Source organism: Platichthys flesus, chromosome 23 (genome assembly GCF_949316205.1).
Source record: "Platichthys flesus chromosome 23, fPlaFle2.1, whole genome shotgun sequence".
Lineage (NCBI taxonomy): Eukaryota > Metazoa > Chordata > Actinopteri > Pleuronectiformes > Pleuronectidae > Platichthys > Platichthys flesus.
The window spans coordinates 7,329,854-7,474,032 of NC_084967.1; the positions used below are offsets into that span (position 1 = coordinate 7,329,854).

Consider the following 144,179-nt stretch of genomic DNA (forward strand, 5'->3'; position numbering starts at 1 on the left):
GTAAAAACAACAAATATGATCATATTAACAGAGTGGACCGTCTGGCAAAGAAACACAGAGACTTTGTGAACTCGCTGCTTGTGTCCCTGCCGACCACTGACTGCCCCACCCCCCCCCCCCCCTACAGAGACACGGTGCACAAGAGGACAAGCCCTGCATCCAGCGGCCCGTGCAAAACAAAGGAGTACTTTTAAAAACTCCCAAGACTTTCTTTTTTTCTCAGACTAAGCCCACCACTGTATTTTGGAACTGGAGATATAGGTACTACATATGTATAACTGTGTATCAAAGAAGAAAAAAAAAAAAAAATGTACGAAAAATCTGAGTTGCATTTTTCAGTAGCTACGGTTGGGACAGCTCGCGGGAAGGATTGTCGGGTTGGTCGCGGATGAGGCGCGGAAAATCTTATCAGAGAAACGATGAATATCTACAGAGAGTATAAACGCTGTTGAGTCTGAAAAGGAGTGAAGAAATGTCATTATATGTATTTTGAAAGGCCCTAAAAAGTTATATATTTAACAGTTTTATATGTTGTACCTTTGTAGAGAAGCTTATTGGACTTAAAATGTGGTCACAATGGCAGTTTAGTAGGATGTGAACAAATGCTGTTGTTCTCATGACTGCTGGCTCGTAGTCCCAGGTTTTCTGTTCACACCTCAGTAGCCGCTTTCTTTTCATTGTCATCAACAAGTCTCTGTCCATCAGAACCCTTCATGGAGAAGAAAAAAAAAGCGACACAATTTATTGAGGACTGATCTGCAGCCAACAGAATGTTGTAAATCTATGGTAGTCAGTGGAAGCCATTGAAATCTGCTAATTTGCTATGATATTGTATTGTACACGGTGTGGAATACTGACTCATTTCCTCTCTATGGGTTTTGATCTCTTAATTTATTTTTTTGTGCTTGTGTTTGTTCGCACAAATCCGGCCTCTCTCTCCGACGCCGAGGAACACAGCCAGGAGAGAGAGAGACAGAGAGAGAGAGACAGAGGAAGCAGAGGAAGTGTTGCAGAAGTGTTAGAGTCATTTACATACATTTTTTATCATGAAATATTTTAAGAATAAATTAAATACATGAAAAGAAAATGTCCCCTGCAAATGTAGATGCTACCCGGTGTTCAAGGTCATCAGAGGGAATTGCCGTTTACCTCATTCTGGAGTATTGTGTGTGTGTGAGTGTGTGTGTGTGTGTGTGTGTGTTTGTGTGTGTGTGTGTTCTGTCCCGAAAGCGGTGACAATAAATGGAAGTTTCCTCTTTCTCTCCCAGGTGATCTGCTGGGTTTACAACCAGTGGGGGAAATATATGAGGGGGCAGGTGACGAGGCCCTTCAATCATTCCTGAGACCCATTTAATCAAGGTTATCTTTAGCTGTTCCAGTGTCTAACAGGTGATTGTCCTGGGAGGATGCCAGGCGTCAGTAAGTGCGTACCTCGCTGGAGAAGAATAACACATCGATCCATTTTCAGTAAAAAACGTTCCTTTTAATTTCTTGCATTTTTCTTTTTGTTCTTTAAGCCTCAACAGCTGATATTGGTGCATTTTCTTAAAATCAGGAACCTGCACCAAATGGTTGAGATGCCAATGTAGAGTAAAACTGCACTTTTGCACTTACCTGCAGTCACCAGTAAAAGGAAATGATATGCATCTTTTTGTTTGATCATCTATTTGAACAAGAGCAAAGTCTAAACCCCAAATTTTCTATTTATAAACAACAAAAAGGTTTTTGTGCACTGTAATTTTTTTTGTTATATTCTGCCAAATTACAAACACATAGTAATTATTACCTGTTTACTTAAATCGAGACTCATTCTTTGGACAAAGGTTGAAGCAGCCCCAGTGGTTCCACAATTGTCATTGTGCTCAATGTTTTGATTTTGCGTCTTTTTGGATCAACATCACCATTATCAGCAATATCCCTCTCTTTGATCATTATAGACAACCTGCATTTTTTTATTTTAGGGATTTAAATTTAGGACCTTACTGGTTGTAAGATGATTTATAGAGAGACTTGTTGGAGACAGGAGTCACTTGACGCTCAAGGTCTTCACTCAAGTCTTCTCTCGTGTGCAAGTGGAACATGAAATGCGTTAATACATAAAACCTCACATTTATGCATCATGTCTGTCCGTCACACACCACACAATCTCCCCTCTGACTTTTACACAATGTCAAAAATCACTTTCTCTTACAGTTGCGTTTTTCTTAATTTCTTTTTTTTGGATTTCATCATCATTGACGGATGTAATTTTTGGCTGCTTGACTGAAACACGCTACACCAAAAAATACTGCACATTCAACCGGGCTTATTAAACACCAAGTGCTGGATCTGAAAGATACACTTCAAACTAACTGGAAATCACTTGCTAACATTGCAACATTAAAGCTAAAAACAGCCCATAATTTAGATCACCCTCCATAATCTTCATCTTCAAAATATATTGTGGTATATACCGAACAATGCAGCAACAATGTCAACATATGTACAGCGCAATAAGATTGTATTTACAGTATTTACAACTGAAAATGTTAAATATTACGGTAATAATCCCTGCTGCTAATAATTACCAGTATCATCTTAATATTAACTGACATCTCAACCAGTTGGTAAATCATTTTTAATAAAATTGTTATACAATTATCATTTTTTTTTATAATTATTTATCCGGAATTAAACTGCATAAAAAATATTATTAGCTGTTAGTAATGTCATCATAAACATTTGAAGTGACTCTGGGAGTCATCTGATAAGGTCTCGTTCTGAGAACAGCAGTCCACCCTGCAAATGTTCCCCAGGCTTCACATGCATTCAGCTAAGTGCTGGAGTTGGCTCTCAATTAGATTTAATACATGAAAATATCACAACTCAATATTCTCATGTTCAACAAAAATGGAAAAGGACATTATAGGGTCTAATCACCTCTGCTGTGGAGCGTCATGTTGGGTTTGGGCCAATCGCAGCACACGTTGCACACAAAACAACATAAAGTTACTTGCAAGGGGTCAAGAAAAAAAAAACGTGCAACGCAAAATCCAGTACAATGTCGAAATGACTCATCGGGATTTACGAAAGCGGCGGTTTCAGAAGCAGTGCGAGAAGAATGTAATTTCAAAAAAACTGCTGTGAGGAAAAAATTGGAAAAACCACATGGAAAAGAAATTAAAAACGGGATCAAGCTGTAACAGATATTGTAATATACAAATTCCAGCGGCTGCATTCAGGGCTTAAACAATGAGCTCACACTCCCTCTGATGGGGTCGAGATGTGTTCTGTGCAATAACATAATATGAGAGAAAGTGTCCGTCGGAGGCAGTAATCCGTAAGAGGATGCAATTATGCTTTCCACGGGATCCTTTTGTACAATGATGAATGCTGTCATGTGGTTTTCCAATACTGTTCTCAAGGGCTATTGAGTTCACTTCACTGGTTGCCACTCGAAATCCCAATAAGTGTATTACTGTAGGCTCCATGGCCAAGTATGGTTAATTGTTGCTTTGTGTAGTGCAGCTTTCAAACAGCAATTTTACACGGTACACATCCAGTGGACAATACATGTGATTGATTGAACCTAACAAGATTAAATGGTCAAACGTGGTTGAGGTTAAAATTGTATTTGTCGGTGTATCTATATTCATGATGATACATAGTTTCACTTGACTGTCACAAATACAATTGTGATTGTATATATGAAAAAGTATATGAAATATGAGCAAATGCAGATAATTCAACATTTGGTGCAGCAAATAGGAAAAGAGTATCAACATTTACACAAAGCGCATTTTACAGTACTGCTGAAATATTCATTCAGCCCTATTCAAAAATACATGTAACCACTTTACTTGTGTTAAAGCTTCACTGTGTGTGAGAAAGATCGTTTTTACTTTCTTTTCTGTGACATCACGGGTAGCGTGTTATCAAAGCTGTGGCTAAACTTGTGGACGACAGGCTATCACAAACAAGTCAACATCCAAAGGAGAAGAAAAGTGTGATGATAACATGATGATCTCCAGGCCTGTTTCAAAAGGACACATACTTTACATTTACACTAAATTGAACCCTCTAAAAACACTGAATATAATTAACTTAATAAAAAAGCTTCTATTTATGTCAAGTCCCAAAGACAATTTGTTTTTTTTAGGACCATTCGAAGATACGGACATGTTGAGCTAATATTTATATTATTTAAATACTACATTTCTTCAAAAATATAATATTAACATCAACAATACCTCACATGGCAGAGAAAGTTAGTTTTCAGGTGCCAATCTCTTGTCGAGCAGACAATGTTGTCTGTGGTTGTTTAGACATACACACACGGCACACTGTAAAACATTTTTGGGACTTAAGGCACTTCCAGGTATAAGCTAAGTATTTGTTTAAAGCATTTGTTATAATTAATATTGCACCTTGGGGAATATGCGTGAACCTCCTCAAACGAGTCGCAGATATCCACCGAAATCCTCTCTGACTTCGAAGAAGGAAATTCGGTCGTTTGATCCCAAGATAAACACAGAGAGGAGCAGAGGTCTGAACCCTGGTTTCTGCTTCTCTCACCAAATCCTGGTTTGAACCATTATGCTCACCCGTACTTCTACTGCGAGCGCTGACACACCCGGTGCACCCCCCCTATGACCCTGTCTATAGAGGAATATCTGGAGCTGGAAATGAGACCTCAAAATAGATCTCACTTCTTCTTTCTGTCCGCGCCTCTCTCCAGGAGAGACTGGTTGTCGGTTGGAGGGGATGGAGTTAATTACATCATCGGAATTGAATTCCAATAAACTGCTCCATATCCTTAAGGTTTCCTCTGACACTGTTTGGGAGTCACATGTTTTAATTTGATTAGCACAGTGTGGGGCTTTTCCTGGAGCGACGACTCTAAGCAGGTACACTCAGAAAGGAGCCCCGCAGAGAACCACGACACAATGGGGGCAGCGCATTGTAGAGCGAGGACACCGGTGCCTTCGGTGGATGAGCTTCAAAGACTCACCCGTGTGCATTTTCCCTCTTTCAAGGGGAGGGACGGGGGCCCACGCCTGCCTGTTTGCATTCCCGCACGTTTGTGTGTGTTTGTCGGCCACTGTTTCTGTCACCGAAGACTGCCTGCAGAGCGGAGACGAGGAGGGGGGGGCAAACGGGCTCCATTTGCAGCCCGAATAAATCTCCCAAATACCAATACTGCATCAGGCTGCACAAAATATTATTATTTGCTTTGATGGATAACACTTACCTGCTAATTCAGATTTCAGAGTCTTTGTTTACAATATAAATCTAATTAAGTGCTGCCATCGGGGCGCGAGAGGCGGGGGGGGGGGGGGATCGATACCCAATATGACCGGCTCAGCGTCTCACCTCACGAGGAGGCCGCTCCCTGCCAATATCTTTCAACCTATAAAAATGGAGCGGGGTTTTCTCACTGCGGCCAATAATCTGTCAAGGTTAGGCAACGAGAGACAAAACATTACCTCAGCGGGCGTGGTATCCATCATCGCTCCTGCTTTAATAGCAGCTAATGGAGGTTTCACCTTTTTCTCTTCTTATTTTCACTATGGAGAATTAATATAACTAACCATAACATTAGAATATGACATCGTTTACAGCTGCTAAAATCAATATCTTTATACTATTACTACTAATAGTCTCTTGCTGTGATGATGTCACCCCCTGTCTGCCATTTTTGACAGCTATGTGATGGGTTCTAGCTTCTTTCAGCTCATTGTTTTGGTTCCCTTGCCCACAGCCTGAATAACCACTGTTGCGGCTCATTCTCACCATTTGTGGTCCCATCAAATGAGTGTTTTCAGAAAAAGCTCTGATGCTACCTGCCCGCTAATAAACTGTGGTGCTGAAAAACCTAATATCTCTCAAGTGGAGGGTGGAGACAAACAACAGAGCTAGAATAAGAGTGGATATCAGAGTTGTATTGTGTCGGTGTAAACACAAGAGTCCGGTTTGATCAGAGAGTTTGTGTTAACAGTAAAAAAAAAAAGAGGAAATAGTGCTGGAAAAAGGCTCAATAGCTTATGTAGGTTTTATAAAGAGGAATCTGGTGCTTGTGTACAGTATGTGTAGGCTTACAGTCATAAACACCACAACTGCAAATCAATGCAAATGCTTTTCTGTATCTGCAGGATGCAGCTGTTTGCTGCCGTATCAACTTAAAATGAGATTTGTTAGTGTTGTTATGAGCTTTGCCCCCAAGTTGCCAAGGAAAATCTATTTTTGCATCTTTAACTAATTAATCTGTATTTTTTAACATCCAATTATAAGACGTGTGTGTTTTTCTATATGCGCATGCTCCCACTCGTGATGTCGTGACCTTGGTATAATTCAGTTTAATCTGTGATCTGGTGGTTCTGATATGTGGAGATTCAAAGTTTTCACTTCATAAATAGCAAATAGGAGGCACCCTGAAGGTTACTCTAAATACGTGATCGATTTTACAATGGACTTCTAAAGAGGAAGAAGTATGAATACATTTAGATAGACTCTTTGCATAATAACTGGTTATTAATGCAAAAAACTGAATAAACCTACACAAAATGTTATGAATAATAAGTACAAAGTTAGATAAAGTCTTAGTTTAGGTCACAATTTCTTTGGATGTCCTTCTACTGCAGGATCATCACTATGGTGCAATTGCAGAATATATAGTACAATCTTTCAGATTAAATGGAGGCGACTGTTTTCAGTTCACTAACTAGAATACACAAACCTGAGCCTGACACACATCAGAACACTAATTAGTGTGTATATCAGCGGGCAGCGCTGACCTCACCTCCTGCTCCATCGAGCGCCTTGCCGCTGCGAGGAGTTTGACGCCTGAAGTCTCAGGTTAAACTCCTGAGCTGCAGGCCTGAGCTCCGTCTCCACTCCCCCCGATCAACCCCACCGCACTAGACGGCTCATTGTCAGCTGGGTGTTCAAGCTCCATTTAACTCCAACTAACTGCCTTTAGTCATTATCGCTGCTCATTAATGCTGCACACTGGTGCTGCTGAGCTGAGCCGACCCGAGAGCATCTGGGCGAGGGGGGGGGAAGGAGCCGTGTTCAACTGTTAAGACCGCGTGCAGGCGTGGATTTGCGTCTCGTAGTTTTATTGTAACGCAGTTAATGGCGTAAACATAATCCTAATAGCGTGTTATACGCAGGTTATTTGTTATTAACATAAACCTTCATTTAAAATCCGACACCGGTAATCGTCTTAAGAGCCGATGTTTATTTTCCTCTGAATAGAAGAGGAGCAAATCTCTGCAGCTTCACAACAAATACACTGCATTGATAATAGTCCTGTTTGCCAGTGCATCTTAGCAAGGGTCACTTGTTCCTAAGGGGCTTCTGGATTCCCCAGTGTATATGTGCAAAGGCCAATTAGTTAATTAACCAGCAACCCTAAATGAAAGCGGAAGTTATAGTTAAAATATATATATACACACATCTGTGTTAAGAAAAAGAGTAAAACCAAACTAATCCCTTATGAACACAGAGTGTGGAATAGCTACTAATCCTGGCAAATGGGCAATTTACAGGTTGAAACAGTAAATTGTAAAACATATAATTAAACGTAATAGATGAGCATTCACTATATATTAATACAAAATTGAAATATAATTACAAATGTAGCCTTGTTCCCAGCTAAAATAACAAAAAAGTGGAAATTTTTTTCAGATAGAGCTTTAAAATGAAGGGATAAATAGATGAAATACTAAGGAAAGAGAGCAGCAGATAAACAGTTGAAGCTGTTAGACCAAAGTTTTTAAATTAAGGTATCTAAAAGTAAATGAATAAATAGCTGGAATATTTCAAGTAAAAAGCTAAAGGCTAAAGGATAACAACTTAAGTAGTTAGCTTGGGAATAGGTTAATGAAATAATGAAAAAAAAAAAAGTAATATAACACATGTATTTTTATATAGTTCACAGGGTTAAACAGCCTCCAGTTTATAATCAGCTCTAAGGATTGTTGTGTATTTTGAGACATATTATATAAAAGAGGTTGGAAACCGAGAAGCTGCTTTTTACTCAACGGAGAAGAAGGAGACAGACGCTAAATCATGAACGGCTGCAGAAACAGACATAACGAATGTGGAATGCATCCTCCAGCCTGGACCACATTTGTAACCCGGGTCTGCTACTGTACACTGAGCGCCTCCCCGTACCTGCGGAGAGGCGGGGATGCAGTGTGACAGCTGGGGACCTCGCAAATACACCGGTCCACTAAATGAGAAAAATGACCAGCTTTCACCGGCTCTTTTAAAAGCTAATTTACATGCTGTCAGATTCCATTATGGCCGGGGACCAGAACCGGAGCTGCAGGACAGGACCGAGCCTGAGTGCACTGACCGTGCCGGCCAACTCCTATCGGTCTGACCCGGCTCACCGGTCCAGTAGACAGCTGATTCTCCTGTGTCAAGGTTTTTTGGCTTCTCTCCTTCTCGTTTCCTCCCCACCTCCATTTCCCACACTATCCTCGGTGTGCTCCTGGCAAAGAGCAGGTGATTATCAAAGTGCCTGAAACCCTACTTTTACTCTTTTATACAATTACTGTACTGTACTAGCGCCTAAAAGCATGGGCAGAGAGGATTAGGCCTGCTAAACGCTGAGCCTTGAATAAATTATAAGGTGGGGGGGTTGGCATTAAAAGAAAGTAGGAGAAGAGGGAGGGTGGGAAGGAGGGAAAGTGAAAAGCAAGTGGATTCATCTTCTCGGAATAAAATGACTGTACATTCAAATTACACTTCAATCAAACCTTTGTGCTTTATTAATATCATGAATATTCATCACTGCTTTCATGATCAAGGTTTGTGTCTTTATATATACAGCATGTATGTGGGGGTGTGTATAATAAGACTTTCTTGTACATATATATATATATATATATATTCACTACAATCATGATCCCTGAGTGCTGGTACAGAGGCTGACTTGTCAGGGACCAGAAGTCATTTCTGTTTTGTTTGGATTGCTGCATGAGTGTGACGAGAGAGAGAGAGAGAGAGAGAGAGAGAAAGAGAGAGAATAACACAACCTGCAACTCACATGGGACAGTTTTTCACATCCGTCATGTGTCAACTTGAATCAGCGCCTCTTTGCCAGAGGGAGAAAATGTTTGTGATAAAATATAAATCAAGATCCTCCAAACTGGAGCTGTATATGAACAATTAATAAGTTGACTTGTGTCACACAGCATAACCGGAGGAAATTGTGTTAATTCTGTATGAAAATATAACATTTAAATCCGTTGTTTTTAAACTTTTGGGTTATAAATCATTAGATATTGACACTCAGCTTTATTTTCGTGACCTTTTCAAAACTGCTCAAAGCAGTTAAAAAAAAAATCTTTGTAAACCTTCACTGTAATGAGAGCGGAGAGAATGTTGTCAATATTATAATATAGATTAAGAGAATAATAACAATAAGTTGCTTGAGCAAATTCACACAGTAGTTGACATGAGAGCCGTGTTGAATCAGCAGTCACGATAAATTAGAACTGGTTGCTGGTTTGAAACCACTCTGCTATAAAGCTTAAATAAATGAAGGCAAAATTAAATAAAACCCATTCATTAACATTTTTTAAATGATATTGACAGTATAATACATAGTATATTATACATACTACATATTATATATTTATATATAGTTCATAGTTTCATGTTAATGAACTGAGGTATATGCTTTCCTTACCCCATACACACCATGTTCATTATTTGTCACTATAGTCAATGCCGGTTCTTAATATAATTGTTAGGGCTATTTGCTTGGTATAGTTTGGAAGTGAATGGGTGGCTACTGATACATTTTCAAATAGAGTGACTAAGCCCTCAGTCCGTGGAAGCCTACCACTTCCACATCCCTGTCCACATTGCACCAGATCAGCCACTCCTCTTCCTCAGGACCCCAGCAACACACATGCCAAGTTTGAAGTAGATGGGATGAACCGTTTTTGAGAAAGGGGACCTTCATACCTTCCTTCCTGTACAGAGATGTGTATATTCAAAAGTTGTACAACACAGCTTGTCAGTTTGAAGCAAGTAATTCCAAAGAATACAGCTACTCTAACATTGCACAAGTATAAGAGCCCTATCAGCGGCTAAACACACAGTCTGTGGTCATGCACCTTCCACTTCCGTGACTCGTTCAAACACTGATCCTGTGATCTGATGCATATACATCAAAGGCAGGGAGAGGACCTCAGCACACACCGGGAGCTCCATCAATCCCCTCCGGCCCGCAGAAGCTGCCTTTCCCTACACAGTCGGCCATCAAGGGTGACATCCTTGAGGAGGCGACTCAAACAGCGTCTAATGAATTTTTAACGACGAGCGTTGTGAGTGGCAAAGAGCGGGAGAGCTGGGAAACAAGAGGCGGCGACCGACCCCTGCTGAATGCATTACAGTGATTTGTGGGCTCACCTTTGAGCAGGAGTGAGCGGCCTCCCGCCTCAGATCATCAGGGTGTTATGTGCGCGTGGCGGGGGGGGCCTCTCGGCGCCGCATCACGGGCCAAATGATGTTTGAAATGTTTTAATCAAATCCTGTCTGTTCATTAGACTAACAATAGGCTTCATGGGGCGAGCCCGCAGCGGTTCGGCTTCTAACTGCCCCCAGGGGAAGCCTCCCGATAGAGGAAGTCCCCTTAACCTTCCAACGTCAACTTTCAACATGATGCCCCACTATACATTTAAATGGGCCTTTATCAGCGGGTAGCAGCTTATCACGCATTGTGTGATTTATACAAAGAGAATCTGCCTCGGCTCGCATTTTCAATCTCTCTCACCGAGTGGCACTTACATCTATGTGAAATTACGTGTCAAACTGGAATATATATGTTGAATTGATCGTAGAGCGACAGCCGCTTACTAACGGCAGCAGATGGGGAAATCTCTGGTTTTTCTGTCACAGAGGAAAAGCCTTTGTTGGCTGTGACACTTGGAGATACTGTTGGTGGGATTGTGTGGGATTAAGCCAGAATATCAGTTTAAATTTAAACCTCAAAGCCTTTTGACTTTCATCCAGTGGCGCTGCTCAAATCCAATGTGCTCCAAGGAGGTTTAAATAACAAGGTTGCAAGTAGATTTAAAGCTGCAACATGTCGCTCTTTTGTGTAACCTAAATGTCATGGGTTGAATTAATGTTGTTATTAAATAATAAGGTGGAGGGTGAATAGACTTAACACCTAACCCAAAGTGTAAAGGGAATCAGTTTTCTGATATTTCCCTCTCAATGCGAATGCTAAGACTTTAAGATTAAGCTTTTTTTTACCAGTATCTTAATATTGTTAAGGTAAAAACCCTTTGAAATTATCACCCCTTTAATTGCTAATTTAAGAGAGCCACATGTTTAATGCTCGTTACCTGAGAGATTCCTTCACATTACTTTCCCCAAGGCAACTTGTACTAAATGAAAACACGGTGGCATTTATCAACACATACACAAAATTATAAATTTCAATGGAGAAAACGAAAGTCTCACACGGATTAATGCATTAGCATTGTCCCTTTAAAAATGACCCTCCGAGTCACATTTGTAATGTAAATGTACCATGTAGCATGACATGATGGAACACCTGCTCTGTAAATGTATTTACAGTCAACTGCTCACGACAAATGAGGAAACATTACTGCACAAATGAAACAGTGCTGTGTCCCCTTTTCCCTCCATATTCACTGTGTCATGTTTTCACTTTGCAGGTTTTTAAAGGGGCTTAATTACTTTGCAGTAAAACAAAGCAAATTTTGTAGCTTTAACTAAAACTCCTAACGATTTACATTCACTTAAAAAAACCTGTTCTCAATTTAATATAATGGCAATAAAATCAAAGTGTGGGGGTAGAAAAATAGATTAGTTTAACAGTAACTTTTTATTCATAACACACTGCATTTTTCAAGGGATGAGTATCATGAAAATGTGGTTTTCTCCCGGATGCCTTGGATAGCACCGTGTGTTTCACTCCTCCTCTCAGCAGCACAAAACACCAGTCTTTAATCTGAAGTATGAAATGTCCCCGCAGCGCTAGACCACTAAATCTCCTTTATTGTGTTATTTCAACCTGTCAGCCGTATCGATCAGTGGATTAAGACAAAGATGATGTTTTAAAGCTTTGACTGAGGGTTTCATAGCTGTCCTGGAATCCAATACCAATAGGGGTTCATAGATCCTGGCCAGGATTTAGTGCCGTGGGCAGGATTGATGACACGCGGCCCAGACATAATAGTGCAGGTGCATGAGCCCCATCCTTTAACATAACTCAAGATAACAGACTGCTTTTTATTTGGTTATTAGTGTCATTCAGAGGTCCGGTTATTTAAAAACATCCAGCAGTGCCCAGCGCAAGGTGTCTCTGTCAGGAATTACACTGTAAAACCGCATCAACCTCAGCTGTTTGTTTTGTTGTTAAAAGGAAAACATAAAAACTAAAGTGAACTGATTTCCATGGAACCTAGGCCAAGGAGAAATCTGTTAAGATTTGGCACGGAAAGGAGCAGATGTAATTGTTTTTTTCAGACACTGCATGGTGACACATTTCGGTGTGGATCCAGACAAAGCAGTGGATCAAGGAGCTTTTCGTCTAGTTGCATTCTTATCTTACCAGAAAGTTGTCTCGTCAAATTCGAACAGAGTGAAGTCAGCAAAGTAAGTGGACATTAGTAGAGGTCACTTTTTCTTTCATGCAAGTTGATCAATTACATTTTATAGTGTACATTGTGGTGTCGGCTCATCTTGTGCTGAGAATGGATTTGTCTAAAACTTCTAATATTCGGTTGCTGTACGTGGTCTCTTACTCAAAACCGATGACATAATCAAATTTGGATTGTTTTGTAGGCTCGAGACAACATTTGTCAGTGGCACCAGCTCAGGATTTATCACCACTTTATACCCAGAAAAGCCAGCTAAAGCTTTTCAATACACACAATATTACATATCGGGACGAGCGCGGCTTCAAGCGTTGGGTCTTCCAGCTGTAATTATTTGTCACTGCCACATTTACTGATGTAAATTAGAAATACAACGTTCACTAGCAGCGAAATTTAGCACACGAACCATTGCAGGGCCTCATCCAGTAAATACAGACAACGCAAAGGAATGCAGGGAGAAGAAAATTGAAAAATAAATAATAGGCCTGATGAGTCGTCTGTATAAAGAGCAATGACATTTCGAGGGCTGCACTCAAATGTGGATGACCATAAAAAGGCACCGGTCACGCTCCACGCAGGTCACGCAGCCAGATTGACCCTCGGACAGTTGATCTGTGAAGCACTATCGACGGATAATAGAGCAGAAACCGGCTGTGAGCGTTTATTTGAACCCAAAGCAGCACTGCTGACTACACACGCTGTTAGTGGTCCACGCTGGACCATTTGGATAACGTCTAAATGGTCCATGGCGTGACTTTAGCCACTATTATACACAATTTCAATTTGCTTTATTTGCCAAATATGAACCTTTATTACGCATCAGTCACTAAAGTAAAGAGCCTGACTCAGCCGCAGCCAAGGTGACCACTGAGCTGTAGTTCGCCACTAAATCACAACCATTGGCTCCCAGGGTTAAAAAGCAATACAGGTGAAGTACGGGTTAATTCCCCAGAGCTGTGAGTGTCTATAATAACAATAAATTATATAGTAATGCAGAAGCAACACTACAGGGAACATCACTTTAAAAATGTACTCATTATCTACTCAGCACTACGCCGGTGGAGGGGGAGGTGTTTACCTATGAGACTCCTGAAGTGTTTTGCTGACTCGAACACTTCACTCACCCCTCAATCGGCACAGTGGTAAGTAGATGAGTGATTAGTTTTTGGGTGAACCGTCCCTTTAGGATGTTTGTTAGTTAGCATCTAGCTAATACCATACCAGCATCACGCCATCACCAGGTAGCGCAGCATGTTACCGGAAGAGCAGGGCTGCACCTCTGGATCGGAGGGAGACCAGCCATCAGCCTTCTTCATCACCGGGGGGAGGGGGGGACTGTAGGAGGAGGAGGAGGAGGACTGTGTCACGGCCTCCAAGAGCGAGGACTCCATTCATACTGAGAGTGAACGCAGCTCCAGCTCCATTCAGGCCTACAACAGGGCTTTTCATAGTACAATCAGTGTCTGTGGTTATTGTTTCATCCTGACTTTGTTTTGAAGCGACTGTTGTTACCTAATGCTACTTCGTGCCTGAGTACATTTATTATCTGTCCGGGTAGAGACTGATATCTGACACCACTGGCTTTAAGGCGTCTCGATATAAAAACCAACTGCAGTTTAATTTTGTTTTGCCTCCGAGATGTTATCCTGTATTTATGTTTGGGTGAGAAACTGTGATGTCGACTCACAATGCGACAGAAGTTGATTTAATTCATTTCATTTTTGATTTAATTTATAATTTATTTTCCTATGAATTTCTTTTGTCAGTGCAGTTAATAACTAGGATGTATTTCTTCATAGCGTCACAAGGTTTGACAGTTTTATTCGGTTAAAAGTTAATTTCATGCAATCATAAACGAGTAATGGTTGTTGTATTACAGGGAATGGTTAGAAAATAAGAACCCAGTGCTCAGGATCTCATGGTGATGGAGCTCCACATAGGATATATAAGATGTTGAGATCAATATGTAATAATATCAGATATTCAAGGTTTAGTGGCGGTTACATAGGTTTTTTTTTTGCCAGTAAAGTAGGAACACAAGAGGTTTGTCTGCAATACAACGTTCAATTCAGTTATAACCTTCAGGGTTTGTCTCTCCCGTCAAATCTGTTTACAAGGGTTTGCTAGCAATACAACATATATGAAAAGAGTTGCATCGGGTACTTTGTGGTACTTTCGGTTATTTGTTCAGAAAATACATCGTGGGGTGTGTTGTTAAGAGGTGAGTTAACAACCGCGCTACTTTTCTCTGATGGAGGCCTGGAGTTCGAGGCCACTTAGCTATCAGCTAATAAACTGTTGATGTTGCATTGTGGGTAAAAGTAGGTGCCAGATACTGACAAGGAAGACAAACATGTGGAATTGAAGCAGATACTATATCTCTCTGTAAATGAACCAAGAGTGATGAAGACTACATACACAGTTACCTCATAGTGACCTGATTAGGTTTTGTTCTCACCAGATCTCATTAGGTGACAACCTCTCAGGAAATTGCATTAGCTCGCTGATGCACAACCTCATTGAGATCACAACAACACAAAATCATTTTTATTTTGCTTTAGTTTCTGTGTTTAGTGGAGTTCTGGTGAAGGTGAGATGTTTAGATGTGAAGACACACTGAGGATCACACACGGCAGCGACACGTCTGTGCTCGTACACACATGAGGGCCCACACTCTTGTTTATGACCTAATCAAACAGAATCACGTGTCACTTTACACAAGAAGGCAACACGAGTGTGAAAATGGAAAGAGCTGCTCGATGAAAGTGGACCTGGAGCTACGACCTGAGCTCTCTCCTTCAATTGAAGTGTGTAAATTTGAGCTTACGCGGCTGTCGATAGTCGCCATGAGCAAGGGCAACGCAGTTTAAATCACGCTGTCAACCCTCAGTGTTTCAAAAGGGGATTAAAGTTTGTTTAGAAACGTGGAGCCATAATGGGGTCAGGTGCCTGACAGCTCTATTTCAGAATTGTCAAGCCACCGTAATTACTTCAAAAGCGCATCCTCGCGTCACCTCGTCGTCTCCGAGCCATCGTGGAAGTCTCGTGTCAGCGAAAGGGAATCTGTATTTTGTCTGGCAAGGCTTTTTGTCGTCTGACAGGCAGCCCGTGCCCCCCCTTGCCCCCAGTTATCTTAGTGATTCCATGTACGTTCCCCCGCCCTCGTGTTTCCATACAGGAACTTTCATATCAGGATTTAATGGACTCAGTTGTCATGGCTGTCTGTCTGCGAGAAGCCTAAAAGCTCTCCGCCACCTTCCGGACATTTGATAGTTAACGTCTCATTTAGTGAGATGTATTTTTTCCAACTTGATTAAATAGCAGCGTCTAGACATTGTTTTATAAACAGACTACAAATCTATGTCCTTTAACGTCATGTAGAAAGCAAACCGCTGACACGCTCTCTTCATCCCACCTAGGCCGAGCAAAAAAAACGATTCTTCTCGTCAAAATGAAATCTTGTTTATATGCACAGCGTGGACGATTCAGTGTTCTGGCATAGTTGTGTTGTGGCAGCCGCGACCCCTGCGTGCTTTCCCGCTGCCCCTCATCAACTTATTCAAACCGTCCCAGAAGACCAGGTGAGAAGTGCGGAGCTGCACTCACTGCAGGCTGCACCTTGATAACGGAGCAGGGCCGAAGCTATTAGCACACTAACAGCTTCACCTGAGTTGGAGGGGGGGGGGGGGGGGGATGGGGGTCCTCTCCAAGGGAGGACGACGGGAGGCAGAGAGGCAGAGCGACTGAAAAAGCGGTAGGACGTGACCCCCCCCCCCCCCCCCCACTAAACTGACACAATTCGCAGCATGACTGCCGGTGGTGCCAGGGCCCCCCCGCTGCTCTTGATGGACTCCCCGCCCTCGAGCTGGAGGTGAAGGTGCAATGTGCATCTGAACCTCTCCGTGACGACGGTGGGGTCGGCTTTAATCAGCTGCATCCAAGAAGCTGTTATTTGCATTTCACCGGACCAGCGCACGCTTCGCCTTGTAAGGGCCGGGAGAGATGAAATAAAAACACGGGGGTGTTGCGTTTAATCATTATCTCCGTAGTGTGTCACATTACTCATTTCATACCTTTTTAATGGCCATGCCAATCACAGCGAGGCGTGGTGACAGTGGCTCTGCAAATGAGGAGAAAATAACATTGCTAACCAGGAGTTGTAAAGGGGCATGACAAGTATTTATAGCACCATAAATTCAGCTAATGGGGCTTTTTAATTCCACTTATTTAATTTGGCAGTCATTTTCAATGTAGTTTATAAAACAAGCACAAGGGAAATAAAAAGTCCCTTGCACAGTCCTGTTATTTTCTTTGTTGGCTTTTTATTCTCCACATAAACAAATAAAGTTTGCGAATAAACCAAATTCTAAATTCTTTATCCGTGGCTCTGGCTTGCCTCCTCCGTCCTTTCCTCATACATGTCAGTCGCCTGCTCCACAGGCAGGTCTCTGTGTGAAGCTTCGAAATCGCCATTGTTGTTTTCATCCAAGTTACCGCTGCTTCGGTTTCGCTTACCTTGCTCAGTTCGTCAGCCATCGACCTGAACAACAACTTTAAAAACTCCTCTGGGGGATAAAACTGCCAAAAAGGAAACATCTCCCACAGTGCGGTTCAAAGTCCAGAGTCAGATTTGAGGGGAGTCCCAAAGCATTTGATTTGTCACATGAGGACGAGTACACAGACATCACACGGGGAGATTGACACATGTATGTTGAATGTGTTCCTAATGGGTCAGGTCTGATTATTTACCCTCGTATTCAATTAGACAACTCTTTTTGGAACCACCTTTTTGGAACCACCATGCATTTGCTCCCCAAATTTTAAATATAGCTTTTGAAGCCAATGTAGGAATGAAACTGGAAAAAAATTTGGAGAAAGAAATACAAAGACTGGTTGATGATTCAAGATGTTTACTTGTCCAACTGCTACCGATACATTACAAATGAGTGAAATACTTTTGCAGGGAAGCTCTATTGTCACAAAAGGTCGGGAAAGATGTTACATTTATTTTATATATGGTAATGTCACAGACTGCTGCAAACAAAGTATAACGAAGGTTGGGTGTTTTTTCCTTCCACTGTTGTATTGGTCAATGATAATTAATCCAAATGTATCATTGCTGTTTGCAACATACAACACAAACGTGCATCAAATTTGAATATACTGTCACCTAGATTTTCATCTTCAATGGTTGTGAAGACAACCAGTCCCATGATAACATGTTGTTTCTCTCTGGTTACCTGCAAATCAAAATTTGAAGAAAAATATACATACTTTAAAACCTCTATTTGTAAATTCACATGGCAGCCATGAAACCTTCAGATAATGAAGCCAACACATTTTTGGATAAAAGCATTAGTAGTATTTAAACAGTACCTATATCTATTTTATAATGAAATATTACTTTCTACAATATGGGACTGATATGCAAAGCCATGAAAGTGAAGCCCACTAACTGTACTTGAACAGCTTCAGGCAGAAAGGAAACTTTTCAATGGAAATGTTTTAATTTTACTTTTGCTCTGCTTCCGATGACCTCCCATGTTAGGCGCAGCATCTCCTCCTGTGGACACCCACTTTGCTCTGTGTGTTGACGCTTATATATACACTTATATATACGTGTTTACGCTTATATATATATATATATATATGACCCTGGTAAAATATTATACTGAATCTCCATTGTACAAAAAATGTAAAATGTGTGATAAAACACAGAAGTGAACAAAAATGTTGAGTGTGGTTCAACAGTGGTATCGGTGTTGCACCACAGCTCATAACCTCAATCTTTGACTGAAACAGCTGGGTGTAGCTTTTGATTAGCCACATGTCTTTGATCCCACGAGACCCTGCTGACCGAAATCACCATGGCCGAGCTAAAAGGCTGCTAACCTCTGAGACAGCTACAGCGTTAGCTAGCTCTTAATGTACCAGGTTAACGGCCGATCACATCTCATGTCTTCTTTTGCCTTCAATGCCTTGAGGACTGAACAAAGCTGGGCGATATCGACAAGGGAGGAGACTGCAGCATAATATTTCAAATGACAGATCAAAGTCCTGGTTGTTAATCTTTAAGACAAAAAGAGAAAGAGTAAAATCTTGGATATAATGCATCTATTGTTTTACGATTGTGATCTTAAACCACGGTCATCCCTCTGCCATTGATGACAGATAATGAAACACATTAGCCTCAGCTTTGCCTACACTTTTTTCTTTTTTTGCGTATCTTCACGTAAGTAAGGTGGTAAAGAAATATCTATGTGGAGGCTGTACTGTACAAATTATATATGCATCTTGACGGATGGATGAGGTAGAGCACATTATTAGTGTCTACTGATGTGCTGATAATATTAATATATTTATATATTATAAAAATAGGTTGCTGCTAAGCCTAACACTATACTCAATGTATTGCCTTGCAGTTCCAGTCTCACCCTTACCAAGAGGGAGAGCGTGGCCTAGGAGATAGAGCGGGTGTTCTGGAACAAGAGGGTTGCTGGTTTGAATCCCACTCTTTCCCATCTGTATGCCTAAGTGTCCTTGGCAAGATACTGAACCCCTAAATGGCCCCTCATAAATGCTGAGTGTTCTAAAAATGTAATTCGCTTTGGACATAAGACAATAGCATGTAATGTAATGTTATGTTACAGAATCCAACTAAAACCCGAATATTGTTTCAAGATGTTTGTCAGAACCCGGCCCAAATTATCGGTGTTGGTTTGGTACCAATACTCGATCTCACAACGATTAATGATTTGTTACATTGCTAAAAAAAAAGTTTTAGGTCATTTTTCCCAAACCATTTAGAGCGTTCAAGTCGCTGTTAGGAATGATAACCCTCTACGAAGGCAGTTTTTTTTTTTTACAACTCAGCATGTTGATCAGATTAAAAGCTTAAAATGATGACACACGCTGGGCGCTAACACCAGCAGACTAAGAGCCTCATACATGAGTCATTCATAAATTCGACACATTTCTGGACACTCACCACTCTGCCTTCAGAGACCTTATCTCCCATCGTTGCCACATTCCCATACCCTCTCCCTCTTTCTCATACCGACTCTGCTCCAGATAGCCATGAATAATTAACAATCCAACGAGATCTCGGGCCTTGAGAGTTTGAGTGCTGTGTATCTGTCTCATAATGATTAGTGAGCGGGTCACACTGCTCGAGCCCTTTGGTCACCAGCATCCGCCCTTAATCCTCCTTAATCCCCAAAACAATGGGCTCCTCCATGCAGGGGACTGTGACAGATTTTTATCATCCGGCTCAGAGGGATCAGTGTGCGCCTTCACACTGCCAACACAACAATGATAGCACTTTCAGACCGCCTGCCACCACAAGTGCCAAGTTCAGCCTCACACATGACACAAACCATACAAAGGGTGTAGGTAATGAGGTGTGTTATAGGGATATTGCTCTCCCTCGTCATTGTTGAGATTCAGGGGGAACATGTTTACCCCATCCAACCTCTACATTGGCAGCCACCTTACATCCTGTTTCATATGGAAGGATCAAGGCTGGCTTGTTGTCTATACAGCCAGAAGGGCCGGCTTTGGTCCTGGCTTTGGATTATGACAAAGGAGCCCCGGTGATTCAGACACAGGGAGAAACCCAGAAATGCAACACAAGCAGGTATATCATCGAAATACAGCCACTGATATACAAAATGAAAAAACAAGTGCAGCATGAAGGTTCTGACAGAAAATAGCACTTGTCAGGGTCATGAGGTGAGGAAAATAGAGATACAGTTTTTATGATGTGCCAATGCTTTACTTTTGGTTTGGTCTAGGCCCAAATGGTTTCAAGAAATTTAACGATTTAAAAGTGTGTGTTCTCTTCTGCATAATAAAGGTCACAGGACGATGAGGGTCATGGTTGAAAGAAAAAAAGTCTTAAACAAAATAAACAGATATTTTACTAAAGTGATATTTCTGGACTTTATTTCAATGTCTCACACTTTGTGTTCATTCTGAACGCCCACTAATGTTGTAGCTGGCCCACAACTACAAGACCAGATTAACTAGATAAACCAGTGCACGACACATTCATGTCCAGCTTTCACAGCTATTATGCTTCATGACTTGATTCCCTGAAGCTGGAGGTCCTCAGACGTGCTGGCGGATGCAATCATGCAGACTTTAGAAAGTCATTACGATTACTTCCCACATGCCTAAATTATACAGCACCTTTTGCCAGGCCTTTGACCCACCCCTGAAGACATCCTGTGAATACACTAACACACTGTTTCACATTCAGCGCAGCTTCCGGGCCTTGAGCGGTATACTGATCTTTCCAACCAGCCATATCACTGAAAATGGTCCATCGCACACGCACCCCAAAAATAAAAGATCACCCATTAGACGTCTGTATCCGAAAGCGCACATGCATGCACAGGCACACACAGAGCCGTGGATGCATCCGAGAGGAGTTGTAAAACAGCCACCGTTATTACTTGGCATTTGGCAGTGACATCAATCAGAGGCAGCCATTCTGAGCTTTGTGATGGTACATAAGTGCTCAGCCTGAGAGCTGATTTAATAGAGCATGGTCTGATAAAGTCCCAGCAGAGATCACTTCATGGCCAATAGGTTGCGCAGGCGGCTAATTGGTCAAAAAATAAAACCTCTCCCAGGAGTTGGATCCAATGTTATCACGGTGAGTCTGGCACGATATTAATGAGTTGCAGCGGCTCCCTTCAGCCCCCTAACTACATTCCTGCTCAGCGTGTGCATGGGGACTTGTACTGGGGCATAATTATGGTGATGATGACCAAATGTTTACCTTATAAGCAGCGCACACACACAGGAGGATTGCATAATAGCGGCAAGAGTAACCAGGCAGCCACACGGTGGCAGCTGCTCGATTATTTCACCAGCACCTTTATCGATCCACGTGCGTCTATACCCACAGAGATGATAACACAACATAGAGGAAGGGGGTTTCTCATCCTGCAGATTTTTTGGTCCATAGAGAAGCCGATATTTTGTGTTCGCTTGAAATCATGTTGCTAAAGGGATTCAAAGCCCCTACTGTGCCTTCATATTAAGTTGTATTACTTTGATATGTAGGTACGTTTTTTTTTTGTCGGAATGTATATGTACTTGTGTACTTTCCCTGTGCATTTGTCTGTTTTTTCATGAAATATTTTAAGTTTGGGATGGTTTTTTCTTATTTTCACTGTACTCCATTTGACATACCCCTTGTGACAAACGTTTGCGAAGATATCTATTGTAGTAAAGGGTTAGGGTTAGGGTTAGGGTTAACCCTAACCCTAACCCTAACCCTAACCCTAACCCTATCCTGATAGAACAGCGGTGGTAAACAAGAGGCGGGCAGGTTCTCCTCTTTATCACTCTCCGAGGCCAGGTAACCGCTCGCTAAACTAGGCTATTAATTTGCACAGCCATACAGCTCACATGCACACTGGCTGTTAACCAGGAATCCTCAGAGAGTAACTTACATTCCTACCGCAGCAAGCCACTGAATCGGTAACTGACTGCCTTGGATTGTCGCTCACGTTCCTTGGCTACAGTCACTCACATGCCTTCTCTATTTAAAGTGCATTTATATTTAAATGTTCCAGGATTTGTCATCACAAGTTGAAATGAAGCTAAGCACAACTTCAGTCACTTCCTCTAGGTCTCATATCTTCACATTTCTCCTTTAACCTCCCAATCATCTGATGTTTACTGGGATCCGATCCGTTTTCGCCTTCATCTTAATCATCACGTCGTTGCTGTCAGACTTTAGAACCGCTCTCCTCTCTGCAGCTGTGGTTTCAGTGATTCACTGGGAGCCTCCTCCTCCCGGCACCATATGCAGGGGCCTGGTCGAGTCCACTCATCTCATCTGATCCTCAACGTTCTCTAGATCCGGTTGGTTCCCCACACAATGCAGCCACGCACTTATTCAAATCACTAGGGGTCTTAGGGGCAAATAGACTTATTTATATCACAACATTTTTTATTTTTTATTGTGAACGCTGTTGTTCATTCTTAAACTAGTCTCTCCTGATTGAAATTCACTAATTAACAGTTTCTAAACCCAGTTACATTCCATTAACTCCATTAGTAAGATCAGATCAGGGACTTCACAAACCACTTATTTTAGCTGATTATTAAAAGATTTATTAAAAAATGTGTGAATACCCATTGTGTGTCCTTTGTCTGTGCTGGGTATACTCAGTCTGTATGAGGACAGTATGGATTGCAATAAATATTTTTTTCATCAAATATTGTCACTCAGAACCGTGTGGATAAAATTGTGATCTCACCTTTGAGTGGGAAAAAAACTCATAACTGTGATTTCGACCAGATTCACGCTGCCCTGGTGCTGGAACAATACATCTGAGGATATTACTTTTGGCCTGGAGGATACAGTACTTGAAAATGACCGAGGTGGACTGAGACATGTTGTGTATTCATCTCTATAGATCCTCCCACTCAACCAGCCGTAGAACATAACACAATATATTCAGTTTGAATAATTTTGGGGATGTGATTGAGAATCCGTCAAAGCCACGTCCATTGATCAGCTGCAGCAGTGAATGCCTGCCATTTCACCAGAGGTATCATCCCTATCTGGCTCTCCCCTCTCCCCTCTCCCTCCTCTCTCCTTTACCTCTCCGTCCTCAGCTCCTCCTCCTCCTCCTCTGCTGACTCGTCCCGTCTTCCCTCTCCCGGTGCCCACCGCGGCGTGACAGGTGACTGACGACGCTAACAATAGTGGGTGCGGCCGCCCTCTGCTCGGCGGAGCATGGGCTGCATGATAAATTACCCTCATCAGATTGTTTTGCCAGCAGCCCACACAGGTCGCCGCCAAGGCCGGCCGTGACATTTTGTTGCGTACTGTATATGCAAATACCTGCCAATCAATTAGCACGCTGCTCCCCCTCCGCTTTCCATTGTGATTAAAATAAATTGATTGCGGGCTAAAATCAACACCGCCAGTCTGCCAGGAGACCAGGGGTCAACGGGAGGGGGGGGGGGCAAGGTGGGGAGGGGCACGGCTCGAAGAAATATTGTTTCTTCTCTCCTCCTTCATTTCCCTCCACGCGGTTCTTTATCGCCACCTCATAACTTGCAGGAATAAAACAGTGGAATTTGCTGAAAATGAGAAAAGCGCAGTGTAAACAGACGGAGTAATAAATTTGCGCCGCGGCTGTCAGGGCTCTCTGAAGATCGAGTTGATATGTGATGGAAAAGCAATGGTGGCAGTAATATTTTCGGGCAGCCCGAAGCCTGCGGGTTATCTAAGCAGCCTCATGCAAGTGTGTGTGTGCGTGTGTGTGTGTGTGTGTGTGTGTTTTGACGACGTGTATTGCAGCTAGAGAGGAGGGGCTCACATGCTCAGGGTTGTTAGTAAGCAAAGGCATGACTGTTGGACAAAGAGCAAGCGCTTGCAAGAGTCACAAGGAAGAAAAAAAAAAAATCTAAATACAACCAGCGTTTGATTTAGTATCAAGGGCTTAACAGGCGGGGTAAACAACTCGCTGATGGTTTACGGAGAGACTGATTAAAGGAAGCACTTATCATTCAAAACCATGCCTGCTTATATAAACAATGTTTGCACAGGGAAAAAATCGAGAGCGAGGTAATGGAGGGTGCAATCCCAAAATGACAGCTCTCTTTAAAGCCGCTATTTTATGGGTATTTAGAGCGATTTCAACATTTTCTCTCATTTTCATACAGCTCTGCTACAGCTATATCCCAAAAGAAGAAGGAAATTCAAGAAAATGATGTGCTCGGCTCTTTTTTTATGCGTTTACAGATACTGGGCTTTATACTCACATTTTTACCATCTCTGTCAACGTGTACCCATCACATCTAAACTTGTACTAGTGACCCGGTCAGCTGTCACCATCTTGCAAACAATACTTTGTAACAGTTTAAGGCGGCAGGCTTTAAAACCAAAACAAGGAGCTGACAGAGGTGATCTGGGAATACAGTAAATATCTGTAGTAAAAACTCTTTAGTGACTATTTAAATGCACACATACTTTATCATAAAAACACCATGTTTTAGTTCCAAGACCTTCTTACACTTTTTATGTTGTAAGTTTCCATGTTTACTACACAGCTCCACTTGTAACCACACCAAACCCCATTTTTTTTTTTCTAACATAGATGCCAGAGCATCACCAGAGCGCACTTTTGGCTCGGAGCTATGCTGAAACCGTCTTTTCTCCAGCCTCCCCTGCACAGCTCGGCTTCCCTGTGATCTTCATGGACGACTCCAGCAGCAGTGCACTGTGCAGGTCAGGCCCAGCAACCTTCTGTATCTGGGGGGCAACTCTACCACCAGGAGGGCTGAGTGAAAAAAATAACTCAGCACTTGTTTTTTGCTACTTGTCATTTTAACTTTTTTTATCTTCATATAACTGAAACGCGAACACAAGGCTCATTAGTTTTTCGCGATTAATTTAGCGGAAGCTTAGGTGCAGCCATTAGCGATTGGGCCAGTGGGTACAGTGACTGCAGTTTTCTGTATTCTCTTGATTTGACTGCAGATAATCCTCATCCCCAATTTATTCCCTCATTTACTGAAAAGCAAGTATGAACACTGCTCACCGTTGTTTTGGGATGTGCCCGCGCTTGGTTAGGATTTGGCTATACCCAACACATTTGAGGTCGCCACAGTTTCCATACATGCCGTATTTGACTGCTGGTAATCCCCTACTCCTATTAACCTGAGAGGTTTATATGTTAATCCAGGTATTTATGTACCGTTTTTTAGGATTTATTAAGCTTAGTCGCTCAAGTGGGGATTATGGTTTATTGGGGAATGTTTAATGAAAGAGGTCACTCATTTAAATGATCAGTCCGATCTCCTTAAGGGGACAACCACGTCTTGTTATTGTTGTTCTCAACCAGCTTCTCCTTCATTTATTATTTTAATTGTATAACTCCATCACAGTTATGGCTGCTGTTGCCTTTGTTTTGGATTTTACTAATAGTATTTATTGCTGCCTCTGTCATGTCGACCATCTGCTGTGGAGATTTAAATGCCATTAACATTAACAGATCTCCAGCCACAGCAAACATCTGAACACTCGCTCGAGGCGCTGCACTCGGTCGGCCCTGCCTTTCGCGATTCTCTCAAAGAAGTTAACTCCTAGCTCTTATAAGTCCAGGCAGGGCTTTAGTTGCAGTTAAACAAAAAGAAAACATAAAAGTTGGAATGGGTTTTGAATGAAAAGCAAATATGAATTATCTATGATCCCTCTCTTTTTATCCAACCTCCCCATTAATCCTTTTTTTGTTGACATACTACAAACTTTTTTTTTATACATTCTCTGATGTGAAATGAGATTCTCAAGCAGCCAAGTACAAGGAATTATTCTCTGCTGATACCTGAACTAGGAAACAAGTCTCGGTTATCTATGAATTGATTTCTACCCTGTTAATAGTCTAGTCACATTATGTAACATTTTACTGTCTTTATGTTAATTTAATATCTATCTAATGATTACAGAAATCTATGTTGGTATGTGGAACGCATACCAAGAACCTTTCATCTTATTGACGTCAAGTTCAACATGTCTTCTTCTATGTGCTCAGACACTATATAGCAGTGGTTGGCAACTGGCAACCAGTTCAAAATTAAAGCCAGATCATTTAGAAGATTTGATAAATCTGATTAAAAAGCTGAATCTGGTTGATTATGGAAACACAACCGCCTCATTGCAGATAAACTATTTAGGATGAACGCAAAAGCTAACTTCACTCTAGACTGTTAATAAAAAGCTCTGCACAAAAAAAAATAAAAAGTGACACAACATTGTGTTTGAGGAGAACTCACTAGTGACAAGGAATAATTATGACGTAGCTCCAGAGTATTAACACAGGTCAAGAAAACAACCCATTCCAAGTAGGCAGGTCAAGATCGGGGCCTCTTCTAGGATCAATTAAATTTGATCAGTGAATGATTGGGTTTGAAACTATAGAATAAACTTGCACTAGTGAGGATGGTGCAGTCTGTGCTCCTGGTGACACCACTGATGATTCTACCTGACTCAAGAAGGAAGGATGAGGAAGAGCAGGAGCTGGAGTTATGACGGAGCAGTTCTCGCCCCACACATGAAGAGCCTGTGAGAGTGAGCCGGCTGCCGCTTTTCATTTTCAGGGCTGAGAGTCGCCTCCGTGTTTGTGTCTGTGCGCCAATGTGTTTTGCTAATTTGAATGTTTATGCATTCAATGCTCTGTGGGTGTGAGGATGAACCGGGGATATTGGGGAGGGGGGGGGGGGGTGCTGCACGCCGTACCACAGTGCATAGCCCATGCATAATTCATGGCTCCGCATCGAGCCATAATCTTTGCTTCGTGCACTAATGAAACTTGCAGCGCTGCATTTTCACCGCATGTAAGTCGGGCTGACTTGATAATGTGGCAGAGGAAGAGAACATCGCATCATGACCGGGTACACTGACTTCCCACTTTCCTGCTGCCGCCGCCCCAACTGCCGCTGTTCTCTCCCTCCAGACTTCTGCAGCCACTTTCACGCAGCAGTCCATCACATGTCACTGGAGGCTGACGATACCACGCCAGCCTTTTTTTACGCGTTTCAAAGCCAGAGGAGGAGGCAGCAGACAATCCGGGATGGCGTGGCCCGGGAGAGGAGTGTGGTAACGCAGTGGTCGGGGGTGCTGTTTTAATGAAGGAGCTCCATCAGCAGGTAGAAGGAGCTCCAGCTGACAGCCGGCCGACAGCAACACTTTTCACATTCCTCAAACCGCGCCTGTGAATTGGCCGTCAAAGCAACCCCCCCCACCCCACCCCCCGCCCCCCCTTTCTATTTCAAAGAATCTTGATGTTTACGTGATGGAATAATGTGCATTAGAGAGAGCGGCACATCGTTCGCTCTCCTCCCCTCTCACCTCCTCTCTCCCATTTCCCTCCCATTGCCCATCAATTCCATCAATTCCACGGCTTTGGCTCATTGAGTGCAGCGGAGCGAGACGGATGCGCATGGTCGCGCTCAATAGCACCACGCTGCTCGGCATGGAGATATTAGTGTACTCTGCCAGACGGTTTGGATACAGTCCTCTGACCTCACTTGTAAAGAATCAGTTTTTCTATCTGTCAGCCCCCTGCGCACGTTTCTCCTGTCCCGTGTCCAGAGGCGTCCGGGCGGGGCACGGCTACCGGCTGCCAGTGCCTGATAAACACTGACAGTGGCAAAAGACGGCAAAATCATTTGAGTTGAGATGAAAAAATTCACAATGAGGTAACATTTCCATAGGATGACTGATGGTGTAAACATAAGATAGAGGAAATGAGCTCGGGCCATGGCAGCTTCTTCTGTGAAACACATTCTCTGAACTGTCTGTTCTGGCATCACTTCATGATTTTAATTTTCTACTGACGGGGAAAGCAATGGGGCATTGTTGTCTTTACGAATTTCTGGGATGATTGTCAGTAAAAGCGATCGGCAGGTCCTTCCCTCGGGAGACCGAATTTGAATCTGTGGGAACAGCTCGAGGCAGACGTGACAACCGCGAGTCTTATAGACAAACTGGTGCTTCCACACTCCAGGCTTCCAAACCAGTAAGGTAGCCATGTGGTATGCGGCATTAAAAATACCAGTGTTATGGATTTTCTCACAGAGCAATCCAGCAGCAATTTCGTCCTTCATTTCAAATCCAAAAGAAATTATCTTCTGCGTCAGAATTTTGGTCCAAGCTTCTTTTGTCTGAGGGAAATGTCCTCATTATTACAGGCGAGGACTTTAAAGTCTCGACTTACACCTCTCCACCTGAGGTTCTCTCCTGGGTGGTGCATGTCAATCTCCTCGCCGTCTGTAAGGCAGTAAGACTTCTGAGGCTGGAGCCTCCTGTCCGTCGCCCACGATGAGCTCATGCATTATTCTGAGGCAAATTCCCTTTCCATCAGAAGAGGCGGGAGGAGGCATAGAAACATGAAGAAGACAGCTCGTGGACGGAGTCGGCCGGACTTGAAATGCAGCGAGAGACGACCGACCCTTTCCACTTCTCCCCAACACTGCATTCCGCTTTGTTTTCTGTATTCCTCCCAGTGCATGTTCTTTTTTTTTTGTGTTTCTGTCTCAGCTTGACTTCTGCCATCCTGTTTGAAAAGCTGGAACACGCAACGCTCCCTTTTCAGCTAATCATGTGTTCATCTGAACTTATGTCGTAACACGCTGCATTGACATCGAGACTTGCAAATAAAAAGGGAGCTTAAAATCTAGGAAAAGCTTTAAGGAGCTGTCAGAATGCTGGAGCTTGGCTTGTGATTCAGTAACAACCTCCCTTCCAAGAATATCTCAGAGGAGAATAAAGACCGGAGTACATGCTGCAGAGTCATAACCTAAAAGCAGAGCAGAGCTTTCTTTTCTTGTCTTTCTTTGTAAATATTTTGAAAGTTTTTTCAGAAGCACGTCTGTCTGTGTTGCCACATCCCCACGAGCCAAATTACTTCTAACTTGCAGCAAAATCCCATCAATCATTGCTAATTACCATCATTTTAAAGCTGAATCACTGTATAGTGAAAAAAAACAACATTACTTGGCTTCAAGGAGGAGTAAGACAAATGTGGAAATATGGTTATCACTTTGCTTATTTTTTGTCAAGAGTTAGACTTGTCCTAGGTCCTCCGATTAAGATTAAGATGCATTTATTAGTCCCAAACACATGCACAGGCACACTCATGCAGGTAGGGAAATTTAACCTCTGCTTTGACCCATCTGGTGCAGCACACACAGAGCAGTGAGCGACCATGTACGGCGCCCGGGGAGCAGATGTTGGGGGAGTAAGGTGCCTTGCTCAGGGGCACTAGACAGGGTAGGGAGAATCCTCTTGGATTTTTGGACAGATCAATCCAGGTTCGTCTTTTTGTTGTTTCTCCGTGGAGTCGAACCAGAGACGAACAAGAGACCTTTTCTGCCCATAGTCCAAGTTTCTTCCACTAGACCACCGTCTCTCCTTAGTTAGCTTAGCCTAAGACTGAATGAGGGTAAATTGGTTAGCCTGACTGCATCCAAAACATCTAACTAAAGCTAAATCTGCTCAGCAGGAGATTGTCATCATGGGGGAAACTTTGTTTAAAAATTATAAAAATAAACTTAAACTCAACAAAACTTTGAAATTCTTACAAATGTACAAAAACACATGGTTTTTATACACGCTAAATAAACACCATGTATTTACAGTGTAAAAACTAATTCAAAATAGTCTTTTACCGAACTCTGACTCGTTAACCGCATAATTTATTACCACTTCTGTTAAATCAGTGAGCTTTTCAAATGCTGGTGCGTAAATTCTCTATACTTTAGACCAAAGCCAGACTAAACTATCCAACTCCTGCACAGACTGTATATAAAGATGGACGACATGACTGCTTCAAAAAAGTGAAGCCAAATTATCTTAATCGCCCCCTGGTGGCTGGATGCAGTGTAGTTCATAAACCTGTAATGAAGACGTGTTCATTTTTGATTTAATGCGATAAAAACTGGGCACCACAATCATGATTGACAGCTGAAGCTGCTCAGGATTGGTCAAGTGTGTTTATTTATCGGGACCTGGACTTAATCCGCATTCTAATCTGTGATGTCGCTGCATCTTGAACAGACAGATACGAATTCTAGCGACAAATTAAACAAAAAAAATAAAAAATATTCTACCTTTGTCAGTTTCAAATGTAGAAAATAGTCACTATTCACTATATGGATTTAGAAGCCAGGGCTGACTCTAAGTTCTTTTGTTCAGACTCTCCCTTCCTCAGGCTTCCACCGGCCATTTTGAGCCGGGGTATTTCGAGCTGCACACAGAGAGAGAACCTGACCTGATCACGGTGACCCGCCGGTTCCTCTGCTCCTGCGGCGCTTCATGGGATACTCAGTCCCTGCAGCAGCTGTGTTCCAATTAGAGAGCCCTGACTTATGTGGCCTGTATTAGCATTCCATTTAGGCTCCCCTGCACCTCACCTGGCCCCGCGGTGTGGCGGCCCACCACAAACTGTCACTGGCTCGGACCGCCTGGCCGAGACTGCCCACCAATCCCACTAATTGACTTCTGATCTTCCCATAGCGCACAGGTGAGACCATATCGCATTAGCTGCAAATTAATGCACAATATGGAGTGGAATATCATCTTAACTTCTCACGTCCTCCCCCTCTGTTAGCGGGATATTACTGGAGCAGACGCCTGGTAAATTAAAGTGACACCAAAGAGAGCGTAGCTGTTTGTGAAGTTAACCTGCAGAGATTCTGATTATCGTTCTTTGTTCCTCTGACTCCACAGACAGTGGGGTATTAATGGCAATATTCTTCTTATGATACTTTTAAAACAGCAGAGGAATGGCTCAAATTCTATTTTAACATAAGATAAGCAAGATACAATCACCCACCACTGGTCTTTTGTGCCTTGGTATGAACTTATCGTGTGCTGTGCTCCCGGCTGCGACTGCAAAGGGGTGCCCTGCAGAGAATAAGAGATTCCTCTGATCAGCGTTTGGCTCGGGTGAGGGCTGCAGAGGGCCAGCAGCCACAGCCTTATCTCTAGGAAACATGCCACGGTGTGTGACATACACACATGAGCACACACACACACACACACAAATACAAACATCCACATGTGAATTCTGCAGGATGCACACATACATGGAAAACAGTGAGTGTTGTCCCTCAGCAGCTGTAATATTCAAAGAGCGGCAGATACGTACAGGCAACGCTCCCTGTGTGTGTACGGATTTATCTCAAGTATTCATATAATATCATATGCTGCCCTTTTTTTTTATAAGATGTGAATCCCTGAGCTTCGGTTGTAGAGAGGGGTTTGAAAGAAGTGATTCGTAAGTTTATTTCCCAGGGTGCTGCAGGATATCAAAAAGATTCAAAAAAAAGATCTTACGAAAATAATATACACTTCAATAATAAGGGCAGGACTTGAGCTCCATTCCAGTTTACATAAGATATTGAAAATTATAAATAAATAACAAAGGGTTCAGAGCATCAAGCCACTGGGTACCAAGGCAGGGACTGTTTTCTTCTCTCATTTAATTAGTGCGGTTTCAATGGACGGAACAATAAACTGTCATTTCACAAAGCATCTCATTTATTTCTCTTAATGACATAACACCTGGTGGAATTGGTGACTCTCTGTCAATATCAGATTCAGGATGAAAAAAATTAAACAACTAATGAATTGTGGGGGAAAAAAAGAAGCCAACTAGTGACTTTGTCTATTTGAACCCAGCCACTACACTGTAGTTATTTTCCAGGTTAAAAAACCTGCTGGTATATTGGGTAGATTTCCACCTCTTCCCCACGTGAACTGACTTTTAAAATTATTATCTCCGCACAGGAAATGATAAGGCAGGTTTCTGTAATACAAGGGAGGAAATAAATTAAATTTGATATTGGAAAAAGCTCATTTGCAACAGCAGGATATATTTTATGGATGTATTTCATGGAAACAGGACCTGGAAACAACAGACACGACTGACTTAATAAGAAGGTATTTACGGTCACAAATCACATCCATGTTACTTACCTTTTACATTTTTGCACTACGTGTAGCTGTGTTTCAGATACATGTGCATATTTCTTATTAGTCCACATTCAAAGCAACAATTTAACATTTTGATTTGTACGATGTTGAAGTCAACTGCAGGCTAGTTCTTCTTGAGATGTTAGTCCATTGTGGTTATTACCAAGGCTGTATTCATATTTGTCTTATTTGTTTTATTATCTGCATGGAAGTTTAGAGTCTGCTAATACATTTTATGGACAATATTATTGTCAACTCCATGTGATTTCAATCTGATGTCTGTTGTGAGTAATATAAGTTTGTATATTTGATATAGATTAAATATACAGTAGACCCATGCAAAGTAATCATTCCTGAGACTCCTGACTGTAATAGCCAATGAGCAAGTTGGGAAATGAAAGAAATTTGAAAAACGAAAAAAATGGAATGAACTTTGAATACTTTTCTACTTAATGAGGTTATAACTCACAAAAACTGTCCAAATAACCCTGATCATCATAACAATTTAATGATAAATTGTACTTGTATATGGCAGATTAAGACAAACGCACATCATAATCACACATGGAAATGTACATGTAAGTAACACCTGTTCAAACATTGTAAGTTTTGGCTCCCATACGTTGCACAGGAACATAATGATATTCAGATGTTGACTTGAGTCATCAGACCGTAATTCAAATGTCGAAAGCAGTGATGCAGCAAAATTGTGTGTGGCTGAAGTTCCTCAGCTCCCACAACAACACTACATATTGTATCCCCGCCTCTGTCTCACAACGCTCCCCCGAAGCTGCGGCTGTCCAAGTTTTTGTTCCATCCGCGAGAAACCCCTGACAAGAAATGGATTCTGGTGCTTTCCCGCCTCAGTAAGCAGGCGTCCTGCCTGTGAAGGTATAGAGGGGTTTGATATAGGATGCTGTTTAACCCAGAAACGACGCCATGGCCCCCGGGACGGCCCATTCCTCACACTGCACATCCATCATGTGGGGCAATCGAATGCATGGGATACAGGGCTTTCCCCCCGGGGACGGTGGAGGGGAAAAAGAGAGAGGAGATGCAGAGGAGTGAGAAGAGAACCGGGTGTCGGATTTCACCCATGCATGCGGGTGGAGGTAACAACAGGTCCGCCTACCACATTTTCCCACTTAGGGTGTTCAATTTTTTAACGGCCTCTTTTGTCAGGCTCCATCATGCTCTGACTGTTAAACAGGGGAGAGGCGCTCCGTGGGGACGCCAGGTGGAACGCTGGGGAAATCTTCTGTTTAGGCTTGAAACACAGGATCTAGATTGGTGTGGTCGTGCCGGATTGGCAGTGGCCGTGTGGAATCGTCTGTGTTTGCCCGCTCATTTTGATGTGCCAGACCTGGTAACGGCTTTTAGGTGCTTCAAACCCCACTGGGAGCCGTGTGAAAAAAAAGACACCCAACGGCCCGATTCCCATCACAGCACGACAGCCGCATACTTATCAAGCCTGAGCCGGAGAATAATTAAGAAGTCACCTCTACGGTCATTCATTGTTTTTATTAATGACACCAGCTGTCACAGTTCTAACACGTGCACGTAGGGGGTCGACTTAGCTGCTACGTTTTTGTTTTCGGTCCCGTTTATAATCTGAGCATCACTTACATCAAACTGTGACGGATTCAAATCACAGAAGAACCTACAGAGTGCTGACGTTACAGAACGAGACCTCTCAGTCTGGTGATTTGTCTTCACCCAACTGGGCCCATGGAGGAGAGACACAGCTAATAGTGCTAGAACCCCTCTTATCAGGAGGGGAGGATGACCACTCAGTGCGTAAGGAATGACGCTGACTCAGCAGCTGTTGGAGAACAGCGGCCGAAAGTGCATCTAGAGGTGATCAGTGCTAACATTGGCAAGCAATTGGCCAACCAGTCTCCACTTTCCAAAGAAAAAGTGGTCAAGTCAAACTCTTGCTTTTCCAATAGCCTTACTGCTTTCCGAGTGGAGGCTATTCATCCTGCTTTTAGCGGGAGACAAATTAATGATCATATTCAGCCTCATTATTTTATTTGTGTTATAGCTTTCCATAATTTTCAGTAAACACATGACTTTCCCCATCCGGCACATTGCTGCAGCTCCTCTTCTCAGCCTCTGTCTCAAACACTTCGTTTGAGCGCCTGTCTCTGATTGGTCTGTTGGACCACTCTGTTCTGAATGGACAACCATTCATCTGCTCTTGCTTTACTTTGATCTGATCACAAGGTTGCGCAATATTGTCTGGACCACGGTCAAGGTGAAGAGCGAAGTTCCCTTTTCTTTTGACTTTTTAATTGTGTGGATCCTTTACATTCACACTAGAGGAATGAACAACTGAAATAGTTCAATATGTCTCATTTAATGTAACTTGCTAGCATATGTTTTCTGACGAGCATCACAATACCTCATAGCACTGTTTGTCCTCCCAAATGTGTGAGTTTCAAATTGAAACGGGTTTTAGCTGCAGATTCATACAAACATACATAACCAGCGTGATGTGTCTGTGGCAAACATTCTTAGGATATCCAGGACTGTGAAGTGCTCCAGTTTGGAATACACCAGGGAAAGGGACCGCGTGGTTTTCCCACTGCCATGGAGAATGCCAAAACAGAAGCCGGCAGCTGAGACGGTTTCCAAAAATATGTCCAGAAATTGACACACTTCTGAAAATGGAAAACCTGCACAATAGTTATTTTTTCATTCAAAAAGTGAGGAGAATATTTTGTTTTGGGGGATTTTCCTTTCTAACTATTTCAGAGGAATTATATTACAGTTCAACCACTCCAGTGACTCAAATAGATCATCTCCTAATTTCATATTTTTCACCCATCAGAAAGAATATTAAACACACATCTTATTGGATGGGTGACATCTCACTCCGGGAGGGCGAAGGGAGGGTGGGGGGGTGACTGTTATAGCACATCTGATTGGCTGAGACATTAATTATGCCCCTGACCGTCTCTGCGTCCCCCTCGGTCCCGACTCTCCGCTGAGTGCTCATTAGTGGAATGAATTACTAATGGATTATTAATCTGAGAGGAGGGAGTCCACGGCAACCCAGCTCTGAACACCTGGAAAGCAAACAGTAAAGAGCAGTTTACACAAACAAACACACACACACAGAGGAACAACAATACAGTACACACACACTCATCAGCATATTCACACACACACACATGCTTACACACTTGCTTGGCATTAGTTACAAGTCTTTTATCGGACAAAAATAGCTTGATTTATTGTTGGCCCAGTAAATATAAGGCACACATCTAATTAGCCGTAATTAATTGTCGCACCATCTTGTTGTTCTCCAGGTTTTGGCCTCCAAATGCACGGCCTCTGCGATGTCCTTTCCTCCGATCCTTACCACCGGCAAACAAATGGCACCGCACGCTGAACCACACACACACGAAACAACATATATCTCTTGCCTCTGCAGCCGAGGCACCACTACGTCTGCTTTTGTCACCTAATTATTCCTCAGGAGAGGCAATTAGCCACCACGCAGCGGCTCGGGGTGCATGATTTGAAAGATGCTACACACGTGCGCACACGCACACACATGCATGCATACACAGGTATACACAGACACAATGTGAATGCACACAAGGCATGATAACGCACACATTCTGTACATGAGGTTCACACGCACACATTCACACATAATCACTCAGGAGCTTCGGTCCAGGGAGAGCACGCGGCACTTCACAGATAAAAGAATATCCGAAAACAAACCGACGAGTACATATTTAGAAAGTTAATTTAATCAGATAAATGTATTTTTTATTCGCGGAGCAAACCATAAATATAAATCTATGTGCATGTTCTCCATATCAAAGACAGACTTCAAAGGAGAGGAAGGCTTAGCATGTCCATTTGGGGTTTGTTCTTTTTTTAAAATATCACTGCCCTAAGCAGAAGTATCACAAAGTGGAGAGAAAGTGCCTCATTGTGTAAAAGATGCCGAGTTCACATTACAGGGAAGTTTGCGGTGCGCTCTAGGAGACAATGGACCAACGGATCAACAGCACCCTGTTTGTATTTCGCCCCGAATGTGTCGTGTAGTCGTCACGGTTGAATCCCAACTGGCCCACGTCACACTCGGAGACGGTTAGATCTCTCAGCCACTCGGTGGGTGTCACTTTAAATCAAAGGGAAAATGTCAGGTTACAAACGGGACAGGAACTGATTCGTCTAAGAGTTGAAGTTTGACTGTGTTCTTCATTAAAAAATAAAGTTAACTCTGACAAGCCTCGTTGGCAATAACCATTAAAAGCACCTCTGAGGAATCTGCTCTCCCAGACTGGGCTAGTCCCAAATGACATTGTTTGTCCCACTTAAGCGATGCCTTAATTATTTAATCAGACATTTTGCTCACATGACACACATGACATTTATTTACTAAGCGGTCTTATTACGGAGAAATGGCTCAATCCTCCGCTTCTTCTTCTTCTCTGATTGTTGCTGTCTTGGGAGCTGATTAATTCAGTTTGCATTCTGCGTGTCTCTAAAACTTTAGACAGACACGCCATTTTCCCTGATTGTTTTTAATGTCTTTCACCTCTCACTGCCGATATCCTGGCCAAGATGCGAAGCCAAGATAATTTGGCACTCGCAACAGTGCCGCGTACGAGCACCTAGCCGTGCACGCTGATACAGCATGAGGGTACACGCCGACAGCCTCCTGGTGCACTTAATTTGACTTAACCCACACGCAAGGGCATACAACCCCCCCCCCCCCACACACACACACACACACACACACTCCACACACACTCCACACACCACGCTGATCGTTAGGACTCAGTGTTTTACGGATGCAGGGGAGAGCAGATAAAGAATTTGAATTCCTGGCAGGGCTATCAGTAAAGGTTATTAAGCCGTTGTTGATGCATCCATTTGTTGTGGCTGAATCCAGCAGTGTGACATTTATCAAGTATGTCCAGCTAAATGTCACAGAGAGAGGTAGCTCGCTGTCCTGTACCTAATTAGGAGCCTGAAAGTCACACTGAAAGTCCCTCTCATCCACTCCTCCACTTCCTCGGGACAACGTTGATCTCTCTCTCCTCTGTCCTTCTCGTTTCCCTTTCTCGCGCTCGCCTGAATTTCCCTGCTCCTGCACCACCACCCCCATCTTTTCTCTTTTCTCTTTTTTTTCTTTCCTCCAGTATAACAGGGAGTGCATGTTAAGCAAACTTTGGGGTTTTAACAATTGATTCCGAGATAGGGATAAAGCGCAGACAAATGGGGAGGGATGTAGGCCATCCGTCACGGACACAGGACTCATTGTTTGCAGATTTGAACCTATGGGAGAGCTGGCTTCTTCCCCAGTGGGCTCCACAAATCATAAGCAGGCAGGGGAGTGCAGCACAGTCGGCAGGCCCGGCCTGGGAATAGCGTGGAAGCAGGACGGAGACTCAGCTGTAGTGAACAAAGTGCCGAGCTCGGACTACTCGCTCCCGCTCCCTCTCCTCTCCAGGCTCACCAGCCCCAGTTTTGCCAGGCAGACGCAGAAATTGATTTAATGGCGAGGGTTGCGAAAACAATAAAGAATAGTAGGAGGGAGACAGAAGGGGAATTCAGCAGCTTTCATTTGCAACATCACAGGTTTTTTATTATAATCACGATGAAGCCACACATTCTAATATGTGCAGTCGTATACTACTGTTGAAGTGAGGTTGACTCAAGGTACTGCATTTAATTTAGTCTGTGAAGAAATTCTCCCACACATAATGTGCTGTAAAGAAAAGTTGCAGTTAATGAATGTCACTGACCGCAAGCATCATAATAGTTGCATAAACAGTTAACTATAAGACTGTATACCATAGCTGCAATCAGATTTAATAATACATGTGATCCTACACATGAACTGCAGTGTGCTATTATTTATTAACAGTTTATATAGAGTACATGTATTAAATCAACCTTAAGATGTTAAGGTTCAAAGTTATAATCCCTTTCCAGAGGCTTAACTGTGTGTCATGTATGTCCTCTAACAGCAGGAGAAGATAAAGACAAATTCATGAAGTACATTCATTATCAACCATTTCTTATTTTTACCATTGGTTAAACAATCGTGATAGGTTCTAAATTGCAGGTTAAAACTAACCATAATGAGGACAGAGACAGTATTTCAGATGAAAGTATGGATTTCCTTACAACAAACCACCTCCTACAAATTCATAATTGATGCTCCTTTCAGACATGCACTGAACTGTGGGGATGTATCTGTGAATGAATATGTCAGAGTGAGAGGATTGAATATTCTCTGGAGGTTTTCCTGCGAACACTCCGGAAAGAACTCCAGAGAATATCCGATTCGAGAAAGATAGCAGGAGATTATCGGCAAGATTCACCGTGACCTTGTTGGTGTGCCGATGAAGTTTCTAAAATGCGACAGATGGAAAATTGAAAAAAGAAAAATCAAACATAATCAGGATGAAATAGTTGTGCCACGCTTGTGGAAGACAGATGCCGTGTGCTGCCTTGAGCATGTGTAAAATGTGAACTCGGGGGAAAGTCCAGTTCCAATAGTGTGTACACATTCTGGTGCGCAGGTCTGAGAACAGCTTTAATAAGGAGAAACCTTTATCAGAGCACAGAAAGAAACTGTTTAGTGTGTTAATAACTCTATGGTGGTATGTTGAAATATCCTGGCTTGACTTTCCCTGCAGGCCACCGTAGCTCACCTCTGACATTGTGTGGCTCGGAGCAGATTGTGATTGCTCCTTGAATGACAATGAAAATGAAATCTGTGATGAAATAGTAAATAAACTTTCTTCGGTGCACACAAGCTGAAATTAAGTTCCTGTCAACCATCAATGGCCTTTGTAGAGAAACAGAACAAAGTAATTATGTGGTTGAGAAACTGTGAAAATCTATTTGGCTGTAAACTAGTTGATAATGTAGTTTGCTGTAAAATCACAACTTAGTCTGTCTAGTATGATTCTACAATGGAAGATAAGAACTATATTTATGTTACACTTCAGGCTAATAACATGACTAATTAGCTAAGATAAGATAAAAGGCTATTGATCCACACAGGGAAAATCCAGTTGTTACAGCAGCAGGCAGGTCAGACTGAGGAAGGCAAGATAATACAAATATTAAAAAAGGCAATAGAATAACACTGAACAAATAATATACACCTTTCACTGTAGTGGTTTGTCTGCAGTGACACAGGATGATTCCAAAATGATTGCAAAAAGTGGTCTCCTGTTACAAATAGATAGATAAATAGAAAGGATAGATGGAATAAATAACTATTCAACAATTCTCTCGCAGCTCAGGTATTATGTCATTTAAGTGAGTCAGAAGTTGTCGGAACAGGAAAGTTTCTCATTGTTCTTCAGTGTTCGAGGGAAAGTGCAGCGGGCCCGGTCTGGGAATAGTCTCCTGGAAGCAGGACGAAGCCTCAGCTGTGGAGAACAAAGTGCCAGGCTTGTTCTACACCCTTTACTAGTCAGCGGCCCCATTTCCTCTGGACCCGGTTTTACTCTCAAGGTGGTGGAGGGGGGGGGGGGGGGGGGAATCACAGTTGTGCAGTGAACAGGAGCGCAGCCTTTCAATAGAGTGTGCTGGGGGTTCAGGTGTTCCGGCTGGGGAAGGCACCTGGCCTGCCGGAGCCTTCACCTGCTCGGTGAGCTCCCTGTGACCCGGGCGGCGGAGACACACTCTCCCAGCGTTAATAAAGCTGCGTGCGTTTAAACATTTCTTTAGTTTAATTTAGAAACATTAAAGGATGCCGCGTTCCCTTTTAACGTGTCTTCTCATTACTGAACAGCAGCTCTATAAAAAGTCAATTTCCCCTTATGACAAGTCAGAGGGTGGAATTAATATATATATGAAGTTAAATCACAGGCTATATTTTCGCTCGTATCACTCATTAGAGGAAGTAAAAGTTACTTTGATTCCCGTCTGGCTTTCGGCTCAGTAAAGGATAAGAGCAGAACACAGAGCGAACGTCCTGAGATGAAACACATGAGAGTGTTAACGTGCTGCTGAAACGGGTCTGTGTTCGTAACAGGTAATAAGATCATTTGAGATGTTGCGTTTAATGTTTAAAGATAGAAATAGTGGGGCTTTAGCATTAAAAACAAACGTATTAACAAAACAAATGAGGCTACAGAACTGTGGCAAGTTTGAGGATGTTATAGTTACACAAGTCATTTTGAATAATCTAATTAAAATTAGATAAATGTCTGTAGATTCTGTGCAATCAAATTGGAATTCACTCAATGCTTTGTACTTCATTTTTTTAATTATAAAAGTAAAACAACAGTTTTGTGTCTGGAATAACTCAGTTGTGGAATGGTTATTGATAAAGTAGGTATATCAATATCCAAAAGTACATTGTACAAATTCAAAATTGTAGTAGTTTTATTTACAAAGTACAATTTTGATGAGATTAATACATTATTAAACTTCACTATTCATTATTTACCTTGTGTATCTGACATGTTATGAAATTATATCTTTACAGATTATGTTTTCCAACAGGAATTAAAAACAATAAGGATTTAAGATTAAAACAATGAAAATACAATTTAATTTAATAATATTGATGCAATGAAATGTAACATCATTTTAATGGTGCTGGTTATGGTGGAACTAATTTAACATACTTACAAGATATATTGATATAGCGTATCTAGAATATAGTAATATTCTGGTTCGGTGGACATGTTATAACATGTACAGGTGTTAATACATCTGAGCACAAGTAGAACTAGTGGAAAACAACTCTGGGTTCTTTTAATCTGGAATTTAAGAATATATATATATATATATATATATATTTTATATTAAAGTTCATTATATGTTCTGTGTATTAAAAAATTGTATTGCAATAATTAACAATAACTTAAGCAATTTTGTAAATAGTATCTTATTTGTGAAATGCAATAGAAGTATAAAGTAGCTTAGTCACCTTGAAATTGTTCTTGTAAGTACTTTTCACCGGAGCTTTCACTCATACAGTTTGTTGTTAATTCCCAAGTCTCATTAGCATGTATGTTTTTAATATCAGTCTGTGTTCATATTACTTTGTGTTGTGGACAGACTTGTGCGTAATGAATCTGCGGATGTGACAAGTCGCTCATTTTCCGCTTGATGAACCTGGCAAGGAGTCAATTTTTAAATTGTTTCTTTTTTTCTCCCCTTTTCTTTTGCTACATTTAATTACTCAATATTAATTTGGCAAGATATAGACTTCAATGTGTGTCTCATTCGAACGTCATTTCATGCCCTGATTACATTAGTAACAACGTTGAACACCTTTTTTCTGAGTTTTGCTTTTTTCTTTTTCAGAGGGGCTTTTAAAATCAAGTTTATTTTTATTTTTATTTGGTAGTAGGGACCCACCACACACACACACACACACACACACAAAACAACAACAACAACATCAATTTAAATTCTTGATGTTTGTTTCGGCTTGAGAGCCTTGAAGAGAGGCCAGCGGTGTAAACCCCCTGCACAGAGAAGAAAAGAAACCCCTTGATAAAATCCCACAGGGATATCGAGTGTGGTCCTAGAACATTGAATTTGTTTGCACTGGCTTCTGAGTCGGTCCACATTCAGATGAAACACATCACAGTCACAAACAATACATCTGATGTCCTATTCAAAAAAAAAGGAGAGAAGGAAATGGCCAGAACTGTGATTCACCGTCAGTCTTGCATTTTCACCTCTACACGCACAGATTGGATTTTAAAGAAGGACTCTGCGGTGCTGTAGAGAAGGAACAGAGGTGCGTGTAGTGGTGGTGGTGGTGGTGGTGGTGGGGGGGGGGGGGGGTTGCATTAATATGTAGTGAACTAACCCAGTGGTGAGTATCTGGAGACCTCCTACCTGCATAGAGACAGAGCCAAAAACAGAGCCACGGACCCGAGGGGGGAATGGCTCTGAAGCCTGAGATTGATGATAGCTGGGGTGTGGGCGTGCGTGTGCATGTGTGTGTGTGTGTGTGTGTGTGTGTGTATGTGTGTGTGTGTGTGTGCTCATTGCAACTTAATATATGTATTCTTACATAGGCATTTATGTGTGTCAGGTGTGTATGTTTACGACAAATGTGCGTGAATCGGTGCTGAGGGTCCTGTAAATGTGTATTTCTTTGTGAATTTGTGTGTGTGTGTGTGTGGGTGTGTAGTGTGTGTGTGTGTGTGATAAAGAGCAGGAACATATACACATACGACTTATCCGAGTTTGAAGTTGTTCACAATCGTCCTGACGTTACACCTCCTCTCTGTTTTTTGTCATTTAATTTCCCCTCCCTCGTTACCTCGGGTCCCCCCCCCCCAATCACACCTTCTCCCAGGTTCCCCGACTGGCCCCTGGCCCCCGAGTTCCCTAACTGAATCCCGTGTTGCTGGGTCTCGGAGCCGTCTGGGGGCCCCGCCTGCTGTAATGTAAATAATTCATTGAATTCCTATGCTGTGGCAGAAAGGTGATAATGCCTTTCTGGGTCTGTCTCATCCCTCAGGAGCGACGCAGCCCAGCGCAGCGAGTATCAAGCAACGGTAGCGTGTGAGGGAAGTACGCATAACCTCCAGATAAGCACATGCACACAGTAAACACACATGCACAGGTGCGCGGTGTGTGTGCGCTCTACCGCAGCACACACGCACCATTAACATGTCATGAATCTGGTGTCAGAGATGTTGTGAGCGTAGAGCCACTATATTAATGGCAAAGAAAAACACAGGGGTAGAATTTGGTATTCCAGTCACGAAAAATACATTCATTACTCACGTACTCACAAGAACATAGATGCTGAGATAATGGTATTACATATCTTTAAAAGTCATTGTATCCCAAATGTTTTTCAGAAGTTATTAGAAGTAATTTCAGTAACCTTGGATATTTGTACATTTCACTGCAGTGCAATATTACGATATTTTACACTTCCTTCACTAAAGCCAGGCCACTTCAAAACAATTACACTCTCACAACCACTTCCTGATTGGGTCTTTTCGGTCATGACGGAGCCTTCGCTGATTCGTCAGGCTCCAATCACATGACCCCCCCTACTGGAAGAGCGCAACACGCTCTAACCTTGGCTACTAGTGTAGAACACAACATGGATAATTAATTACAAGCGTCAATGACCCTGTTGTCTTTTATAACAGCTCTTGTGCAGTTAAATTCTGCATTTTACAATGACACACCTGTTAACATGCGTAGGACACCAGCTGCTCTTCAAGCAATCTGTGACGATTCTGCAATTAACAATCAAATACTTTCTGTGTGGGACCAGCAAACCCAGTTTATGTGTACGTGTATGTTTCAGTCATGTTAGTATGGACAGAGATTCAAACTGATACTGAATCAAAACCCCTCTGGAGTGAGAGTTACTGTTATTATTTCTAACTGTTTTATTAGGTTGTCTATTTTCAAGACTACTGTGGCCTTGGTATATGATTGCCAACCCTTAATTTAATCTATAATCTCACATTTTTATATACATTTTTTGTGAGAATGTTCTTTTGGGATCCCGGTTAGAATAGGAAGTCAGAGGTTTAGGAGAAAATGCTCCTGTTACTGCAGAGGGAACCAATTCAGTGGATTTCTCTGCACCTGAAAGATGCAGATGTACGTGTAACAATGACACACATATAAACTGTAGCGTCTGCAGATTTCTGCCCGTTTAAAGGCCATGTAAATTCTACAAAGTATTCACCTAAACCTGCTGCTGACTTCACATCCTGTTTTGATGATGTGGCAACAAACTTCACACTGAGGCCTTATAACAATCTAAAGTGAGCAGTCATAGTTAAATTTAAAGGAGACTTTTTTTTTACTGTTTGCTCTGGGCTGTGGTTAATGTGATACTCTGCGTTTCGAGAGTTTGGAGCCTTTCCGAAAACAAGGAACACACGGGCAGAAGAGGAGAGAGAAGTGGTTTGAACGTTAGTATCTAATCCTTATTATGTATGGCTAACATGCGTATTACCCACCGTCACTGGAAGTTACTTCCAAGACCAAGGAAAACAAAAACAGTGAGCTTACTTTGGTTTGAATTAAATATTTAAAAAGCCCCATTCCCAGTTAGCCAGTATTTCATTAATGTGGATGCTATTGGAGTTTAGGGTAACAGTAGTTTCTCACCTGCTCCGTACTGGTAATGGGGAATTTTCTTTTTGCGCTAAGCTTAGACGAAATAACACTTTTCCAATAAAAGCTGCATCTTGATTTGCATGTCTTTATGGATTGGCATCTGGAAATGCTTCCATTGCGATATCATTGATGTAGACTTCATATTTAGTTAAGATCAGAGGTGTAAATTAACGAATTACATTTACTCACGTTACTGTAATTGAGTAGTTTTTTTTGTGTACTTTGTCATTTTTTGAGTAGCTTTTGAAAGGGGTAATTTTACTTTTACTTAAGTAGATTTTGACAGGAGTATTGTACTTCGCCACATTGTAAATTACATCCGTTACTGAGTTAAAAAAAAAAAAACAGTTCAAGGCGCAAGGCAATTCTCACTGCAGTGGTAGACGCTGCATAGAGTGGATGACGTTCCCTCACGTGCACGTTCAACATCTGAAAACTGATCGTAAAGTTCACTGTTAGCGAATATTATGCGCGACATGGACGGCACTGCACAGGGAGCCACTGCAGAGCGGCTGCAGAGCCGCGGGTTGCCGACCCCTGGCTCCGGCGAAAGAGCGATTTTTTTACTGCTCCGTCGTTAAAGAGATGCGGACGTCAAAACATTAGTTCAGCTAGAATATTAGTTCCGCCCCGCATTTTCCCCTCCGGTCGCTCGCGCACATGTTTCGCCTCCGTGCAGTTTGAGAATCACTGCGCTAAACAGGGCCGGCGCTAGAACATTTGGCGCTAAATGCAAGCTTCACTCCTGGCGGCCCCCCCCCCCCCCCCCCCCCCCCAAGGACTGCATTTCTTTTCAAATAAACACAACAACGATCGCAACGACATGGTAGAAGCATTCGATTCAGACAGCGTCTCTCCTCAGGAGAAGGAAAACATTCTGTAATGTATTAACTAGACCTCAGATAATATGAAAGTGTTCACCGTTCAAATTCAATATTTGTTGTGAAGTTTTGTTCAGTTCAACGTTCTCATAAAAATGAACGTGTTCAGTGAACGAGTTCTTTTGAACTCGTTTATCCACAACACTGCCTGAAACTCAATACTGGCCTACCAGCCTCTGCTGCCTGTGCCGGATGCTGTTCATTGCTGCTCAAACTCAACAAGAAGTTTGTAGACTAGTGCTCTAAAGGTGGACCAAAGTTTAACCAAAAGTTTCAATATACAGTGGGACATCGGCATTCTAACTTTTTATTTTAGCTGTCATGTGGTTCATGTCTTGACATGTCCTCCCAAAAGTTATTAAATGTTGCGTTGACATGTTTAATGTTTAATGTTTGACATGTTTAATGTCATGTCACTTATATTTGTAAAGATTCTCCTTTAATTAAAAATAACTGTTTTTGGATTGGATTTATGACCCCTTGTCCTTTTTGCACTGTATAGGAGCGGCCCCCATCAAGTTGTTGGAAGTAACTAAGTAACTTTTACTTAAAGTAAATTTTAAATGAACTACTTTTTACTTTTACTTGATTAGATTTTTAAATGGGTACTTTTACTTGTACTTGAGTAAAATTTCATCAAAGTAAAGGTACTTTTACTTGAGTACAATATTTCAGTACTTTTTACACCTCTGGTTAAGATTAACCTTCCTTTTAGATGGTACCCCTCTATTTGTTTTCTTACTGAATCATTGTTAGTAAAGTAAAATAGCAGCATATTGTTATAGTTCTCTCTCTCTGTAAACTCTTATTTTTATCATTCATACTTTTTCAACTTTATTTAGGCCTTTTTGACGAAGGTCTTTGGATTTATAATAAAACCAACTCTTTTATGTTTGTCATGTGTCTCGCAGTACATTCAGTCAATGCTTGTCACTTGAAATGCACTGTATAAATAAACTTGACTTGGCCAAATGGTCAGCTAGGTTCTGCAGTTAATGGTTGTGTTTTAAAGACAATGTTTCTTTAGGTACTTATATGGAGACACAAGACAGTGGAAAGAGCAACAGGTCCAAGATGAAACAAACTTTTTTTTCCTCTGTCTGTCGGAGGGTTGATGATCACTTCTACAAAGCAGAACAGATGTCCTCTATCCTCGTCCCTGCTCACATTAAAAGGTTTTCTGCATGTAAGCCAAGACTGTACCTCCTTTGTGGTACATGCAGGGAATAAATATGCACATGACTACATGGATGTGCACACAGACACACACACACACACACACACACTGACTGTCTTCATCATTATGCTCAGATGAATAAGGCATGGTATCAAAGATGGTAGAAGGTATCGCCCTACAAAGGATTTTTTTCCGTATTTTAACCTAATCAATGGGTTCAGAGTGTTTGATCCTGAAAGCTTGTGTGTGTGTGTATGAGTGTGTGTGTCTGTGTGTTTTTCCATTCAGACGTGAGGCTCCACAGGGAGCCAGTGTTAACAGAGCAAGTGAAAGAGACAGCAAGGGAGAAGGGGAGATGGAGACAAAGACTGGTGTAGATATGAGGGAACAAGATGGAATTCAACCCAAATAGCACTGATCAATCAGCTCCCAGAGTGATGCATGCTGGGAACATGGTTGTGAGCTTGCCTCAGACTCAACCACCCTTTACCAAGGTACAATCGGCGCCTATCACTTCATCTTAGTTTTCCTTCTCTCGATTACTTTAGTCTTTTCCTCTTTGTCTCTCTTTCCTCTTCCTCCCGTACGCTAGAGGCTCCCTTATCCTCTCTTTGTAAATTTGCCCGGCAGTATTTTCATTAGTTATTAAAAGCTGTCGAGCCAAGGTTGGTCTTCACTCCATTACCCCCAGGAGTTTGGTGCAATCCTGGTGAGAGCAGGCATAACACACACCATCTATTAAGCACCAAGTATGTGGGGGAATTCTGCGGAATATTCACTTGTTCTTTTATAAATTATCATATTACTAAAGAGGCACATTTGCTATGTATGGTTTGTTGCCTGGGAGCTCATTCTAATGTCCTCTATAAAGCAGAGGGGGGGCTTTTAGACTGTGATATATGCCGGCCAGAGCCCACTGTCAGCGGCGGGCCCGGCCATCATTTATCAGATTTTTTTTTAAGAGATCTCCAGATGGGGTGTATTAACAAGCATATTTGGCAGAGCTAAAGTCCATAAGAATCTTAGCACCGTACTTTGCTGACACTACGCAGAGAGGAGGGGCGGCCGGGCCGTGAGGAGGAGGAGGAGGAGGAGGAGGAGGAGGAGGAGGAGGAGGAGGCTGTGAGTCCGGGATTGGTATTCAAGAAGTTGAGTGGATGAGTGGAGAAAATATGCTTCAGTCAATTAGCGTGTGCCATGTAGCCGCGCTGCATTCATACATCATCTGAGAGGGCTTAAATCGAAAAACTGACGCCGCCAAAGTGATGACATTTTCAAGCAGCTGAAAATGCATTCCTCCGAATAAATCCTCCCGCATTGTCACGATATAAAGCAACTCCATTAATGTATTACCCCGAGAAATGCTTATTTGTTGTTGTTTTGCTTTTCATGATGGTTATTTATGGTGAGTGCTACAGTGTATTAAGCCAGATACACATTAGCAGCAATCTTGTGCCATAGTTTTATGGCTCACCGCTGCGTGCGCTGTGTAACACACCCTCGGGCCTTTTACACCACAAACTCACAGGATTGTGTCGATTTTTTGAGGAAGAAAACTGTTACAGAATAGAAATGACATAGAAGGCATCATAGGACCATAAAGTATGATTTTAGATTTTATAGGTCAGACATTCAAACAGTTTCTGAGGCAAAAGTACTCTATACTTTAACAAACCCACATTTTGGTGTAGAACGAGCTTGACGTTATGTGACAGGCACTTTAAACCTCCAGTCAACATTACACTTACCTCTGTTGACAACACACTCTGTTTGAAACCCTTGAAAAGGGAGGAACACGACAAACTTGATCAGGCATCTGGGCACACATGAGCTGCATTTGAAAGCAGAGGGATGTTCTGTGTTTGACTGCCTGTGTGACCCCCTGCTGAGCACGTCAGCCCTGCTGATGGGGAGACAGGTGTTGAAAAGTATCTGGAGTATTTTGCTGAATGAAGCACTAAAACTGTTGGTGTCAGAGTTACATTAATGTAGTTGGCTTTCGGATTTATTTATTTTGGGAATGTCATGTAAATTTGTTGGGGGTCTTGTAGTTGTTTGTATTAAATATAATTTGAGGAAACTGTCCAGATTTATTGTGTTAAATATCCACTTCCAATTTGCCTTATAGCAATGTTTTTTTAAGAGAAATGTTTCGGTTCTTGTAAAGTTTTAAAGGAATCCATTTATCACTGGTATCGGAAAAAGTAGAATGATACCAAAAGTGCTTTATGACGCCATTATGTTTCTGGAATAATAAATAATTATAAAGCATATCACAATAGCATATTTTGTCTTTTTTTTTCTTTTCATGACTAAATGTTAGGCAAGCACCTCTTTGAACCATGCAACAAAATGGTCGCCTCATCTCCTGTACATCTACATCGAGCCTTGAAATGCAGCGCTAACAACAATAGCCGTGAGTAATTCGAAAGTTTATAAATTGCTTTGCTCCAGCTTCTTTTCTTTTCATTGACACCAGGTGTTTTTCAAAATGCCGTGTCCGGTCTTGTTCAGGTGTGGGGCCCGGTGTTATTGAACACAAATGTTTGTTGAGCCGGAGTCTGCTCAGACCAACAATGGGCTCAGCTCAAATTAAAGAGTGAACACTGGTGAGGCCACGTGTTACGGTCGCTGCGGCTCCCACTACCGCAGGAACCTGTTCTGGATTTATTGGTTTCAATTTCACACCTCTTCTCTTTTAATGCCCGCTGCTTCGCTCCGCTCCTCCTCTCCTCCCAGCGTTCCTCTCGGCTTCTCCTCTGCAACCTGCTGCTGAGCTCCACTTCTCCAAACTCCTCTCTAATTCCTGCTGGGTTTTGCCTGATTTGCTTCTTCTCAACTACTCCCGCGCGCAGTCGCCTCTTTCAGCTGACGGCTGCTTCTTCTGTATTTTCTCCTCTTTAAATAACAGCCATGGTTTTCTCTCTTCGTCTGTCTCCAGCTCTTTTCCTTTTTGTTAGTCTCATCAGTGACCCAGGCTTTCATGTTGTATAACAAAATCTTGCAGCCTTGATTTATTGTTTTTAGAATAAACAAGCGGCATTACAACAACTTTGTTGATGGTTAGGGGGTGAGTGAAAATAGGGGCGTAACAATGGTTTTCGGGGGCCCCAAGCAATAGGGACCTGGGGGGCCCCAAGGTTGCACCAAAAACTCACCCCCCAATACTGATCATACACATATGGTTGCCCACCTTGTTTCAGCGCCCCTGTATGGAAATGATGAGGGAGGGTAATGGAGGAAAAGGGGGAGGGTTACATATGATCTTGTTTAGATGAATGGAGGTTAATTTGACTTTTTTAATGCAGGGGAGTATCCTTTGGAATTTGTTCCCATCTCAACTTGCTTTGTGAGATTTATGTTGTAAACCTCGAAGCAGTAACATGCTCAGGGCTTTTCCTTTCTCATCCCAACCAACAATTAGAACCAACATGTCAGAGTACTTGTGGGTCTTTGGTAATAAGAGCTTTCATATTTATGGTGCAAATGTTTTTTCAACAGCTCTTCATCCATAATTAGTGAGTAGCTGAGGTGATTTACCAGTTTGTTTGCTCTCAATATATTATTTAAAGGTAAGGAGGTCGGTATCATAGACCAATGGAAATATTTATGCTGGGGAAGGATGACAAAAAAGAGAACACAAAGTTAAGCCCCAAATTAGTTTTTAAAGTCCCATTAGTGGAAACTATTAATTCAAGGTATACGTGAGGATTTATTTTTTCAATGTCAAGGGGAGAGAAACAAAAGCTGTGACAATGCTGCGGCCAAATTGGCTTTTATACAAGATAAATGTACGATTCAGCGCCGATACCCAAACAAATCATTCTTATTAAATCCCACGGGCATCAACAATTAATTTAAGGTAAGAATAAGCCTTTTATCAAGGTTAGACAAAAAGTGAAACTATTTCCTTCAAATGCACGTTTCTCTCACAATTCCAATCTTTCTCATGTGATGCAAACTGAATCTGGGTCGTCCAAATTAATACAAATGCACCCTCTCCCATTTACGCTCCACTTCATTATTTCAATGTCAACCTACCACCTGTTTCAGCCATGTGACTCACCTTCTGTTTCACTTAACATGCAGAGATTGTGCGCGTTTTCTTTCTTTTTCTTTTTTTCAACCCTGATTAAGAATTTCAGGCGGCACGTTTTCTTTCTTCCGTGTTGCGGTGGTGTTCTCTCTTCCTCCTCCTCCGTCCCGTCTCTCCACCGGGGCATTTAGCCGACCCTTCCTCCTCGGCGGTGTCTGCCGATCCCGGCGCAGAGGCAGAAGGACCCGCAGGCTGTGAATTTAAACAAGTCTGAGAACTGGGCAGGCCTGGGCTGCACCCGGCCATATGGCTCCGTCTGTGATAGAGGGATGAGGGGGTTGTTGGAGGGAAGATGAAGGGGTACGGGACAGAACATGGGAGAGGAGGAGGAAAGCTTACATGGCAGAATGGAAAAATAACAAAAGGGGGGGGGGGGGGGGGAGGGAACGTGGCTCTCTCAACCGGAAGACTGAGGAGGAGGGACACAAAGGTGCATCGCAAATTACCTGGCATTAATCTGGAGCTAACGGCCAGAGGGAGGACGGAGGGGAGGGGGGGAGGGTGGTCACAGGTGCGGACAAGGCACCGGCTCACCTGGCAGGGAGGCCAGGTGAGAAACCAAAAGAGCAGGGAGAGAGAGAGCGAGAGAGAGAGAGAGAGAGAGAGAGAGATCGATGCCAGCTCTCCGAGTGAGAAAATGACCGAGTGACAGAGGAAAGAGAAAGTTCTTGATCCACATCTGGCGACAGTATCAACACAAAGCTAGTTTCACCTTGACTCGGACTTTCAAGTTGAAAATAAGTTGAATCGATAAATGAATGTATGAAGGATTTTTTCACAGCTGAAGGTTTAAACCAGGCTTCATGTGTTTGCCGTCATGTCCGCGGTCTGCATCTACCTCTACTTGACCTTGATTTGTAGAAAGGTTTCCAGCAACGTCAGGTTCTATGTCCTTGTTATCCAAACATTACATCTTTGGAGGCTGAGAGCAATCCTGCGCTTCGGCTTCTTTTTCTTTTTTTTCTCCTTTGAGGTTTTTGCTAATAGAGCCACCCTACCTCTCTTGCTTCTTTAAATCTTGTCTAAAGCTTCGGGGAATGTTTGATTTGCATTTATTTATACAGTTTTATTTTAGTTTTTAGTCATTTTTACAGCTTTATCCCATATGTGGCCAAATGTCCTTTTAGTCAACTGCCTCATCTAGTTTCCATTTTGTTTGTGTAACATTGTTAGGAAAAGAGCAGTATAAATAAAGTTTATTATTATATAACTATTATTATTACTGGTTAATGCCGTCTTAACCGAGACCTCCTTTGGAAGACTTAATTGTGGTCCTTTGTTCCGGACTGGGGTCTGAGGCGCCTTTCACACCTGTAACATTGGTTTGGACTAAAGGGAAAAGTCAGAAGTCTGAACCAAACAAATGGATGTGAAAGAAACCTAAGAAAAACTCAACCTTATGAATTAAACTGAGTCCCACATGTATTTACACCACTGATACTAAGGGAGATATCAAGAACTAAGTACCATAGAAGAGCCATATTTTGCATCAGAGTCATTTTCCATCTTCTCCCGGTATTTACAGACACTTACGACGTGGCTTGATTTACAGAAAGTGCAACTAAGTGCGATCTGATGACAAACTGTTGTGACACACGCCTGGAGAGAAATGGAACGTGAACGAAAAGTGTTTCCAGCAGCTGAATTTAAATGCAACACCTTCTGGGAAATGCACTTGTGTATTCACTCCCACAAGAGGAGGCCTCTGAGGAGGCATTAGGTAAACAGCCTGATGTTTGCAGCCCAAATAACAAGATCAGTGATCGAGTGAGTCATTAAATCTGATTTAGTTCCAGTTCAAACTTTCAAACTCCTTTCATGAGATTGTTATAGGTTAAAATAACTGCAGACTTAATAACCACTTCTCGCTGAAATTCTCATGCAGTGCTGTGAAGCTGCTGAGCCACTCACATCATCCAACCTCCAGTTCAAGCCTTGGACACATTATCAACACCTAACAACAACAGAACAGTGATAAATGGTCAATAGCCTGGATGTATACAGAGTTTTTTTATTCTTGACAAATTCATAGCATTTTACAGCACATTTTTAATTCACCCACCCACTCACACACACACATACACACACACACATTCATTCATACCCTGCAATTTGAGGTTCGGGCAATTCAGAGTTCTGCATCTTGCCCAAGGACACTTCGGTGGATGGAATGGGGGGAAAGAAGGATTGAACCACCAACCTTCTGGTTAGTGGGCGACCCTCTCTCCTGAGCCATAACCGGAGAAACATAATCCAGAAAAATACCATCAACAATTCAAGCATGCAGTAAAGTACGAATTGATACAAAGTAATCATTTTAGGCTGACTTACATTTGTTTGTATTTGTCCTCTACCATCGACATAATTGTATATAAATAGTAATAAACCTTTGATAGTCAAAATAAATTTGAAGTCAAACATGTAAGACTGCCAAATTTATGATTTTTACTATTAAATTACCCAAAAATACCCCAAAGGAATAAGAGGTTTGCTTTGCTCATGCTGGACAGAGGTGAAATTGAGGAACAGTGAATAGACAGATGACCTGATGGAGATTCAAATCACAGAGGTAAAGAGTGAAGAATGGACAAAGAGGAGAAAAAAAAGAGAAAACACAGTTAATGGAAGAATAGGAAAAAAAGAAAGTGAAAGATGAAATGGTAGGTGTTAGATCAGAGAGGACAAGATGGAGGCAGGACGGAAGGAAATTTGAGATGATGTAAGACCCAGCGGTCCGGTGCAGGGCCGGCTGTGGAGCCCGGCCGTCGGGATGGACGGTCCCTTGCGGGGGGGGCAGACGGACAAAAGGAAGGAGGAACGTTGAGATCTACTCTGTCAGAACTGGGTTCATACCCCCGGGGCCGCAGAACTGGGCTGGCCCGGGGAGAGGAGAGAGTGGGGCCGGCGAGAGAGAGCACTGCTGCTATTTATATCGCTTTATTCTGGACTTAAATGTTACACAGAGAGCGATAAGGGGGGAAGATACACTGAACGCAAGCAGGGGATGTAGATATGTGAACATCTGTGCACATGGAAGGACCGCATGTGCATATTTACACTCATAAATCAGTCAATAAAGGCCTGTCGCCTCTGGAAGGACACACACGGAGGAGAGTTGCGCATCCTTTTGTCATTGAGGGGGGGGTGAGCGCAGGCGAGACGGGGACAAAAGACGCAGAGAAAGAGAAAGAGTGAGGTACAGCCCTGCCTGGTCCCCCAGCACCGGGGGAAATCTCCCAACTCCAAGGTTAATTAAGCACTGGAAATGAGATCAAGAAGCTTTTCCTTTCCGACTCATTAACCAATTACAACGCTTCTTCAAAACAGTTCGGCACTCATCTCGGAGCGCGGAGTAATCGGCAGTCGAAGCAGATCAAACATCGCATCACGTGACCTTCAGCTGAACTAGCCTCAGCCACAGGCGCCTGGTGATGTCCGGAGAACAAGCACAAAATACTGCAGAGGACGCAACATTTGTAGTTATACAGTGTTATTTGTGATGTGGGTTTAGTTCACAATAGAGGTAATATTAATTGCAGATAAAATCTGTGAGTTCTTTTTTTTTTCAGCTTCCTCAGGTCAAATTAAATATCTGAACCGGAAATTGCACAAACTCCTTAGAGAAGAAGGGACACAGAAAATAATTAGGAGAGAAACCTTTTGAACATCTACTCTGAAAGTTTTTTAATCTGTTTTCCTTTCTTTTACAAATGTCTACAAGTCACAACGGCCATTACTTAACGTTTAATTTCATATTATAAATAGAATGAATGAGGCCCCAGGTTTGAATCTGTGTAAGGGACACGCCGGATGTCCCAACGGTGATTTAAGACCTGTATCGGCGGCTTTTATGCACAAATCGGTGGTTCCAACCAGCCACCGGGTTACTGAAGGTCACTGAATGAGATTCTTTCCACAGATCAAGGCCTCAAGGTCTTGATCATCCCGGCCCCGTACCTGCATGTTGCACATACTAAGCACAGCACACCGTGGAAGGGAATGAAAACATGTGGGGATTGGTTGAACATGAAATCGGCACTTAATCATGATTAGTGTGATGCGGTAAAAAAGACTCGCTGGAGGACATTTCTGGGCAAATGAATCGCTCTGATTTATTCCTACTACTTTTATCCACTTCAACCATTTCTGCACAACTACTTCTTGCTATTTATTCAAAATCTGAATCCACAATTTATCCCATCTGTTCCGAAAAAAAGACGGCTGACATGAGAGGGGCCAATCGGATTTTAGCCGGGGCCAGTGCCCCCCTGGCTCTGCCCCAGGATCCGACCCTGCTGCCAGGGAGATTATGTTTTCATCTGCATCTGTTTGTTTTTAGCAGCATTTCACTAAAACTACTGGACAGATCCCCACAAAACTTGGTGAAAGGATGCGGAATAGGTCCATTTTATTTTGTGGCTGACCTGGATCACAACTTTCTTCAGCATTCCAAGTTGAGGGCTTTTTTCCAACATTTTCGGTTGATTTCTCAGAGAATGATTCATGGCTCTTGATGAAAAGTGTGTGCAATCCAAATGAAAATCCAGATGAAGTGAATTTAAATGCGTCTGTCTATCATGTGTTTCATGAGGCGACTATCGGGCCTTGGCGGAGCTACTTTTCATTCTAGTTAGATAACTGTCTAGACTCCTCTGCTCCCTCTCTGTTTGTTATGCACTCCCGGCCACAAAATGTCACAGGGTTCCGCTGTGACGACTGACTCGCCTAATCAAATAATCCTTTTAATTCTATCGTATTAGTTGAGCTACACGACAATACTTCCATGTCAACTCAACGGAAAAGTACCGAAACGTGACTTCTGGTGGAAAGACTCATAACACGTCCTAATTAATGACAATTACCGATATGATTCTCTTGATATTCAGGGCAACATCAGCTTCTCTTCTGTTGCAGTGGGTGGATTCCTCATTTCTAACAAAACTGCTGAGCTACTGCAGCAATTTAGCTCCATCCACATGAGTCAGTGTTAAGGGAGGGAAAAGAAAATCAATGTCTGCACTTTATCACACTGTCAAAAATTACAAGGAACGGCTTAGTAACCACGTGGATAAGAGACACAGCATTTTTTGTGCTCGAACAAACTATTTTTGTTTGCCTTGGATAATATTTAACAACGATTCCCCAGTGGTATGAAGTGTGTGACACGCAGAACAAATGGAAGAAGCCTGAATTTCACAAGGACTTCCATTGTGTAACCTCTTTTAACAATGAGCTTTGCCGTACATGATTTATAGATTGCAAATGTATGAGGAAGGAGTCCGGACGTGAGCTGCTCCATATTGTTATCCGGACTAAAAAAGCAATGAACGAGTGAAACAGGATGTGGATTTAAATAAAAAGAGGAGAGGAGAGAAAACAAATGTGTGAAGTTAAAGGGCAAAAGATGGACTAGATAAATTCACTGTCTTCTCTCCTACACTCCTCATGCAATTGTTCATTTGTCTTAATTAGGGAGCGAGCATTCAGGTTGTACAGTCTGTAAATTGATCCCACGCAGCCATTTATTTGCTTTACCTTGTCTTTTTTTTAACCCACTCTACCTCTTTATTTATTTATCCATATTGGACTTGTTTGTAGTTTTTTTGGAAACACATGGAAACATTACAAACTTTGCAGAATTCCTGTTTAAATGTATATATCCTGTATATTCTATTTATATTCCACCATCGTGAGACAAATAAAGGCTCACCTTAATTTTAGAAACAAATTTTTAATTCATATTGAAGGAATGTTAAATGAACGTTACCCTAAGGCAGATGTGCATCCATGTATATAGCAAGTTCAAAATACTTTACCATATTAATGTCTTATCAAGTCCCACAATTCAGATTATTGATTTAAAAATAAAAATCTGGAAGTTTTTAGACCCTGCGAAAACCCTAAATTCAGTTTTACATCTTTAAAGTTGTGTCTTACAGTGCCGGACCACAATCACTGAGGTAATCACATAATGACACTGGGCCAAATACTAGAATGGCCCTCAGTAGAATGCGTATCTCCAGCAAGGTCAGAAAGTCCTCTTAAATTCAATCAAGCCTTATTGCGAAGACCACAGAACAACTTAAATCTTGAAATCCTAATTTCCATTGGATATTCGGTAAAAAACGCAATGTTCTGGCCATGTACCCTCACATCATGAAACATTTCTTGATCAGCAGCAAAAGTCTATGGGTTCTGTCTTGGACAATTTGCCATCTCATGGACATGTTTCATGAAAACCTGCTCACAAACAAACAGACAAACAAACGGTTGAAAACACAACGTCCTTGGCGGAGATGAAAGTCAAAACCTCCACTGAAACAGGGGGCAGACTTGTGGAGGCTAGACTCAGATATCCGCAGCGTTTCAGTGATCGTACAGTGGGAGCTGGCACTCTGCCACAACCAGCTGCTAAAATAAGAATCACCTTAATCTTCAGGTACAATAACTGCAGGAATCTGACCCGGTGACATTGAGGCAGGAACATATTGACACGTTCCACCAGGCGTGGACTCGCGGGGAGGCCGCGTGCCGAGCCCTCGCATAAAGGGCAGAGGGGACACAGCGTTTAATGTTCCGCTGATATTTGCATTTCATCGTTAATTGTAATTGTAAAAAATAATGTTGGATCTGAGTGGCGCCGCACACGGAGTGACTGCAGCTGTGGCACGGGGAGCGACCATTAAGCCGATAAACAAGGGACTCTGCTGAATAGGAGGCAGATCTCTGCTGATTGTATTTTTCATAGGATCTGTCATGGGTTTGTCGATGATGGTTTCAAATTGCGTGTGTCCGGGCAAACGTAGAAAAATGTTTGCGTCCCTCTTTCCCTTTTTCTCTGTAATGAAAAACAGAAGCAGCAGCAGCTGGGTGGTCAACTATTGACCTTCACGTCCCAGTGACCAGCTCACACTGATCACTGTCATTACTTTATCAGGGCTAGTGCACACACACACACACACACACACACACACACACACACGCACACACACACAAACACACACACACAGGCTAACAATCAGAAAACTGGTGGACACAGCTAAAACAAAAGCAATATCTACAATAGAACAGCACTAACAGGCTATTGTGTGAAATATAATAACACCTATAATACATGAGTATTTACGGCCTTATATAAAACGCAGGACATTTTACATCCTCTGTGCATAACCCTTACAATGTCATCACATTCCTGGTGTCCGACCCGTGCCCTCACATCAACAAGCCTGTTACAAGAGAGGAATATTGGACTATTGTGTACCGGTTTAATGATGATATTATTTTTGGATGCCGCGTTTTCTCATTATAACAAGGTCAGATGTTTTTTTAAGGGGAGCATTTTAATGTCCCCTTAAATATTTGTTAATGTCAAGCTCCAGTGTTTTTTGAAATTCTGCTACAGTGGCCGAAGAGGTTTTGTAAATTAGGAGGAAAATGTCTACATGTTTAACTTTACCCAATAAACCTAAAGTTGAGAGACAATGATTTAAATGATGTAATGTCGATGAGTTCCTTTTTTGTGACATGATCAGCGACCCATGCTGTTCCCCTCACCTCTATGGAGCCTTTTATCACCTTTAAGCTCGTTGTTTTTGGTTTTACAGCCACACAACTTCTTCCAATGCTTTTTGTAACAGCTCTAATCAGTAGTGTTTTTAAAATGTAGCCGTACAGAGTAAAAGACTCTTTTAAACCAACTGTATTCTCTGTGTCCAGCACCCGACAGCAGACAGGCGATGGTAGCAACTACCTAACTAACATAATGAAGCTTTTAGCAACACAGAGCAACATATCCGCTTCTTTATTTTTACTTTCTGTTAGTTAAGGGCATTTCTTTTTATGGCTGGCCCTGGACATATTGTCATAATTAAATCAAAATGTTAAGCCATTTTATGTCATACATTTACGGTCGTACTTCTTAGGTATAATGAGCTGTATCATCAGACAGATGTCTATACAAACACAAATATGAAAAGTAAAGAGGATTCAGAACTCCTCCTTTCTGTTTGGCATCCCACATGAGTGAATCACAAGGTTAACAGAGAGAATCATTATGTTAATTTATTGACTCTGAATTCAACCTTTTCACCTACATAAACCTATAGAGTCCGCGGCCAACACCTACCAAGAGTGGTGCGTGAGTCGACCCATTTCCCACGAGGTCACCATAGAACTTCCTTATTATCTATTTGAACGGTCATATCTGAAAAATAACATCAATAAATGCATCTAGGAATATGCAGCAATGAAACCACAAGTTTGTCTGCCATCTTTGATTTGGGGCAGATCTACTGTTTGCTGATATTTTAACCAGAAATCATTTCTCCTTTGTCTTTGTAAATACAGAACTTGCCAATGTCGGAACAGCTCGGCTGCTGTTCCGTATCTGGGTGATTCTAATAGTATCAGAGCAGATTTGTGATGTTGCTGATCCCCGATCAGTCATTTTTGGCAGAATCAGAGGCATGTCTTATGCTGGCGTCGTAACATGTCTAGTTTCAGAGTGTTGATGATGTGGTGTTATCCCTGGCTTTCAGTTTTTGTCTCCACCAAAGCTCTGTTTTTGGAAAAAGAAAGATGATCCTACTCTACTGTGGTGGGCTGAATCAGAGAAAAGTTAAAAACAGAAATGGTTATTAAAACCAGGGTGAAGCTGGTGGGGTTCAGGTTCAGGTCGTACTTTAAAGGGTCGAGTGGGTGCAGATGATAGAGAGAACTTCATTTTAAGTGATCTCCTCAGGTGTCACCACTTTTCATTTTCCCATGATATAACTGTAAATGAGATAAACAGAACTGTCCCAGCAGGCCCACAGTGAGGTTGAATGTCTCCATTAGTGTCCCATGGGGAAGGGAGTGTGTTTGTGTATACCAGGGATGCTCCCCCCCGCAGATTGTTCACATTCGTCTTACCCCACCCCTCCCCTCTACCCACTGCACCACTGTCGTCCCTCCAGCCGAGACCAATTCATTGTTTGTGTGTGTAAAGTGCGTTGTTGGTCATTAATATTTCATGCTCTCTGTCTGGGTGGTCCTCCACGGGAAGGGATCAGTGTTTGTTGTGTGTAAGCGATGACTCGGTTGGTTGTGACACCGGTTGAGGTTCAACCTGACCTTTCATGTCCCCCATTGGACGAGGCCCTCTGGGGATTCACCAATCAGAGAGACCACCCGCTAAACAGGGATTAAATCAGCCTCCATGAGCTGCTCTGTGATCAGAGGAAACACACATACACTCGCACACACACAGCCTATCATATGTGTTTTTGTACGTGTGTGTGTGTTGCACTTGCATTCCGTGGCCTTTTCCTATATTCATTTATACTGTTTATATCGTCTCTCTCTTCTCATGTTTGCTCTTCACTCTCGCTGGACAGAAATTGCTGAGTCGTTCTTATCCCAGGAAACACTTGGGCTCTGCATAACAACATAACATACACAAACACTGACCACAATGTGACCGTAGCATGCAGCACTAATATTCAATGTTGGCTTCCGATGCTTGATCTGTTCATGTACTTCCTGATCTACATGTAGATAGAGTCTATAGATAATGTGTATAACATTTTCTATTTCAATCACTAATCAAAGGCTAGACAGCCCTTACTACTCACTGGGAAACATGACATTAACACATTTTAAAGCCCCAACAAGGAGTTTTTAACTGGTTATGAAATGGTCTTGTTTTGATGTTGCCTCCTCTTTACGACCCACAATAGCAAATGAGAAAATCAACTTTTCTACCAACTACTCTCAACTCTACCCCAGGAGGTCGGAGCACAGTTTACTGCAGTCGGGTTGGAAAAATTCTTAGTGTGTGTCCTGAGCTGACTTTTCTTAGAAGGTGTTCAAACCAAACTAAGCAGAGAAGCAGCACTTCAGCAGTTCTACTCTCACTGGTTTGTGTTGATGAAATGAATCGACACACTGTTCCAGGAAATTTCGAAGTCTGCGACAGATAAAAAACAAAATGATATCTGTAACTGTACTTTTTGCATTCGTTGTTAAGCGGTAGACGAGATCAGACTGAGCCCCAGGCAGCCTCCTCTTCTCTGGCTCATTGCTTTCCCTCTTCCACTTCCTCTTCCTCTCCCGTCCTCCCCGTTCTAATCCCTGTTATCTGTCTGATTGGCCAAACCCTTTAATCACACAGCTATCTCGAGGATGGAAATGGCAGTGCCTAGATAATTAGCTGCTAGATAATGGATGCCTCCCCCCCCCCCCCCCCCCAGCAGCCACCCTCTCCTCCCTCGTTCACTGGTCATTCCTGGAACAAGTTTATAGTTAATTGACTATTCATCAGGAGCCATCTGATGCTTGCCCGAGAGTCGCCTTCGCCAGCATCCCGCACTTTTTACCCCGCTGCATACAGATCCGCAATCACACAAAGGTGGGAATGAGCTCTGCGCACACAAACACACATATGGGAGCGTGCACGTGCGTCCACATACGCAGTGCCACCGTGGGCCAGCTCATCTACATTCACACTGAAGGTACCTTCTCATTTAGTCGCCTCGGAGTTTGATTATGTGGTAAACAAAGTGAAATGAATCCAAAACAAGGCAATCGCCACCGAGCACGCGTAAAGGTGTGGGACCTTTGACAAATATACAAAAGCACTGATTGGGTGACCTTTAACAAAGGCACAGAGTGAACTCGGGACACATACAGATGCAGAGGTGTGGGTTTGTCTACATGCCTTTTTGTACGCGAGCTAATTGGTAAAGAGCATTCTGTTGTTTTGTAACCCTCACTACGTTAATGACAAATATGTCTTCCAGGTTTGGTGCCCCGCTATCATTTACCATTCTGGTCCTAAATCAGTTCTTGTTATTCAGGTGTATTCAGTTTAATATTATATTTCCCATAAAAGGGTCTTTAAGAGTTGGATTGTGTTGCTACAGCCGGTATTGTGTTAGCTGGGAAGTAGTTTAGGGTTCATTTGTGTTGATATGTCTTGTTAAGTGTTTACATAGTTAATTTTGGGGTATTTTTTTGTGGTACTATAGACTTTTTTACCATGATGCAGTTAAAACTACCAAGTATCATAACACAATATGAAACGTTCATTCATATTCCCTTTTTTGGTCCTCATGGAGAAATAAAAGGGTGACATGGCAGATTTTAAAATCATGTGCTTAAGTTTTTCCTGTGAGCGTGATTCTGAATCAGGCCACAGTGATGCAGAGTTGCGGTTTCTCCTTATAAGGAAAAACTAGGTACTGAACTCCTCCTAACATCCTGGAGGGGAAAGGTCATATTTTTGCAGCATAGCAGTATCCGCTGGGCTTTAGCACATGCATTTATCACATTTGTGGAGTGATTCTAGAGTCTATATTATGTTCTTGCATTATAAATTAGTCCGATAAGGGGAAATCAATTATTTAGGAACGTACTATGCATTTCACTCTGCTGGTAAAGCCACTTAAAGTATTTCTGGCGCTGCCACTGGGTTGCATGGGAGGTTTTCTTCCCTCATCATGGGGCCAAACTTTTTCCCAGGTATCCATCATTGAGAACCTGTGCTTTCTGCAGTCAGGTAAAACTGAATGATATTCACATTTTTCGCCCAATTAAAGTCTGGGACCCAGAGGAAAGCTACAGGATAAATTGCCTCCTAATCGGGCAGGTGGGCTGCGAGCACTACAGATGATCTAGAAGACTTTATATCACTCCATTTATTACCAAATTGATTTAATCAGCACTGCCCACTGATTTGATGAATTGCTCTAATAAGCCTCTTGGTGAATTGTTAATCTTTGGGGCAAGACAGTGTTAAGAAGAAGTCTTTCAACTCTGCCAACGCAGATAAATAAGCCTGGTTATCAAATGTGAAATCAGCAGAATAAAAAGCAGCGAAATAAGCCTCATTATGCGAGACAGGAAAAATATGAATATGTAAAAGAATGGAATGGGAGGGGGTAGAAGTAGGACGTTGACCTTCTGCTAAAATAAATCTTCAGAGTGAAGAAGCCTTTTGAATGAGAAGTGTAACGTCTTCAAGTATCTACAACCAAGTGAATCCTCCCTCCATTCATCTTTCCTCAGATAACCATGACCTGGATGACAGACGTTCACTCTGAAATTGAAGTTGCACAAAATGCGGAAACATGAGTTAAAGTAATTATTCCGCAACACTTTGAACGTGGGGGTGATGAATACGCTGCTCCATCATCATATCTCCAAAGCTCTTTGTGTGGGGTCGGATCGTGTCGTCTTTCAAAAGTGGCTGCGACAACTCAAATGGGAAACGCAAACACAACATGTGTGCACTGATTGTCATCTAAACACGAGTGAGGCTGGTGTGACCAAAAATCAGGAGAGCAGCTCGTTAACTTCACTTCATCATCCAATTTATCCCCACAGAACACCGCAGAGGACGGATGTCCAAGGTTTTATGCTCCAGATCCTCTTTTTTCATGCCTAATTTACACATACTGATGATTAATGAAACAGTGGTCGTAGTCACATGAGCTCCAGTGTGTGTGCGTGTGTGTGTGTGTGTGTGTGTGTGTGTGTGTGTGTGTGTGTGTCAGTGTGTGTGATGCGCTGGCACTAATACAACCTACAAACTGTGGTGAGAAGTCATGCAGAGAGAAAATAGTGTGGGGTGGTGGAGGTCTGTCCCATCTGTCTCCCTCTGGAGCGTGCACACAAACATTTACACACTTACACACACACACACACACACAGAGTCCCCTCCAACACAGTAACACAGCAGACACTGTTGTAGTTTGACCACAATTGAGTTTCAGATTTTTGGTAATTTTTGCTAATATTTCTTGTCGTTTGCTTCTGGAATGTTTTAAAAAACATCAGACGTCTCCAAGCATCTTCTATGTGAACACAGCCATTCTGTATAAAGTAATGGGAACATGTAACTATGATCTGTGTCTTAATGTGTTTTTAATTTCAAATAGGTCTCAGAGTGCGGATACCCAATGGAAACCGGGCCGGATTTAGAGCAAAGAATAATATTCGGTTGTTCAGGTCAGATCGGTAACATTAGCGTTGTGTAACATTGTGTCCCATTAGCAAAAATTAGCCACAACCATGGGTGTAAAGGACAGGGTGACACAAAATGCTAACTGTATTGGGCTCGGGTCGGGTTACCTTCATGCAGGTGGAATCCTGCATCAAAATGCTTGAGGTCTGTCTCCAAGTTTTGATTTAAACGCTTTAACGGTTTTAGAGCATGTCCATTTTTTGCAGCGTGTAAAGGAAACAGGATTTACCCATTGTGTGAAAATATTAGTTTAACGACGGTGATTACGATAAATTGAACAAGCGTTGGATCCTCAGAGAGAGAGGGAAAACATGCTGTATTATCTAAAGTTTAATTTGGAGTGGGATCACCGAGCCGAGTTATCGCTCGAACGCGAACTGCAGAAACAGTCACCTACAGTCTTGTATCACCTGCATTCAAGGACAATCCATTTCTTATTTTAATTGGGCTTCTACATCAACAGCGGCTGCTTGTAAATGCTGGAGAATAAACTGCAGACTCACCCAGTATTTCACAGTGCACTGCACACGCTCCTGTTTTTTAATCACTCCAGCGGCTGCTGCTCGGTTCGTTTGCATCTCTACACCGCACAGTTGTGTCACTGTGGAATGAATGTGTCTTTGCTTCAGTTGCGCGTGAAGGTGACTTTGCTGTAAAATGCCATATAAAGATAACTGGCATGAACAGCATGGTATATCTATATTATTTAAGTGACAGCAAGGGAAACAAGAGTGAGCTGCACAGCCCCGAATGACTGCGATGTCTGCGTGAATGCCAATGCTCCACCGCCGCTGCAGATAGTACATTGTGTGTAGCTGATTCTGCAACACAATCGAGAAAAAAAAATGCTATTCATTATCCGGCCTCAGAAATAATGAATGTCACACGGATTTAAACTGAGAAATGGGTTTGAGTCCTTCTCACGCTCACGTCCTAGTCACACGAAAAAGGGTTTAAGGGGGACAATGACCAATATGTGAAAACAAATAAATACTACAGTTTAATATCAAAATACTATGAGGGCTACTATTATACATTTTGTATTAAACTGCAAGTTACTGGACTTATTTGTCAAAAATATACAAGAATTATAAAAACAAATGGATATGGATTTTATGTTGCTAATCATATCATTACATTGAAAAGTGGGCCTGATGGTAAACTTCATGGTAACTGCTTCTGAATTGATTCTGTTGACAGCTGTCACCCTTCTGAAAGCTAAGCTATGATAGATGATAAATGTTATAACATGTGATCTTAAAGAACCCTTAGTGTTACTAAGCTGGCATTAGCTTTTGGTCATAAACTGTATATAAAGGTCGACAAAAGGGCGACAGAAGTGAAGCCAAATCATCTGGTTGCCCCCTGGTGGCTGGCTTCAGTATAGATCATTAAGCTAAAATACAAAAATATCAAAGTATGTTATTAAACATTTGCCAAAGATAGTTTCTGTCATTTTAGGAAGTTCTTATAACAGTTTTATTAGTTCAACTGTTCATGTTTCTAGTAGGTTGGGACTTATTTGATGCTATAAGAAAATGGAATGATCCACACAATTTTATTTCTAATTTAAACAGATTTTAGACATTTTTTTTTTAATCTAAACCAATCAATGGCAGAGTGAAAAAATATCAAAAGGCATAAAATCTGTACACGAGAAGCTTGCTGAAAAATGTGATTGCCGTCCTTGATTTTACGGGGGGTCAGCTGGGTTGCAGTCATGGGACATTTTATGCGTTAACGGGGGGACTGGCACCGCTCCGGAGCGAACCATGTGTGAGATGAACAATGTAGTCATAAGTCTATAAAATACATGGCTTTTACGCTGACGGTGCCGTGACCCGGTGGACTAAATAAGCGCTTGGTGAATGCAAATGTGGACGTGTGACCTTGTCTCCGAGACGTGAGGAGACAGCCACTTCCTGTTTGAAGTGCATGGACCCAATGCACTGAAGTGATAATGTCACCGATGCATCTGACCTTTCTTGCCTACCCAGAACACCCTCCCTCTCTCCCTCGCCCTCTCACATGTCCACAGGCTCATGTGGACTCACACCCTCACATGTACATGTAAACAACTCACATGTGGGCCCTCACCCTGCTGTTTCATTGGCTTTCTCTCCCTCCCTCTCTCTCCCTCTCTATGTCTCTCTCCCTCTCTCTGTTGCAGTACACCTCAAGGCTCGATGTGGCCCCCCGCTCTCCCCACAGCCTCTGAGTGACACTGGACACGGGCAGACACACACCTGCAGGTACTTGGACACACTCCCACAGTGAGATGTGACCTGGTTCACACAGGGAAGGCGGCGGCTGGGTCGTGATGTGGTGGTAGGGGGGGGGGGGGGGGGGGGGGGGGGGTGCAGTGGTTCTTGTCACAGAGCCTATCCTCACATCTGTCTTGTTTTGACCTCTTCCTATGCTCCGAACTCTCCACGGCCAAACACACACGCACACACACACACACACACACACAACCAGATCCAGTTGTAGTTCAGAACCATAGGGGAAACTCTGCCAGCTAATGATGTGGAGCTGGGGGAAGGGGGTCGCTGGTGACTCTGGTCAAGACCCGCTTAACTTTCTTTTCTCTTCCCCTTTTATTTGAATGCGTACTGAAGCTTTGCATTCATGCCTAATTGACTCAGCTCTTCCCGATGGCTGTGTCCTGTCCACTGTCATATTATGTGAGTAGCGCACATCACGAACAGACAAGCCTTTTGTTTCACCAGCGGTCTGCCTTCCAGTTTGGCTCATTATGCTGAAAACAAGTAAAACACTTTCTTAGAAAAGCGGAGACATAATGCTAATCCCTTAATAAAAACATTTAATTCATCTTCAGAGAAATCCTTCATATCCTATGATATTCACAACTGCATTAGATTGGCCAGTTTGGCCTATTAACTGGTCGTCGCTCTCCACACTGCTGGCGACAGGAGTGAGGTCCAGGTACATCATTATGGCGCCACAGACATGACAGCCGGCCTGGAAATTAAACTTAGTGCAGGTAAAACTGGCACCGACATCTGCAGGTCTTAATTAGGCTCGTGTCATGTACTGTAAGTCTGAGAGAGAACAGTCAGGGACATTGCACCCGAGACACCTGTGTCCATTGTCTAACCATGTCGAGCAAATTGTGTCATAGTCGTTCGCTTCCAGTCCGTCCGTTTGGAAGAAGAGACTGGGCCGTTTGAAGGAGAGCTCAAAGGGACGAGGAACCCGGCCGGGAGACGCTTAAAAGACAAAGAGATTCCCTTCATTTTTAGTTCAGGCAACAATGACAGAGAAATTGAGCGTTAGCTGGAGGTTTGGAGAAAGCATCAGTAGAATGAGGCGTCAGGATGTACTGGCCAAACTGGACAGGCAGCCAGTATACATGACCGGATACCTGGGAGCCAACGTTGTTAATGAGCCAATGCCGGTGAAGGATGAATGCTTCAAACACGGCTCCAGAGCAGGTGTTAATTACGTCTTTTAAAAAAGGTTTTGGACTTCAACTGCACGGATGTGTTTGTGCAGGCTGCAAAAAGATAAAAGGTCAGTTGTCATTACTATTGTCAGCTGTCATATTTTTTACAATCCTGCGCTCACACGTCTACACAATGCACAAAATGTGTAGATAGGAAAAAATCTTGAGAGCGGATGTATTTCGAGAATTATTAGATTGGCATGAAATTTATTTTGGACATGCGTGGTCCCAAGAGGAGTTTGGTGATTCTCTGACTTTTCATCTCATGGTTTTGCGTGTCCAGGCAGCAGTTGGATGGATCGTATACAATTTGAAAGATTACCTCCACTAGCGTCCTGTTGTAAGTGTGTTGGCATGCTGCTGTTGACTCTCAGCTCCAACCTCAAACCTCACAGACAGTCAGGAAGGCTACAGACTCTTTTGGACGTGAAACCTAAGTCTGGCCATTTCCCTGAATTGTCCTGGAGGGGCTGAGTGTGAGCCTCCTTCATGCTCTACCCAGGCACCACCCCCCCGCCCCCCTTACTGAATCTGTACATGTCTCTGTTCGACCCGGACCATCTCCTGCTGTGCTCCTCATATTGCTATGCTACCTCAAAGAGCTTTTGTCTGGATTATCTGAATTGGTTTTAAAAAGATAAATTCCTATTTCCCCATTTCACTTCACTACAACAGAGAATCACTGGGACGACTCCATTTCCCACTGTACACATTAAGAAATAAATGGTTTGAAAAATATGTCATAATCATTAATTAATAATCCAACAATTACCCAAAAATATTTAAACGTCAATGCATCAATTATGAATCTGATGAGGTTATACGACACAGTTATGTTCTAATAGGATTGATGCTCCACTGGAGACCAGGCCTGAGGGGAATCACACCAAGGTCCTCCAGCTCTGTACTTTTCAATTACTATCCACCATGTGTTTATTTGCAGTCTGCGCTTATTTGACAGCAACTGAGAAATCGCACCGAGCTAAAAAAAACACTTTTTATTACAAATTTACATACTAATTGAAGCAGGCGAAAAGACACTTGGTGAGGGATCGGAGATAAAGACCACAGGAGGCGAACCGTGAAAACGTCTGCTCCCCTCCGTCTCCCGGGTGAGCGCCACGTGGCATCCTTCAAGATGAGCAGCGAGCAGAGGTCAGCGCCTGTTGGTGTCACATGACTCACATACCTTTGCCGCACACGAGACAAAAGCCTGGGCACACACGCCGAGCGCCTGTGAGGACGGGAGACGTGGAGCCCGGAGGAGGAGGAGGAGGAGGAGGAGGAGGAGAGGAAGGACGGCCGCTCAACATGTGGCGAGCTGAGTAAACGGAGGAGCGAGCCGCACGACAGCGTGAACCCGGCAGAAGTTATGGCAGCGGCAGGCGGATCATTGGCTTCCCCCCCCCCCCCGGGGCAGATTACACCGAATACACACAACGAGAGACAGGAATATGGCACCGGCTCACTTTTTCTCCCACTAATTATCAGGCGCCATATTGGCTCTCTTCAGGACGATGGGAGGTAATTTTGTTTCTGAGTCCTTTTGGGAAATTAATTCATTTTTACTAAAGTGACTCGGTAATTACAGTGACATCAAGGTTAATTGCCAAATCTGTATTGCTTTGGTGCCGTCAAAGAAGTCTGCTCGCTAAACACTCTCCAGGAGACAAGAGGCCGCACGAGCGCACACACGAACACACACACACACACACACACACACACACGAACAAACACACACACACACACATGCCCCTTTTGGCTTTTTCTTTTCCTAAATAAAAGCCTTCAAACACACACAAACACAAGAGTAACGTGTTATGAAGGTTTTTAAAGATGCCTCTCGACTGCAAGGAAACAGTAAACAAAGCAAAAGGTCAGAACGAATACCACAGCAGAAGAAAGGGGGGGGGGGGGGGGCTGCAAAAACACAACCCAATCTTTATACTTCAGTACACATGTGACGGGCCACGTGTGCGATCGGACCTACAGAAGTATTTATTCTCGGAGCGGAGCCGATGACAGTCTGATGAGCTGTGCTGAGGTCGGCCATAAATAACACGTTTTATTAACATCACAGAGGGAAAGTCATCAGGGTGAAACTTTGGTAATCATTGTTTACGAAACGGAATTCATTTGTTCTCCGGGGAGCGAGTCAACAATAAAAAAAAAAGACGTCGTCCTCATTAAGGATGAGGTGCCATCCGCAGCTCGTTATGAAATGTGTTTATTGAAAGTTGTGCTGAGAGTACAGAGCGATCCACAAATATAAGTGCTGATGTGCACTCCTCCCTCTTACCCTTTTATCCTTGAATAATTTGAATTGAATTATTTTTGCCTGATGTTGGTGCCCCTGCGCTGCTGCACCCTAATCAACGTAAGCTTCTGATGTCTTCTTTAATGTGCAGGGTTTTTTTTTTCTAGACAATATGACATCAGTGTGAGAATCCGGGAGGCAACAGAAGTAAAAAGTGCTTTTATCCGTGAGCCCCCCCCCCCCATTTCTCTTTTGCACCAAACACTGCAACGTGACTTTCTTTCATGTCTGGAGAAACATCTGTACACTTAGAAATGCCCAAAACATCAAGCACAGTTAACGGTCACTTTGCGATCACTGACGCCTTCACAAACTAAATGTCTCTTGCCACGGCGTGAGTTTTTAAAGTTTTCAAATTCCGACTCAAATTCACTAATTAAGTGTTTTTCCCGTAGAAAAAGCTGTGAGAGTTTTTCCGATGGCGAGACAACCGGCGCTTAACTGTGTCCAATGAGCGAGGCGGTCCTGAGGGGTTCAAACGGTGTCACAGGCGGTGGTCTCACCGAAGCGGCCCAAATGGCACGGTGTGTGGGAGATGGGGAGAAGAGCAGGCGGGGGGGGGGGGGGGGGTGTCAAACCTATAAATGTAGATTTATTATAACATTGGTCATGAACGTTTTAAAGCATTTCATCAAAGAAGAGTCATAATGTCGTTTACAGCTCAAAAGACACACTTAAAGGGATAGTTTACCAAAAAGAGAAAATTCAATCATTATCTACTCACTACTATGCAGCAGCTCTAACTAGGAAGAGGTGAACCAACCCTTTAAGTGTGCAGTATCCCTTTAAGGCCTCCTCGCAGAGCCTGGAGCTCGCAGAGGGCACAGAGGCGGCCGGGAAGTTGCTCAAATGTTCTGAATTTATTGGAGACCTGGTGCAACCAAATGTTAAATCCCTCAGCCGGCCTCCGTCCCACGCTGCCGCGGCTCATGTTCGCGCCTCTGCCCTTTCCACCCTGACAACCAGTGCTGCATCAGCCAGACAGGATGTTCCTGGATGTTCCGGGAATCCCTCAGGCCTCCAGTCTCCCGTCGCCCGGGCGCAGCTGCCAACAAGCATGTGTGCGAAACAAGATTTTGACCGGACAATGACACACACGATTCTCCCGAGTTTCTTTGGTAGGAAAAGTCAGCGGTGCCAGGTGTTATCAGAGAAGCAGGGAGCCTGGGAAGTTGTTCCACGGTGATTTTGACAAGGTCTGTCGGTTTGTTTGAACACGTGGATCAAGCTTCAGGGTTTGAAGTGCGACACTTCAGGGTTTTACACCAGAAACACAAAGAATAAACATCAACTGGGTTGACGCTTTAACTCCCTTTGTTCCAACTCTCATGCCACAATAACTTTGTGGAGTAGCTTCCACCCACACACACAAACACACACACTAATAGATGTTAAGTTGGAAAAATGTTACAGCTAGTAGAAAACAAAAAATGTCCCCCGCACAATTAGTTGTCTATTGAACTATTGTTGTTATTTAATATGCGGGAGATGTACAGCAAAGTTTGTCATACAATTAATCTACAATGACATTAAAGGCATTCTATTCTAGAGTTTTCTATTCTATTTACAGCCATGGAGAGAGGCGTCGTGTTCTCAGGTTCACTGTCAGCTCTGAGGTTATTTCTCAAAATTCATCATAATTGTTCATTTGGATTTGAGATTGAAAAGATATTTAAACTTAACTCAAGTGGTTATTTACTAATTGGGACACGATGTTCGACAGAGGTCAAAGTGCATCCTCACTGTGACATCATAATGTTCAGCAAATCACTTTTTCTGACCATTATTCGATGCTATACCTCAATTATTCCAGTGTGACCTACTGAAAGCTGATTTGAGGACACATGTTTTCCACTGTTTTCTTTGAAATCCACTTCATCATATTTATGTGATCCATCCCAAACGGCCATGGATGAACATAGAGTGAGAGTTTCCGGAGTCTGGCATTACGAGTTTAGAGTTTTTTGCTATTGAAAGTAGGCTGAATGATAGCAATACTTAGATACTCAAGGACACTTTTAAATGTGATGATTATAAGGAGCATTTTTGATATTATTTTTTAATGGATTTATATATGCGTTTTCATAGCAGAGCTCCTCAGAGTCATCATTAGAAACTATACCGTACTCTAAGCTATCTTAAATTTAAAAACCTGTGATAAGCCTATTTGCATTGACCAGTTTTTTTGACAAATGTACACATTCTTTAGGTAAATTTGGGGGTTTCAATGTCACCACGCGCCCATTGTTTGTGCAGCTCTTAACCAATCAGGGATCAGCTTAAGGCCGGTTGATCCCTGATCAATGCTGGGTCTTGATTCGCTCATTAGGCCCAGATGTGGGGTCTAATTATGCTCACCAGTCTCAATTGGTTTTGTACCAAAACCCACAAGCGCACACACACCAACCCCCAATCCCCTCGCCGCTTATTGGACCACCCCCGGACAGCCCGGGCTTCCTGAGTGATCAATGTCTCTGTCATCCGGGGGCCCAGTCCGGGGCGCCGGGCGGGGCCAGTGGGGCGCTGCGGCCAGGCTCGGAGCTGACATTAGCGGACGCGGGGTGAGTGATGTCAGCCGGCTACTCCCGAGGGGGGGGGGGTGGGGTGGGGGGGGCAGAGGAGGCAGGGGATCTGGCTCAGCCCAAAGCAGTGAGCTCGGAGAAAGGTCAGGTCACTGCTCAGCCTGGTGTGATTAATAAGACAAGAAGCTGAGTGTCCCCAACGCCATTATCAATATCCGTGGCCACCGGCCGCCCTAACTGCATATGCAGTAGGAGCCACACACGTGTACACAGAGGAAACAAACACAGATGCACTGACTCGGACACACACACACACACACACACACACACACAGTGGTAGTGGTTTGGGCCCATTTGCTCATTAATGTGAGAGGTCAGCTATCAATTAGATCATATTTATTCACAACAGCAGCCCTGACTCAACCTGATTCTGGTAATGACTCACGGCGCGCGCAAATCCGAGGTGGAAGTCTGGGACTAAAATGTCAGCTCAGCCTCGGCGACAAACATGACATTTAAACAGACATCTGTTTCGCTGTTCTGTTTCCCCACCAACCGAAAATATTTATCCGAAACCACAGTCATCCCATGTAAATCAGGGGAAGGGTGAAAAAAAAAAGGGAAATCAGAAAAAGACTGCAAGCAAATAAATTAGCTCTGAATCCTAATTTCCTCCCAAAGTCTCCCAAAGTCGAAATAAAGTGATTTGGACATCAAAGCGTGCGGGAGGAAAATTCAAAGTTTACAAAGACAAAAAGAAACTCTCCTCTGAAGTTTGAGCGTTTCATCCCTATTCCCCCCCCCCCCCCCCCCCCCCCGCCCTCCATCCACCCTATATTAGCTTTTAGTTAAACCCATCAGCACCAACAAGCAAACCTCGCTTCCTTGAATCAATTAGCCTCTGCGTGTTGAGTGTAACTAATAGCCCTGCTGAATCCTAGATTAAATATGCCAGATACAAGCCGACTATGAAGCGGGGATGGTTAAGATAATTAAGAGTGATAAATCCTTGAGAGGGGGAGAGGAGACGAGGAGGCGGTGGGGGTTTGAAATCCCCGAGTGGGAGCGAGAACTGGGAACGCATCTCGAGAAAGACGCAGGAGGTTTCGAGACGGGATGAGAGGGCGGGGAAAAAAAAGAGAGAGAGAGAGGGCGAGGAACATAAGAGCGATGTGCGAATGTGAGCCGGGGAGCCTGAGACAGAGCGGGAGTTGTTTTCAGCTTCGCCTCGAGCTGCCCAGATGGCGCGGGGCTCGTCTTCGTCTCGCCCTCGGTGCATTTGGCAGCAGCTACTCTTCACTGCCAGCGACTGTACATCCCTCGCTCTCGTCTCTTGTCGGAGAGAGCGGCATTAGCGCGGGCCGTGAACGATCACCGCCACATTTTCACACTCCACAAAGTCTGCCAGTCGTGCGCGGCCTCAAATCGCCCCGGCACTACCAGATGTGGAGCGGGGCACGGTGCGCTGGTTATGTCTTCCTCGGTGCGTCCCAGTCCACTGTGATGCAAATCGACCTTTGTGTTTATAGACGCGTGCTCGCACTCACAGAAAAAGCGTTTTCTTTTATCAAGCTACGCGGCCGAAGCCCCGAGACAACAATGTGCTGAATGTTTAACATACTCATAGAAGTGTTGTCAGGTTTTCACGGCTTCAATTTTTAAAGACGGTGATATATAAAATGTATTTCCATCCTCATATCGGTGATATGTGTGTGTGTCAGGACCTCTGTTTGTTCCCCATACAACATTAAGAAAGTATAATATCAGCACCCTTTTATAGCTCAAATCGATACAGCGTTTAATTGGTTTATGTAAATTAAGTTAATTCCAATTAAATGAAAGTCTAGACCGTCATTTATTTGTGTGCAGCTGGATAATTAAACATCACGACTGTGCAACGTGTGTCTGCATGCACAGATTTAATTTGTATTATATTTTTCTCTGTTGAGCAGAAATTAAAAATGAAACCGTTTTGGGGGGGGTTGGCTAAACATTGATACAACCCAAGTTTGGATGTAAATGGGGAGCAACAAAATATGGATTTAGATGCTTGACGCTACAAAAGCAGGGACACATGATGAATTGTGTGTTCCAACTAGAATGCCCTCGCATCCATATAATATAGCATCAGAGGGCAGGGGAGTGGATGAACCCGGTTATGGAGTAACCGCCCGCACGGGACGCTGTGAAGTAAAGCGAACGCACCCCCAACGAGGCAGGGATCATGAAACATCGAAGAGCAGAGGAGAAATCTGAGAGCAGACCGGAAGCGCACAGCGAGCAGCCCGGGTGTGGAGAAGGGCCGAGGCTGGAGCAAAATGTGTGCGAGCATCAATATATCCGAGCGCAAGCAGACAGTTTGAGCAGAAGCAGAGCAAACAGGGGCTATTTGAGTGCAAGGGCAGGCTTCTGATGAAAAGTATCTGAACATAAACTCAACAAGTCATGCTCTGAAAGTCCACGCTCTCGGGATAAAGATAGGACAAAAAGCTTGATAGTGTTCATTCATAAATATCCACAATTCAGAAGCTACATGTGCATTTCACTGACACTTCAATGGGCGTCTAATGTGATGAGTTTAAAACTCCTCTGTAACTTTTATTTTAAAAAACGAGTGTCTATTTTCAAACAGACGTATCAGTCTATGAAATCCTCCTTTTTACTGAAATTTTAATCACTGTTAATAATTATTCGTCTGAAGCAGTTAATTAAAAAACTTGGAAATAGAGAGTGCCTGACACAGATTGAGTCACTGCTCCGCGCGCAGTCGGATCCATGCACCAGGACCTGATGAGGGCCCTCTTCTCTGCTAAGCTAATAAAAGCCTCGGGAGCCCTCCATCACTGTGAGAGGCGCTTTATATTTCCCTCTGTCAACCAAACCCCCCCCCCATCCCTCCGACAGAAGCAGGCCGCTGATTTAGGGTGGGCTGCACAACAATGACTTTTATCAGGGAGGTAAATATTAGTGTCGAGATTCACAGCCGGGGGGGGGGGCTGCGTGGACTGTGTGGAGACAGTATCGTCTGAGGGACCAGGAATTTCAGAGTTTTGTCACTTCCCAGAGTCCGGTCAATGGTGCTCATCGATAGCTTTGTTCCCGTGGGCCGTGTCCTCATCACAGTGAGAGAACAGCAAATACACACAGCACTCTCTGACGTAAGGAACTTTGTGAGTGAAAGAAAAATACACACACTGAACCCATGGGATGAATCTGTTGAAATTAGGTTGCCTAGGTGGACCCGCAACCAAATGCTGATCACTTATAATTCTGACTGTTATATATAAAGCCGAGGGACATGACAGCTTCTCAAAGTGAAGCCAAATCGTCTTGATTGCCACCTTCTGGCCGGCGGTGGCGTAGGTCATAAACCCCACCTCCTCCATGTTAGCGGCACGTGGACCCAACTAGAAACAGGCTTCCACCAACTTGTCTACGAGCAGCTCAGCGGTGCTCCTGCATCAGCGCAGCAGGACACGAGAGCGACTCGGCGGCTGAGCATCGCACCGAATTCCATGAGCGGTCTCCTCTCGTCCCTCGGGGGTTCCCCGGCTCATGCCGCTGACATCAGTTGTCAGCCGGAGAGCCCGACAGCCAGACCACAACGTGACGAGCAAAGCCAGACAGTGCTTCGACAAAACTGAGGAGGAGGGGAAACGTCTCGAGGCCTTCAAAAGCACGATTTAACACGACATTGAAGGCGAGGCGCTTCATTTCTTTACAGGAAAGTGAAGGGTGGGAAGGGATTTACATTGATACCTAGTATCTGCACCATGTTGATCACACCTTGTCACCGACAGCCATCCACGCCTCGACAACTCCGTGTCTGGGGTTCCTCCGGAGTGACATCCTCAGGAGTTGCCTCCCACTCCTTCCCCCTGTCCCTCCTCAACAGCCGCGTCAAGCTGAGCATCGTGTCCCTTTGTAATGGCTGCCGCGACGTGCTTTTGAGATGAGCCGCGATAAAACATGAAGAGCGGCGGCTTTACTACATGGCTCAGTGGCGTGGCAGATGACAGTTATTACATGCTCCGGGTTAAGGGGAGATATTCAAACAAGAAAGCGAGAGCGAGGCGGCGAAGGCAGATGGATGATAATGAGGGAGCACATGTTTTCTTTTCTTTTTTTTAAGGGGTGAATAATAAACATTTGCTTTTCGAGCAGATTTCTAAACAGATTTGTGAATAAAGGAGAAGAAACAAGAGGAAGATTAAAAAAACCAACAAGGTCTGTTATCTCCCAGTGTTAAGTTGAGTTTTTCTATCTGCTGCTGATATTGTTTTCTCTCTTTTCTATGATACTAGTGCCTGTTCTAAACCCCCCTGTTTTCTTGGCCCGTGTTTATGCTCTGGAGCTCCTTCTGAATTATTCCATGTCATTAGTGAGTCCTCCTCAATCAGTTCTACACTATCCTGTCACTTTTTATTGTTTGTGTGCAGAGCTTCTTCTAAACAGTCTATATGGTGCAGAGTGAAGTTAGAAAACCTTGTGTTCCACCCGGTCCCCAGACTGACTGTTAGCCCAAATAATTTATAACAGGAAGAAAACGAATTATACAAAAATATCACAAACACCAGAGAATGCAATGTGCAATGTGTTTTAAACTCAAGAAAGGATTGTGCAGACAGATATAGACAAAGACGCACAGATGTTTGCGGAACTAGAAGATAGATTCATCTTAGAGGATATTTCGGTTAAGTAAAACACCTCTCTGCATAAAAGGGACGATTACTGCTGCGACAACTCATGCATTTGAAATGTGTTCTTTGAAATGGATGCTTTGGTTTCACCTCCAGCGGGTGGAGCAGATCCAAACTCACAGCCTGAGGGTGATTGTGAAATAACTGATCAGGTGAATCACTAGACACATTTCTGTCAGTCAGGGTTAACAGAGTGTGAAGTCACGCTGTGGAGTCCGAGTGGGATACAGAGGTTTCTGTTGGGGTGCCGGGGCCGTCAAGCTTTTGTAAGCACCCAACCCCTCTGCCTCTTTCCCAGTCGGCCGCTCTGAATGTGCTCCCCCGCAGCGTGTGCGTCTTGTTGTCGAACAGCTGGAGATAGATAAGCAGCTGTGGTCAAGGCCATTGAAGGAAAATGAAGACTTTTAAGCTCTCGCTGTCTGCTCGGCCAACCGGCTTAAAGACGTGTTCCTCCTGGCCGGCTCCGAAAGGCCGTGTCGGCAATTCAGCAGCTACCGCATCGGAAATTCATGGATTTTCTAGCTAACTCCACTGTGACTGCAGCTGTGGTGCCCCATTAAGGGTCAGAGAGCAGAAAGCAATTTGGACAATGTTGTGAAACAATGAGGAAGACGATCAGGAATCATCTTTATTCAAGAGCGTGGGCTTTCAGTTCGAGAGCAGGACTTATTGATTTAACGCTCCCGTTTTGTAATGATTTCACTCAAAACCCTGCGCTTGCACTCAATTACACCCTGCTTGCACTTGAATTTCCTGCGCTACAGCTTCAGCTCTTCTCCTCGCGCTCATGCTGCTTCTGTGTGCGCCTGTAACGTCTGTCAAATGTATTGGTAACAACGCTGTACTTAACAATTACTGGTTACTTGTGCATAAGTAGGCATTGCACCTTTATTTGACTGGAGAGAGTTAAGTGTGAAAGGGGGAGAGAGAGCAGCAACAGGCCAGGTCGGAATCAACCCGGATGTCACCACAGGAACCCAGAAGCCTCCGACCGAACAACTCTGCAGTAAAACGATTCGAATTGCTGCAAATTACAGCAAAAAAAAGTCTCTGCCCGACGTTCTTCGAAGAAATGTTGCTGACGTTTGTGTCTTTCTGTTTTGCTTTGTAAGATGAAGACAGCTGGAATCTCCAGTAATGAGAACTGACTTCAGTTTTCTGAACTAAGTCGTGAACACGGGAAACTTTCCTGCTCTCCCACATGATGCAAACATCAGCACAATAATAGGAAATCGTTTCAACCCTCACGTGGTACTAGATCACAAGACTTAGTTTTGAAGGCGTCCTCCATAAATTCTTGGAAAAACTTATATTAGGTATAATTTGCCCCCCTCAATAACTCACAATTGGGTTTATTATTATTATTATTACATTGCAAATAATATGTTGCAAAACAACTAAAGAAATATAAGAAATCATTAACAATATGGAAAAGATTCAAAATGTGAGAAATTGCCATTCCCACCCACAAAGCCATATCAGACATAGTATAGCTATATACAAAAAGTAAAAAAAACATCATGTTTATATTTTCTGTTCAGTACATTTATAGTTATGTATTTAACAAAGCAAAAACACTGCATTGTCTTGACCTTGAAATGCGGGCAGGCTCCTGAAAACAATGAATCTCCAGTGTATTAATCAAGTATAAAGTTGTTTTCAGCTCAATCTAACGCCTCTGCTCAGGTTTCCAGAAAACACTTTTTAACAAACCACCGTGTCGGGTTGCCTCTTGGTTTCCCAGCTTATTCTGAGGAGTAATTGTGGATAATGAGCTGTGATCTATTTACAGCCTGCTCACACATGTACTTGCGTTGTCTCCCGACAGGTATTAAACAGGTCTGCACCCCTCGCTCTCTTTGGCGCAGAGATTCTATAGATGCCAGAAAATACAGCTTGATGTGCCGCGTCTGTGGAGGATGCTGGGAATGAAAGAGACAACAGGAGTTCTTTTAAATTATTTTGTTGCCAAACAAAGCCTGAGCAGGTTGTTACGCTGCAGCTCAGACTCACTTACACACAGTGCACAGTTGCCTGATACACCGGCCCGGTGCTTCTCCCCATCACCCCCCCCCCCCCCCCCCTGCAAAGTGCCGCAGAGCTGCAAGTCTGCTCCTTCAATGCAACAATCACAAATGACCTTAATGTCGACAACAAGGACACCAGCAATGGATTACTTGTCAATTTGACTGCATAACAGAATCACGGAGTTGGAAGATGAATTACCCTGCAAACCGGCCGAGACAAGTGGTGTGTGTGTTCATTTAAACCCGATTTATGTATTTAACGGCTTACGACGGCGCGTACGTGACAGAGCGCCACCAGCCGCTTAATTCAGATGTATTACAGCTAACGCGGAGCACTTCTGACTGACAGGCAAAACATAATGCTTGGAAACAATTATTCATGAGCTCTGCAGAAAAAAATCTCCTTCGCCGGGGGCCCGTCCACTCGGTTTAATGATGGATGCTGCGCTTTTTAGCCCGAAATTAATTTTCTCCATCAGCATCCATGAGCGTCTGCGTGCGGGTGGGTGCGTGTTAAGCCGCGCCCGTCCTCTCCTCAGATAAGCGCCCTCAGTGTTATCATCGTTGTCGTCCACAATGCCGCCGCTGCCGCTGATTTAATCACGGGCTGTCAATGTGCCCCCCGCGCCGCTGGAAGCTTTGTGTTCCACGTTGATCATTAAGTGTTGCAGGCCGTCCGCACAAAAAGGAAGGCCACTCTTGATCAATATGTCAGCAGCGATGACAGCCGTGTCCCTGAGAAACACACACAGGGTTTGGCCACATTTATGCAGATGAGACTGTCTCCTCTACATATCCCTTACCTTTGTGAATGTGGATACGGTGTGTGTATGAGAAAAGCCCGAGTGGAGGCCCAGGGTAGCGCTGGATTATGGTAAAACTGTGGAAACGTCTACAAATAGATGCAGAATGACCACAAAGTGATAGTAATGAACTATAAAGAGATGCAAAATGACATGAAGCTGCCACGACATTCAAAACGACCAGAGAGATGAGGAATTAGCACCAAGAGAAACCAAACACACAAAATGACCAAGAGGAAAAACTCAATGGCTACACAGAGATTGAAAATGACCACAAAATGTTATAAAACTACCCAACGGCAGAGTACAACCACAGAGAGAAGACAAATTATCAACAACAGACAGAAAATGACCATGAAGAAACCCACAACGACCTCACAACACAACAATGGAGAGACAGCAAATGACAAAAAGACACAAAACAACTATAAAAAGAAGAAAAACATCAACAGAGACTCATAAATGAACTACAAAGTACAAAAAAATCGACCATAAAGAAATACTAGACAACCACCAATAGGCATAAAGTAACAACAAAAAATACAAAATGACAAAAGTGACACAAAACCACAGGGATGCAAAATTAACAGAAAGAAATACTCAACAATAAAAAAATTGCTCTAAAGACATCAAAACCACCGAAGAGAGACATGAAATGTTCACAGAGGTGGAAATAAATAACAAGAAAAAGAAGAACACATACCACAAAGAGACACACAACTACAAATGAGAATAAACAACAAGGACATGAAATAATTAAAAAAAAACATCAAACCGACCGGACAGAGAAACACTAATTACAAAAAGGTGACACAAAACAACATTTAACCAGAAAAAAGCAGCCACAAAGACACAAAAGAAGTTGTTAAAGTACACATAACACACAATGACACAAAACAACCGCAGTGACAAAAAAAGTTTACAAACACCTGGATGTCTTGGAAGGTGAGACATGTCTGAGTCCAAGGCTGTTGCTGATAGGACGTTGCTTTGAGCAGCTCTTTATTGATTATTGATTATGTTATTGGAAAATATTTGAAATGTTTCTAATCCCGCCCCCGATCACATAGTGAGGGGTCTGCACGTCCCCTCACTATTTTCCAAAAGGCCACTCATCATTTTCATCCCAGACCTCTGTGATCCTGTCCCTGTGTTCTCCCCCCACCCCCTCCCGCGCCTCCATGCCACCCTGTCATCTGATATCTCTCCTCCTCTTCTCCGCCTGATCTTCTGGAGACTTCATCAAGTGAGAGGAGACAAAAAAAAAAAAATCTTTCTCGTTCATTTGAGCGTTTCAGGCTTGACGCATCACATCTACTTAACGGAGGCCGGTTGATTAAATTTGCCGCGTTTGCACGGCGCTCGACTCAGCGGCCTCTGTGCGAGCTGTAAAACACTCGGCGTCAGGGAGATGGTTTCATCAGGAACCTTTTTTCTCTCTCTTTGCACTTCTGCAATCGGGACAGATCTCATTTATTGGTGTAAGTGGGCGGATGAAGGCAGGGGAAAAAAGGCAGCAACAATTAGTCTCATGGTGAAAAGATGCAGATTCCACTGTCAGGCAGATTGATCTGATACTGGGATGGTTTCGGATCAACAGCATCAGATCTTATCTCTGATCCAGAAACTGTTGTCGAGTAAATATAATAAAGAAACAATATTTTACCTCATTTAACAGCTAAGTACATGCAGGCGGTTGATTAGACAAACGCAGTACAGTGCAAAAACTGTCTATATTCACTCTATAAGTTGTTTTTCAGCAGGATTACACAACAAACACTTACTTTCTTTTTACAGATCTTGGTTCAAGGATGAGACGGGGGTCAAGAAATAATTACATTTTGGCAAAGCTGTGGACAAAGGAGTGGAAATCACTTTCTTAACAATGCAGGAGGAATTTGTATTACATTTTTCCTAGATGTTGATAAGAATATAAGTAACGTTTATGAAACTGAAATCTACGGGTCCTGTGCCGACATGAATTCCGGAGAACAGAGAACATCATAGACATCTCCAGAGGGTTCAGGTCCGGGCTGGTGCAGCAGGTGGAGGTTGTGTCAGGAGATCACACCGACATCAGCCCTGATCACCAAAATCTCTCTTGAAACATTCGTCTGTGTCCTCCGTGGCTCAACTTAAATGTTCAAATTTAAAATAAAAAAGTCACCAGAGCTGGAATGTATTTTGGTGGCTCTCCTCTGCACAGGGTGATTTTTATTCAGGAGCGGTTCTGAACCTGAGGAAGTGGGGGGAGTTGCAGTCGTCAAATAATTTGGCTTCGTGTGAGGTTCTGCTCCTAGTGCGACATCTAGTGACAGTAAATGTCGTGCATATACCTTTTCACTTATAGATTCCAAAATACCAGAAGCTTTGTCCCCCCCCCCCCCCCCCCCCCCCCCGTGTTCCCTCTCAGGCTGCTGGATCTGCCACAGCACCGGCAGCGAAGCTAAATCAATAGCATGTACAGGTTAACAGCCGTCTTGTTTTCGTAAGCCGGCACATCAAATATTAATTAGCTGGTGATTAGCGTCAACTGGAAAGAATGATTCACAGCCCGAGGACGCCATCGTCCTCGTCCTCTGCACAGGAGGAATCCGCCATCGCTCATCTCGTCTCCTTCTCAACGTGTGTCCACGTGTCCTCGCTGAGGAGGAACAATTACGACGGCATCAAAGAGGACAGAAGTTACCGCTTAGAGCCAAACACAGACAGTGTGCGTGTGACCTGATGGAAACGTGAGCTCGATGCTGCATACCTTCTAAAAGACTCTTCTCTTTCAAAGACAAGGACAGCTGCATTAACTTGCCATTGATATTAAAATCATCCAAGGAGATGGAAGCAAAAACAAACATGGAGGACAAATATTTATCAAAACACTGCTTTGATAAATTAATCTGAATAGGTGGAAAAGAACGTGGTAAATTCACCAGATCCAGATACTTGGATCTGCAGCAAATTGTCAATAAATAACAATCTTCACATTTTTGAATCAAGATCCATGAATTATTTTCTGGGAAAATGATGAATCACTCCCAATATTAGAGAAACCGATAACGCATCCTATGAAAAAGTTTATGGTTAATCGTCTAAAAAAAAGTTGTTAATCCAGCCACAGAAACGAAAACACAAACTCCTTCGTGGAGATGATATAAAAAAGTTGATATCTGCTCAATGTTTGAGTCTAATTCTAATCCAGTGACCGGGCCACTAACTCTCACCGCGATGCTGCCGTCTCCTTCCCTCCTGTCACTCCCCCGAAGCTCAGATACTTTGCACAAAACCAATTGTTTTTTCGTTTTTTAATTTGAGAGATTTTTTTTCTTTTTTCACTCTCTGGCATTTGTGTTTCCACAAAGGATAATTGGAATGCACACCTCCATTTTCAAAATCCAAAGTGGGGGAATAACAAGGGGGATATTGGATTGCAATTCAAGTGTTTGTGGCGTCTGCCTCGGTGCTGCTCAGTGTTTGCGATGATTACAGACGGTTCTGTTCCACCGCAAGTGTGAAGTAGCAAAATTTGTATTATTCGTTTTGAGGGGAAATGTGTTTGGTTGTTCATTTTATTGACAGAATTTTGGATTGTGTGGTGTGGAGTGTGTAGATCAAGAATGAAAGCTCCACACTGAAAAGAAAGGTATCAATAATGCTGTCTTTTAAATCATTCCCCCCCCTCCCCTCCCCTCCCAGAGGGTCCAAAGTATAAAACAAACGTCTACCCCGCAGAAACATCATCACAGAGACTGCTCAGACATGGAAGCAGATGAAAAGAGGACATGTGTCAAATAGGAATCGTGTTTCCAGCTCTGCGACGCGGCGTGCGGTGTAAACGGATCAGGGAGCCCTCAAAAGCAATTACAGCTCCGATTCCCACAGTGGAAAAAAACAGGTGTCAAAAGATCCAACTCTCTCAGGTCAGATTTCATATTCCGTCTGTTGTTGTGAGTCTGAGATGAAGCAACTCGTAAACACATAAACGGTTATGATGGGGGAGATGTTTTTTTTTTTTTCTCTGTTTGGGTTCCAAAGTTGACGTTTGCGTGACTTAAACAATTTGACTCCGAGTTCAAATGGAGCGGCTGAGTTTCGACACTGTTGTGCTGCCGAGTAGAAATTCACTGAATCTGCGATTTGAAATGAGACAAGTTTCACCTCTCATTTGACCCCAAGCTTGATTTGTCTCTCTTGCAATAGTTGAATCTCAACAGATTTAAAAGTTTGTTTTCTTCTGTATCATAGCCTGGCTGTAAATTTGATAAAATGAGGGTGGATATAGAGCAACTATTAATTCATACAATCATAATTTATCTTATTACTAATTGACAGTTACCCCAAGGTAAAACTGTCACTGAGCCTTGTGTTTCCACAGCAGGGCCAAAGCCTCAGGATGATCATTTTAGTGATTAGCATCTTTCACATCATCTACACATGTGGAATGTCATCACCTGCAAAAATGGACTACGAAGCCTGAACTTCAATATCTCTTACATTGATCCTTCCTGATTATTGATTTATTAACGCTGGATGTATCACACACACTTGATTTATCAGTGATACCAGGGCACGGTCACCAAAAGGCGAATGTACTCCTGTTCCTGTGTGCGAGCGAGGAAGGCAATACAACATTTGCAGCCTGGTGTGTTGTTGACTTTAACTTGGGTGAACTTTGACCCTGAATCCCAAACATTCCTGTGTAAAACTAGCTCCTGAAACTTTCCCTGCTGGACAGATTTGGGGTCACGTATTCGTAGAAAGGTTTTTGTTTGGGAGGGAAGTTCCTAAGGCAGGAACCAACCCTCAGTAAGTTTATCTAGTCAAACCTATCTAGGTAACAAGAAAGAAGGTTTTCTGTACCACTGCTTTCCTGTGCAACCATGTAATTCAATATGTATTTATTAGTATCGACTTATTTCTCCTTTGTGTAAAGACTAGTTCAGATTCTGAATAAAACGGGAAAGCTGGTATAATACAGATAAAAACTATTTTAAGCTTTTTAGGTGATTTAATAGGAGCATGTTCAAACCCCTGAAGGATCACTTAGTGCCACAGATTATCTGACGAATATCATCAGTATGCAGATGCATGGTTGTCACAGCAACTACAGAAACTGTAAGAAACTTGATGTTGTAGAGGTGCTCGGTGTCAAAATGCTTTTAATCTGTTTCTTATCTCCGCACTACAGGACTGCTGGTTGGTTTCTGTGGTTCGGTTAAATATTTAATGAAGCGGCCTCATGCGAACGGCCATGAACCTGATGGTTGCTTCAAGGAAACTGATGGATCTCAGGGGGCCTAGTCTTTGCCTCTGGGCCCTCGGGCGGGTTTTGGCCGGCCCTGTCTTTCGGAGGTCCCTCCGCTCCTCCAGACAGAAATTGATAAGCGTTGTGAATATGCACCGTTAAACAAACCACGTTAGAAGTATATTACATAGACCTGATGCATCAGTATAAATCTACTGCCCAACATGACAGGTGTTTTTTTTCATTGGACAGATGAGATGAGGGTTTACACCTCTGATGGATCTGAGATCTGCAGCCTGGTTGCAGGGGAGGCCGTAATGACCAAACAGTCAGCGTGCGCTGTTCCAGGCCACCGCGTTCGATTCCCCTCGTACGATCCCGCGGCGACATTACGCCGGGACCGCGCGCAGAAGTTGTATCAAGGTCGTTTCCAATCACCCCCGTCCTCCATCAAAGCGACAAGTTCAAACCTGATGCATCCCCGCGCCGGAGAAGACGACATAAATAAGCTCGGGCGGATGAGTGAATATAAAGCTTCTGAGTGGTTAGGAGGGGTTTGGTTGGGGGGGTAGTGGGAAATGAAAATATTTTCTCACCCCTTAATGGAGCCGTCAACGATCACTTCTCGGCGCCGAGACGGAGTCGCGAGGCGGACGGCGGCTCCGTGGTCGGAGGCAGAGGGGAAGCATCATTACCATAGAAAACATTACAGCCAACGACAGACATCCCGGCCATCATAGATGATCATCTCATAAATCCCATGCACTGTATAATAGGCCTGTCACTCTTGAAGGGCTGAAGGGAAAATAATGCCCGCAGCAGATTTTTCCTTTTTTTTTTTTTTTTATCCTCCACAGTGCTTCTGCTGATTATCGCTAAATAGGACCTCGGCTTGTTTGGCTAATAGACACCATAGATGCCAAAATCCTGATGCGGTGGCCAGCGTTTGATGGCCGCTCTCCGAATCCATATGTCCCTTTCAATCTCACGTGTCTTAGCATTAAGCCGATAATTTGATGAGCAATTTAGGCGAGGCCGCTGTAAACAACCACTCAGCCCGGTTTGATGTGTGACACGTCCGAGTGGGGGGGGGGGGGGGGGGGGGGGGGGGGGGGGGGGGGGGGCACCGCAACCGCGGGCACCGCAACCGCCGCTTCAAAATGCCAGCGGCGGGTAATCAGCCGTCAGCGGAGACCTTGGACGGGTGATGGTGACAGAGGATGATACGCAAGACAAGGGCGCTTACACACACCGCAGACGTTTTAATGGCGTCAAAAGCTCACATATGCACACGCACATACAGGTAACACGCGCCGCATGACAACAAGACGTCCGGAAATAAAAGACTAATGCCTTCGCTAGCCGGGCCTCTCCTGGTCTTAAAGGTCACGAATGATGTCCTTGTCTTGGAAAAAAACACAGATGTAACCGAGGGTGTTTTGAGCGAGAGGGCGGCGTAGAGACAGACACCCTGCCCCCCCCACCCCCTTACTCGTTAATTACGTGATTAAGCCCGGGCGAAGGTTTAAGACCAATTCTAAGCCCTAGAGACAAGCGAGGCCACTGTCTGGACTTTCAGGAGCCCCCCCCCCCCACACACACACACACACACACACACACACTGCAACACATTTGATAGGCACAGGTCAAATAAGCTTTAAGTTGATGCATTTACTCGGCCCATAATAGTTCCCGTAATAAACACACAGCATGCGTCGAGGGAAAATCCCTTTGACATTTGTAACTGTGGGAGTTGTTGTCTCTATATTTGTGTTTAGTTGTTGTTTTTTTTTGCAGCGACCTTTAATGAACAGCATTTTCCCCATAAAGCGCAGACAGTGGCACGCTACACAGGGTCACATCTGGCTCAAAGACGTCTGCAGGAACAGCAGGAGGGGACTGAATAAACCAACGACTGCACAGAGCGAAGAGGCTGAGAAGTGACTTTAAGATGAGGGCGCTGGTGAGTTTTATATAGTTGTGATGTTGTGAGGACTGGCAGTGCCGCAGCGGGAGGTTTGTCAGGGGAGTTGATGCTTTTTGTGTATTCACAAGGTAGCCTGGATAACGTTAAAATCACAGGCTTTAAACTTTTATGGCGGCTGCTGCAGTGGATGCTGCTTCAGCTCAGACATGGCAATGATGTCTGAGAGAATGCGTCACTATTTCAGAAATAAAGTAAAGAAATGCTGCCCCTGCTGGATGGACGGATGAGTGATTGAATCGAGTTACCAGACGCAAGTCCAGACCACAGACTGAATGTAAAGATGGTTGACATGCCAGCTCCCCGAAAGTTAAGCCAAAGTGCCCTGATCACCCCCTGGTGCCTGGCTACGGTGAAGGTCATAAACCTGGCCTCCTCCATGTTAATAGACGGAACATTGGCCAAACTCAGAAGACAAACGGTGAAGCAGTGAGAGACTTTATTTTATATTTAGATATAACAGAATGTGGGAGCTCTGGGTGTGTATGTACAGTAATTAAGTGTGGCTTAATGAGGTGTCATCTTATTCACACATATACAAGCTTCTTCTCTGTGAACGGTGAATATTCCACATCTCTCTCTGTGCAGACCTTTCATGAAAAAAAGGAATTACAGCCACTGATATTGTTCAAACGGCCTCTTTTAAATGTTTCTAGTATTTATTTCTCTTCTTTAATAGCGTCTTCCAACATTAACCATCACCAAAGGTCCTCGCTCGCGCCATAGAGCGATCCATAAATTTAAAACGTGGATGTATGGCCTGGGTGAGTGGGCGTACGACATGAGAGCCGGTGCTGCCCGGACTCTCTCAGGACCGGGCTGTAATGGTGAGTGTTGAAAAGCCCATGTGGCCGAGGCCCGAGCGAGCGGCGCGGCATGGAGACCCTCTGCGGCATTGCGGCAACTCAACTTCTTCATTAAAAAAGAACGGAAAAAAAAAAAAGCGGGTAATGAAAGAAAATCACGAGAGTTGTCAGTTACTGGATAACGAACACATGAGCGAGCGACCGCCTCCTCCTCCTCCTCCTCCTCCCCCCCGGCCCACCCCTCCATGACTTCCCCTCTGCTGCTTCGCTTGAGTCCTCGACAGAGACAAATAAACTTAGCTCGTGTAAATGGAGCAGAAAGCGTTGAGAGGGGGAAGACGAATAGGGCGCACGCTCGCGCAGTTTGGGAATCCACTTTTATCCCTCGCTATATAGAAATAGCCCCTCTCTCTCGCTCTCCATCTCTCTCTCTCTCTCTCTCTCTCTTTTTGCCGCTCTCTATCCCTCTCGTATTCCCTCTCTCCGGCGAACGAAGGGATGGTGATCTTTTCAAAAGGTCATTTGAAAGCATTTGTCTTATCTCAGAGTTTCTCCACCAAGACGGCGAGCTCAACAGACAAAGTTTGCCCGGAGCTTTGGCTTTGTTCATTTTGTAACTCCTCTCAGAAACAACGTCTTAATTCCTCCGTTATGAAATAATAAAAGTGAATATGGCGTCTGTTTCTCCCCCTATGTGCAATCAACCAGGGAAGGGTTGTAAAGGAAACTGTAAAATCACTTATGAATAATAAATGCCGATCCCTGATGGTGGACTTTTCCTCTCTTGTACTTTAGCCCGAGTGTGAGTCAAGGTTTTGGCTCTTGCTCTCACGACTTGCCCTTTTCATTCCCGCTGCTGCGTCTGTAAACACTAACAAGCGTCAGAGAGCGACCGCTACGCCTGTTCGCCTCATGCAAAAAAAAAAAAAGAAAGTGAAAAATGACATCGGGCCGCTCCCGCTGCCAGTGTCCTACTGCGAGGACGACGGCGTCTGTGCGCCAGTATTTACCTGCTATTATGACAAACGAGGGCTGATTATTACCCAGGGTGCACTGGGGACAGTCATTACAGAAACTTCCAGTTCCTGCTGCAGTTAGCCGGCCGTCCTCTGTGTTATTCATAAAAAAATACAAAATAAAACACCTGCAGCGGACGCCTCTGGCTTTGGCAAAGAGAGGAAAGGAAAGGAAATGAATATTTATAAAGAGAGACGGCCTCATGATAATCAGCAGCACAGAGTGAGCTGCGTGTTGTAACAATATGGAGAACACAACAATATAAGTCACTAATGTAACAGTATGTTGTAAATATTCTGTCTTTACATTATTATATTGGATTTATCAAATGGGATGTCTTCTAAATGTTTGGTTACATTGGTAAATATATGATCAATATAATAAGTTAAATAATTATCATATTAGTTATCCTGTCAGCTGTATGGATTTCAGTCTCTCATTCTGAACCTCTGTCATTAGCAATTTCCTGAATCAATAACAGGCTCACACACATTTGCCCCTCTAGTTATTTGCTCAGAATCCAAATGGCTTTTGTATTTGTTGTTTGTTGTTCTGTGCAATTGTATTTTCTTTTTATGTTTGGATTTTAGAGCAATGTAGATTTAATAGTTCCGGCTGAAAAATATTGTCTGCATTTGGAAATATATTCAGTGTATTTTATATGACAAATCTTTAAGCTGAAAAAGTATTATTTAAAACAATATTCTTCAGATAATATCTTGTGTTTCATATTTAAACCATCAGCGGCGGGACGATTTTAAGTCCCATACAATACAATACATTTTTTTTATATATTATATCGATGTCCCTTTAGCTGATTGTGTCATAGGACCCACTTCCAGCATATAAATATAAACACTCTGCATACTGGACAGTGAAGGTCAAACATCCAACTGAACTAATTTTAAATGAACGATTAATTGAGTAATTTAATTAATGAGCTAAAAGTTTCAGCCCTACTATGCATTGGCAAAGAAATTATACCTATGGGTGAAAAAATGTATTGCTCCTTTTACATTGTACTTTACCCTTATGACAATAATGAATGCTTATGTCCTGGTTATTATCAAACAACAGCATGAAGGTTAGAATAAGGGGGCGGGGGAGTTGCTGTATCCAATCAGATTTCAGGACGGGTCAAGGCTGACAAAGATGACAAGACGTCTTCAATTAACCTGCTGTGCTCCGGCTGATGACATTTAGGCCCCGCCGCGACCTGAATCACAAACGAGCTTTACCCTCTGGCCTTGGTAAGTGTTCCATTTCTAACGGCCCTCTTACCAGGGACTGGAGGGTGAAGTGAAAAGGATCACTGACACAGGCGGCACGATGCATTCACTCCGTGTGTGTATATGTGTGTCTGCCGGATTTTCCCTCACAGGGCCCCCTACCCACAACTCACCCCACGTGAAGTTGCCCACACTGTTTCCTGGCAGAGCCGACTGCTCTCACAGCAGCCCCCAAAACTGAAATATTCATCTTCAGTAAGAGCTTTACAGCACATGATTTATTTTGATAGTCCTGTGCCTGCTGTTGAGAATATTCATGGCTCGTGCTATATTATGGAAACTGAATATTCCTACAGCTCTATCTGCTACACCCAGATGCAGGCCCCCCTTCTGTTTTCTCTCATTGATTTTGACTGCTAGTGCCACCAAGTGGCGGGACTCTCTGGGTTAACAGAGGGAGAGCAATTCTGCAGGCGCCCTCTGTCTCTATTTCAACCTCGGCTCGGTCTATACGCTGGACAGAAGGAGTTGATGGGCCTTTTTAAACGTTCACCAGCAGCGCAGCAGCTGTCATGTGCGCTTCATCTATATCACAGGCCGGGGCTACATGTGTATGTGTGTCAGCCGGGTTGAAAAATTACTTTTCCAGCAGGTTGGTGATAGATGTGTCGCTGATTGTTGAGTAGCTGCTAGATTGCAGAGCGGTCAGCCCGCGCCACCTGCACTCCAACTCTCTCAGGCCTCCGCCTCTTGGGATGGAGAGGTGGTGCGAGAGCTGTGAGCAGGGGTGGACTGGCCATCTGGGCCGTTGACCCAATGTGGGCCGGTCTGGTCCGCTATGTTATTTTTTTTAATTTTTTTTCTTTTTTTTCTCTTCTTCCACTCTAAATTCCCTCCAATTGGGCCGGCCAATTGGCTACAGAGGGCTAGCAGTGTGTTGCCAGCATCGACACATATCATTGGTCTATTGTTTGTCATTGTCAATCAATCATGGGCTGACAGGCTCAGAGAGCCCTGACAGTGCTGTGAATCTCAACACAAAACAGGGTGGGGCGGGACATCATAGCATTGGCGGGGGGAGTCGCGGGACGGGCAGCTGCTGAGACAGAAACTTAAAATGGATAATAAGAGTAAAAAACGCCTGGGTGGCGCTGAGAAGCATCGGGAAAAAAAGCTGAAGTCTCTGGAGGTGGAGGCTGCTTAATGTGCCAAACTGACGGACCTGTTTGGTGCCGGGTTCACCAGCCCAGCAGCAGCAGGTGCACCGGGAGACGAGCGAGGAGGACTCGACAATGATGAGGGAGTGGAGGCAGACATGGTAAGTAACGTTGGCCTGGGGCTGGCTAGGCTACATTTTTGAGACACGTCCAAAACAAAATAGAAAACGTTTTTGATTTTGTTTTAATATACCGAATTGTGATATTATGGGTTATTATTGTTCAGATGATTTAGCTAAGCTAGCTAAGAGCTGCTAACGTCAGCTCTTTCAGGTGTTGTCAGAATGATCTGACTTTTTTGCATCCAACACACATCCAAAAAGTTCTCAACTCTAGGTGCAGGACAGAGGAAAACATTTTCTTTATTTTTCAGACATTATAATGTATCCATGTCCTTCTCAGGTTGACCACTTGACATGTGAGAGCCTGAGGAGTTGTTCCCCCTCTGTCCATGTTCGAGGACTTGCTCTCTGTCTGCCTCCACTCTCTGCCTTCACTGTACCAAAGTTTGTCTGTTGAGTCTCCTATAGTCGTTTTATGAAATCATACGAAATTTATGATGATTAGAGACATTATAATGTATCCATGTCCTTCTCAGGTTGACCACTTGACATGTGAGAGCCTGAGGAGTTGTTTTCCAGACACAGGTAGAGCTGGCAGGGGCGTCACCCTGGGCCTGCCCTTTTGGGCTGGGCTTCAGCTGCAGATCTAAAGGCTGCTTCCAGGGGCATGTGGCCCTCAGCCTTTGTTTTTCTTTGCTTCTGCACCTTACAACATACATCACACCTTATTTTCACACATCCTAACACTGTTAACACAACTGACGCGTAACATATTTTACACATCCCACTACGTAGTTAGAGCCAGGGGCGGCTCTTGGTACAGGCGACATAGACGGTTGCCTAGGGCGCAAAATGCAGAGGGTGGCACAAGAGACTGATTTATCATGACGTGACACATGCAATGTAAAACAATACAGTAACGTCACACCATCATCCTTACCCCGTGGACGTACCGGAAAGGGTACGTACCGGCGCCGCGAAAAGTGGTCCGCCTCCTTTCCTCGCCCATGTTAAATACTTTGGCTGTTCCCACCGGCAGCGTAGTGCCGGGAAGAACTGGGAAGCAGCGCGGCCACACACAAGCACATCATCTCCTGTCTAGGGTGAAGTGGCGGCTACAGGCTTGCGTAGGTCAGTCACCTGTGAAGACCAGCATCATTTACCCCTGAACCAGCGCGGAGAAATGCGCTCCCTGGGCCACAGAGATGAGCCAGCCCCACGCCACTACGCTGCATTAGGTGGAACCAGGACACCAGTGGACACAGGATACGGGTCAGGCTGTCGTGTCGGCAGGACTTCAACCATCTATCCATTGCACAATATATAATACTATGTAAATTTAACAACAAAAATAAACCACAACCATTTAAAATTAAATATAATTTTTTTTAATTAAATTAAATTCAATTCAATTTAAAAAAAATGTATAAATATAAAATCATTTTAATTAAAAAAAAACTGCCAGACATTCTGCGCAGAAGCCCATTGCGCACATACTGCGCAGAAACTCATTGCGCAGAAAATTAAAATCAATAACACTGCACACAGTACAAGCAACACAAATGTTTTGTACTAACAGGAGAAACCTTCCTTCAAAGTCGTACACAACACAATATGGATGATGGGTACACAGTTGTAGCGATGGTGGATACTTGTGTATTCAAATCAAATGAGCTGTTAAAAGACCTCGTACATAACTAACCGTCAAGTAGATAAAATACAGGTCTATTAGAAGAATTTAGATAAACCATTAATATTAGAAGAAGAGAATTTCCTTCTCTAACAGAGAAACTGTTTCTGTTTACACCTTAATCTTAATATAGCTTAAAAACCCAAAGCAAAGAATTAAATCATTTAAAGATGCATCAGTAGACATTCAATTATCTGAAATAGTTTGAATAAAACATGCACTTGTCAAAGTGTAGATGTGCTATGTTTTGAAAAACAGCCTCGGATTCCTATCACTTATCTGTGCATATGTACTACCTTTCTGGAGGCAAAGTATGAATTACGAAATGTGAAAATCTCGCCCAGGGCGCCAACATTGCCAGGATTGGTCTAGGTTAGAGCTATCTTGATTTGGAGTTAAATAAATTTACTTTTGGCTTGAGATGTTTGTGTGTGGCCTCCCTTCTTGTTGCCATCTTTGAGCTAGGTGGTAACAGTAGTATACATGAGAGAAGACGCCGCGAGATTTGTGGACTTCTATGTGGTGTCCACTGATAATGTAGTGGGCTGGTCTGGACAGACAATGCCAGGGCTGAATTTAATACCATAATTATTAGGACATTTTGGCTGTTCCTCACAAATTCAAAGGGCTGTTTGAAGGTGAAGAGTTGGTTTTAAGGTTAGGGTTAGGTTTAAGTTAAGACCCGAAACCGACTCATCTACCTGCTCCGTCCTGTCCGCAAAAAACTAAAACCTGAGAGCCCGTCCTATGTGGACTTGTGATGCAGATGCCAATGTTGATAGTGGCGAGTAAAAAATCCAAAACACCAATATATAGAGATGTTTAAAATAATTCAGAGATAACTAAACATAATTAAGACTTTATATGTAATATTTTTTTGCATATTTAAGACATTTCCAACCAGCAGTAATTGTGGATTCACAGTTTTGTTTCATTGTCTTAAACAATGTGAGACAATCACTGATTTCACAGAGATTAATTCATGGATCTTGATGAGAGTAATACTACATTAGGGGACTGCTGGAATCCAAGATTATTAATCTAGATTTTTGCATTTTGTGATGAAATAAGACTTTTGAAAGGAAACATGTAAAAATAGTATTCAAGGAATAAATGGAATGTTCCGGAAGAAGATAACTGTTTGGGGTGGCGTTTGGCCACCTGGTAGAGCTGCTTCCCCGAAGAGGAAAGCCTTCAACCCGCAGACGCCTGTTAGACTCCAACCCGCAGCCATTTATGCATATCCTCCACCACTCTCTCTGTTCCCCTTTCACAACTTAGCCTATGTCCTATAAAAAAAAGGTTATAAAGAGACCAAAAAATACATGAAAAGGAAAAGGACTCCTCATTAAGATCATAAACATCTTTAATGTTAAAGATTAAAGAGACGTTAAATGTTCTATATATCGAAGGATCATGCTCTTTGATCTGAGAGGTTCCATTGATAGGTCCTTTATAGCAAAATAAGATCAAGGGGATAAACTCCTACTTACTCAGAAATCTGTCAAGAATACTTCTAACTTTCTATTTGAAACTAATAGATCAAACCAGTGATGGAAGGATTTATTCACCAAAACGTGGGCACTGTTCAAAACCCAGCAATGATTCTGCAGACCTCTATTGGTATGACTCAACGAATAAGCTACCTCAAAGACCTGCTGGCCAAGGAGAAAGCCTACCATAGAATCGAGTACCACTGGAGGATCCATCTGAGCCAAGAGTTGGAGGAGCACAAACGAGAGCTGTATCAACAGAAAAAGATGAAAGAAATGATCATTAATAGAGAAAGGAAAACAGAGCAAGAGCTGGAGCAGGTACAAAAGTACAGCAATGCAAACCAGGAGAAGTTCCACACCGAGCTCCAGGAGGAGAAGACGATGAAGAATGTTCTCCAAGAAGAACTGAAAAATCTCAAAGCTTCTCATCAAGAGGTCTGCCAAAGTGTTGCAACCAACCAGGAGAAGTTAAACACCGACCTCCAGGAGGAGAAGAGGAAGAACAACATTCTCCAAGAAGAACAGAAAAATATCATAGCTTCTTATTACGAGTTCTGCCAAAGTGTTGCAACCAAACAGGAGGAGTTAAATACAGAGCTCCAGGAGGAGAAGAGGAAGAACAACGTTCTCCAAGAAGAACTCAAAAATATCATAGCTTCTTATTACGAGGTCAGCCAAAGTGTTGCAACCAAACAGGAGGAGTTAAACACTGAGCTCCAGGAGGAGAAGAGGAAGAACAACATTCTCCAAGAAGAACAGAAAAATATCATAGCTTCTTATTATGATGTCAGCCAAAGTGTTGCAACCAAACAGGAGGAGTTAAACACTGAGCTCCAGGAGGAGAAGAGGAAGAAGTACATTCTCCAAGAAGAACAGAAAAATATCATAGCTTCTTATTACGAGGTCAGCCAACGTGTTGCAACCAAACAGGAGGAGTTAAACACAGAGCTCCAGGAGGAGAAGAGAAAGAAGAACGTTCTCCAAGAAGAACTGAAAAATCTCAAAGCTTTTCATCAAGAGGTCTGCCAAAGTGTTGCAACCAAACAGGAGGAGTTAAACACAGAGCTCCAGGAGGAGAAGAGGAAGAACAACATTCTCCAAGAAGAACAGAAACATCTCAAAGCTTCTCATCAAGAGGTCTGCCAAAGTGTTGCAACCAACCAGGAGAAGTTAAACACCGAGCTCCAGGAGGAGAAGAGGAAGAACAACATTCTCCAAGAAGAACAGAAAAATATCATAGCTTCTTATTACGAGTTCTGCCAAAGTGTTGCAACAAAACAGGAGGAGTTAAATACAGAGCTCCAGGAGGAGAAGAGGAAGAACAACATTCTCCAAGAAAAACAGAAAAATATCATAGCTTCTTATTACGAGTTCTGCCAAAGTGTTGCAACCAAACAGGAGGAGTTAAACACAGAGCTCCAGGAGGAGAAGAGGAAGAAGAACGTTCTCCTAGAAAATCTGAAGAAGTTCAGGGTTACTGCTGATGAGGTCTTCCAAAGACATAAACCTTATGTTTCCAGAACTGAGCTCACTGAGGAAGAGGTTCTCTCCAATGTCCTCCCTGATCCCAAACCCAAAGAGACAGGGCTGCCTGAGAAGACAGAGAAACCAAAGAATGCTTCATTGTGGTAGATTCCGCAATATTGTGGGGTTGTGAAGGAGGCGTAAGAAGTCAGCGGCGCCAACATCCCCAAGCAACATCATAAAAAAGAATAATGTTCTCACAATAAGCGGCAGTGGACAATGACTGTGGACTACAGTGTCATCCGATCTGGATGGCGGATCATGATCTTGCTGGCTGCTGACCATAGACTATTATTGCAGCAGGACTGCTTGATAAATAGTATTGGTTTAGGGTTAGGGATGTGGCTCTCTCTGAGGTTTATATGTATTTTTACCCTGTTGAAAGGGTTTTTAGTAGTTTTTCCTTACTCTTGTTGAGGGTTAAGGACAGAGGATGTCACACCAATGTTAAAGCCCTATGAGACGAATTGTGATTTGTGAATATAGGCTATACAAATCAAATTTGATTGATTGATTGATCATTGACAATGATAGTATCACACCAATTAAACAAAATTTAAAAAAAAATGTCTGGCACATGTTGATGTATTTAAGATAAGGTAAGATAAGATTTACCTTAATATATCCTCCGTAGAGGAAATTCACAAATGACACAGCAGCACAAGAAAGTTTATCATATACATCCTCCTGCAGAGCCGTAGAACGGTTCCAGATGTACACATGCAAGAGTCATGGAACCACAGTTTAGGCCTGTGCATGCACCACCAGTTTGGTTCTCGTGGTTTTCCAGGTATGCATACGTATGTCAGACTCTATATATATCACATTTTATTATCTTCTAAAAAATGTTTGTGGATATAGATTTTTTTTATCAATATAAACATTTATTAAGTTTACACAGCCATATCCCTACATAACAGACATTAGATTAGATTAGATTCAACTTTATTGTCATTGCACAGTACAAGTACTTATACAACGAATGCAGTTTAGCGTCTAACCAGAAGTGCAAAAAAGGAGTTAAAGTGCAAAGTATTGTGCGTATTTGAACTATAAATAGATAAGATATGTACAGTAGCAAATATATCTAGAATAATACAGTATTGACAGGTATTGTATGATACAAGAACTATGAGCAGTAATAAAGCAAATAGTACAGTATTAACAGCTTTTGTATGATATAAGAACTATGAGCAGTAAGTAGTATATAAAAATTTATAAATATGAATATACTATAGCCCAGCAGCAGCAGGTGCGCCGGGAGACGAGCGAGGAGGACTCGACAATGATGAGCGAGTGGAGGCAGACATGGTAAGTAACGTTGGCCTGGGGCTGGCTAGGCTACATTTTTGAGACATGTCCAAAACAAAGTAGAAAACGTTTTTGATTTTGTTTTAATATACCGAATTGTGATATTAAGGGTTATTATTGTTCAGATGATTTAGCTAAGCTAGCTAAGAGCTGCTAACGTTGTTTACTGTTGCCATAGCAACAGTAAACTTTCTGAGCTGTAAATGGAGATGCAGAATCAAGCTGTATTGAAAGCAGAATACAAGTAAACTTATAGGGAATAATTAGCTTAATTTGAAATATTTGCCATTGAATTTATTGTAATCTTTCAATTAATTTATTGTTTACTGAGGTGATAACTATTTAATAGGTATAATTTGTGTGTAAATGTATTACTTTTACTGTAGTTTTCAAATGGCTGTGTGTAGTGCTGTCTTGAGCATTTTCAGGTGTTGTCAGAATGATCTGACTTTTTTTCATCCAGCACACATCCAAAAAGTTCTCAACTCTAGGTGCAGGACAGAGGAAAATATTTTCTTTATTTTTCAGACATTATAATGTATCCATGTCCTTCTCAGGTTGACCACTTGACATGTGAAAGCCTGAGGAGTTGTTTTCCAGACACAGGTAGAGCTGGCAGGGGCGTCACCCTGGGCCTGCCCTTTTGGGCTGGGCTTCAGCTGCAGATCCAAAGGCTGCTTCCAGGGGCATGGGGCCCTCAGCCTTTGTTTTTCTTTGCTTCTGCACCTTACAACATTCATCACACCTTATTTTCACACATCCTAACACTGTTAACACCACTGACGCGTAACATATTTGACACATCCCACTATGTAGTTAGAGCTATCTTGATTTGGAGTTAAATAAATTTACTTTTGGCTTGAGAGGTTTGTGTGTGGCCTCCCTTCTTGTTGCCATCTTTGAGCTAGGTGGTAACAGTAGTATACATGAGAGAAGATGCCGCGAGATTTGTGGACTTCTATGTGGTGTCCGCTGATAAAGTAGTGGGCTGGTCTGGACAGACAATGCCAGGGCTGAATTTTTGTCCCAGTCCACCCCTGGCTGTGAGTGATATATGAGCCGGCCGGAGAGGGATGAGAAGGACCTGCCATTCCCTGTCAAGAGGGGACGCTGCAAGGCGAGGGGTTACGCACATTGAAATGCCATTTCCTGCAGTTCACTCCTTCTCTCTGGCGGCTAACTCGAAGCGCGGGAGGAGAGATGAAAAATGGCTCCCATTACAGGCTCGACCTTGGCTGATCTTTACATTGACCCCCACAATCTTATGAGCTTGACCCCGCTGAGGTGTCTCAACCTTTTCACCCAACACACACATGCAGGCTCGCATTTAGAATAGCTCACACTAGCCACTCTGTCCCCTCCCGTGGGGGCCTTTAGATTAGTAATGACCCCCTCGCCAGCTGCCAATAAGACCACAGTGAATATCTACAGCTAGCCCCTTCCTCCAAATTAGTGTAAATGGATCTGCTTCAGACCAAAGGACAATAAATGAATCTCAAACTAATCACTTACAAGGGTTACTAAAGGCGATACGGTACTTTGGCTATAACTGGATCTGTGCTGATGAATTAGTGGAACATTAACACTGGTACTGCACGCTTACTGGCGTTGGGGTTAGTTTCAGTTAAATGTCATTAGTAAAGGTGATTTAGTTTGCTTCAGTACCTTTTTTTGCTTAAATTAAAAGTAACTAATGGGTTAAGTGGTGTAAGAATTTCAAATAAACCTGTTTTTTGTACAAATGTTTTCCACTTTCTGTCAAACGATTTTCATGAAGTATTCCTTGTGAATTAGAGCATGTAAATATCCATCCAACACTTTGCGTAAGATATGAATGTTCAAGTGGGATTTCTACTATTTACTTACTTGTTGAATGTCAGTGAAAGACTAAGACGTAAAAGAAGCGATTTAATTCCCTTTTACTAAATCAGATCTGTTGGCAGAGAGAGAAAGCCTCAGCGTTTCGATCACCACTTTAGGGATGAAATCTAAATAAAGGTTTTGCAATTACGGAGCAATCGTTGCCACTCATCCCAGCTAAAATCATTTCAGTTCGATTTTTTTACTTTTCAAAATTAAAGAAAACGTTTCACTGACCTTGTGGCCATTCTCCTGCCTGCACTGTATACTAAGTGGGAGCTTTTTGCCATTAGCCCTTTAGATTTCCTGCTGACTGAACAAGGTCATTTTCTTGCTTTCTAAATTACGAATACAATTGCCCTGATTGTGTGAGAGTTAAATGTTCTGTTTTCCCACAGCACATATGCAATTTAAGCTGACATTAAAAACAACACATTAACATAAACATTAAAAAAACTGGCAAATCAACCACTCAAAGAGTTTTCTCACCTCTTGAATATATGGGGGAAAAAACATATTGTTGTTAAATTGCTTTGTAAAGCTGCAGTCAATATGAGATGGAAGGTCACAGTAATTATTCTTACATAACCCAGTTTTTTTTTGTTTTTTTTCTCTTTTATTGTTGCACATGTTTTTAAAACGTGGACTAACCGACGATTTAGGTAAACAAAGCGCTTTCTCTGGTAACATGGTAACTACTATTCATTATAAAGCAGAAGGGCTCATAATAAAATGTAACATGTTTAAATAAATACTCCTTAGCTTTGAAGTAAGTTAGCATAGACAGGAAATAAAAATATGAAGCCAAATGTTGTAGGATACGAACGCAACCATCTTGCACAGAGTCTGGCTGCAGAATACATTTGTAGCCAGACTCTGTTAAGATCAAGGGATGGAGCTGCAGTAGCTAGGCCTCGCTGATCATAACATAAATATTAAGTAATTGAATACAAACCAATGGAATAAATGTTCACGAGAACTATCATGAATTGCAAAAACATCTTGGCGAATAATTAATGTGACAAGTGTTTTTGCTTCCTAGTTTGACCCATGCTCCATCCACTAACAAGTAGGAGGCGGGGCTTATGAATAATAATACGGGCAGCAACCAAGCAGCAATAGAGATGCTGTGGCTTCACTTTTGTGGAGCCGTGATGTCTTCCATCTTTACGTGGTAGAACTAAGACTAAAGTTAAGCGGACATGCTAATAATTGCGACTTATGTTAAAGCTAGTTATACTTCTATTTAATCTATTTCCTTCACTTCCACCCAGTGCATTCTAAAATCGCGAATGCTACAAATCGCTCTTTCCTTATTGGGCCTATCCACGCCACTTCGGCCGGGGGAGAAATCCATAGCTTGAGAGATGTGCTGTGCCTAGATAGGACTGCTAAGCCGTGATTGGACGATCACTTGCTCAGAAGTGTGGTTGAGCAACAATAACCACAGTAGCATGACTTTATAAACCGTGTACAGACTACGCAGTCAGTTCTGAACATCGTTGATTCAGCCGTGAATCTGTTGATTGTTAATAAGCGACTTCATTAGAGGATATGCAGACAGAGCTCACACTGAGAAATCAAGGATGCAGCAATGTTGTTGCTCGTTTATGCAAAAGGGATCTGATCGGATCTAACCTCCAGGTAGAGCTACAGAAGAGAATGGGTTTGTGCAGCCTGGCAACAGCTTCCACCTGTCAAATCTATTGAGATATTTGAGTCCAGTAGGCCGACCCTGTTCGGCCAGAAATAGATGATAGATGTCATCATCGCTGTGAAGTGGTGAAACAGTGCTGAGGAGGCGGAAGAATTATTCCAACAATTTGATTACAGTTAGACTGATGTACGTTGCGGGGATAATAAAACAACACCGCCTATTTGCCCAGCAGTTTATTAGCAAATATGAAAACACATTAAACAGTGGGAAGCTTTAAATGTGTTTTTCTGAAAGATTGCAGCATAAACGCTGATAAATCATGTGCTAGTGTGAAGGAAACACATCGGCGGAGAGAGTTACTGCTCTAATCCATAATCTTGAATTTAAGTGACACAGTTTTATGACAATTTGGCCATTTTATCCACCGTCATTCAGAACGGCTGAATCATCCAACCCAACTTTTTCCTAAAGTAATTTAAACTCATTAGATTTTCGAATGAAATCGTTATTAAAATTACCTTTTTGCAATTCAAATCAACTATTTGGAACCCTAGAGAGATAATTCCATCATCTCCATATTCATCCAGAGCACTGTCAACAACAAGTTTCTCCCCCATGGGTGTCATTAAATACATTTCCTCCCCATGCCAATCCAAAGAGCAAAGCTCAGGCAAAACCCCTAAAACTCATCAACAACAAGAGGCTGCAGCCATTTTTCTCTGTTTTCTATCACTTTAAAATGTGTTCATTTCATTTTAGCCGTGCTGTTGTATTAAAAGAATGAGAAATTGTCAGGATGACCCAGGTTAGCAAATTAGATAGAAATTAAAAGGATCCATTTGGCCCAGATTGTAAATCTCTGATGAAAACACTTTCATTATACACATATTTAAAAGTAATTTGTAATCATTTCCCTCCATGAAACCAGTTAAGGAATATAACTTGTATATAATTTATTTGTACAAACCCTGCTAAAAGATTTACAAGTAAGAATCGCGTGCTTCAAGCAACTGTCAGATCCTCTCTGGAGAAGGGCGATCAAAGCCCTGTGATGAGGAGAGGAATTGTCTTTTTAAACCGGGCAGAAAACAATCACCTTTTAAAGGGATTGATTTTCTTTCTTTTTCTTTCCGTGTCCGTTTGAAGTCTCATCTCTCAAAATCCGCATGAAAGATCTTCTTTTAACAATCACTGCCATTGCTGGGCAGTAACACATACTTAGTGATGTGTAGGCTAATTAGTGTAATGTATGGGTGACAGCTTGTCAGCTGGGTGGACTTGTTTGGTCTCTTCCTCGTCGAGTCGGTTGATTGGTCCCCAGTGGGTTTGCTCGGGGCCGGGATTGGAAATAAAACTGACTCCTGGTAACCACAAAGTTATTCTGGATCGAAGTTTTATATTTTTTATTTATTTATGTGTCAAGGAATCGTAAGCCGACATCCCAGAACTTCGGAAGTGCTGTTAGGAGGCACTAACGCTGAGTTGAGCAGTACAGACAGACCTGAGGGTATAAACATTGGAGTAAAAGCTACTTTTGCTTTTGAGTAATCAGCAAAAACAACATAATCGCTTCTTCTATGAGAAACACTTTACATGTTTTCCAATGAATGACTCAGCGCTTCTCATTTTATCCTTCAACAATCGTTCGGTAGGAGGAATATAAACATTCTCAACAGACGGCAGGATCACTTGAACTCTCGAAACCCCCTGAACATCCTAAAGTGTTGACACCTTGCGGCGGTATCAACGGCTGGGTTTTCTACCCCCCTTTGCACACAACTTGATTAAAATGGCCCCTTTTACTCCCCTGCCTCCAGGCTCCTCGACCCGCCACTAACACCCCTCTTGTCTCTCGCTGTTCCCTCGTTATCACAGCCAGCTCGCCTGTCCCGAATGCCCTTCCTCCATTTCGTGTGGGTTCTTTTTTCCGTACACCACCTGCCTAAAAAATGCCCGCCTTGCATCTCATAAGCACTTCACCTCCGGCCTCCTCTACAGGTTTACATCTCCTGTTTGGGGGGATTTAGTCGATTCGCTTGGCGGCTGTAACACGAGAACAAGCAGCTTGGATTATTGAAATAAGAAGCAAACATTAGTAATACAGGTGTGTGTTGGGACCCACAGTGTTCATGTTACCACAGACGGGGAATATGAGAGGGCTGTGTAATCGGAAATGAGAAGAGACGACTTATAAAACAAATGTAATCATTAGTGTGTACATTTTGTTGAGAAGATATCTTGGTACCAGTTGTATCCTGTTCCTGTGAATCTAAAAAAGTCTATACAAAAGATATGGAAATCATTTTTGTGGCTCATTCACTTAATAAATGATCCCAGTGCTGTTTTAAAGAAGTACAATTCTTGCTCTGGCAGCTGCTTTGGTAACTTCTGATGTTTTCTATCTGAAGTCATCATTAAAACTGAAATTTAAAGGAACCATGTGGAGTTTCCGACCACCAGTGGCTCCGTGGCGCCATGTTCTTTATGTCACTTTTCTCCATTGATGCCGGATCCTTGACAGTGCAAAGGCTTCTGGGACAATCTCCAAAATAAGAGATTAAAGTCCTCAATAACCCATGGGTGACTTAATTAAAAAAAACAAAAACAAAAAAAAAAACATTTGAGTAGTAGAGTCGATAGTCTTCTGCTAATCTTGGAGAATATTTTAGTGTTTTTTATTTGACACACTATACACTACAAAAAAACTGTTTCAAATCAAATTTTGAAATGCAAAGACTCTTTCTGCATTGAGAAACTGAGACTTTCCTACTATGGAGGTCATTTTTCTCTTCTTCTAGGTCATTGTCAACAGGTGGTCAGGAGAGACATGAAATCCCTCTCCTCATCCATCCCTGGCCTTGAGGTGCATCACACCGTTTATCTTCTTCTTCCTCCGCTACCTCACATCCGTCCTCATTTCATTAACACCTGTCCGCAGTGCAAACACAAGGGGGGGGGGTCAGGGGTCAGCGCTTAGACGGTGAAACACTGGTTTCAACCTTTCCTCTGTGATGCCAACTCAAATTAAGTCCTGATTTTTAACCCCCCCACCCCCCAAACAACACGAGTGTCCCTGTTTTGAATATCCTTCCCTTGACGCCCCCCCATTGTCTTTGTGGGACGAGACTCTGACAGCACGTCTGACAACTGAATCCAGTGTCAAGAGGAAGGCCTGTAAATAAAAAAGTCTAAATTTGGAGATATTCTCAATTTGTTTCCCCCACCCAAGTATTTTTCCTTAAGAGAAAAAAGGTCTTGCCGTCTCCTTCCTAATAATCTCTTCTTGTGCAATCATTACTGATTCTCGCACACAAACAAACGTCTCCTCTCTGGCAGATTTGCGACTGTGATCCGGGGCGTAATCTGCGAACGGCTTTGTCAACATCGCCGGCTGCCTATTCTGGTTATCGTCGCGTTCCAGGAAGACACGAGAGCGGAGAGGAAGCGGGAACAGAGACGGAGGTGAGACGGAAGGAAAGATTGAACAGTAAATGAAAGGGGGAGAGAGAGAGAAAGAGAGAGAGAGAAAACGGGCAGAGCGGCGTGGAGAGGAGGGAATCACTCAATCGTTTCTGCGGGAAGAAAGGAGGTATGAATATTCCAATTTTACCCTGCTCATTAGAGATGGCTGCCTCTTCCTTCGGGGGAAGGCGCCGCTCGTGTTTGTTTCCAGGCTGATTATTTGCATGATGTATTCCACGGTTTTGGAAAATCAGTGATGGGAGATGGATGACGTGCTGGCAGGCTGACAATGAGGCCTAGAGGGCGCCGAGGCAGGCACAGTCAGCTTTATTCAACGCAAAGATCAGAAGGCCACGCTTCTCTACCCCAAATTAGTAACCACTTCACAGTCGGTAAAGCTCCAACCTCGACACTGACATGCACTGCCTCCTAAACAAAGAAGGACATTTGACAACATACAGTCGACATCTCTGTTTCGGCAAATCTGGAGCTTGTTTATACATATGGCCAAGAAACAGAATGTGATGTCATTTTGGATAATGCAAGAAAGTCATTGCTTGGTGTTTTGGTATATGAGGAAAGACCGGCTGCAAATACAATTGTGTTGTTAAAATCATCATCACTGTTATATGTGCAAGTTATGAGTCTTAAATTGCCACACACAGAGACCAGTACAAAAACCAATGGTTAATGTCCTCTGTTACAGCCCAGTTCATACTCAGCTACTGTGTTGACTGTGGAAATAATGAAGACTACTCTATGTTGCTGTTATATTGTACAAAGGAAAAAGAACAACATTTATTATTTCAAGAAAAATTCTCTTAACTTTTAGTCTTGAGTTTGTCAGAGCTCTGTAACCCCAGTTAGTTTTAGACTAAATCTGGTTGAATATTTTAAAGATAAGAGATAACCAGTTAAAAACTTGTAGCAAGAATGTCTTAGATTTAAAAGGCTCAGTATATACATTTTGTAAACTGTAGGTAATAATGTAAATTCGTCTACATGCATGGTCTCTTACAGTTTAGTTGATTTATATAAACCTCTGATGGTGCTTAGAGCCGAAACAATCAATTAATAAATGAATGAACTTCAACTTAAGATAATTAGCAACTTTCTTGTTCATTGAATCATTCAAGTTTATTTATTTTTTCATCGCAAATCATATTGAGTATTCTCAAGTTGTATCTTCTCCAGTGTAACGATTACCTGAGATCCTGGTAAACAGAGAAAACAAGACATTTGAAGACCTGATATTTGACTTTAAATCAAGAATATTTGACCAATCGAGGGAAAAATAGACATATAAAAATCATCTGAATAATAAAATCATGATTTTTAAGATCAATGCAGTCCTGAACTTTGGCCCTAAACTGCAATGTCTAAATGATGTCACCTTATCATAGTTGTATTCACATCTTCTTCAAAAAACCTGTAGTCCGTTCCTGCTGGATTTTATCTCTATAAAAGATTAAACTGTTGTCCGTGTTCCTTTTTGCCGTGCAGACTTAACTGCTCATATAAACGGATTCAACTTTCGATCTGTGCTGACACCGGGCCGACACCCTCACACCTTCACTGATAGAGACGGAGACATGAAGGGGATGCTCCTCCTCCCTTTGCGACAGTTGTTGCCGATGCCTGTGCTTCCACGTTCAGATAACGTGATGCAAACACTTCCAGGAGCCACCAGGACACCTCCCGGCGCCGCTTCATCAACTCCACTGGATGCCTTTAATGCTCCGCATAATGAAATGCAGCAACGAGTGTGCTTTTAATTTTAGATACATACAGTACACAGTAACGCAGCCCCGGCGCATCACAGTGAAGCAGATTGTGCCTGATCAGGCTTCGCACATGACTGTGATGCCTTCCCAGCATGACATCCACCTTCGCTCGCCCACTCCGCCTCGCCACTCTCTCTTTTTTCACGCCTCTTCTCTCTCTGCTCGACTCCCCCCCTTCTCCCTGCCTGGCTCACTTTGCAGAAGAGCCCGCAGTCACATTAGCTCAGAGCAGTGGGGCGCGCAACTGAGACACCCCCCGCCGTGCGACAGCTATCTATAGATTATAGCAGCTACACAAACTATCTGTTGGTCTCTGTTCCTGAGAAGGAGGCAGGTATGTTTTTTTCCCCGCACACATCCCCTCGCCCAGAGATGTGACGGTGAGGTTTCATCGTGCAGATTGATGGTAATTTGCTCCATAGGTGGCAGGCTACGAGTCAGGGGAGTGAGAGGAGAGTGAGCGGAGCATGAAGAAGAAGGAAAGGTTAAGAGATGGGAGAGCCGAGCAGGTGAGAGGAAGACTAAAGGACCAGACCCACATTGAGAGAAACGGAAAATACAGACAGTGTGACAGGCGAGGTGTTAAAGCACAACAACAATGCTCACCATATGTTTGAGGGGAGAGAAGATTAACGAACAATAAAGAAGCACTTCACGAGTCTCACACGTCAGGACACGAGCCAAACCAGGAAACTCTCCACAATAACATCGAGGTGACGAGTTGGAGGGAAGATATAAACCGTCTTTGAAAGTCCTGAAGGCAGAACCAGTTTGAACCAGCAGGAATCTTCCTGACGTGGCTGTTCGGGCCAAACTGAGGAAGTGAGGGAAAATAAAAGTGCAAAAGTGCAATGTTACTTTAATCATTTCATTTACTATTTCATGTTCAATATCACTTCCATTATTATCAATGCAATGTAGCAATGTATTATGCTAATGTCATGTGCAATACATACTTCCCAATTCTCCTTCAAAATACTTTCATATTTTTCTTCTTCACTTATTCTTTACTGTTACCTCAGAACAATATTTGGCACAAGAATTGCATTCTGTAGATTTTTCCTGCATCTTGGCCAGAAGTGTTTAACCGAAAGCCGTTATGTTGATTGTAGAGTAATGTTGTAAATATACAACAAAATAAAATATGCAAAAAGAATAAATAAATACACAATATCGCCGACGACAGAAAGAAACACATGGAGGTCAAACGGCTATGTACGCTGTGTCATATTTATATATATACATATATACTGTAAAATAATTTTATGATCTTTATGAAATGATTTATAACAGGACCTAATAGATTGATGTGAAGGGCTGTGCTGCCCTGCAGCTATTTACATTTTTTATAGAATTTAATTGTTTGCTTTGTGAAAGGAGGCAGATTTTATAAGATTATTCTTCTATCTGCTTCTTTACATTCACGATTTGGGATTTTGTGTTTGTATTTAAATTGATTGTTTTGCTTTGTCGATGAATGAACTATAATACAAATTCCATATTATATATTTTATTGAGAAGGATCCTATCCTCCAGGTTAATAGTCTCACATGAACCAGCCACAGACTGTGCTCTACTCAAAAAACTGAAAACACAATCCGCAACTTAAATCACTTCACTTTTAAATTCTGTGTTGGTTTAATAGAGTTTAAGTTCAAGGATAAATGCTTGGCTTCTTGACCTCCTCTCCATACCAATAGAGCTCAAGGATCATCAGTACTGTGATATTTAGAGCTGTCAACCAAGCCAGATGATGGTAAAAAAACATGTAGTCCAGGTAGCAAAGGTGGTGATGATCCATAACCTGAGCATAGCCTCATAAGTCCCGGATGCTACTCGCTGCAGAGTCTCTAGAGATCGGATAGCAGCACTGCAACTTAATTCCTCAAGTACGTTCTTGTGAGTGTGTGTGGTGAGGCGACAACCATTCCAGTCAATGATGAACATCAAGTGCATCTGGAACACTGCTGTTAGACTCTCCATTATCCCAAACACACACACACACACACACACACACGCACACACACGCACACACACATACACACACAGAGGCCTGGTGAACTCACCTGATCTAAGTCACTCTCTTTACATCTCTCCCTCAGTGTCTCGCTTAGATCCTGTCACTTACATTACTGGGGATCAGGAGTGCACACACACACTCACACACGCACACACAAACACACACACCTGCGGCTGCAAATGGCCTCTGTAAGCAGGTTATTACGATGCATTCAGGGACGGTAGGGACAGCTTGTAATGCCTCTATAATCACACGGGCAGAGCTTAGGTCCAACACATTGTCTGGGATGACTGCGTCTGAACTTCACCTGAATCCAAATTTAAAAATTACTGGTGTGATTTTGTTATAAAAAAAATTGAGGAACATTTGTTGCTTTGATTATTTCCCTCTCAGTGAGAATGAGCACACTCTTTTTGGTGTTGCATTGTTGGGGGGGGGGGGGGGGGGGGGGGGGGGGGGGGAGTAGAAAAAAGAAACCCAGTTATCAGCTCAGTGAAATGCTGCATTAGCTGAGAATGACATGTACAAGACAGGGACGTCTCGATCCAGGGGGCTTCTGCCGAGTTTAACTGGGCACGGCGGACGACATGCCTAAAGACTGCGAAGAGTCAGAGCCGCGAAACCGCACGGCCCCTCGAAGTATCAGATCCAAAATTGAATTTTCTGCTCTGTCGCGTGTTGCTTGTTGAGATGGAGACAGGGCGAGCGGGGAGGGGAGGGGCGGGGCGGAACGAGAGGAGGGGAGGGCAGCGTTCCTTTGAATCTCTTAACCTTTACGGCTTGTTGCGGTATCAAGCCCTGCGGACAAGATCGGACGCTGACACGTTTGTCGAGGGATGACAAATTAGCTGTCCTTCCAGATGCCTGATTGCCTGACCTTTATTCACTAAGTGGTGGTGGTGATGAGGGGAGGGAGGGCGGAGGGGATGGGGGGGGTTGACAGCAGTAAATGGTGCCCATGTCAGCGAGGGACCCGAGAAGGAAATGCGCATTTCACCCCCGTCTATTAGCAATTCTGAACGGGCGTGATGGATGCACGGCCGAGAGCGATGCATCTTATCCGTACTTCCCTCTGCTTTTGACCCCAGGTATGAAAACATTCATATCCTGTCAAAACCAGTGTTTGTGTAATGGTTGCCATGATTATCTATGCTGGCCTTAAACCTTTTCACATAGCTTTTTTAGAACATTTCAAAGAAATGATTGAAAAACTATTTTCCTCATCTCTTAGAATAAGAAATGTTCTTTCTCAAAAACTACTTCATGCACTTTCAAAAATGAATTCCTATAGAAGACAGTGTTGTGGTATTGAGCTTCAGAGTGAGTGGGCGTCTGATGTAAGGACAATTTAATTACCGGTTTTCAGAAAAAAATATGTGACATTTAGTACAACTGTTTAAATTGATTCAATAAAACACACTTTGGAAAATTCTAAAGTTGAGAGAAGAGAGAAAACAGTTGAAATGCAGGAAAAGTTAACTTTTGGATCATTGCATTATGGGGGGGGGGCAAAAGAATGGAAAGCATATCATGGCTTGAAAAGGAAATAACTTGTCAATAATTGTTGATAACCTGACAATAATTAGTCAATAACCTATCAATGATGCCTGGTACAGCAATGTCACTGACTTGACATTTCTGTCAGGAGTCCTTGTGCTTTGTCGTTGCCGATTCAGCATCTTGTACAATATGCCAACTCACATATTACTGCACATACCTCCATCATTATAACTGTCAGTGCAGATTCCTTCATGTGTGTCAGACATTTTCTTTTTGTATAATTACATTGATACATGTCCGTCCTGAGAGAGCGATCCCTAACATATGACTCACTGCTTCAACTAATGTGTATACTCAGTATTTTACATAAATGTAATGCAGTTGGAATAATATACATTTTCCTCTCGTAAATAAATTTGATGTTTATATTAGTGAAATTGTCTTAAATATATTGTTCTATATTAGCAGTGTTTGCCCACTGTAATCTAGGATTTAGGCCTGTTGCTCTCTATGGGGCAAACTGTTACTTGCGAATTCTATTCTATATTCTTCTATTTTAATTTTAAGACATTCTTATTTTAGCATTTGAAAGAGCAAAACAGATTTTGACCTCAACCAGCAGCAGATCTGTTGGTGTTTCATCAGATACTTGCACCTGTCTGTTGGAGGAGACCAGAGGAAAAGTCTAATGAGTTCAGTGTTGAAATTCAGATGCAGTACTTTATGTGTTGCAGTGATCTAATCAACAGAATGTCTGAGAATGTGTTTCCCTGTCAATTCTCCCCGACGTGCAAAACAGATACAAGCCTAACCTTGACTTTTCTCTGTCCTTTGCTTGTTTGAGTCGAAAGGTTTCACCGCGTGCTTGTGCAGCAGTTCCATGCACAGTAAACTTTACCCAAGTGCATCTTCTCATACCTAATTGAGTTAGAGGATGCCATCTCCTTTGAGAACAGGACATTAAGCTTCCCTCTCAGGGAATGGCAGGGAAAGTAAATCACTTTTAATTAGAATAAACCTAAAGATTAGATCTGGCCTTTCCCTCCAAGTCATTTGCATACAGCTCCTCTCAATACCATGCAGCAGCCGCCGGCTGATAAGTGGGATTTGGTGATTTGGGGGGGGGTTGTTTGTGCTGGAATTAGAGCCAAAAGTGCTCAACAGGTAATATATATAAAAAAAAGCCTCAGGGTAATACCTTTTATTTATTTATTCATGTATTTTGGTTGGGATGGATTTTGCTTGGTTTGTCAAATTCAACACAGATAGAGCAAATTCCATCTACAGGTAAAAGGCACAGAGGGATATAACCAAACAGTCATAATATTGAGTTCAGGGCTTATTTTAGTTTTAAGCTTCAAGTTATTACTGTAAATGTAGTTGAAATATCGTTGTGTTTTTTCTTTTTTCTATTATTTCTAGTATTTTTGAGGAATGGATAGACAAGCCGAATAAATTCTAATTATATAATATATATTTATCTGATATAAAGGGAAATATAAAGACAATCCTTAAATTAACAGAAGATGGAGGCATCTAATATTTAGCAAGTTTAACCAAATCCCAAAATATTTAAATACAAAAAAAATATAGGTTAGGGTTAGAACAAAATGTATTAACCGGTTACATCAATTATTGCAAAAACAATTACTAGATTAACCCTCGTTCATTTAATGACAACACAAATTGCTATAGCTCAGATCCAACTGAAAGATATTTAAGGACATAATCAAATATTAATAATTAGCATTTTAGGCCCAAACGATTTAACATTTCCAAAAGCGCTCCACCTCCTCACCCTCTCAAAGTCAAAGAAAAACTTTCCTCGTTCGGTGGATTCATGTGAAAACCTTAAATTCATTTTCTGCACATTTAAACTTTTAAATGAGGAAACAAACAACCTTTCGAGCAGAGGGAGATTTAATCCTGAGACTTGAACACAGCACCCGTCACACAGGTTTGCTCCTGACACTGACCACTACATGAACACTGGCTTCATCATGAGCCAGGCCGCACTCTTAAGCTCCATCACTCACTCCTCTCCAGTGACAGACAGAGGACTCGCTGCTTGACCAGCACCAACCAACGCCGCCTCATTCGCTTTCTTAATGAAATTAAAGTTATTTTTAGATGAGAGTGTTCCCTCTGTGACTTTATGTGTTTGATCTTCAGGAACATCTCGAAATAGGCTCGGAGGAGGAGTGAGAGAGTGAGCAGAAAGAGAAAGGAAGGACAGAGGAGGCGACACGTGCAGAGCTGGAGACAGTTAGCGAGCGGACCCCACTGAGGGAGATGTGAGAGGACGTGTCCCAGTCTCTTCTCATTCAGAGGTGACAGTCCATCTGTCACCACAGGGGAAGTCCGCAGGGGGATCAATGTCTGCTGAGGTGGCCAAACCAAAAGCTATCTGCATCCCCATTAGTATTCCTCCGCAGTGGGGCCCCCGGCCGTGTCCCATCGGCCTCCCAGCGCCACCAGCAGCCCGGGTGCCACGTCGATAGATTGATAAGACAAGCCAGACGTAGCCCTGGTAAGCCTGCAACTGTACAAGCGACTCCGTCCCCTCTGGGACGAAGTTCCAAAGTCTCAGGCGAGCACTTTCACACGTGCGTAACACATGCACATGAAGCACGGGGGGGGGGACACACACGAGAAGGCAAACACACACATGCGGCCAGCAGATATGGACATCTTACAAGGATGAATGGGCGGCCCGCGAAGGACGACAGGACAGCATAATAAAGGCAAGATGAGGCATTAATCCTCCTTGTGGGGTTCGCTGATGTTTGCAGCATTATGGCAGGCCACTAACATTTTTCACACCTCCGCCTGTGAGGGAGCGGCCGGGAATTAGAGGGGCCAGCAGTAAGCGTGACACTAAATCACGGTGTTGTGCTTGGCATGTTGTGTCATCATTAAAGAACGGTAGGTCTAGTGGGTGGGTAGCGGTGTTTGTTCCAGGGTAACACAGGTGAAGCAGCCGCAGCCCATTTGTTTGGAGGAATAATCAACATTTCTCTCCGATATCAGTTTATTAAATATGAAGTTACGAGTTTGTTAGTTTAGCTTAGCATAGACACTCAGAATATCAACTCGATTGCTATTGTCCAAATGTGACATAAAGGCTTTGTCCGAAAGTTTGTCATTTTTATTTTTTTCTGAATATATAGTGAAAATAACCTAAACCTATATAGTTGACTCATTGTATCTCATGGTGCGCCATGAAAAGTGGTGTCCACTAACCAAGCAATATATACCATGATGCATTGCGCACCTGTTAGGAATATAATATAACACAGTGTTTGTTACACACTTCAACTCTTTCTTTTTTAATTTGGTGAGAAGCAGATCTGTCTCTCGTGCCATAAAGCGTCCTCTCCTGCAAACTGTGAAATCGGTCATTATAATAGCAGTTTGCCCCTGGCTTTAAAAGGGGGATTGGGAGATTCCACTCTGATTGTTTTTCTAATGCTCAAATCACACCAATGATTAATAAACCGATAAAGTACAACCCTTTTGAACCCTGCACCGGGCACAGCAACCTTTATTTATGCTGTTAAACTAACAAAAGTGGATTTCGAAACGCCCATAAATTCACTTCAGACCATTCGCTTAGATTGTTAACACAGAGCCCAAGGAGAGTAACTAAGATCTAACCTTTGTGACTTCCTTTCTTCTTCTTTTTTTACAAAAACGGGGCCATGGGCTACAACACTTCCATACGATTATTTATTTGATTTTCAGGGCCAGGTCTGTCAGGTCCAGTTAATAAAAAAAAAGAAAGAAACAAGTGAGCTCTCCATTTTATGAGTGGAGATGACCTTTACTGAGCTCCGGCTGCACTGAGGGGATTTCAAGCCACCAATTAGCACTCCCGCTTCTGCACTAGTGTGATCTCGAGTCTCGGGGAGACTTGCATCCCATCAACAACATCAGCATATAGAGCAGGAGGCAGGACACACATGCACGCAATTTGGTCCAAAACAAATGGATACCAAAGGGGGATCTGCACGTGGAGGTCACGCGGCATTATACTGTGACAGAGAAGGGCTGTGCATCAAATTGGGTTTGAACACAATACAGCATTTTAAAATTGATACTATAGTAAAGCAATAATGATAATAAACATATTTGTGATTTTAAAAACTAATACAAAAGACTGTATATAGGCTGTGTAACTTATTCCCTTCTAATTATTGACTAGGTTTAAGGATTAAAGGAAACTAAATATGAACATGTTACATAATGCTTTGTAAAGATGTCTCTATATGTTGACCTTGTGATGGACTGGTGGCCTGTTTTACTATTTTTAAGAAATTATTTCCCCAGGACATTTTCCAGATTCTCTCTCACAGCATTCTTTGTTAACTTGTGCTTCTGCACAGCATGGAAGCAGTCAGGGACCTTGCAGAGAGGGAACACAAATAAATATAAAGGGAAGTGAACATGACAAAGAATGAGGTGAATCCAAACTGAAGGACTCTGACCAGCTAAAGATAACAGTGTACACAGCCAGTACCTCGGAGAAGAGCTATTTCTGCTGCACAGTGGTTTGGGCTGTGAAGAGTCCGACGTGGACCAGAAAAAAAACGACTACGCCACAGACCTGTCCCCACAACAGACTCCAAACAACACTAGCCTCTTTTACCACCCACGCATGAATCATGTCAAACAGTGCGGTGCCGGGAAAGTACAGTGGAGTGCTCAAAACAAACCCCACCAAGGTTCTGCCCACAGCCCGACATATGGCAGAGGATCAGGAAGATGGAAGGAGATAACGGCCGCTGTTGCAACTTAACATCTGCTAAAGAACGTGGCCCCAATTTACACGGCGATATGTTATCTGGATATGAAATGCCCCATTTTAAAGGTGGGTCATATCAAATGGTCTGTAGACTGTGCACAATCAGAGGTTGAGAAGACAACAGCAACAAATGCACGCATGCATGTGGAGGATTGTGCCCCAGTAAGCACACTAACAATGTGGTCAAGGGCAAGCATAATAATGAATTGATTGTCCTCTGAGAGTGTCATAATGAATGGGAATCAGACGAGGCAGCGTGCTCTGAACAATCAATAAGCCCATGAATTGCCACCAACGGTCCAGGTGATTGATTATATTCATTTATATTTAAGCATAATGCAGGGTTAGATCAATTATGAATATATTTGATGCGTCCATAAATAAAACCAGCGTCAAAGCGAAAACAAAAGGTTAACAAATATTGTCTCGATTGATTATTTTGTAAGAAAGTATAAGTATATAAATATATATATATATATATGTTGAAATTAATGTCCAAAGAGTTGTCAATATTCCTGAGGTGTGGCACATGCGGTGCCCAGCTATGGTGCCGCATTAAGCTTTCATGAAACGGAAAGTTAATTAGATGTGATGACTGAACTCCCGGGATTGTAATTAGCCAAACTGCGTGACTGCTCTCCTGTAATTAAATGTCATTTTCTCTCAGTTCACTGAGCCTGAAAAAAAGAAGAGGAGAAGCAAGATGAAGAAGAAGAAGAAGAAGAAGAGGAAGACGATGAAGAAAACCACTGCAGAACATGTCAGTTACAACCAATACACCTGTGCCCCTTGGCCTGATCCTGGACACTTCTGGAGCACGGGGAAGTTAGGAAAGTGGATTTAAGCTGCTTGTCAGTACTTCACACTGAACTAATGAAGTGAGCTTCTTCCGCTTGGTGTGCTCGCGCTGGTCTCGTGTGATAACGCTCTCTGACATCAGTATCGTATGGAGGGGGGGGGGGGGGGTGGCATGTGGACACCAGAGAGCTCGCAGCTGAGTGGGAACAACACTCAAGGTTAAAGTGTGAAGGTGAGAAAAGAGGAGAGGTCATATCTGCAGGTGAGAATGAAATCGGCCCTGTCGCCCTGACAGGTGTCATATGTGGATAACCCCGGGGAAGAGAGGAAGGAGAGAAGAGAGGGAGAGGGAAAGGGAGAGGAGAGGAGAGGGAGAGGGGAGCCGGTCCAACAGAGAACACGGCAGATCCCTTGTCATGTGTTAGAGGAGAAGAGTCAAAGCTGCAGGAACCAAACTACTGACTGACACCAGAGGACAGTCACGACAACAACATCTCGCACAACCTCTGCTGGGGAACTCGCCTCTATCGCGAACAAGAAGGAGTCATTTTGAGAGGGTTGCAGTAAACTCTACTTGTTTCAGTCCCAGTAGCAAATTTTTCGTTTTCAAACAACGCTTTAAATATAAAGCAATCATTTGTGACCCTTAGGTCTTAATGGGTTAATGTTGTATCTGATGGGGACCTTCACATCATCTTTATTCTTTTTAGAATCATTTGTAAACATACCTATTTAAAGAGAGGAAGCAAAACAAATCTTGACATCTTACAATTCATCAGACCCTTCATGTTGTAGTGCATGATTGAATGGTTAAGAATAGCATCCCCCAATGATGTGAAGATATTAGTCATCTACTCGTTGAAGCGTTAAAGTACAACCACCTATCCGTAAACATAATATTTAATTAACAGGCTATTGAGAAAATGTATCCACTACATTTCTCTTTCTTTTGTTTTTAGATCTGTCTCTTAAAGCGACCAGTTCCACTATTTGACATTGTGGCTGCTTCTTTCCATTCTTGCCAAGTAGTCCCAGTGCTGCCGGATCAACCAATAGGATGTGGCAGCCAATACCACAATTGGCAGCCAATACCACAAAAGCTTATGATCCCTCACTGGCGTCCCAACAGAAAGGAAGAAGTGGAATAAGTACTGATTTCCAAACGCACCCTTCAAAGTGCTACCTCAGCTAATTTGAGTTCGGACTGTGACTTTGTGAATTAAATGATGTTGTACTTTTGGGTATGCGCCTCACACATTCCAGTATAATAATATGATTCCTCTGTACGTCTTGCTCTGAGCGTGTCCGCTGCGTCTCTGAGGACGCGTCCACGAACACATGCATGAACGCGTGGATGGTGGATGTCATTGATAGGAACACCCACAGGCTATGTTCTCGAGAACAATCACTCATTTAACCGTCCCTGTAAACCGCAATCTCTCCGATGAGATATCATTGACGGCGGTGGAGTTAGGGGTGTGAGTGGGGAACCTAATTACCTCCGCCCGATGGACAGAAAAACGATCACTGCGAATGTAATAAGGCTTCAAGATGTTTGCCTGAGAAAACGACTCGGGCTCCCCCGTCGTGTTTTGAATTAGAAAAACGACAGGTTCAAAACCCACCTGTGTCTCCGACTCAATCAATAATGGGGGGGGGGTACTCTCAAGCGCTCCACTTTCTACATGTGAAATTATCTGTATCAGTCATGTGCCTAATTCTACACCCTTTTAATGTCAAAGATCCCCCCCCACCCAGCACACCGACGTCCCTTTAATAAAGTTTTGAGCCTGCACGTAACTTTTTTGCTGCTATTGGGCCCGGTTCTGAGAACAGACGCAAAGCTGAGACTTCTAATTATAATGTGTCTTTACATCTCTGCCCTGGTTATTGACGAGAGCTCTAATAAGCACTTTAAATGAAAAATCTGAGATAGAAACTAACAAAGTACTTGTTCTCCTCCACTTCATTTTTCCTGTGTCTGTACCTCAGATAAGTAAATTATGTTGCACTTTCACTCCACTACATCCATCCACGCATAATCTATAGCACTTGTTCCATTTGAGGTTCACTGGTGAAGCTGGAGTGAATCCCAGTTGACATTGGGCGAGAGGCAGGGTCGTTCCTCGTGCCACCAGTCCATCACAAGGTCAACATATAGAGACATCTTTACAAAGCATTATGTAACATGTTCATATTTAGTTTCCTTTAATCCTTAAACCTAGGCAATAATTAGAAGGGAATTAGTCCACTGATCCAATCAGAGCAGGCAACAAACATTAGACCCCGCCTTCTTCCAGTGGAGCGTCACTGGTTAAGAAACCGCCAAGACGCGAATATGAGCATTTACTTACTTCTACTCAAGTAAAAAAATGCTACTGAGTGTCTATTTATTTGTACTTTTACTTCAGTAAATTTTTGGAGTACTGCATCAATTTTGCAAACCATCAACGACCGCTGAGAGTGACAGGAATGTCATTTTAAACCAGTTTACAGCTGACAGGTCTAAGTTACAGCCTCATGAATCCCCTCAATATAATGGTTTCTGCATCGAGTGGACGCAGGGGAAAGGGATTCAGTCTGTTTATCATATGAATATTATAGGAAAAAAGAAAGTGAATAAAAAAAAGGGTTTTCCATAAATCTGAGATTGTGCATTCTGTGGGACAGAGACCTTGTATATGGTCCCTCAGGTTTTTAACAGTTATTTCTAAGATTGTAAAAAGGCCATTCCTCTGAGGTTCACACAAGCAACGCACAAGGGGTTCACAGAGCATGCACTAAGTCGAGCATTAGGTGTATACATTCATGTCATTGAGATGAGCCTCACTGCTTCCTGTTGCTTCTCATAATGGAATGTCAAAGCCGCATTAACTTACTGCTAATCCAAGCCAAATATTTCCCACTGCTGCGTGTGCCTGAAAGCATTCAATTGGAAAAAACCTGGCGTGTCTTTTATTGTGAAGCAGTCGCAGGTAAGGTAGTAGTCACTGTGGCCGGCAGTCGTTTAGGAAAATTCCATCAAAAAAAAGGAGAAAAACTGTTATTTTGTCCACGGTGGATGAGTTCTATATAATACAGGGGGAATTTGAACAAGGAGCAGTGACAGAGAATATTTTTGATTAAGTGTTGCAGGCAAAAGGCTGGGATCCGAACACAACCAGCTCCACTGGGCCATGTTGTTGTTGGGAAAAAAACTTCCTGTGGTATGTGCAGTAAAAAATCAGATCAGGTGGTCGTGCACTACAAACACAGACCAGTAACTCCTCTACTGTACTTGAGATAAATGTATTGGTCAAGGAGAGTTTTTTGGATCAAGCCACCAGTAACCACAGGTATCAACAACTCAACCAAGAGCTACTGCAAACTTGAGTGATTTGTTTTAGCTGTTAATTGAATGACCTGCCTGTTCTATAATGAAATACATTAATGCTGGCAGCACTGCGTTCTCGGGGCACTTTTTTGAAGTTCTTTAAGTGTGAAGTTACGGTTAAAGTCAAAGTCCATTTAGATACTTTTCAATTCTTTTCATCTCAGAGTAGCGTTTCAGGAATAGAGGAGGATGAAGTGATGAAGAAGATTCTCAGTGAAAGAGAAGAGGCATGGAACTATAGAGCATGAGTATTACGGAACCATCATCTGAATATTATTCCCGAGGGAGTCTCTTTTATGGACGCTTTAAATTGGATGATTTAATGACTGCAGCAGTCTATGTAATATAATCACATTAAACTCCCTAAAAGAGCCTCCTAAATTCTCCTTATGTTCACCTGATCCCATGTCGCCACAGACCTGAGGTGGAAAACAAACTGCTTTGATTTCTCTGAACAAATCGTCCCCCCCCCCCCCCCCCGGTCATCCCGAAGGCATGACAAACCAAAACAACCGGACGTGGTCTACATCAACTCCTTCTGACCCAACAGTCGTCTGTTCTGACCTTTGCTTTTCACCCCCGAGCTTTTTATGGCATCTTCGGTCCTCTTACTATAATGTAGCTGTACATCCCGGCTGCCTATCTGGCTGCCCCAGGGCACTTAAGGTGTCTACCGCTAATTCCACCTGAGCCCTTAATTACCTCATTAATTTAGGCTGACAGGGTAGGTTAAAACCCCTCTGTGATCCCCAGGCTCCATCCACAGACATTAGCCACTGAATGGGAGGCCACAACCCGGCCCCCTTTTTTAGAGACCCTTAAGTGTTTAACAAGGTTTAGACCTAATCCACAACTTTATCTTTATGGATCTTGGCCTGTTTTTTTTTCCAAAGCAGTTTAATTGCTGATTGGCTTCCAGTTGAACCAGCATCATCTCGGTGCTTAGCCACCGTGGAAAGTCTCGTCTGAAATGCGGTTTCAGGGAAATTACACCCAATGTGGCAGCTGAGCTAGGATAGCGCCTCTTATGAAACCATTGGTTGAGGATTTCCATCGTGGCTTTAGCTAAGCCATCTCCCATCTGGATGTCTTCTATAAAGGCGCTCGCTGAAGGACAGTGAGCGAGAGGAATACAATGGCTCGAAGCCTCCTGGAGATGTTATCTAAACAGAGGAGTAATAAGGAGAGGGCTGAGAGGAGGTTTATATTGGTCCTGGCTGGATGGCATCGAGGAGAGAGAAGGGCCGTCACAAATGTCCAGCCTTGACTGAAGATGGGATTAGGGAGCGAGGGAGCACAGGGATGGGGAGGATAGACAGACAGTGATAGAGAACAGACACGCAGGAAGCGATAGTGAAGGAGAGCAGGAGAGGGTGAAGGAAGGGATGACAGAGAGGGAGATTGATGGCTGACTCGTCCTCGCTAGGTGATTTTTTTTTTTTACGCCCCCGTGTCTCTAGACGAATTCGGCGTCCAGGGGCCTCCACTTCTGCCACGGTGGCGAGAGAGGGACAGATGGTGACGGAGGAGAAGTGTGCGATGAAAATCACAGAACTATTGAGCAGACAGAAAATGAAATGGGGAGATGGTTTGCGATAACGGTGAAGATTGTGAGAGGGAATGGTTGAGAAGAGTTTGGGGGAAAGGGATTTCTATTACAGAAAATGAAATAATAAGGTTTTCTCGAACATTTATACAAACATGGTGCAAGTGGAATCTATTTGTCCACAGCTGGGGTCCTCTCACCACATGTGCAGGACAGACCAGCAGCCTGGGCTTAATGGCATAATTCCATCTAATATGGAAAATCGATTGGGTAATTAAACTACAAGAACAAAACCGTCTCTGACAGTTTCAATGTTGCCATTGTTGTCGGTAGGGGTTTAAATGAAAACACCCAGGGAGTGAAGCTATTAATTGATTAGTTTAACAGTTATTGTTTAAGCTCTGGGGAACTGACTGAATAGTCTAAGAAGAGTTGTGAAGTGAAAATGCATGATGCGTTTATCGAGGATTTCAAAGTCAAAATAAAACTTAGATATAAAGTGAAACTGAGATTTGCGGGCGTGGTGGTGCAGTGTCACCTCAAAGCAAAACAGTTCTGGTTCAAGTCTCAAGTCTCAGATGGGGCCGGTTACCGAAGGTGTGAACATGAGAATGAATGGTGGTTCGGTTCCTCAACGTTGTCCGCCACTCACCCAATGTCAATGTTAAGCTGGGGGGCTTGGTTCACATCATGAACCACCTGCCTGTCTATATAGATATTGGACCAATCATACGACTTTACCAACATCTTCAATTGTACCAATACAACAACTTACCTCTCCTGTAAGTCAAAAAATGCAACAACCCAAGAAATACTGCTCATCTCAGTTTGACTCTAAAGATGAGTTTAGATTTAATAAGCTACTTTGAATATATAGTAAAATACATAGTTCCTGCATATTATGTATATGCACTTTACATACAGTACATGCAATCTAATGCAATTGTTTCTGCACTGTAAAAGGTTAGAGCTGCATAAATGCACAACAAGGCCGTATCAACAGCTAAAATATGGATCCATCGTACAAAGTGACTACATGTACTACACAGCTGACTCCCTTATTAGCTATGAGCGCAGTGTTCACGCGTTTCCACCACCCGGGGCTACAAACGCTGCATCACGGATCAGCAGAGTCAACGCACCATGAACCAATCCTGATGTACGATGCGAGTCCTGTATTTTGTTCAGCTCCAGTGTACTTCTGTATAAAAATGAGCGCTACACTTCAAGCACAGCAAAGAGTCGGGTTATGGTTTTATTCTCTCATTCATGTCAGACCTTTTGACTTTTATGTTCAGAGTTCACTGATTTGGAAGAATAAAGATTTGCCACTTGAGTGACCCCGTCTATTGTTTTTCTTTTCATATCTCAGGGTATAATGAAAAATATAAAACCCATCGTGTCTTTTTGTAAATATATTTTGGGCAAATTGAGACAATTTATTAGCACAATTTTGATTTTGATTAAACCCCAGCTCTGTATTGTAAAATGTCACAGAATCAAGGAATTAATATATTTCTGTATATTTCGTGTTGACTTTATGGCAGATACTAAACTTTAATGAAAGATAAACGATTTTATAAAACTCTGAAGACAAAGCATCGCATTACCTCCAGTTTAACATTTACTTCTTAGAATATGAGCTTGCAGCCTTGTTTTAGATACAAACTCAACACAAACACCTAGAGGTGACAAGAACTGTAATAAATGGAGGGGGGAAAAAAAGGTAAGAGATATGAAAACTTTTCCCATATCAACTTTGCAACTAGGCCAAACCGAACACCGAGCAATAAATCATACCAATTCTCAACAAATAACCTGATAATAGTCAAGGCTACTGTATTAAAGTAGAGATGAAGTCCAGTATGTCCTTCCCATACCTGCAGGCTCACTTCCCTCCCTTTAGAAACACATTGAATAAACTATACTGGCAATTTACAGGTCCATTAAATCAACTGGGATAGAGGCAGAGAGCAGAGGGGAGAGGTATTACATTTGTGTTATTGGTCAAATCTTGTTGGACTGTGATATAAAAAAAGGTGATATCCAGCTCAGGCGGTGCAAATGGAGAAAGAGAGCAAGGAAGAGAGGGATGGACGGGGAATGTGTCACCGCTATGTCCTTTTTGATAAGTGAGTTTTCACTTGCCTTCAACCCCCTCCCCGCAATAATAAGAGTTGACACCTATTTGTGACATATGACTGTATCTCTGATTGCCTGGGGCGCGATAGCATCCAGACACCCCGCTCAGCAGGCGATGGAGGGATAGCGGGGGTGAGCGATGGGAAAATAGAAGGGTTTGTGGCTCAAATGCGCCGGTCACTGCAATGCTATCTGTGGGAGATATGGAGGCCATTTGTGTGGGCGTGTGTTTGTGTGTGTGTGTGTGTGTGTGTGTGTGTGTATGTGGATGCAGGGGTATAGAAAAACTGGAATGTGTTGCCTGCCTTAAGACGTGTTGCTTGACATGGAGGAGTGGATAGGAAATCATTGGGTGCCTCTGGGAATCCATTTATTTAAATCTCCATTTGCCGGCTGCTGGTCGTGTACAGCGTTGCAAGGCACACGGGCCTTTGAGGGGGCAAGTTCCACCCACTGGTGTTCCCACGCCAGATTTGGGAAAATGGCTGTTGGATTCTCTCCACATGGAAGATGCATGTCAAAGCTCTACGGTCCCCTTGGATTTCATCTTCTTTTGTGTTGCAGTCACCCAGTAGGTGTGGTCTTGTCATCATTCATTGGGAACACTGGGGCGCAGGTATTCCCAGTAGGCCTAGATTAGAGTACTCTTGTCATGGTGGAGTCAGAAATGGAAAGCTCAACACACCCTGCATTTAGCTTAGTTCTGTTTTTATAATCCAACACCCCACTCCATATTTTCATATTCATTCCGACTTGTTCTTCTGGTTCACCGGTTCAGCTTCAAATGGATTTTTGCTTTAATTCCATGTGCCGACTCATTTCAGCTGATTAGACTCTTTTACATGATTATCAGTCCAAGTGATGAACAACCAGAGTGGAAAATAGCACGTCCTTCCATAAAAAGTCAAACGAAGGAAAACGTGGGCACATAACATTTTAAGGGGAAAATTAATTACGGCTCCCGAGATGCATTTAGGCGGGACACATTCAATCACAGAGCTTACAGTTCTGTTCGGTGAGCTGCGAATAGAACGAGGGGCTAAAGATTATAGTGTTGAGAAAAAAACGGATAAACAATCTGCAGCTTAAATCAGTTCACGTTTCAATCCCGAGTCATCCGGTGTCGCCTGGTGGACGACAGAGCAACAGATGAGACGTAAACAAACCACAACACCCCACACATCGTCATGTACCAAGTTAATAATATCAAACTAGTCTGAACACTGGGATAAGCCTTTATCACGTCATCACCATGTACCTCCGCCTACGTTTTCTATGGGATGTGAGGTGAGGTTGGCTAATAACACTACTTGAGCACTTCATCCTCCAGTTCAGAGTCCACGTCAGCCGATCCTCCTGCACACAATGGAAAGTATGAAAGTGGTGGAACGGTACATTTTTTTATAGTACCTTTATACCTTTAGGGTTTGCAGTCAACACACATAGTTCAGGGAGCAGAACAGGGGTCTGACACAGTGGGTTGACACTGTGACACTTCACAGATCAATGGCCTCCCCTCTGCAGTGTCTCTGTCATGATAAAACACTCTTCCCTCTGTATTCTCGGGGTCTGGGTCTACAGCTAATGTGCGTTGTAAGAAAGGACACCGAGGTTAGAATGTACGTACCAGTGTGTTTTCCTCGCCAACTTCTCTGGGAGGGAAAGGGAGAAATGTAGGAGTTGTGTAAAAGATTTAAGCACATTTTTCGCTGGATTGTGAAATGGAAAATGGAAATGTGTGTGACAGCGTGAAATAACAACAATCTTAAATAAAGAATGAAAAGACACACTGGACACAGGAACAGAACATCTTATCACCTCTTGTCACTCAACACAGTCCGACTCCCGAAACCAGTGATCCTCCTACTGTTTACGGGGGGGGGGCACTTCAACCATTCTTTGCTCTGCGTAGATTGGATATGAAGATGGACGACATGACTGTTCTCCAAATGTGAAGATTAAGTGTCTTGATCACCAACTGGTAGCTGACGGCAGTATGGTTCTTAAACCCTGCCTCCTCCATGTTAGCTGACGGGACATGCACCCAACTTTTTAGCGAACAGTTTCACCTTTTATCCATTAACTTTGGCTATGTCAGCTGTTTATCCACTACTTTCAGCTCTGTACACATTCACTCACTGATCACTGATCTGTGATGCTGTTATAGGTGTCTGTGGAGGTTTGTTTAACTTACAGGGTTTCTACGAATAAATGAAGTGGACAAGATAAGCACATAAAACCAGTCTATACTGAAGCATGGAAAACCGTTTGTTAGTTGGTAAAAACTTTTGCGTCTCTATTAAATCTTTAAGGACTTGTTCTGGAATATCTTGAGCTACAGACCCGGCGAAGAACCCCATAACATTTAATAACTTTATGCCATTCCTTTTCATTAACCTCAAACTCTGATAAAGCTCTAAAACTTTCAGCTAATAACCTTTTGCGGCTAATGGTCTACGACTGAATAATGTGAAGTCATCAGACTTGGAAGTCAATGCAGCCTCCTGACCTTCCAACCTGCGGTGAAATGCATCTTCGGCCTAATGTGAGAAGGATCGCTGCGATTAAATACCAGGCTTTTATTTGCTTTGAAATATAGCGGAAAGTACAACTGCAGTATATTCCGTTTTATGGCGGGTAGGTCGGAGAAAAGTCTTGATACCGGTGGAGCGCAGGTGGCATCCGAGGTGTCAGACGCCAACAATTCTTGGCCACATTGAGGAATTCTTTAACAGAGCTGACCTTTTATCCAACACGAGACAGTGCCCAGTATATTTTTACCGTGTTGTTAGTCTCCATAAGGGTCTGAAATGTCTTGTCTGTGTCACCAGGGCCATGAAACCATCCTCTATTCTTCGTCAAAGAACACCACCTCTTTTCAGTCTCGACTTATTTCGGGGATGTGAGCCTCACTCCACCTTAAGACATTGTTAATAGTGAGTTATTGAATGTTTGCAGTGGATTATGAAACCTCCGTGGCGACGTATTACAGCTAACTGTCTCGTCACTGTTGAATCTGTCAAAGTTCTGATCGGGATTCATCAAAGGCTTCTCAATTAGGAGACGGCTCCGTTGACACCGGAGAGCTCCCCCATCTAATGAAGTACCTCACATTATTGCCCTACAGATAAATTATTCAACTAAACTCCTGACGGGGGGGCAGTCGGATGGGGATCACAGACAGAGAAAAAAAAATAAGATAAAAATGAAAGAACTCTCATCATTTTCAGTTCACCACCTTTCTTCCACACTGCCCTCCAGATCACAGGGAATATTCACCGAATCAGATTTATGATTTATCCCATTTAAATTCAGTCGACTTTCTCGAAACGCTGAGAGACGGCGGGTGGAGACGGAGAGAGACAGACGGAGAGAGAGAGAGAGGCAATTTATAATCCACAGAAGAAAGACACCTAGTGTGGGTGACCTCTATTTGAATGAATAAGAGGGCGGCGCTTTATATATCCCGCTATTGTGCCATTTCTAATAACCATCAATTATTAGCAGACAGTGTTTCAAGCTCAAAATGACAGAGCAGCTTCTCTTGATGTGTCCTATTATATTCACAATGTTGAGATTTCTGCATCGGGAATTGCGGCACGTTGGCGGAGCAGTCAGAGATTTATGTCCCGAAGCTTTATTCTATCACCGTGTATGATTTTGTAATTCTTGTGTTGTAAGGACTGGACTGGAGATCAGCATCAGACAAGCTCAATTTAGATTTTCTCATTTGCTCAATTATTATGTTTCTACAATTCAGTCATCTCTATGCATGATGGGACACCACTTTCACCAAATTAAAATATATTTGTGATCCAGGGTGAAATGATCCTAGCAGCAAATTTCGTGTAGGACAGATTGCAGGAGCAACAGGGGGCGCTTCATTTCAACACAGTGGCTTCGACCTCTGGTAAGTCACATTCATCAGAACGTCTCAAAATCAGTGATTTCATCAAAATATTATAAAAGAAGTTTAATAAATTGAGGGCACGTGTTATTTCATGTGCATAGCAGTTTTTAAATTGTCGTCTGCAAGACAAACAATAAAACACGTGTTTATTCATTTTTAAAGATCACACACTGATGTTTATTTGCTTTAATTACCTTGTTATTTGATGAACAGAACACATTTATTATTTATTATTAAAATAATAATGTTGAACTAACTGGAAGAACGAGTCATCCAAGCACCGCTCGCTGGCAAAAACCTGAAGAGGTAATTCTTTATATCAAAGGTAATCGGTATATGTTTACTTATTAGCATCCACAAGATACAAAAAGGGGGGTTGCTCCAAAAACATTAGACCATAAGGTCTTAAAAATTATTTTGACTTGACATGCAGACCATTACTCAGCCTGTGAGAACAGTTGTATTATGTTTTCTGTGGCTCTAATTAAATGGTTATATAACAGGCTGTCATTGAAATGAAGATGTTGACGTGAATAAATCATTTACCAGTATTGTATCCAGACAAATCAAAATACTGCAGTGAATTCAGTTACATTACATTACATGTCATTTGGTTGACGCTTTTGTCTAAAGCGACTTACAATTAGTACACTCAACATTTATGAGGGGCCATTTAGGGGTTCAGTATCTTGCCAAGGACACTTCGGCATGCAGATGGGAGAGAGTGGGGTTTCAACAGGCAACCTTCTTGTTGGAGAGCAACCACTCTAACCACTAGGCCACACCGCCCGGCCCAGTTCTCTTTAATACTTCTGGACACTGTCAAGCTCCTAGAATAAAAGGCACCAGATGTGCTGAGTGAAGGAGTTTAGAGGTGGAGTTTATGTTGAGCCTAAGCAAACTGTACCACGGCCTCAGGCTGCATCCATATCAATATGTGTTAGTCCTCTAACAGTGATTTAGAACTCAGGGGCTATCCCTCCAGACGAGCTCTGTGCCAGAAGTGATCTCGCTGGGCATGCGTGTTTGAGTTTGCATAGAGAGCAGATTTACCATTCAGAGTGGGTTGCTCAGTTACGGAAGATACTACAAATGAGAAACAGCAAAAGATGAAAAGTAAGAGAAGGGATTTCTTTTCTTCGAGCAACAACGAGGTGGACAGTAAGTGTTTGCAACGCTTTGCGTAAAACTGATAATAACCAATCAGGAAGAGAATCGAGCCGTTTAAGGGGCTGGAAAAACTCTGTAGTAGTGTGGACAGCAGGTGGAAACATAGTGTGGAGGAAGCTCTGGCATAAAAAGGTACTGAACCCCAATAGAGTGAGAGTAACCCCGGTGGGATCCCTTAAATGCCAAAGCATAGGATTTCACATTTCAAAGCTGGCACATTCAAGTGTAGGATGTTTGAAATTTGAATGAAATGAGGCCATGAGAGGAGAGGAGACATGGAGTCCAGCTAAAATATGATTGCCAGGCCTCATTCAAGGAAAACAGTGCAGGGCAAAGCCAGATGGGCACAACCGTCAGACACGACGCCTGTGGCCAGAGCCGAGGAGATGTAACCCCTTCACACACAACACCAGGGTGAGTGAGGAGGGATTTTTAGGCCCTGTGCACTTAGCAATCCTGGGCTGATACTGCAGGACACACAGCCGAGGTAGGAGGTCTCCGCAGATGGTGAACAACATCCATCCACTCCAGATTCTCTGCCCTGAACCTGTTTGCAGACGTCTCACAGGGCTTCCACGTACATGAGTTTGCTTCCCGTCTGTCACACAGATCACAAGCCCATTGCGTCAGTGCTTTCCCATTCACCCCAACAACACAAATCCATTCCATGTCGCCTCAACCGCAATCTCACGCAGGGAATTAGCACTCAATAACCGAAGAACCCGGTTTACTCACCTTCTAGCACGCAAGGTGGGCCGCATATTAAAAACTCACGTTTGTCACATTTAAAACCTTCATCTCTCACTGGATGCTTTCAATATTTGCACGTATTCACAGGATAAGGCCACAGTGTTGATGGGTATAATTACACAAGCAGGAATAACATGTAACTGGAGGACAGCCATTGTGTATCTCTGCAGCACGACAGTGAGAATATACCAGAATAACACTCCCCGTGTAAAATGATGTTCATCGAGCACTGAAGCTATAAAAAAACATCTCTTATCTCCAGAGGAGGAAAACGGATATGATCAGAACAGACCTTGGTTTTCACTCTACCTACTGTCGAGGTGCGTCATTGTATTTTAAAGATATGATGCAGAAATAACAAATAACCACGCACACCTCAACTGTCATTCATGGATCAGCTATGGATCCACTGCTCCATAATGAAATGGACAAGTGGTAAAAGGGACGCACCCATGTAACCATCCATTTACACTTGACTCATATGTTTATTAGACACACAAAAGCCTCTTAAAGGGTCTTGACAGCACAACGAGCCTTTAAAGGAAGATGGTTTGACCCCTGCAGGTTTAATTGTACCCCATTTTCCTTTTATCAAATTGCCTGGATAGACTGTCAATCTTTGAGGCCTTTGCAAAGCAAATCCCCATTTTGAAAAATACGACCTCACGTTGTGTCGGACGCATCAAAATATGGACACCAAATCTTTCAGTAAAGTTTTTGGAACATTTTGGATGAGCTGTTTGGAATCACAGAATGTTGATTTCTTCTTTATAAAATGCATTCTATGTGTTGGTGGTGTTTCAAGTGTATCAAACCGGACCACTGAAGCAATCTGGATAAGTTTGCATTAAACAGGCCCAACGGTTTCTGTTTCTTTTTTCAAGAACTGTGCGGACGGCAAAATTATCCTCACTGCTCGAGTCCATTTGATCTCCTGCTGAAAATGTTCTGAACAAACCGAATAATAAATCGTATCAGACTCGGTGTGTAACGTTTCTGTGCGTCTTGATTTTTATTCGATGACGGGTTCAAAAATGCATCAGAAAAATACACAGACTTGGTTTGCAAAGACCTTTACTCCTTATTTTATAGATGAAAACGCAAGAAAATATATTTAGTTCAATCAATTAAGACTTTTTTTTGTAGATAATATTCACCGCACAACAAGTCAGACGTCTGAAGTCAGAAGTTATTTTTCCCGGTTCAAAATTAGATTAATGAGAAGTTCTCCTACTGAGTGTGGACAGAGGAGCAGGTGTGTGGAGCAAGTTCCCCGCTAACAGGAATCTTCCGGGCGACACAAATCCTGCTGAGAGGCCTAGCTGCCTTTATTGTTGACTGCCGCGCCTGGATGACAAGACTAAACATAGGTCCACTCACACACACACAGAGGGCACAGACTCACACACACAAAGACAACGCAGGGACATATGGGACTTGCACGCGTGGGAAGAAGGCGAACACAGACGCGGAGATGCTCGCGAGCGTGTACGACAACTTAACATCAAGAGGGAGTGTACACACGCGCAGCTGGGATCACTCCATATGAAAACGGGTGTGAAATGAGTCCGAGATGTGTTGCACTGTGGGAAGGCTTTCAACACATGAATGAACGCCGGCGAGCGGTCACGGCCTCTCGCTCTGGGCCACGTGAAAACAATTAGCTGCGTCACTCAGAGTTGAGTCTCGGCGGATCTCTGAGGTTGATGGGAGGCTTGACCTTGAGTCCTACAGGTGGAGCTGTCTCCAGACTCATCACCTATCACGATCCTTTTAGCTCAGGGTGCCGTGGAACTCCCTGCGTATCGGGAGTTGGTTCAATGAGAAAATGATTGCAGAAGAAGAGAGAGCGATGAGATGACTACACAGACATTCACACGGTGGAATTTCTTTTGTAGAAAACTTGCCTCACGTATCTGTGTTCGTCTGTTTGGTGGAGCCGAGTTTAGTGGAAGTCCCACGTCTCACATAAATCATTTGTGTGCTCTTTCAATTTCTTTTTATTACGCACACGTTTTACCAATGAAATTTTGTCCTTCAGTCAGATGGAAACACTTTTATGCAACATTACATTTTTGAATAGTTAAGTTAAAAGTTAAGTTGTTACTTAAAAAAAGGGTTCCAAAGATACAGCTTTTTTGTTCAACATATTTATGCTGTTCTAACTTACGCATTTATGAGACACAGACCACGCAACTTTTAATTGTTTATGTCCTCTTGACAAATTACTGGTTTTTAGCCAACCAGGGGCGCTTTATTTTGTTGAAGATATATTCTGTGTTGGGACTGGAAAACCAAACCACAGAGCTCAGAACAGATAAAAGCTGCAAATAACTTTAATAAAATTCCTAAAAGAATATTTAATTGGTTCATACATATTTTCAGTTTCGCAAGTGGTCAAAAACTTTGTGTAACACAGGTCCTCAGGTTTAAACTACGTTTGTTATATAGCATTGCATTCTATAGTTTAAGGGGCTAATAAACAAATGTATCTGAAATAGCAGCGAGTTTAAAAGTGGCAGAGTGAGATGTTGTTATTATTGTTTCGCTCCACGTCGGCTAATCAGTGTAATCTGGAAAATGCCAAAATGAAACCATGAGAGTCCTCACCACCTCCACCCCTCAGCCCCTCCAGGCAAAGTTTGATTAAAAATCCAGTCTCCGTCGTCCGAGCAAATGCGTGTGACATTTGAATGGGCAGCCGGGGCTCAACCCCCCCCCCCCCTGGTTTCATTGAGCGGGACATTCATAAAGTTGCTATAATCTCATTCCATGTCTTGGCTTATTGCATGATTGCTTGGATTAATAACTGCTAGATGTCCTCGGGGATTTTTTTTTAGCATTTACCTTCGGAAGTCTCTTGAAAATGGTATTATCCACAAACATAATGTAAATGTACGTGATGTATGTAAATGTATGCTAAGCTAAACTAACTGGCTGTAATTTATGATAAAGTTGTGTATAGTTTGAGAGTGAGAGTCTGCGCGGTCCTGTCGCTACACATGCTCAAACCGTCACCAGGGTAGGATTTATCCCACGACTGTAACTTTTTTTTTTTTTTTTTTTTTTTAAAGATTATTTTTTGGCATTTTTATGCTTTTATTGATAGTTTTTAGAGACAGAGTTGAAATGGGGCAGAGAGGGGAGAGACATGCAGAGAACGACCGCGGGCTGGAATCGAACCCGGGTCCGCTGCTGGCCGAGGCCCATGGGGGGGACGCCCTACCAACTGAGCTAAGGGCGCCCCTCCCACGACTGTAACTTTTATGAGTCTGAATTAGTCTGAGCTGTGTGTACCTAATAGAATGAAAGCTTAGCCTATATTATAAAACTGTATTTAAAGGCCAGTCTCCTGTGTAGTCGTTACAAAGCATGTCTAGGCTGCTCAAAAGTGGAATTAAACAGCTTTGTCCTTTTCCTTCCTCTCTCAAATAATTCATCTTAGAAAATGTAAAATCTGATGAGAATTGATTTCTATCTCCGACCCGATTCCAAAGCTTCACTATTTAAGCATTGGTTGGCGCTGTGCATAGTCACATTGAGAGGACCATGAATACTGAATTTAAGAAGACATAGTGGAGTAAGAGTGTGTGAGAATTAAATGAGACAGAGGGCGGAATACACAATGAAATAATAAACAATCGGGTTTCGGCTAAATTTCTGCCAAGGACGGGGCAAATAATGAATGTGTTCATCTGGATGCAGTGCATGTGTAATAAGAATGTGATATTTTCTTTATCCCCTCAGGGAAAATAGTTAATGATCCATGCTAACGCACAAACCACAGATTGCACTCCTGCCAGCATTGATTCTGCACTGATCTTCATTTTCAAAGGGGATGTGGGAAACAAATGACTACGCTAGTTTGCATAATCTGAAAAAGATCTTCTTCGCCCGATAAGAATTTGCTAATTTGCACTAAAACTCGTTCGCGAATGTTTTGTGCGTGCAGTAACCCTGTCACTCAAGTCGCATTGGCCCGAAGTACATTCAGTTCAGTACAAGATTGCAAATTACTGAATACGTAAACTATAATTGTAGGAGCGGAGTTGCGGCTCCAGTATGTTGAAACATCTGCCCCCCTGCAGTGTCTTACCTTAGGACGCTGCAGCAGGAAATCTGAATTACCTTTGCGTGTTTGTTTGTCTCTGTGAGCAGAATTACAAAAAAATGACTGCACTGCCATGAAGTTGTGTGGAGAGGTGATGCCTGAACCAAGGAGGAAACCACTAGAGTATTTAAAGTGGACCCAAGATTTATTTTCCCTTTCTTCAAAATGAGAAGATGGGATGCTAGCTCTATTCTACTTTTCAAATAGTTGAATTCAATTTTCCAATATTAACACTACTACTCAAAACATTTTTCATTCCTCTGATTCTTTACAATATTACTAAATGTGAATGTATAAAGCACTTGAATATCCTAAACTATCCTCCCTACTGCTTCAAGTACTGTGAAGAGCTGAGTCCATTAAACCTCAGACAGCCTGACAGTGGAGGGCAGATGGATTTTGTGTGTTGTGGGTGTGTGTGTTAGTGTGTGTGTGTGTGTGTGTGTGTGTGTGTGTGTGTGTGTGTGTGTGTGTGTGTGCCCCCACCTCCAGTGATGGTCTTGGGTTTGCAGAAAACGAAAGACGGGGTTAGAGGTTAATCTGAGGTTGGTTCACTTCATCAGATTCCTGAAATGATGTGTGGCAGCAGCCGGCGCAGCCAGGTAGAGCCCGGAGAGCTGGAAACACAGAAGTGCAGCATCGCCGACACCGACTAATAGCTGCTATCCACACTTTGTGAAACAGTACACAAACAATGAGTTATTTCTAACAGTTGTCAACACCATTATTGTTGTTCCAGCTACTTTCTTTCCATTTGAAAGAAGCAAAAATACTAACCAGCCTTTTTCCTTGCGCTGGTACAAGGCATATTAATATTAATATTAATGATTGGACAATGTCGGCAGAAAGTATTCATACAGAAGTCTCGGATAAAATTCTCCAATATGTGGACTGTTATAGTGTTCTATATTCAGTGTGTGTTATTTTGGCAATTTCAGACCAGAAAGCTGTCAGTAAAAAATATGATGTTTGGTTTCCCATCGACAATCGTACCTTTGAACAAAGAGGGGGAAGAAGAAGAGCATGCAAAAGAGTAAAAAGGCAAATATGCACAGCGGTATTAATTTGAATACTGGCAGCATCTGTCAGTCTACCACACTGAAACTGAAGAGGTGGGGGGGGGGGTCCCTGCATTTTCCCCTTAAGCCTCAATAAAACCTCACGTTTGTGTCTCTTAGTGATATATCAACAACTACTGAATTTATGTACCATCTGTGTTGTTGACTTCACTCTGTTCTATTCAATATTTTCAGTCCCATTTGTTTTGTTTTCTCCTTCTATTTATTTAATTTATATTTAAGTTGCAATTAGAACTTTTAAAATCGGCTGGTTGGTATCGGAGGTGGGAGGCCTTCTATAAAGAAAGTATTATTGTAATTTTTTGCTAATGAAGAAGCTGAATAAACGAATACAGGAACAATTGTGGGATAGGTTTTGAGACAAATGAGACTTTGCAGAGTTTGACAAGTAGACTCAGTAAGTTTGTTTTATAAAGACAAAAAAATATCTTTTTATCATAATGATGTGTCTATGAAAAACACTGCAGCCCATTTACAATGAGATCAATGAAGCGTTCAGATGATTCAGTGAACGTTTGTGAAATGAATAGACGAACAAGTCTTGTATTGGATTAAGATCTTTCTTCATTTGAATGTTTTGTTTACTTTCGGGTGGAGTTGGAGCGGTAAGCCGCGGTGCACACAATGCATTTCAGTTTCCAAATGGAGCTCGATATTATTGACTGCATTCTGAACAAAACGAATGGCTCCACAGACCCGTGGTGCTGTTCTCTTTAGGTGGAGAGCAGAAGTGAAAATTGGGAATCGGGCAAAAGAGGACGTTCAGGCCTAATTTGAAGGCCAACTTCTACAGGACCTCAGATTGCTGCAAGTATATATACAGACCCAAATGAGGATTTCTGTTATTTTAGATCTAATCGTTTCAATACTTATTTGATGCTATAAATTGGGGCGGAACATCATGATTGACAGCTGAGACTGCCTTACAATTGGTCAAGTGTGTGTATTGACAGGATCTAAATACCACGGCTCCTCCCCTTGGAGATTCTTGCAGCGAAGGCACAAGAACACAGCGTTTGTATCCGGGCAAATGTTTGGCTTCACTTCCTGGATAGTGGGAGGAAGCGGCCTGTGTCGTTCATCTTAATATAGAAAGTGCAGCTCTGATGAGAGGAAATACACTTTCAGGCACCTGGTGAAATTGATATTCCTGACGTCATGATTCAAAATGCTCAGCAAACATGGCAGCAAATACAGGAAACTGAGAATAAACAGTCAGATTGTTACTCTGAAAACATTTAAGGCAGTTTATATGTTGGTGCTAAAGGACAATCCACGGCCTCCTGCTCGATATGTGTTTGGTTTACTCATTCCCAGCATCGGTGAGGCTCTAAATGAGTTATTCAGTTAGTTCAGGAGCTTTAGGTGTGTAAACCAAAAAAATTACTTTTTGAACAGTCCTCCTTCTCAGCTGGGGGTGCCGTCTTCAAAGGGGCGTTAGTAGTCGAGGCAAAAACAGCCCTGACATCAAAACGCAGCAAATAAAAAGGCCTGATATTCTCTGTGAGAGGAGGGCGATCGCTGACAGGCCACAGCATCAGGTGAGGCTGCCGCCACTCCACAGACCTCTGGTAAAAACAGATCCGTCTCTTTCTCATCCATCCCTCTCTACCGAGAAGCTTGTTTTTCTTTACTTTATTCCTCCTCCTCTCCTCGGTGCACACCTCCTCTACACAATCTGCCTCTTTTCTCACGTACGTTCCCTCCTACACGCATCCCTCCTGTTTTTCCCTTTTTAAAAAAAAATCCATCTCCCGCCTCCTCTCTGCCTCGTCTGTTTCTCTCTCTTTCCCCCCGCTCGCCGCGGTGTTTTGCCACGGCTCTTACCTTTTCCCCCTGTAGGGCTGTGTGTCTGCTGTAATGAATTGTACTTAATTGCCAACTGGGACCCGCGGCCTTAAATATAACTCTCAGGACGCTTAACCTGGGTCACCATGAATGATAAACACACCTCCATGAATTGGCTTGGGCTCGGCGCAGAGAAGAAAACCATTTTTCTCTTCAGGGCCCCGCCACAGCACAGGAAGGCACACAGGACAGGGCAAAAGGAAATAACCAGTATTCCTACACTGAATCACAAGATCTTGTTATAATCGTTGAGGGGCAGCAACAAGACCTTTAGAGGTTTATTTCTGGAACACAACATCAGGGTTAAGTAGCTATGTCCTAGAGATACAGCTACTTATTGTTTTTCACAACGTCATAAATCTAAAAACATATTGTTTCAACAATTACCATTACGCCTGAGTGATACATCTACCTCTGTTATCATGGTAACCTGCATTAGAGAAACGCTGGGAAAACTTGACAACCATAGCAACCGTAACTATAGGAGCAATTAGAACTGGGATTAAAGGTTCCCACTGTTCAGCTGGTTCGGTCGCCATTGTGAGAAAAAAGTCGGCGCTACATTATGTGCTTCTTTTCTGTGTATCTGACAACCGCCCGCCACCGACCCCTTCACCCGACACCCCCCTTCCGGCTGTGGGGATGTTTGCCTTCTGTCTAAGGCCAGCAGATTGACTGTACTGCTTATGACACTCATGCATGATAGAAAAGTGCACCGGGGGGCCACGGTAACTGAGAAGTGTGTGGAGAAGCAGGCACGGGGAGCAGTTTGAGCGCCCGGCCAGCAGGACAACCTCCCACTCCGCTTCCTCCACCTCCTTGCTCTTTCCCTCCCACCCACCCACCCACTCTCTCCCTCCGTCTCGACACATGCTGCAAATGCAAAGCCAGATCAAAGTTTGTGTGGCCCTTATGAATAAAAGAGTGCATCCCATCTGTGCTGCAGCGGAGAGAGCGAAGGTTCTACAGAGTGTCTCCGAGAAAAAGTACACATGGGGGGGGGGGGGGGGGGGGGGGCACCATGGTCTGCAAATGCCTGTCGTGAGAATACATGAGAGACACTGTATTGACTTAATGAGGTGATAATGACATTTAAAAAAGAATAAAAAACACTAAGGGGGCACCTCACCTTACCCTGAATGCCTCACTCCCACCAGGACCTTCTTCACTCCGGTCTTCTGCTGTGTGAGCCACTTTCATATTAGTGCTTGTCCACTTCAGATGTTCAGATCAGATGTGTGGATCATTGCTGTTGCTGTCGGCACGTCTCACTTTTTTCTAGATCTCTTTGTATTTTTTTCAAACATCGAAAACGGCTTCATTCTAAGAACATAAATGGGTTTTACAGACAAATCCTAAATCGTCCAACGTGGAGGAAGGCGGGGCAACTAATGACTCAGGTCCTCTTTGCTAAGCACTACACCAACAGGTAAAAGACAGAATGATTTTTGACGGCCAGGTCGAACACACAAATCTCACCCATTGACCAGCCTCAGCTGCATCCGACTTGGCTGGGGACCCTCATGGTTGGCACGAGCACGCTTTAGCATCAAAGATGTATTATCATTACATACCAACTGCTGAGCACACAGCTGTTACACGGCCAGAGAAAGTTGTGTGAAGGAATAACTAATGAGAATATTTCAAGGATTATTGACGGAAACAGACTTAAAGTTAAAGAACAAGGCTAAAGATGTTCTATATTCTCTTGCTGTCTACCAGTCCCACATCAAAGTCCAAAAACCAACAATGGATTTATCAAACTTGTGCTCAACAACAACACCAGTGCTGTCTGGGCGAGACAAAGCCTGATACGTCTTCTTCCACTGTGCTGCAGCGCTTCATTGTTGTCTAAAAGATTATTAAAAAACACATCAGTGAGACACTCTGTTGCAACAGGTGACATGTTCCTTTATTACATGGAAGCTGTAGTGGGGGGCTGTCTCTTTTTCCAAAAGTCAAGTTAGAACAAATCTGTCATGACAAGCAACTCGCTCGAACGTATTCACCCCAATCCAAGTCCACCCACTTCTAACTTAATATCACTGGCTTACTTGTGCTTCTAAATTGTAATTTCACCTCCAATATCAACTTTTGACACTATGTTTGAAGATGTTGAAGCTGATGGCAGGTGTCCTCACAGTGGCAGGTGTCCTCACAGTGAGACATATTGTCCTCCCCACTCACAGGAGTTCCTCCAACTTCTCCCTGGGGCCTCGAGCTCGTCCGTCTTATTGTCCAGTGATCTCATGATGACAGATTGACGATACACTCTTCTCCATCAGTCTCTGCTGGCTGCACCCGGCTCCCTTCTCTTAGAGCTCCGTTCCCTCTCTGCACCCGCTCTGTGTGTGTCCTCCCTCGGATTCCTTCAGGGGCGTCCACCCCTCTGGTCGATAAGACTGTCGCAGGAGTAAACAGTGGAGTTGATGCGCAACAGTAGCGCTGAATTTAAAAAAACTGTTCCCATCATGTATAGGACATTAAGGAGCAATAAAACCCTAGATCATCGGAAAGAACCAGTGAGCCTCGGGCCTGAATGGGTTAAAGAAGTCCGAGAGTTTTGAATGTTTTTTTCCAAGCAAACATTTCATTTATTTGGTGACATCAAAAAAATGGAATTACCTAATCATGTAGAATCTTTACAACGGCTGAGAACATGCTTTGATTCCCACTGGCTGTGGAAACCTGCCGAGCCGGAGGGCTCCCTGCGTCACACTGTGTTTCAGGTAATCTCATCATGTCCTCTGGTGACATGAAGCCGTGAAATCCATCAAGTGTCACGAGTTAGAAGATGTTTCACACGTCCAAATCAAGCTCAGTCGCAGTGGATTAGATATCCCTTCATTTCGAGATGAGCTTCAGAGCTCCGCTGTGAGACGTCAGTGTGGACATGTGGCGTCTTATTTAGCTGGAGATGGGGGGAGGGGGAGAGGGGGGGGGATTTCATTTCATTTCATTTCAGTCAGTGAGCCAGTTATTTATTATTGGCTGTCTGCAGCATGAACGACAGTCATGTGCCGTCACACATTCATTGTGATCGAACCTTTTGTAACCTCAGAGCACAGACTCGGGTGACATTTTGTCAATTCTCTCAAACTCCTGTCAGTTTGGTGTGAGAACACAAACAGAGCCCCTCGGCGGAAAACAATTCAGTTTGAGGTGATTGGTCCGTTACATCTCCACGGTGCCGTCCTCCGATGCGACCGGGTTCACGGCGCTCCCTGCAAACTTCATAATCGCAGCCTCCGACTGTAACGTGCTTACATCTGTACAAACAAAACCATTTGTTCTCGTTTCAATGTTCCGCCAAACGGTGCTTCCCCACGTAAACACCATTACCGCGGCTTTATTCTCCTCATCTCACCCTGAGGGGGGGGGCGAGCCGAGGCAAAGGAATACTCTCCGCTGCGATATGCCCGGCACAGATGCGTTTACAGTGTGTTATTAATCACAGGAAGATCATTTGCTCCTCCGAGCCGCCCAGGAGCTTAATTTCATTTGTTCCCATCGATTTAACGGCCATTTCAGAAACAGGGGGGGTGGTGCGGGGGGCGGGGTTGGCATGGGCTCGATACAGAGCTATTGATCAGAAACCAAATGACCTTGTGTACGCGGTGACCGTGGAAACCCGAGCGAGGGATGCAGGAGAAAATGACATCATTGAAAAGGTCTCGGTGGGGATCACCATGGCGATGTGGAGCCGGGGGCAGGTGATACACGGTCAGTAGCGACACGCCGCGTGAGCACCTGCCCACACGGTTATCAACCCTCTACCGAGCGTAATTAATCTTTCTGTTTCTACTCGTGTTTCTACTCGGTGTACAACTGTCATGACAACACGTTATGTTGAAAGTTCTTTTTTCCCGTGCTCACACGTTTGGCACAGGGAGTCAATTATGAACACCTAGCGACCTTTGGACCCCTCGCACATGAACTACTGTTCCCAGGTATGCATCACAGCTAACTAGAGCCCGGGTGGGGGGGCTGCACTCTCTTGGCGCGCAAACAAACACTGTTTACATGAATTACATGCTATAGGAGATGATTAACTACCCAGCTGAACCCAGGCTCCGGGTTTGGCAGCGGCCCCACGATGCAATTTATGGGGTTTTGTGCATTTGTGCGTTTGCGTGTGTGCGCGTGTGTGTGTGTAGCTGGGGGAGGAGGCGTGGGGGTTAATGGAATAATGAAAGTGCAATGCTGTGGAGCCACCAAGTAGGAATTAGTGGCACTAAATGAACTGCTCTTTTGTTTGAGGCCGTTTGATTAGTTGGGTGGCAGGGTGTGATTTCATTCACATTTCTAATCCTAATCTTGTTATTGTACAACCCCGCACAGTCAGACTCACACACACACACACACACACAGTGAGGATACGCCCGCTCGCGCACACACACCGCCACACTCGCAGGTAAGGCTCGTTTGTGTGTCTTAAGTAGGTGAATGATGGATATATCTCGTTGCCTGGCTCGCCTTATCAGCAGAGGGGCCAGTATTGGTTTCATCAGCAGCTTGATGAAGCTGGAGATACAGGGAAAGCCAGGCAGCTTCTGAGGAAGGGAACACGCGCACAAAACAAGATTGGCTTGTCTCCACAGCAAAATAAATGGTGTTGCTGGAGCCGAGATAGTCAGAGCAGAGAAAGGGGGAGACTGCTTCTTTTTTCTTTTTTTGAAGGTGCAGCCCACTTGATAAGCGCTGCCTTGTGATTACATAAAAAAGTGTGAAAGGAAAACGTGGCGCTTAATGCGGTTCTAACGGATGAAACTGTCGAGAACTTTCTGAAGTTGTGTGTTCGGTAATTGGGAACATGTGAACATGGTTTCCCAGGTAATGCAGGAAGCGTTGCAGGAATATATTCATAAAATGCAATGATCCGTTCATTCTTCTTTTTAATGACCAGTGGCAAATAAATCAGTGGGTTATTAGAAGTCGATAGATCCAACCCTTCAATACGATGCTGCTCTGTTTTATATACAGTTTTGGAATGTTGCTCAGACAAAAAAATAATGAAATCAATATTATTTGCTGCTCTACATGTAAAAAAATAGGAAAAGAGAGATTCTCTAGTTTATATTTTATATATAGAGTATATTTAGTTAAGATATATTTGAGTGCTCTACAAATGTGACCAAAACCAGCAGCGTGCAGGGTCTCCAGTGCTTTTTTTTTAGCAGTGTGGGCCAGCTCGCCAACCCCCCACCATTCACCCATGAACACACACACCCCATCGACATTTAAGCCATTTTTTTGACTGAAGGATGTCAACACAATTTTCTCCAGACTTTCTCTTTTTCCTCATGAGATACTCTACGAATTAATATTGTCGCATGTTCGAGACATCATCAACACGGAGAGCTTTTCTCCTGTTGCAGCCTGGGTGTCTGTTCATCTGTTGCTCTTCACACACCGACTGACAATCATCTGATTGTGAATTTAGTTGTTGATCAATGTCTTGGATCACGATCCAGATCGTTCGTTTCACTTTACGCCCGATGACCTGGCTGCGTGCGTCACGTCTTGTTTTCAATGTGTTTATGCCAGCCTCGTAAATTATAAAGCGAGACACACACACACAAACACACAAAAAAAAGCTTAGAGGACACAGTGGACAGAATAGGAGAATAAAGGTGAGACAAAGAAAGGTGTCCGAGACAGGAAGGAGGGAGTGAGTGAGTGAGTGAGTGAGTGAGTGAGTGAGTGAGTGAGTGAGTGAGTGAGTGAGTGAGTGAGTGAGGGAGTGAGTGAGGGAGTGAGTGAGTGAGGGAGAGAATGAAGTGAATCAAACACAAAGACTTTTGCTTTTCAGCTGACAAGACATCTCCTCCTCTTGTCACCAGGAGAGAAAAAGGCCTGGACGGGGGAATTTGGGAAAAGCGGAGAAACGCCGGCTCCAGGCCCACAGTGGCCATCACTGTCACTCATGTCGGGCACAGCAACGCATTCTGGTGACATGAAGAGATCCCCAGAGTCCGAGAAGAGACCAGAGATCCTCTCTTTTCTCCCCCTCCTGTCCTCCCTCCCTCCCGTCCTCCCTCCCTCCCTTCCTCCCAGGCTGCCTCCAGTCCGGTCGTCTGATCTCCCAGTTTGGTCTGTTTCATCTTGCTCCAGTCTCCAATATTCAGCCTCTTCTTCTGAGAACAAAGTCACCGCAGCATTAACCATAAACGGTAGATAAAGATGAACTAGGCAGGTACACCTCTCCCAAAAATGTTGTAGCTTAATAACATTAATCCGACAGAATTGCTACGATTAAGGGATTTATCTGCAGAAGTGAATAAATACAGATATGTCGCAGTCAAACGCCCCCTGTTGCTAATTGTCTGGATAGCGCTTGTTTATTTCCCATTTGAAGAGACGAGTTTGTGTTTTTTTCAGGCCAATCACTGAACAGACAGCTGGGGCAGTTAACCCACTTGCTCCGTATAATAATCCCCGGTCACATATAATTGATTTGAACGTGACTTCTTCTGGTCACTTTCCATTTCCTTGAAACTTCATATCGGCACAGATAAAGTTGTAAAAAGGCATTTCCACAAGATGTTTTTGTAATTTTTTCGCTCTGTTGCTAAAATGATGTGCTTTGACACAACTGATCCCCTACTAAAAACAGATCCAGCTTGAGTTTAAATAATCACAATAATGATCCATCCCGAGTTCTGCGTTACTCTTGATTTCTTTTCCCATCAATGTCTCTCCCACCGCTCCCTGGTTTCTCTTCCTCCTCTTCCCTTCCTACCCATTCTCCCACTTGTCTGGCTTCCTGCTCTGTGATTTCCTCGCTGCCGGCCTGATTGCTCTCCTGCCTGTGAGATCGTGCTACATCCTCCAGGCCGCTGGTTGCAGCTTGATCCGTTGAACTGCGGCCGCTGACACGGCGAGCACAGCCTCACCGGCTTCTCCCGCTGTGCTCTCGTCTCATGCACGTGCGGCGGCCGCGAGGCTCCCACCTCCATGTGCCCCTCCGCTAGAGCAGCTGTGACGTTCATTTGGGTCGACCAGTGGCTCCAGGCTCATTACAGAACCTCTAGATTGAAGGACCGAGACCTGACCCTCGAGAGTCGGGAAAGGGGGGGGGGGAGGTGGGTGTCGGTGGTGAGTTCAGCCAGAGTAAGACCAGAGTGAGCCGCCACATTATCACATTTCCTGCCGCTATTTTCCAATTAGCCCGCTATCGATCAGCTCGCAAACCCCCTCGCCGCTCTGAACCTCTCCCCCGACTGGGCTCCAAGCCACGTTGTGCCCAGCTTCTGTCCAGATTCCACCACACAGCGAGGCAGACAGGCGCGTCTGTCCGGGACGCCACCCCCCCCCCCCCACGCCTGGCTGGGAATCTGGCTCCGATGTGGACTTCATCTGTCACCTTCTGTCTTCACGGTGAACTGCGGCCAAACGACCAGTTCTTCTCAGGAAGAATCAAGCAGGGGAATGTCACGTGCATGAGAGCAAATCAAATTTCCCAGACATAATTTGAATTCAAAAGTACGTTGTTTGGAGGTGGAGGACACGCGCTCCAGGTTGATGTGATCATCAGTGAGTGTGACAACTGTTTAAAGACACTGCCTCTTGCATGCTATTCCTGGCATTAACATGATAAACCCGCTTTTATTAATAGCAATAGAAAATATCACATGCCACACAATTGATTTCATTTTCGTCTCCACTCAAGGGAAATAATGACTCATCCTACACCAATACTGTTCTCCCAATCAGATATAATTGATCCATCAGCTCCCAACATGCCTCTGAGTGTGATGGTGTGTGTCTGCACCCACCAGTGACCAGGCGAGAGAGAGAGGGAAGGTTAATGATACAAAAGTAAAGGTGGGATGGTGCTGATGGCCCGTCACACTCTGAGAACGTCTCAGCGAAACGCTCATCTCTCTCTCTCTCTCTCTCTCTCTCTCTCTCTCTCTCTCTCTCTCTCTCCCTCTCTCTCCCTCACTCTGTGTCTTCTCTTTGCCATGTGAATGTCTCTCTTTCATTTGACAACCGAAAAGACAGTACGTCTGAGAAGATTCTCGGTCATCCAGGTGAAGGTCTCCTCACGCGTTGTCCACAGCCGGCACAGGATACAGGTATGGGTTGAATTTCTTTAAGACGTTTCACATCTCCTCCAAACGGCCTCTTCATGAACTGCGTTTATTAGTGATTCCCCCCCCCCCTCCCCCCCGGAAACAGTGGACTAATAAAAGCAGTGTGCCTGAATTGAAACAGTCAATTTGTGAGCCATGAAAACCAAAACAACAAACTGAAAGATGCTAAAATGCCTCATAGAGCCGAGGACGGCTGCAGGACTCAGGTGATAACTTCCTGTGCTTGTTTCTATTAACAACCCGTTTCACATTCAACAACTAGCACCTACACATCTCACTGCTCGGCACTGTGAGTGTATCGTTCACGTAGACGACTAGAAATAGATTAGTTCAATCTCTAAACTGTTCCTCGGCATGTTTGTGAAATAACAACAGTGACATCCCTGTCACTGAACTGAACTGAACTTTGTGTCTGAACCGACATAGCAGATGTTGTTTTATCATTTACACACGTATTACATATTACACAGATAAATATACACAAAACCAGGAGAAATATATATATATACAGGTATTTTAGAGCAGCTACAGTATAAATAATCACATTCAAATAGCAAGACTTTGACCAAAAAGTCATAAACTTTTTTTATTTAGGACAAAAGTAATTGTAAAAGACCCTACATCATCATGACCCAGTGTCAGTGTATAAAAATAATGAAAGCTTTGAATAACTCCTTTCAACGAACAAATCAGACTGAGCTGTGGTGAGGGCTTGTTATAATCTGATCTATTCCAATACCAACACATCTGTATAACCTCTACAGATGCTGTGCACTCACATTTTTTATTTGCCTTTGACTCTATGTGAAATTAGTGACACTCTTTTCAAGACCGTGCTCTTTTTCCAAAATGTGATACCGGGTATTTGCATCTGAAAGTGGCCAAACAAGACAACAGCAAACGCTCAGGTGCCTCCATTGTTTTCCCAATATATAAGGAATCAATAGTGTCTGCTCTATTATTGTGATGGACAGACAAACAAAGGCATGAATGGAGCCCGATCGATGGTTCTCCACAACACAAGCTCATACACGCTGTTCCATTATGGAGACGACGTTTATCTCGCCGCATTAGCAGATTTTCCACGCCAAGGTATAAATAATACAAACGAATCAGATGCCATCTCCCTGTGGGAAGCATTGTACCTTTAGCTGCGTGTTTTATTTTGGCGGGGGTGCGGCGGTGTCACCTCGAGCAGTCATGAGCCCGGGGGAAACAAAAGCTCCCGTCGGCGAGGAGCCGGCTGCGTGTCCTGGACGCGCTGTGCCCTCTTATCTGAGCTCAGCTAAAGTTCCCATCGATCGGCCCGCTGATTGTGCGTCTGTCAGCCCACCTGTCCGGCACCCCCCCCGCCCTCTCCTCCCTTGCCTCCCTCCATCCATCCTAGCTCTCCCCTCCTCTCCGCCTGAGGCCTCATTGATCAGCCGTGCCCTGGCTCCTGCC

At 43.1% G+C, this 144,179-nt stretch overlaps 1 protein-coding gene across 2 annotated transcripts in view; it reads left to right on the forward strand.

Moving 5' to 3' along the window:
* The window catches only part of tafa5a (TAFA chemokine like family member 5a), a 144,943-nt gene extending 141,354 nt beyond the window's left edge, over positions 1-3,589 (forward strand). For both annotated transcript variants that reach the window (XM_062382340.1, XM_062382341.1), the window contains exon 5: positions 1-3,589. This exon is cut by the window's left edge and continues 508 nt beyond it. The gene's annotated coding sequence lies outside the window, so the exon portion shown is untranslated.
* Positions 3,590-144,179: the final 140,590 nt, after the last annotated feature.